The sequence below is a fragment of the Lepisosteus oculatus genome, chromosome 4 (assembly GCF_040954835.1).
Source record: "Lepisosteus oculatus isolate fLepOcu1 chromosome 4, fLepOcu1.hap2, whole genome shotgun sequence".
In the NCBI taxonomy this organism is placed as follows: Eukaryota; Metazoa; Chordata; class Actinopteri; order Semionotiformes; family Lepisosteidae; genus Lepisosteus; species Lepisosteus oculatus.
Genome location: NC_090699.1, coordinates 28,598,483 through 28,724,741, shown reverse-complemented (window position 1 = coordinate 28,724,741; position 126,259 = coordinate 28,598,483). Strand labels below are relative to the sequence as shown.

Sequence of the window (126,259 nt, the reverse complement as noted above, 5' to 3'; positions counted from 1 at the left end):
ACTGGGGTGCGGCATCGCAGCAGCTTACACAGCTCCCCTGGGAGAGCAGCGGGGTACCCACTGTAATCTGAGCCCCGGATTCTGGGGTAACCCTAAATCCTCCCTCACTCTAATTCCCCTTCCCCTTACCTTTAAGAATGTCCCATGTTCAGCGTTAGTCTTAACCCTGATGCAAAACCCATTTGAATCCAGTTTTATTCTAATTTCAAACTATAACCTCGTCCCCAAACCTACATTCCTTCAGAATTCTAGGTACATCCCAAATGTAATTCCTGCTCCCCTTATTGATCCAGATCATTTCATTACCTTAGTAATGAAGTATAAAGAAGCACATTCCTGCAGTGATTTTTAGTGATTTTGTTTTAAGATAATAGCTAATCTTGATAGATCTATATTGTGCAGTACAAAAAGAAGCCCTTTAGCTTTACAGGTGTATAAAAAGTAAAAAAGGATGTTAGCAGTGCTGACAGTGATTCTGGAGATTTGGTTGGTAAATGTGTTGGTTTAGCCACTACAGTACAGTATATATACAGTATAGGCTGCTCATGTATAGTTTACCTGGATTTGCTGATCAACATGATTTTAGGATTCTGATCAATGTGAGCTGGAGTCTGCTAAATGACAAGCCTGGTTTTCTTCTGTTATTGAGAACTGTCAAAGTTATTATACTAGTAAAAAACACTTAGTGGAGGTTTTCAATAAACTGTAGATGTTTCATTATCTAATTATCTAATTAATTCAAATTCTAACACTAAATCCCTAACTATAAAAAAATAAAATAAATGAATGGAATCATTTGCATTTATGTAGCATGTTATATCCTACAGTATCCAGAGGTGCTTTACATATAGATCCACCACAGCAAGGCAGCTCGTACCTGGGTCAGATTCTGTAACCCCCTCAGATCGTCAGACTCACCTGGATCTACACGCTCCACGTATGGCCTCAGAGTCTCCTCTGCCAGTCTCTGTCTCCGCTGGGCCCTGCCCGCCTGGAACACAGCACAGCGTTTCCACACACTCACACTCCTATCTGTCTCCGGCCTTGCTCAGCCTGTCCTTGCTCGGATCCTCTAGCCTGCCTGGTCCCAGTGTACAGTCCTGACCAGCCCCAGCTGCGTGAGTGTGAATTCTTACCTCTTCTGTGTGATCTGATCCCTCATTCCTTCCTGTTTTTATGTTTCCTATCAAGCTCAAGCTCAGGGGCCCTGCTCCTCACATCAGCCCAATAAGAGCAGGAGTCTTCACAATGGAGAGGCTAGCCTCTCTCCGGCTCAGCTTTGTAGTGTGTGCCAGCACATCTGTCCTGGCCCAGGTCCAGTGAAATGGGAAACAGGTGTTCAGCCTGGTCAGTCACATAGCCCGAGCTCAACAGACTCAAGCACAGGCATCCGAAAACCCAATACAAATTCTGAAGAATAGCAATTCGGCAGTTCAGTTCGAAATACCATATAATGAACAAACGAGCATAGAACGAGAATCTAAACACTTAAACATGTTTGAGTACTTGCTGTAAATGTTTCAAAGCAAATTCTCAATTATTTTTTATTGAAGAACAGAAATCTTTTGTCAAGGCATGCACCACTTTCTCCATGTGTGCGCAGTGGCTGCAGAGGGACAGCAAAAGACTCTGTGTCCATCAGTCTTCTCCAGAGCTGCTGCACTGTCCCTGCAGACAGGCTATGCTGAAGAGCCCATCTGTGAGGGAGCTGCAGTGTCAGCTGGTCCGAGGTGTCTCTCTGTACCTGTAACAACTAAGTCGCAGGTGTGCAGCATGTGCAGTACTCAGTGCTGTTTACACCCTGAAGAATAGTAGGTCTGCCAGCTGATCATAACATAGCCTTTCTGTAGTTTAATTTTTCAAACCCTGTCTTCAATAAATAGGAGCACACTCAACAATGCTGAAGCCAAGTGATTGTGTGCTGTGCCTCATCAGTAGATTAGCAGCCTAGGGCTGTTAATACAGCAGGAAGCTGGGGCTGTGTGAATCTGCGGGGTGATTACTCACAGTGCTGGGTTCAGGGTGCAGAGTCAGCAGGAGCAGCAGTGTCAGGGCCAGGAGCATCGTCAAGTCTTCAGGCTGAGCTGCTAGGAGTGTTGGAACACATTAACAACCCCGCACCCACATCAGTGGGCATTAGAACAGAAGCACATCGAGAGGTCCATAGGAATTCTGCTTGTTCTGATGCTAGCCTGATCTACTGGTACTCAGGGGAGAATAATACGACAAAATTGTTATTAGGATTAGGATTGGATTCCCTGGCTGTTCTTGCAACAGAAGTCTTTCCTCTAACAGTCAAGTGGTAAACTGATAAGGTTAACTGCAAAGAGCACAAAAACAGAATTCAGACACACTTCACTCCCAGATCAGAATTATTCTCATTAATGAATTATTGTTATAATTCACCATGATTTCTGTGATACACACACTCAGAGACCCTCTTTCACGACACATTGATGGGCGGGACAATCAATTCATTGCTGAATCCACACCACATGGCACAACAGGTAAAGAGCAAACATAAACATTCTGAAGCACTGCACAAGATGATGATACACCATATAAAAAGTGTTTTCTCCTTTTTTTGTTCTCAGTCTCCCGTTTTTTAGTTATATCCCAGAAAGACACATCAGTAACAATGCGACAAGACCATTGCCATGGTGAGGCAATCACTGCTGTTCTGGACAGGAATATGAGCACTATAGAATCCAATGCAAGATACTGTAATAATCACCACATTTAATTTTTAATTTATTTAAATAATCAGTCACATCTTACCTGAGCCAAAGACCTTCTTTCTGTCTCTTTACTTTTCTGTTCGTTCTTTCCTCTGTCCTCTTTCTGTTTTCCAGAAATCTCTCTCAAATCTCCCCTCTACCCCACCTCTCTCCCCCCACCTGTCTTTATCTTTCTATCCTTCACTTTCATGTGCACGCCTCTTGTAGCTCTGCTTCTCTTACCGTAGTGCTCGCAGCGCCAGTCTCAGGGTTCACCGTCTATCGCATTCCTTCATTTCTTTCTCTCCTCCCCCTGTGTCTTACGAGCTCTCCATTTCTCCTTTCATCTGTCCCGTTTCTGTCCCTGTCTCACGCACAAAATGACAGACACAGACTGGTTAATAGTCTAAATTTAGATGAAAAAACTGCCGGTTCTTTCCCCATCGTTTTCCCCATCCCTTAAACACTTCCCAAGGAAGACAGGTTTGCTGGAGTATCCATGTGTTCAAACTGCCCAGTAAATCATAGTGTTCATGGACCTCTGCCAGCCACAGCAATGAGATCCATCCCCTCGCAACCAGAGCTTCTGTCTGTGAAGGCAGGGCTTACATTACCTGAACTGCAGCATGATCTTCCCTACCTGTGGTCTCTCATCATTTATTAATATTCTTAAAAAAGCTGGATTTTAGCTTCCCTTGCAAACTGCTCAGACTATTCATCAAATGAATCTGGATGAACCTTTTGTCTGTTAAGGTTCTTGGCAACACAAAGACCCAGTAGAATCTGTATAATATTTTGCTCCTGAGAAAAAGCCAGTTATGTTGATTTATCATTAAATCAACTGAAAATGAAAAACAAAAAGTATTTAAAAGACAACTATTTCCTCAGCTTTTTTCAGCCAAAGATCATAAAGTGTGTTTCATGGTTCAGTTGTCTTTTGCAGAGCACAATGTTAAAATAGTATTGCACAAAGACTATGACCTAGACCCTACTAGAGAGCCTGGATATTGCAGGTACTGTTTACCAGCAGAGTAACCACCTTGTAGTCTGCATTATAGCTCACTTCAGTTTATTGTCATATGCACAAGTGCAATGAATTGCTTATTTGCATGTATTCTCCAATACAAAGATATTAAATGAACCACCAAAAACATAAAAACAGAACAGCAGCAGCAACAACAACAATTTAAATAACATACAATTAAAAAACAAATATAGGTGTGGGTAGGGGTAAAGTTCAATAATCTGACAAGAAACTGTCTCTGAACCCGCTCTTAGAAACTAAGCAAGGCTGTATCTGATCATTACTTGGATGGGACAGTTCCAGCAAAAACTAAGTCACTACTGTGAGGGGTGTTGTTAGTCAAGTAGGTGGCACTCTTTCTTCCAGACTAGGATTTTGTTCCTACTGTAGACAATGTTCTACAGTAGTTTAGTGACCAGGAACTCTGTGCTTAAGGAGGTATCATCCATCTGATAAGACATTTAACCAAGATCCTGACTTTTATGACTCAGTAATAAAAGATCCCATGTTGCACTTTTGGCTTGTTCACTCTGGCCTTCTTAACATTCCCCTTAATTCATTCAGTTAAACTATTTCTCACCTGGATAGGTAAGGTGTGTAGTAGGGCTGCTGGTACATTTTAGCTGCTATGTGTCATCTAAGGGTTATATCAGGGGTGGCTGATATAGGTCCCTCATGCTGTGTAGTGGAATGCTATGAACTCTCTTACAGTATGATGAATTAGTCAAAATCTTAAATTGCGCAGGCAAGCAACTGATGATGTCACAGTACCAGAGTTGTGACATCACAGACATTTCCGTGGTGACAGGCTGAGATCACAGGGCATTTCAGAGTTGCTTCCCTTTTATTAGAAAAGTATATTGAAAAGTGACACCAGTGTGGCATGCAGGACTAGCAGGTATAAGGAAATGTAAATCTACCAGGTAGGTGCTGTTTCTGACCTGTTTGTAAATATGTTGATTTTTTTTATTAGGGAGAATGGAGTGTGTAGAGCTGAGACTGGAGGTGTTTCAGCTGCTGACAGCATCTGTGTTCAGCTTGCAGATGGACAGATGTTTTAGTACAGGACAAGGAGGGTACAAATCTGAAGCTGGAGAATGTAGTGGAATTTTCTTGTCAGTTCTGGAGATGTGCTTATAAAATGTAGTCAGTTACAGTTGCAAGTTATTCATGTTATTAGTTTTTAACCAATTAGTTGTGAAGAAGTTGCTACAAATTACTTTTATGAGGTGAAGTGTTATTTTAAAAGCAAGTACACACACAGCCAAATCTGTGGTACACAGCTTTGTTTTGGAAGGCTCTGCAAGGTGTTATTCCATTTTTACTGTTAATGACATAGTTGACCTGATCATTAGCTGAATTGGACCAGGTTAATTATTTTCAAAGGTCTCAATCATTTGATGATTTAAATAGACCTAGAAAACCTGCTTGGTTCTGGTCCTCAAGGATTAGAACCCTGCACCTATGACTTGACTGATTAGGTTTAAAAAATAACTTTAACTAAATCCTTTTTAAAAGAAATGTTCCAAAAACTGCTTGTTGGTTTAGCTTCTGCACAGACTTAGAAACCTATTCCTTTCCTTCACCACTGCTTTGTCACTTGTTCCAGATAGAGGAGAGGGACTATCCACAGGTATTTTCCTACTGGGGCAGCCCTAACCAGTGGTTGCTGTTCCAAAAGCCTCCAACAATTTAGATAATTGGCTGTTCATTACTTTACTTGCAATCCCAACTTAGTCGGACCTGCAGTGTGTATATGCCTGTGTGCTTTACAGTATAAAAAGTGACATGGATCTACAGAAGATTGTTGTCACTAAAGAAAAAGGAAATGCAGAGAGTGTTGGAAAGGATAAAAAGTTGGTAATCCCACGATGATTCAGTGAATGAATTCAATATCTATGTCACAGAAATTACTGTTGTAGTTCTCTATCATGCCTACATAGGGAAATGGCTGATATTAATTTGATATTGTAAGATATTGCCACCTTGTGGCTGCATAGAAAAAACACTAATAACACACTAGATTAAGGCAATATATGCAAAGGAGAATTAGACATTTAATTAGACAGTTCTACTTTCTGATATGGTGAAACAGTCAAATCTAACTTATATCCCATCATTCAGATCTATCTGTTGTGTTGTGGAAACAGCTTTAAAAATGAAATTTAGATAAAGCTACAGAACACGCTGTCCTAAGGAAAAAGCTGAATATACTTAAACGTTTTTCTACAAAAAAGTGTCCATCTACACAATTTCTACACTGTTATGCTGCTTTAAAAACATTTCAAAGCTACTTTCAGATTGTATTTGAGGAAATACAGGCTTTTATAAACAATATAGCAGCTAACAATAGCTTTGAATAGAGTTACATACTAGATTTAGTGCCTGATGTTGAAAGTAACATTTCAACATCTTTTTGTTCTTGGGAGGATAAAATAAATATTTTGCAAGGCTTTTTACAGGCTGTATTGATAGAAAAAATAGCTGTGAGAAGGACTCACTCTGCTTTTACAAATTATCCCTTACTGGATTGAAAATGTCTGTCTATGTCTTTACTCAGTACATTCTTCAGTTTCCCAATTTTGAGAAATAAACTCATCACACCTCCTGTCTTTTTCTGGGTCTCGGGTGGATAACATGGTTATTGACTGAAATACAAGAAATTCTCAAACAAACAAACTACTAAGACTGATAACTATTCACATTCAAAGAGCTTTATTGGTATGACTGATGAATTACAGCGTTGCCAAAGCAATAACAATCAGCAAAACATTTACAAACATTCAGGACAGTGACACAATATCATTATCCGAGTGCCTCATTCTCCATTTCCAGGGCACAGTAACAAAATGCACTTAATTACTGAGTGAAAGAACAGTCCGTTCAGTAGGTTGCACACTTCTGTGTCCCTGCGTGTTCTTGTCTGAAACAGTGCTGCGGCTCGTGAGCGTGTGTCTGCCTATGTCAGTGTGTGGCCTCTGGCTCAGTGTTTGAGCAGCAGAGGTTCAATGCCAGCAGACAGAGAACGCTGTAACAGCTTGCTTCATTTGCTGCAGTAAGACTAGCTTTCCCAGGGCTGGGGTGTTTGGACAGTTTATAAAACATTGGCTCAGAGGGGCTGAACCCTCATTGTCTCCTCTGCTTTCCTCCATGGCAGTCTATTTCCGTCCCACTTCCTTCCTTTATTGCACCAGATGGAAAATTGGCATTGCAGTCAGGTACCAGATATAAAACAACGCATAATACATTTAAGAGACGTCTACAAATAAGAGACATGCATGCAGAAAATGAAGAAAAACATGTTTTAGTGGCTTACGTATCCTTTATAATTAAGAAAAAAACAAATTGGATCTTCAGTGCATGAGATAGATACCTAAGATACATGATGCAAAAAATTAAAATATACAATCTGTTGTCCAGATTAAGCAGGTAATTAGCCATGGGAATAAAGGATAACTTAGTCCTATTGCACAAGTTAAATCTGGTATTCTAAATCAATGCTCTGGTAGAAGGACCTCACATTAATTGTGCAAGGGATGGTCATAACAGTCAGTGATTATATTGGCCTTCCTCACTATTTGTTTGAATATTTGTTCTTATTTTCTGTTTAGATTCCTCCCCCTCACAGCCCGTTTGTCAGCTTCTTCGGCTCTCTCTCCATCTCTAGTACACCTTCTCTGTCCTCGTCCTCTTCTCCCTCCTCTCTCTCTCCATCCTCTCTTTCTTCCTTCATCACTCCTCCCGCAGCGGTCAGGCAGGTGGATGAGGAGAGCGTTGCTTTTCCACCCTGCTCCTCAGCCAGTCTCAGGTTTCTGTCTGGATTAAATTTTCATGGGCCACGCATTCAGAGTTGCTCTCCCGGGCCAGACAGAATTAGCACACCAGAATGGAGGTTGCACTGAAGTGGAAAAACATGGCCAGTGCTTGCGTGCCAGCGAGCCTTTGAATAAGTGTTTTTGTGGAGAGTGGCTCTGTGAGGTTTGTGTGGAAGGGTGTCATGGGATGTATTATTCCACAGAGGACAGGGGAAATGGGGACAGATGCTGCTGGACTAGGTCTCCCTCATTTACTTCACCAAAAATTATCTTATTGTAGAAAGAGACAACTGAGTTTACAACAGAAGATAAAAACATATTTTATGTAATTGTTTGTTGAAAACATTACTAAGCAATAGGCTTACTGTATAGTAAATCTACATCATATTTACTGTTCGTGAGTTACACCAGGCCCGTAGGTGGAAAAAGGGCACGGCAAATTAATTATTTTCAGAGTTCAATCAGCAGTGAAGAATCACAGGGTTTATTAGATAAGTGGCTGATAATTATATAAGTGAAAAATAGAAAGAGGAATGGTGGACAGTTGAGATGCACAGGGGAAGCAGGCACGAAAGGGCAGACGGGTCTGAGGTGGAGTCAGGAAGGGGTGATGGGTGATTAATGGGTGGGAGAGTCTGGAAACTGGAACTAGAGGACTGTAAACTTGGGAAAAAAAAAAACATGATTAGTTCCTGTAAGACCTGGAGTTGATGCAGGAGCATTGGAGCTCATCTAGGCATCACAGCTTGCCCATAGTATGGATTGTGCTGATTTTTTTCCTCCACTAAATCATTGTTTAAGATTTGTTTTGCTAAATTACTCAAATGTTCTTTTCTAAGCCTGCATTTATAAATTTATTCTTGACCAGACTTGTAGACAGGCATCACTACATATTCTTTTTTACCAACAGTGAGTTTACATTTGATATAAAACAGGTTATTCTGTTTGTGTTCTTTATCAGAAACGCAATCGGGATTTAAAATGTTTTTTTTTTAGAATCAAATACTAATTTTCACGCCCATCCAGTGACTATCAAATATCTTCCGACTCTCCCGTGGCTCAAATTGCCGTATTGATCCCACCTCTTACACGTACACGCTCACTAAGGCGTGCGCGCTCACGTCTGAGGGCAGAGGGGCGGGGAATGTTATCGCGAGTGACGTCACTGTCAGCTGTGGCCGCGTGTGTCTCGGAGAAAGACCGGGGAGTCACCGGGAGAGAGAGAGAGAGTCTCACAGCGGTGCGAGAAAGAAGCAGAAAAAAGGCAGAATATTTGGTAGAGAAGAAGACCATAAGAGGCCTGTAAGACCCCTGAGACGTGTGGCCAGCAAAGCGGTGAAAACGGGGAGAGAGCTGTTGTTCTGAAATCGTCCAGGTGATTTTTCGGATGCTCCGCCCTAGTCGGGGGTGAGTGAAGCGAGAGAGAGAGGGGATGTTGGAATTGACAACACACCACACATCATCATCGCCGATTGCCCTCTGAGCGAGAACTGTTAACTCATTGGTTTCTGGGATCACCGGAAACCTTGGTTTCCACCCAGCGTGGCCGAGACAGTGGACCGTTCAGACTCATCCCTTGTGGTCGCTGTATCGTTTTGTGTGTTGAAACCACAGCTGGATCAAGCACTTGACGAGCTTGACCGTGTTTTTGCAAACGATCACCTCGCACACTGGGGCTGTTCCTGCTGGGGACTGCGTGATACAAAAACGGATTCGACCCCTAAGAAACACATTTTTGAAACTGTACCGTTGCTGGGTACGACCCATGGCGAGAAGGATATTGGCTACATCAGCCTACGACAACTGCTGTTATAACTGACGGAAGAGGATTGAATTGATCCAGTTGAAAAAGAAATATTACATCTCCCTTAGGTTCAGAAGGAAGCTGTGCCTGTGTTCTCAGTTTGTTTTATGTTATAGGGTGACTCACATAACCTTAACCTCATTGTGGACTATTTAGGCTTGTACAAGTCTTCTTACCTACCGGTATTTACTAACGACACTGCTGCTCGCTGCCCATGCTGTTTGGATAGCCGAGTCGTTTTCCTCTGGGCACAAAACACGCCGGTTCGTTTCTTCTGACTCATTGCACACCCTCTGCCTTTGGATTCAGCATGGCTGATAACATGACATCTGCCGTGCTTTAAGGTAAGACGCTCTGATTGTGGTTTTAGCAAAAACGACCTTGTCTTTTTAATTTAATGACAAATCCCAAACACACACCCGTATCACATTTTCCGTTTTCTTCTAAAACTCTCAGGAGTTCCTGGCTTGGGGCGCCCCTGGTGTTGCTGAGGGCGGTGACTTAACCCTACGAAGTCAGATTCTTTCTTTTTTTTATCACATTTATCATCAGGCGGCCCTCCGAGGTTTTGCAGAATCAGAAATCATTTTTTTTATACACTGTTCTCTGTGTCGCTTGCGCCTTTTTGTTCCCATCACAGATTCTTCAGAAGAGATAGGAAGGGAGTCAGTTATATGCGAGTTTAAGGTCTGTGAGAGCCCTGCGTGTGTGTGTGATTCCTGAAGCGGTGTGAGTGCAAGAAGGGCAGCGACGGCAGACGGAACAGCGCGCTCGGGCGGTGCGACGGCTAATCACACAGGTTGCGATTTCCGGAATGGCTGTCATTCTTATCGTAGATGAGTCGAATATTTTTATTTCATTCGTTATTGCCGCTGAGCCCTTATTGTAGCACGCAGTCAGGGGAAAGGTTCATGAAGGTGCAGCATCTTTAAGATGTGCTCTCCATCCCTTCCACTTCAGAAGGCCTAAGGGTCTCATGTCTTTAGCCTGTGAGTCCTAACGACGCAAGACGTGGGCCATTCTCCTTGTCACACTGTATCCCGCAGTGGCGCACTATGTGTGTTGTCTGCATTGTTTTCTTATTCTCATTAAACGTTCCTTGACATAACTCCCTTATCTGTGTATTTATTGGGTTTCTACAAAAAAAAAAATATCTGCAGACCAAGACTTGTAAAGGCCCAGGACAGCATTTGAGTACTGGCCTGCAAGACAGTTCACAGCCCGATGGGCAGGTGTGACTAAACTTTACACATCCATAGGCATAGGTGTTCACTCCCTTCCAGTGATGTCCCCTTTTGGTGCATAACAAATTATGTATACGCAGTTTTTAAACTGTGAACACATAAAGTGAAAATGTTTTAATGAAACTTGAAAGTTAGAACCGAAAACCTTTATGGGTATAAGAGGTCAAGTCAAAAACGACAAAATGCTGACTGCATAGTGCTGCACATGAAATGACCGTTTCGTTATTCATTAGTCACTGTGTGAGTAACAATGCAGATCAGGCGGGCTGTCTGTGGGCCAGGTGTTGTAATAATCCTTGTGCCAAAGAGGGTACATGGACCTCGGCACTGTTTTCAGCACTTTTCCCAAGAGCAAGGGAAGTCTGGGCTGTGTCCAGTAATTTTAGTCAATGAACAAATGAATGTATCAGTCAAATATTTTTACTCGGATCTTTGCAGTTTATCTATAAGAGCAAATTAATCAGTAAAGAATGCCAATGACTACAGATCGATGGTCTGAAATAGCACAACAGTGCTGCTTCTTTATGCAGTGAGTATGCAGTCATCTGTCTTATAGGCTGCACAGTGCTCCTGGACTAGGTCTGAATGCTGGGTTCCAGTAAATATTTGTATGCAATGTGATGTTATTAGGCTTTATGTGATTTTCCATCCTGTTCTTTAGCTCCGCAATGTGGTGGAAGCATAGAGGCATGGAATATGAAAACCAGCACACGCTGCATGCGGAGGATCTGTCCCGTTGTGTCGTGCCTTTCTGCTTGGAGCACAGCCTAGGTGTGAGTGTGTGCAGGGCCATCAGTGTCTGGCGCTGGGTGATGTCGGATGCCTGTGTGTTTTGTGTCGGCTCTTGTTTTAGGTCTGGGGTAGGTTACGACTCAGTATGATGCATTCTGTCTCAGGAGGCTGTTCAGTTTTTCTCATTTTTCATGAAATGACAGCACTCTGGTTTTTCGACACCTGGAGTCCAGGAGTTGTTGTGTCACGAGCCTGCTGATTGCTGATCGCTGTCAGGAGCAGAGAAGTGTGGTAGAATCAGAAAGTGGAATTAAAGCTGGGTGCTGTTTTTTAGAACCACAAATCACCGAAATAAATGACATAAAATGACAGGGCAGTAGAGGGAGGCACTGTAAAGCGAAGGTCTGTTTTCAGTGCTTGTCTTTTCAGCTGTTTTTTAATATAACAATATTAGAAAAAACAAAGAAAATAGTCAGAACAGCTGTGACTGCCAGACTGGAGTGGGCTGTTACAATTTCAGCTTTTTGATTCTTGCTTGGACTAGATGTTCTGGGGTGTCAGGTTGTGCAGGTTTAGGAAACAGAAGTAGAGCAGAGAGGTAAAAAAAAGTCTAATCCCTAATAAAAACTGTGTTGTGGCCTCTGTAAATGCATTCTTCCTCCCAGCACCGGTATCGGTTTCTTCATAAGCTGCCTGTTGCTGGGCACCAGCGGCTCTCCAGGACCCTTGCATGTTAGCAGGCCTTGCTTTGACAGGAAGGGGGATAGCCCCCTGTCCATCATCTCAGCAGTTAGATCCATTCCTGCATTTAAGAGCTGCAGACTTGTACACTTTGCACCTACAGATCGGGAAAGCAGCTCTGTTTTCCACAAACTTGCTAATGCAGATTTAGCAAAATAAGGTACTGAGCACAAAGTATTCAGCACCTGGTGTTGGCTCGAGTACAAGCGCTTTGCTATCTGCAAAGAACAGGTTTCAATCTCCCTCCTTCTGACTCTGTAAGCCCTTTTCAAAATCTAGCCCACCGCGCCACGGTCTGCTTTTGAGGCTCTACTCCCTTTGTTAGTGCTGGTAAAAAAACACAGCTCTGCATCCCTCATTCCTTCATAATAGATTTATGAGTCTGAGCTCAAAGAAGCTGAAAGCAAGTGGATCTGGGAGGTCCCAGTGGTGCATCTCTACTGCCTGGCTTTCTCTCTGGTGGAAAATAGGAATGCACAGGAAGAGATAAAAGCCCTTTGATATAATTATGGGGCTGTTATGGAGCCCACTGCTCTGGAGACTGACGGGCCTTGGGCTGCATTACACTCCCATTACACTGAGCCCCGACGTATCACAGTGACACACGGGCAGTTTAGCTGCAACTCAACACTGCTCAATGGAGAGGGCACAAACGCATCTTTCATTGTTGAAGCTATCAAGGATAACTGGGCGGTTTCACTCTTTGACTGGGTTCATGTATGGCAGGATTCTGCATAGAAGGAATGAACCCACTGTTCCACAATAGTAGTGCTATGGACGTTGTTAGAGGTACACTTCTAATAGAGTAGTCTTAAAGCTCTATTACACTACATACTGTAGCTATTCATTGTAGAGTGTGAATTTCCTAAATCCTCCTCCACTTTGCTGCACCCTTGAGGCTGGTGTTTATACAGAGGAAGTGCTGCAGTGTGTGTGTTAACAGACCGACCCAGTTAACGGGACTCTCTCTATCCACAGGGCCAGGCTGTAGCCCCTGCTGATCTCAACTCCCAGCGTTTCTTTTCCAGTCTCTAGTCCCATTCTGTCCGATTGTTTTCAGTTATAAGAAGAAAAAGGCTCCATTTTCTGTGGGGTAAAAAACAGATCTTGTTAATGTGTTAAAACTTTTCATTTTCCAGGCTGAAGTTTAAAACAATCTGATCTTGTCATACTTCACATTTTAATTTTGCTGTCCTTATTTTTGAAGTTGACATATTTAAATGGTATTCATTTCTGTAAGCAACTATAGAAACATAAAAGTTTGATGTATCTTATATAGTTAATAACATAGTCTTGCTGAGGATAGACAACCTTTTGTATGTGATGATTGTTTGAAAGTACCTGTGCTGCATCACTTTGTGTAGTTAAATCATGAGAGAGTAGTATCTTTGCAGTCTTTCTGTTGTGCACTTTATTACACACCTCTCACATTTATGTAACTGCAATTTGCCGAGGTTTTAATTGCATCATGGCAATGCTTGTAGCTGTCAGCGGGTAGAAAACAATTTAAAAGTTGGGAAGCTATCTGTTATGTTGGGTATTTAACAGGTTTAAATGAACAACTTGAGAAAAATGTGGTTAGTGTTCTTATGGTAATTTTTAAATCTAAAAATGTAGATGTCAAAAAGGGTGAGAGTACTAAAGGTATTTCCTTTTGTAATTTAAAATGTCTATTTTTTATCATCTACTCAACAAATTTGGGAATAGGGATTGAGCCTTTACTGTTTAGCTCGGCTACGACTACAGTCCTCGCGTAAGAAGAATGATTTGGTATAAACAAGCTCCTCCAGCCCACCTACCTATGAAGCTATTCATCTTTTGAGACTCCACAAACTGCACAACGGAGAGGCATCACTGATTGGAGGAGAGGCACACCATCTCGATGACATCACTGTAAGCTTGATGGGGTCACTGTATTGTTGGGAGCTGAGAGAACCTTAGCCCTCTAATTCCAGCTTTACTCCTGGCAATGATGACTGTGCCAGTTGTCACTGCTTTAGGAACCCCAGTTGCAGGCAGTCAGTGACATTACCCAGGCCCAATTTGTGATGGCTGTATCCTAGAGCCCAACCTGCACTTGGAGCACTTTCACTAGTTTAGCCTTTAAGGAGACTTATATCAAAAATGAAGTACAGGTTAATTGCACACCCAAAAGAAGAAAGAAGAGAAAACACAAAGTTTCTGCTGTGGATCTGCCTTTGAGCTATGAAGTTTCCCACTCAAACCTAATATGTAGGATGTTTATATTGAAGACTCCTTTCTGAAGATGACATTGTGCACTTGAATATGTCTCTAGCTGTACAGGTTTAGAACATTACAGTGAACTTCTAGTAAAGCGTTACTTCAGATAAGAACAGAACAGATAAAAAATCCAGTTGTTTTTCTACCCAGTAAGGAACCAGGAAATAATTAAACATTTTATTTTCTGCAGTTCATTCAAATATCTCTTAAAGAACAAACACACATAAAACTAGACTGCAAGTTGGCTTTCCCCTGATCTACATTTGCTTGTACAAAGGTGGACTTATTAGAAATGAAAAAAGGCCCACTGATCAAACTCTCTTTGGAGTGTCAGGGCTGACGCCTGAGAGTTTGTAGGCAGGCATGCTGAGTGTGGCTAACTCAAAGCCAGGGCAGGTCTGCTATTGCTTTAATCAGGGGGGGAATGTGATTAACAGTCTCACCACGCTTGTTAACGAGATTAATAATTAGCTGCGGGTAGCGTGCCCTGTTGCTGCCAGTTAGTCTTGCTGATCTCTTTAGAAAGCAGTGCTCAGCGAATCAGGTGTGTGCTCCAGACAGGGCCCAAGTGAGGGAGCTCTCTGTGAGTCCTGTGCAGTTTTCTTCTGTCCTGTGGCCGGAGCCTGCCTCAGCCTGCTCTGTTTGCGCGTCGCCTTGTGTGTTGCTGTGTTTTGATATCTGATAAATATACCACTCCCTTAGAAAACAAGCACATCTTGACCTAGGTCGAAACACGGTGAATTTATTGTTGCTTTATCATACTCTTTACCTTTGCTTGACTGTGGTTTCCTTTATTTGTGAGCCAGATATGAGTTTATATTTTCAAAAATGGAACAAAAAAAGAACAAACATTATATTAAAATTGTGTTACCCCTTTCTTACACTCAGTGGTTCTCACCTTTCTAAGTCTGCAATCAAAAGTGTCCTAAACAAACATCTGCCAGTGGTGTCAGGAGCACTGAACAATACAAATTTGGACTTCTTGGTGGCGACACTTCAAGCCTCCTCTGCCCCCACCCCTGACACCATGGAAGTGAGCAGCTGAAAGCTCTGTTTAAAGATCGTCAAGACAGGACAGGATTAGGTGATGTCAAGGGGAGAACTCGAGATGTTGCCAATGCAAAGGCAACATCTACTGAGCTGTTGTGAGTCTAGCCAACAAAATGTCTACCACTGCAGGAGGCCAAGATTAGAATCCTCCTAAAGCGAGTAGTAGGCGAGAGCAGGGAAGAGGGAAGATCCTTATTTAGTGTGGAGGAAACCTGTTTCTAAAATGAAACCAGCTCTGGACACTCCCAACATGTGTAGAACCATGTCCATAGTACCAGTACTACAATAGAGGACTACCGGAGTGGAAAACCATAGAACACTTACAGACCATGGTGTTCTTATGATTTTGTTATTAAATGTCATCTGCTTTATAAAGTTCTATTCCCTTGCCATAGATTCAGTCTGCACTGCTAGACTTTATTCTGCAGTCATGCCCGTATTCGCAGCACACCTTTTAATGTTGGTCTGCAAAGGTTAAACGAGTGGAGAGCTGCTGCTCTCTTGTGCTGTCACTGTCTGCGTAGCCAGGATTGCGGCTGACTGCTCGGGTCTGAGTTGACAACTTTAAACCGAAATTAGGGCTGCCTTCACCTTCTTCCCTTCTCCTTTCCTCTGACGTGTCATGTTAACCCTCCTCTCTGCATGCTATCAGAGTGTAATTATGGGTGTGTATTTTTCTGCCCCTGAGCTGTGTTATTCTAAAGCCTGGGTGTGGCTAGCTACTGTTTTAAGTGCTTGGGAATATTAAAGTAAGAAGAAGACTTGCAGGTGAATTCTTCAGCCTGGCCCCTCATCTTCTGCTTCACAGCACTTTGTTTTCACATGTTGCTATCTGAGGCAGACTCTGCATTAATCTCTGAGTTGAAAGTTCTGTGAGCTGTGAGGACAATGTGCACAATGAGGGAGGCTTGTCTTAATGCTGCATGTCTGCTATGGATATATTTTTTGATACTTCAGTTTAAATAAGGACTGAATGCAGATTTCTGCCTTGTTTCAGCAAAAACAAGTCTTTCTTTGCTGCCTGCATATTTGGCACTTGGTCAGACTGAAGATTTGCATTGCTTTGAGACTGGTGTAGAAAGAAGCTTCTGTAAACGTTTTGACCTGAGGGAACCTGTTTTTGTCCTTCTTCCTTAGTTCTATTCACTGCCTCACTTCCTCACCTCTGACCTCTGCCTCACTTTCCTCAACTTTCCCTTCTGCTTTAGCCTTTGGGGTCACACAGCCTCCTACTATGTTTGCAGATTGGGGAATCTTCAGTGATGTGAGTGATGTGCTCTGCAGGGCATTTTGAGGGGCAGCACCAGTTTCTCCATTGTGTGCGAGAGCTGTGTCAGAGCGAACTGCTAGAATGTGTTTTTCCAGTGCTCTGTGGGCGATGAGCAGTTTCCCCCAGCAACCCTGACCCCGTCTTCACCCCAGTGCTGGGGCCTCTCTGACCTCTTGATGTGTTAATCACAGTAAGCACCTCTCTGCTCCTGATGTTCTCACACACAGCCTGCAGCTCTGGGCCATTGACAGTCTTGGGATTCCTTGTGGTTCATGGCTTTAATGCAGTTTCAATAGCAAACAGCACTGCAATGCTAGTAAACTGATTTTCCTCTGCTGTGTTAGTTTTGTGCTGTGTGTGATTATTAGCTCATGGCAGTTTACCAATACATATTATAGTTTCCTGAAAACCCTTATCTTAGAGTTCAATTGGACACTTGAGGTAGAATTGTTTAGTGTGTAGCAAAATGGTAAACTTTGAATTTCTTTTCAGAGGATTGAGCATCTGAGGCTGTGTAGATGCAAATGGCGCCATCTCATTTGCAAATGTTCCTGTATACTGCAAATTCGACTGGGACCTCTGCTATTAACGCCACCGGAGAGTCCTGTGGTCATCATCACTACTTGGCTTTTGCTGTCTATCTGATATGGAGATGCTTTGCGTTATCCCATTTCAGGTCTTAAGAACTTCAGAATTTTAGCGAATAGAACTGGTAAAACAGAAAAGCAACATATTGAATGTATGTTTAATGTGCGAGTTAGGGCTAGAGCTAGGTTTGAGGTTAGGGTTAGGGATTGGATTTTGGATTAGGATCATAGTGCTAAGATTTGGGTTAGGTATAGGGATGGTACTAGAGTTAAGATCTGACTTTTACAGTTAAGGTTTTGGTTTAAGTCTAGATCCAAGCGAGGATTAACACTGGATATGAGTGTGGGGATAGATTTTTAGGTTTCAAAATAACTCTAAATCACAATACCCTGCTGTATAAATCTGTGTGAAAATCTTTTTTTTTTAGAAAAAAGTGGCAGCCAAATGAAATTAGTAATCAGTCAAAATGAGTATTACTATATCTCTGTAAAAACGGTGAGTGAGAGGAGCACTGTGGATTTCATGGGTTGTGCAGGATTGTCTTTCAGCTCATCCTGCTGTGTGAGCCAGTGCTCATTAGAGCAGGTGTGTCAGAGAAGCGTATACACTGCACCTCATCCCTGGGTCTCTGACAGACCTGTCTGGCATCGTTAATTTCCAGCCAGAACCAAAGTGAAATGTGTCACTTCTTGTAACAGTGACTTTAAATCATCTTGTGTGTGTTAAATATGTGCCTTGTCATGTTCCAAAACAGTAATTGAAGCCCTGAGCCTTGCCATTGTGAAAAGAGCAAAGTGAACACAGAGATGGTGTGGTTGTAGGAAGCACAGAATCCCCAGTTCAAACATGGGCAGCGACTGGTAGCTTGGCCCTGCATCTTGTGCAAGGATCTGTGTGTGCGGTCATTGGGAGGCAGATATTCACAGCGTGGGCTTGAAAATGTAGAAATGAAAAGCAAAGAAAGCTATGAGAAAACATGTTTGAACGAAGTACATAACCAAGAGTATTAGTGGAAGGGAGCAGTTGGCACCATTTCAAGTTTTGATGAGTTGCAGGTAAGCAGATGCTGGATATTTTTTTTTGTTACCTTTTTGAGTAAATGTGTACAGCGACCTTGCCTCCATTTGTTCCTCTTCTACAGCGCTGTTTACCCGTGAGCCCTGTTTCCATTCCTGTGGTCGGCTGCTCTGGTAGGTTCAGAGTTTCTGTGACAGGAAGAGGGAGCGTGTCTGCCTGTGACAGTGGCACAGGTGGCTGTCAGTCACGTGTCTGCCGCTCCGCCTGTGAGAGTTCAGCCTCTGCCTGGTGGTCGAGCTCAGGGACTGTCGCTGTCGCTCAAATGCTCCTGCTCAGCTGAGCTGGTCTCTGGCTGATGCACCTCTGGTTATGCTCCATAGTTTTTTTTCTGCAAAATATCTCATTTTTATATGATTTCTTTATGTTGACAGTGTATGTCAAACTCTTAGAGCATAGCTTTTAGTGAAACACTTATGTTCAGGTCATTTACTGCTTATGAGATGCACAGATTAAAAACAAATCCTCAGAATGATGTAACGTGCCTTTACAAATTTTATAGAGGACCTCACCTGTTTGTGTTCTTTATATTATCCCGTTTCATTGATGTTTATTGATGTTTGTTCATGAGTCAGAATATCACTTGTACCTGTTCTAAGAACGATTATCTCATTATTTGCGATGACAGGCAGAGGATTGCCAGCCACAGGCAGAAGCTGTTAGTATGTGTGAAGCAAGTAGCAGCCGTCAGATGGGGAGTGGCTCTTGCTGAAAAGCACATTGTGTGGCAGGAACAAAGCTTGCCGGCCTACTGAGAGCACAGAGCCTCCTTTCAAACCTGCAGCCCGCTTCCTGGTCTCTGAAACTCCTTTGTGGCGCTGACATTTGTCCTGGGTAATACGACCTCCTCATTCGCTCTCCTGCTGGGTCACTGCCCATGGAAAAATAAACGCAAAAAAAACAAAATGAGGAAAATGCCATTTAAATGCTCCATATGTTGTCTTTTAAACCTAAGAGTTTTGCATACTTCTGTAAACTTTGATGTCCGTATTTAAAACCTCAGTTGAGATACATAGGAGCAATACCACTTCAGCGTGCACAGCCTGTTGAGCAGAGGCCGGAATTCTTTGAGATCCAGTTTGTGAAATGCTGAGCTTCTTTTAAAGCGTTGTACAACTAGCTGTTTCTGCTGGGTGTCCGTCCAAAAGACTTTTGTAGATAAGTGCGCTCACTTTCACCTAGGACACTGGCTGTGACAGCCCCCATCTACTGTATATAAAGCCTAATAATCCCTGTCTGCTTTTACAACAGCCAGTGCTTCATCTTTTGTAATAACATTAGTGCTTACATTTGTATATGCTTGCCCTTTCAATTCACTAGTGAACCACTGCTGTGATGAGACAAGGAGAAGTACATACCTGGATGCAGTAACCTGTATTGGAAGTCCTGCATGTTTTCTAATAATTTATATAACTAAAAGACATAGTAGTCAAGTAGGTATGAACTTTGTGCTTTCTTTACTGCACTGTACTACCAGCATGGTAGGCTGTGTGTGGAATGCATTGCCTGTCCTGTTGGTCTCAATGACAGGCGATATACATGGAAGATTGATCGATAGATGTCCCTCATGAATCCCTGGTGAAAACTGTTCAATACTGGCTCATTATCCTCGACAGCCATTGAAGAATGTGCCATCACTGAAAGGCCCTTGTTCTTTAGCAGCTGTGGCTACTGTTTATGGTATTCATGTCTGTCCTCGGAGGGTATTGCTTTGGAAGAGCCTGGTCTCACTTACTTGTTGAAGAACAGGATAATATTAGAGAGCTGTAATTTTAACCATAATCTCCTTGTTTTTCTGGTCATGGTTAGCTTCCTGTAGCTTTACATTCACATTGCTTGCCTTGCACTGAGGATGTATCTCAAGTAGCTTCTCTGTCTTGAGTGGCTTTCAAGCAGCTGTGCCTTGTGCCGTTGCGGTATCGATTACAGCTTTATGGCGACACATGGCGTCTTTAGCTCAGGCTGGTGGAAGGAGGCTGCTGGTCCTGTACATTACTACGACTTAAAGAGCCGAGTCCAGCGCCCATCTTGACAACCACGTTCGGCTTGCCTCGTGTCATCAGGGTGCTCTCACCTGTGTGCTCTTCCCGTGTGCTCTGGGGGTCATCCCCAGCCCCCCCCACCCTAAGAAAACAAACATTCCTTCAGATTTCCAGGTTGATTGGTAAGATATGACAAAGGTGTATTAAATGCGCAGATGTGCGGTAGGGCAAATCGATGAACTGAGACGAGTGGTAAAGCTCAGCAAGCTCAATTTAATGCTTCACTTGCAGATTAAAGTGCACATGTGATGATGCGAAAGTTCTGTGTCTCACAGTGTAAAAGGGCCAGTGAAGCCAGTGAGCGGCTAGAAACAGCTGCTGCAAGGTCAGACAAGGAAGGTCTGTGCCACACTCTGCCGCAGGGACTGGGGCAGCAGCGATTGCGGTTCTGGGCTGTTTAACTGATCACCCTCCTCTCTTCAGTGGTTCGTGGTGTGGACAATGGCTCTTTGCTCCCCACAGAGTACAGGGACCTCTGGGTGTTACCAGTGTTGGAGAGGAATCTCTTTGTGCTGGCCACAGGCTATTCATTACACATTAGCCTCAGTTTTTAGTATTATGTAAAAATAGATCCACGTATGTTTCATGCTAAATTAAGCCATATTGGTAGACATTTCACAGCACAGCTTGTTTGCTTTTGCGCTCTTGAACAATTCAATCCTGCAACAAAACGTTTTGGAACAACATTAAGCTCAGATCGTCCCTGTGTTTCTCCCTGGTCGTGGGATGACACTTCCCACAGGAACACCCACACTCTCCTGATAGTTCTTCAAAAACAATGAGAGATTTGCACAGCTAGATTACTTTAGCTCTCCTGTTTAATGGCATTAAGAATATAAGAAAGGTTACAAACAAGAGGAGGCCCATCTAGTCTGTTTGGTAAATGCAGTGAATTGACCAAGGTCCTCATCCAGCTGTTTCTTGAAAGACGTCCGTGTATCAGCATCAGCAGCGTGGCTAGGCTGTTCTTATTTTTAAATGCACTTCCATGTAGGTTCCACTTGTGTCCTCTGGTTTGTGTTCCGGTGTTGTCTGGAGAAGTCTGTGTTTGCGCAGAGATGTGTGCCGGACTGGAAGGGCCTTCTTTCACCAGGTCGTCTTCATATTCCTCTCTCTTTTCTCTCCTTTCCTCCTCTCTATCTTCTCCATATTCCTCTCTTCTCTTGCCACTGTCTCTCCCTGTTGCTTCTGTGCTGTTCACCCCGGCCCCATGAAGGACTGAGTCATGCCACAGCTTTCGGTTATGTAACATTCTCTTTTTCACAAAAGAACATTGATTTGTTCTGGGCATTCAACCACAAATTGCAAGACAAACACAAGGCTTGCCTTCCAAAAACATTTTCTTTCCATCTAATATTTGTGAGTGGCCACTTATGTCTCTGCGGACCAAAGCCTCCGGGTTCTCTGAGGTCTCCGAGTGCTGCTCTCTGTGGCCGTGACGGACTGTAGCAAGTGCTGTATCATGCTCAAGGGGGCCTTAATTTAGAGCACTGCTGTATTAAACTGAGTGCTTCAAACATGGAACCACTGTTCTGCTTTTTCTACACCCTGTGGTAGAAATATAAACTGTTTGTATGAACCTCTGTTTTTAGACAAGCCATGATGTAATTGATGTGTTTGTCCTCTCGGTTTTGGTGCTTAGTGTTGTGTCATATACATATTGTTCTATTACGTCAAGGTAGCTTAGATAGATGCCTCAATAGGGGACAATTCTGTTGCTTCTTTCATGAATTGAAGCACTGAGCACCGAGACGGAGATGTGTGCAGTTCAGTAATATTGTTGATATTTGACTTTCCCCAGGATGTAGGCTAATGCTTATTAAGAGAGTGCTGTGTGGTTCGTTGCGGTTTTGCGGCTCTGTGCCGCATATCCGACTCAATCTGAGAAAGCTGGGCTCCCCGCAGGGAGAACAGATTGCCATGCAGATCCCCCTCCCTCAGGTCAGAGAGCTGTATCTTTGTTCCCCAGAATGCTCTGAAGACCCCAACAACAAGGGCAGGTGACAGATGGTGTTTGGAAGTTTTAACTTCCGGTCGTAATTCAAAAATGTTGACTTGCACATTTGTGCGTGTGCGCAGTTTGCATTATATGAGGGGTGCACTCAGTCCTCTTTCAAACTCAGCGTGTCCACCGCCTTGTCACCACTGTGCTCTGCCTCAGAAGAGAACATGCCTGTAATAGATCTTCTCTACCCAAAGGAGTTGATCAGACCCCCTTTGAACAGCAATTTGATCAGTTTAAGGCTTTATAAGCTTGCAGACTCTTACATAAGTCAACACCAGGAGCATGATATTTCAAGACCTGCCTTGTTATAGATGCATTTGCACACTTAGACTTGAGAAGTTAAAATACAGCTCAGGCTTTTGATTTTCTGCTTGGTCGGTAGGCCTATATTTTGTAGAGTAATGTTTTTTTCCCCGTGTAACACTGCTTACATATGTATTAGATCAAGAATGGCATCGGATTGTCTCCAGTTGTGCTGTATGGCCAGATCTGCGCTGTATGTTAGTGTTGGCCTTATGTGTGCAATCAGAGTTGGAAAGGGGTGGTGTTTGAGGGGTTGTTTTGTGGGGAATGCCTAAAATCAAAGGGCACCAGGCTGGCGAGCGTTCCAAAACCCCAAGGCTCGTCAGTCAGTGCTCTCTTCATTTTAGGAGGCACATCACAAGGCCCATTTTGGTCTGCAGCTCATTGATCAAAACATCTTTTTTTAACTCGGGGAGCACAAAGAATCCACTTACAGGAACATTAGAAAAGCTAGGGGTTATCTGATGGAGATGTGTGGTATGACTTCACACGCGGTAGAGCTGGGTGACAGGAGACCAGGCGTTGCAAAACGGGCACACTGATCTAGATCCTAGATTCATTTAATGTATTCTAGGAAAATAGAACAGTACATCTCATGGGCATGTACCATGATGGGAAAGAAGGGGTTTCATGGCCCAGGTCACACAGGGTCTTTCATTGTGCATCTTTGTCAGTCCCTGTGGTTTGGCTGTTGTTCCGGTGTCCCTGTGTGTGAGTTCTAGCTGTTGTGGTTAAATGAAGGCTCAGCCATGAACTTGAGGGGGCGAGCCAGATGTGTATATGAGACTATATGATATGAGACTAATTGCACAGCAATGTGATCCCTCTATTTTCTAAGTTATAGAGGTTTAGTAGCCATCAAAGCTTGTGAACAATCTCTTGTGAAAGAGATTTGTGGTACCATACAAATAACCAAATAACCTGGATAGGTTCATTTCATGTGTCATGCTTTTGTTTTTTTTAAATATGTTACTATACTTTTCTTTGTTTCACCACCTATTGTGTGCTCTTTTCCTTGGTGGTACTCAGCCAATTATGGTGCCGCAGCTTTGGGAATCCCAGCCACAGTAAGGTAATGGCATGACCCAGTATGACCCAGGCTCGAACCCTTGATGCTAGCTCTCAGACTGTGCTTGGGCTCATGGTTCTCACCACTCCAGCTGAGCCACTCGCTTGGTTTACTAGGTTGAAGTTCTTTTAAGCACAGATAAAGGAGAACTTCTGTGGCAGGTCGAAAAAAAAATGTTCATGTGTTCCTTTTTTCTGTCTTTATTGTCAACTTCCTACATTGTATATGTACTGTAATCGATATAGGTAGTGGTTTGTGATTTATAGTTTCATTTTTTTATTTTTTTTAAAAATAATTGTCCTTATTTTCTTGAAAAACCTTTGTAAGGAAGATGAGGCGCTTATTTACAGTAGACTGGGTTTGTCTGCATCACGGTCGGGTGGCTGGCTTTAATGCAAGTGTGGTGGAAGTACTACGCGAATAATGTGGCTGAGAGTGAGAGGGGCTTATTGTAGGAAGAAATGTCAGTACTGAAGCTTCGATCACGGAGAGGAGTTGACCTCGATAATGACAATGTTTTATCCAGATTAGAGAGAGTACCCTTGAAACCTTCATTCAGCAGAGCCTGGGGTGTGGAGTGACCGTATGCTGGCTGTGTGATATGTGGGTCAGCTGGCTGTGGGTACACAAGGGCACTGAGCTCACAAGCCTGTGCTCAGGGATAGTAACCTGTAGTCCACTTTACTGTGTAGCACTGAATTCCTGCCCCGATCGACTACTGCCATATTACTGATGTTATTCTCTCGGCAAGGAGGCGCAGAAAGGGTGAACCACATCGTCATTCTGCTGCATACTGAGGTCCAGTTTATGAGTCTAGAGTGTGGGGTGAAGTCCGGAAACAAGACCATCTGCTCATGAGCAGGTGAGACAACCAGTCCCACGCTGCCCAGCAGTTTTGCCGATTCTCTTTTGCCACAGTGCCTAGGAGGGCAGTTAAGTGCGTCGCGTGGCTGAAGAGTCGGCGTGTCGTGGAGCCACATGCAGTCGAACCCGGATCTCATTGATCACCTCACGGCACCTCACCAAGAGCCAGATAATGAAGCTTCTGCGCCCAGCACAGTGAGCGCCCTTTGCTCTGGACTCTAGTTTATTTATTACAGCGTGGAAGACCTCAATACAGCCTGAGAGCTTTCACTTAACATTTCTTTCTGTTCCTTTAAGGGGACTGTGCAGCCTGAGAATTGTGTGATCTACTGTATGTGTCAGTTAAAATAAATCAGGAACAGCTTCTAGTCTGCTTAGTTTCTTTTAGGTATTTATTTCATGGTGTAATACCTTCATGCCAACACAAGAAATGAAGTACATGGTGGTAAATCTCATTTGTCAAGGTTTTTATGGTGATAGAATGTCCATTAAAGGTTTCAGGAGCACTTCTGATGACAGTGTTTGTGTTTTCTTGTTTCGGCTCTGCCTCTGTGAATTCTAACTAAAGGTTCAGTTCAGGGGTTTGAGAGACTGTCTTCCCGGGGGCTGGGGTTTCAGGCTCATCTGCAGCTCAACGACAGACATGGATACAGACACTCCTGGATTACAGAGCTTGTCTGAGCCTCTAAAACCGAAGAGAAGCATTGTGACATCGGAGATGCGAAAGGTCACATGAAGAAGGAGACCTGAAAGGTGCTATTGTGTAAGAGAAACTGGCAGGCTTGGAGCGTTTCAAAGGGATGTTTTACTACTGATTTCTGTTACTCTCCCATTGAAAGGCTGGCCTAGTGAGATTTTTAGTTTTTGTTTATATTCACAACATTTTCAATTGCAGTTAATGCTTATTCTGAATTGTTTACTTTACACGGAGCAAGTTATTCAAATTATGAATAGGTTTTGGTTACCAACAATAACAAAAATAAGAATGGTTACAAACAAGAAGAGGCTTGTTTGGTGGTTAGTTTAGTATTTGAACTTTGTTTTACTATCTGTCAGAAACTCTTGTCCTGCTAAATCGGACAGACATCTTGCAGTGTGATGTCTGATGCTTAATGTTCAGTATATATCTGTATGCTGTAAGATAGATGGTAACTTTGCTGGCAGGAAGCTCAGTCTTCCTGGAAGCACAAACCATCAGTCAGCTGTTGTCTTTAAGTGTCTTTAAGGTTCTGCATTTTCTTAAGCATTTTTGGAATTCTTTGCCAAGGATTGAGCTAAAGTATGAAATGAGCAATTCCTGGCTGTTGCTGCAGCTACTTCAACTTGTGGAGCTGAGCAATGACTATGGAGCTTTCTGTAGGAAGAGAAGAGACTGTGTGATGACTGAGCAATACTCTATCCCCCATGTTAGGCTGGTAAAGTTTTTTTTTCCATCTACATGCAGGGCAGTGCAGTGTATTTGGTCTGTACTGAGCTAAAAATGTTTTCAGGCACAAGACTGCTTAATACTGTTCCACTTAAAAAGGGGAGCAAGGGACTTTGTATTTATGAAGTGCTCATTACTTTGTGTCCAGTCTGTTTTCTTGCTCCTTTTTTTAAGTTTGGCACTAATCCAAGAAGGTGAACACAGAGCCTGATGTGAGAGGACTGTCATTGAAGAAAGACAATGCTGAGAGCAGTGAGGAGGGAAATCACAGACGATTTAAATACTAAAAGAGCTTCTACTGCTTGGATACTGTCTGGAGATCAAACTGCTCCCTATCTTGTTTTGCATGGACTCCTTACACAATACCTGTGTCATTAAAACAGTTTTATGTTGATTTAAAAAAAAATAATTTTAATTCTAAATTATGCCAAGTAGATTAGGTTATAAAAACAAGAAAAGCCATTCCTCCCATTGACCAGTATAGTAACTCTTTTATCCAAGAACCTTCTTCAGCTTCTTCTTAAAGGGACTTGCTGAACAGGCTTTGACTTCTTCTCTCCAGATGGATACCAGATTGACTTCCTTTTCTAACCCCAAGCAATGAAAATATAATGGATGAAAGGATTTTAAGATTTGAAAGATATTCTAGATGTTTCATAAGACTCAGTTTTAGGAATGACAAAATAAATCAACATTTACAGTAGGTCCCTTACATACAGTACATGTAGTTCTTTTCTAAGTGATGTGTTAATCTGGAACAAATCTAGGTTTATACATTTGGAATGTGTACCTGCATTTGTAGATAGATACTTAATTGATCCTGTGAGGGAAATTGCAGTACAACAGCAGCTTAACACAGACAACACAGCAACAGTGTAAACGAATGATACAATAATAATACAATACGTATCAGTACAGTGGGAAGTGCACTACGAAGAGTTACTCACAGTCCAAAACACACAAAGAACAGAACAGTACACAAAAAAGTCATATTGCACAATATAAATATAAATGTATTGCACAGGTTCCTGGCATATATTTCACAAAAACGGTTGTAAACGGGGAAAAAGAAAAAAAACAGATGTAACAGTTTACTGTTCAGCCCAGAAACAGGTCACTGTCAATGTTGCCTCTGCCCAGACGCAAGGTGGATGCGTTGTACAGTCTTATGGCATAAGACAAGAATGACCTCCTGTAGCGCTCCCTGTCACACTGTAGATGGATCAGTCTATTGCTGAACGTGCTCTTAATTTCTACAAGCATGGCATAGAGGGGATGGGAGATGTTGTCCATGATGGCCTCTAGTTTGGACACCATTCTCCTCTCAGCTACTACCTCCAGGGGATCCAGGCCAGACCCAGTGACACAGCTTGGTCTTCTGATGTGCTTGTTCAGCCTGTTAGGATCCCCTGCTCTAATCCCAGAGCCCCAGCATACCACTGCATAGAAAATGGCGCTCGCCACCACTGACTGATAGAACATATGCAGCATCTTACTACACACATTGAAGGACCTGAGCCTCCTCAAGAAGTAAAGTCGGCTCTGACCCTCCTTGTAGATGGCCTCGATGTTCTTAGACCATTCCAGTCTATCGTCGATGTGCACTCCCAGGTACTTGTACGAGTCCACCATCTCCAAGCCACTCCCATGGATGTAGACAGGAGTAGGTTTGATCCTTTTCCTCCGTCTCTGTTCCTTCGTTCCTTCGTCTCTGTTACATTCAATTGCAGGTGGTTCTCCCCACACCACTCCACAAGGCTGCTGACCAGCAGCTTCTTGTAACTTCTGTTTTTGTATAACACTGCTGTTGCACAAATTGCAGGCTTTTCTAGTTTTATTTTTCCTTTCACATTTTAGGTTGTTGTGAATGATTTAGAAACACCTCATGGTTTGAGCTCTTCCTAGTTTTTTGTCACCAGATGAAGAACCACTATGATGCATGGTGTGACTCCAGGTTGAATTTGTACTGTTTTTACCTGATATGACTTTGAACAAAAATAGTAAAGTGTTGATCTCATAAGCAGCCCTCCTGTTTAGCCTCTAACATGGAGCCAGAGGCTTGTCTGGCTGTGTTGTGGATTTACTTCAGTGCTTTCACGTCGTTTCTCTTGAAGGTCTTTCTCCCCTACAGAAATACGATGTCTCTTGTCAGCATTTTCTTATTTTGATTTTGCGTTTCTGTCTTGTCTTAAGCCATGCGTGTTAAATCTGCTGCTCGGCTATCAGTACACAAGAGGAGATGATTCTTGTAACCTCACTGATTTATACTGCAGTGTACTATACTTCATGAGCACGTGAAGAACCCGCGGCTTCAGACTGGCACATTGGCATAAAGTACACAGTGGAGATCGTGCAATATTAATCTATAAAATATAATACAATGAATTCATAATCTGATGAAAACAGGCATAGCCGTAAAAAATTGAGTGTGCTAGCTTTTGAAAGGACGGGAACGGCAGGGTGATGACAGCGAATGAGGGTGTGTGCCAGAGCCACATCCATTTATGAAAAAGGTGCAGTGTGAGTCATGGCTGTGCTCAGAGGTACTGGGAGCTGTAGGACTGGAGCCGGGACAAGCCCAGGCACCGACTCTGGCTTTGCCTAACGGCACCTTCAGCACAAGCCCCACCCTTCGTAAACTGCGGTCAAACACAGCCCTGAAAAATCTAGGAAGTAACCAGGTGCGTTCCCATGCTGCCTGCAGTACAGCGGATACAGAAAAAACTTGGTACACTGATCCTTCCAGCTCTTTCTTGTGACTGAAGAAGCCCCATGTGATAGATACCTCGTGGGGTATGCCACTCTTCATGCGTCTCCTGTACAGAGTACTTCCATTTACAGGAGAAGTGGTTTTTCCTTTGTTCAAATAAGTTACATTATGTGCATCTATTAAATCCCTTGCCGACTGAAGAGTGACTCGTGAACTCCCAGAGGAGACCTCAATTTTACATACTGTAAACAGTAGCACTTTACACAAGTGTATGTGTCTGACCCTCCATGCTGAGACAGCATGCTCTGGAGTGTGTGTGATTGTATTGGTAGCTAGTAAGTTCAAAATTGTAAAGCTGTAACCTCTTACATTCATTTGGTAAAATGCATTGTAGTGCTATTTTGTAGACAACCGCAAGCATGAGCTGGCTTTTGAGAAATACATCCCTGCCGTGGAGCTCAGATACAAGACATACTGATTTAACTCAGATGTCTCATTGTCCAGCTTTAATTTTTTGAGTGAACCTAGACAGGTGGCAAAATGTGATCCTAGAGTCATGTATCATGCAGCATGTAATGTACCCTGTCTCTTTCCTCTCTCTGCAGACCAGCCCTCCCTGTGCAGATCAATGAGCCTGCTTGAGGCTGATGGAAGAGAAGGCACTCAGCAAGCCCAGCATGGTCTCCAGGCTTCCCAAATTTGGTGTTCGGCCTCCAGGGTCCAGCCTGCTACCCAATGGCTCTGGCTCTGACCAACGTAATAGTGCTCCTGAGGGCAAGGGGTGTCCTGCAGCCCGGCAGAATGGAGTGGTGCGGATGTCCTCCTTTTCCCTGAAGTGGAAAAAAGGCAGCGGAACTTCAGGCTGCCTGACGAGCCCCGAGGAAAATGCAGATTCTGTGGAGAAAGTAGAGGAGGGAGGCAGCGGTCGGCTTCAGCAGCAGCAGTTGGTTCCAGTGAGAGAGATTAAGAAGCCCAGCGCTCCAAACATCAAGTTACGGAAGACAACTGGAGCCTCAACAGCCCCCAAACCTGTATCCCAGGCATCCAGTGCTGGCTCAAGAGGGGGCTCAATCGCTGGCCGGCCCCTGTCTGGACAAAATTTCTATAGCAGCAAGGCAGGTTTGAATGGCCTTGGTAATGGTAGCACTAGCCGGTTTGGGTCGGGTTTGCAGAGGCCGAGGGCCAACTCGGGCTCGGCGCGAAGCAGCTCCAGGGAAAGCCTTACCCAGTCCAGCGACAGCCTCAAGTCCCTGTGTTTGGACAATATTGTGCGCTCCCAGAGCTTCTCCCACTTCAAACAGCTCCCCTCCCCTCCTAGCCTGTCCATGACCCGCTCCTACTCTTTCAACAAGGCAGTGGAATTGGCCAAACCTCTTGCAAACCCTCAATTGCACAACAAAACCAAGCCTACCACATCTGCTCCTGTCCTGCCCAATGGGAGGGGAGGGGGAGGAGGAGGGCCCGCCAGGGCCCCTTTGACACGTCCAGTGGGTAACTCCAGTACCGCGCCCTCCCATGGCGCCCTGAAGAAACCACTGCTGCCGAACTGCATGCTGGGCAAGCCCTCGGTGCTCAGCTATAGGAAGACGCGCCCCTCCCTGGTCAAACCTTCCCGTCCAGTGCTTGCAGGGAAGGTGGGTGTAGAGACAGTGGCAGTTGAGGGGCAGGGAGAGTCAGGGGTTGGGAAAGGAAACCTGGAAGAACCTTCACCCACCACACCTGAGGCCAAGGACCCCAAAGACACTGAGAGACCAGAGTTCCTTGACCGGCTGGAGGAGGGGACAGCCTATACTCTGAGGGAGCAGGAATCAAACATGCGGTACCTGGGCGAGGGTCTCGAGGACATGTCCCTCTCCTCTACTTCCTCTCTGGAGCGCAATGACACAAGCGAGGAATACCTGGATGATTTTGATAACCTGGGTAATGGAGGTGGGATGTTACTACTCCCTGCCTCTGTTGAAGGCCTTCTTCAATCACAGCCTGAGATGGATGACAATGTGCCTGGGAACAGGGAGGATGGTACTCCCACACAGACGCACCTCAGTGGCTTCCTATCTGATGGCATGGACTGGGTGGAGGTGGGGCTGCCAGGTGAGGTCGGGTGTGAGTACTGGGACAGGGGTGGAAAGATACACTCATTGTGCGACAGTGAAAGGCCGAGTTATAGATCTGCGATGCACAGATTTTAATCTGAATTAGGGCAGCAAGGTGAGCTCTTTATTGCCTGTTTTAATTGTTTACTTGCTAAGATGAACTAGTTTAACTCCTTATTCTAGATCTAGGCTCATGATACATGGGTAACTAGAAAAGCTTTTGGACAACAGTTGTGCTGCCCTGGTCTACAGTAGGTGTTTTGTGTGGAAGGGAAGGATCGCCCGCTGAAGTCAAAGAGCGATTGTCTTGTTATGTATTCCTTTTATGGCCTGTGGCCATAGAGTTGTTTTGCAGGTTTAAGTGGACCTGTAGATTTGAGCCCTTGGCCTTGCATGATTTAGCTAGGTTATCGAAAGCCCAGAATAGTGGACCAACCTGATGGCCTTTTCTTGTCAGTGATTGCCTGCAGAGTCAGCAATATGATCTACAGCTTTTTTTTCCAGGCTGATGGTGTTTGTCTCCCCTCACCCCCTGCAGGCACAGGCAGTGAGGAGGGTTATGGGCTATTGGAAGGGCCCAATGCTCCATTCTCTCTTTCCCCTGAGGGAGACTTTCCTGCCGGTTCGTCCCTTGAGCTCTCCCCTTCTGACAGCTCTGGGGGGACTTACATGTGGGATGAAGAAGGCATGGGGGACCCACTGGGCCCTGCCACCCACCCCTGTGGTAGCTATGATGACTCTGACATCAACAGCATGGTGAGGCCCCTCTTCTTATCTTTTGACTAATAATGTAAGCTGTGGCTGTTCTATACAGTATAGATGTGTGTCATAACAATGACATGTGATCCAGGCAATCTACATGCTTTAAAATATAAAAGTGTCACCAATAATACATTTTAAATAATGAAAAAAACACTGCAAGATAATTTTTTCCAGTGTTAAGCAATGTAGTCAAGTTGGGTGATTGACTCCCAGAGTATTTTAAAGAGATGAATGATTGGAGTTTAACTCTAATCGTCAGTTTCACTTGAAGAGCATAAAACTGTTGGCCTGACTAATCTTTTGACAGGTGTTACGGTGTAAGCATGAAAACTTGTGTGGGCAAAAAAGGATGCTGCTTGTTCTTGAACACAGTGTTTATGTGTTTGTGCTCAGTGCCTGTAGTCGTACAACTCTACAGTGCCTTCGTTTTCTGCACTGTGCTCAGGACGGGGTGAGATTTTCTGGTAGAGTTCAGCAGGCTGTCAAAAAAGTAGAACTGGAAGCATTTCTAGGTTTCTGACCAAGCTGGAAATCGCCAGTTATTTTTTTTTTTTATTCTTAGTTCTCCGGCAGTAACTCGTGTATCTGGTCAGGAGGCAATTAGGTATGTTGACATGCTCCCATCATTTGACACGTTACGAGCTCAATGGTGACCGGTAGGAGAGCTGGCACATCTCTCAGTGATGTCAATACAAGCCTACATGTGCCCAGCAATTCTCATATGTACTGTAAGTCACTTTTGCGGTGTCAGCGGAGACATGCTGGCCTTGTAGTTTAATCTCAACCATGCCCCAAAAGCTTAGCCTGCGCCCCCCAGAAAGTGCCTTTGCTCGCTGAGTCTTGCAGGAGGTGTGTGTAATGTTTACACAGTAATGTACTATAGTAATACATCTGGTCTTTGACTGTTTCAGCCATGTGGACAGGGCTGCAGATAATCCTCATGTGACCCACCTCACTGCACTCAACTTACAATTCTAAAGATTAGAAAGATAATTTAAAAGATCCCATGACACTGCGCAAAAGAGTTGGGGTTTTAATTAATTCTCTTCTCTAACTTATCCCCTTGATTCTACTGATGCAGCTATTTCTCACTCCTGCACCTGACCTGCTTTCTTATCCTGTGTGAGAAAACATTATATAAATTAATTCAATCAGGTCACCTCCTATATATGAAGCACTTAGGGTTCCCCTGGGTTTCAAGGCGCTATACGAATGTAAGAAAAATATAATAATTCTGCCCTTTAGACTTCTTGGACAGCAAGTTAAAGTATATGCTGGTGGTAGTCTAATATAAGAATTTCCAAATCCAGTTAATTGCAGGATTTTGTATCTTAAACCTGTTGACTGATTGATAAATTGATAAATATTTTGTAATTAAGGAGGTAGCTGCACTGGTGTAACATCTGACTTGTCTCTCATTCTCTCTTCTCCCCTCATCTTTTCCTGGCTGTTAAAAGCTCGATGAGGTTGAGGTATGGTCATTCCTGGAGGTGTGCCATTTATCCTGTCAGTCAGTTGAGTGGTATCATCTTCCTGGAAAATAATTGGTTGTGGCCCTAGACGATTTCCGGCAACTGACAGGCTTTGGCCAGTTGTTTCTTGTAACAGTAATAATTTCAGGTTAGACAGAATCACATTTTCTGTCTGGAGACTGAGGGCAGTCGCACAGGATGATATTGCAGTTGCACAGCATCGAGGTTTACTTGTAACACCTCTCCCCTCACTGTCTTATTAACTGCATGTGGTGTGTGCCTGCCTGCCCTTTAAGGTGTCATTAAATGGCTTTATAAAGGCACACTCTCTTAGGATCTCACTGTGTTTTTAGCAGTTCTGAAACAGACTGTATCATGCTGTAGTACGGTCTTTTTCTGTATTCAAATACGCTTCATTCACTGTGCTTAATTGACTTCTATAAAGAGCATAGTTGTTTTCTTTCTTTTACCTGTTTTCTCATGTTTCACTGGAGTAATTGTATTTGTAGTGTACTTGGTGGTAAGAGGGGTTTGAAACCATTCATGATAAGACCTATTTACATAATAATCACATGGCAATGTAGCTGCAGTATGGAGTTAGAGCTCTGGACCCATACAATAAATGTCTGCTGTATTAATGAGTACAAATAGGAATTTCTTTGTATCAGACTATTATTATTAATTATTTTACTGTTATGTGCTCACCTGGGACAATCGACAGTTGCGCACAATCAATACACATGCGCCTAAAATAGATATCATGATGTTGCAAAAACTTGCAAACTTCCTGTATAGCAGCATCAAAAAGATAACATGATTCCAGATCTTCCCAGAAGTTCAAATGCTTCAGCACAAAAAGACCCTGTGTACCGGAGACCACAACCTGTTCAGCTGTCTGGGATGGAAAAATCTGAGCTGTTGTGTCTGTACAGGTGTTTGATGCAGAAAAGAATCCTGAAGTGGTAAACATGCAAAACTTGATTGCTGTGCTTTGATGATTCTCTTAGAAAGAGATTGAAACTGATACCTGGTAGTGAAAGTGTTAAATTGTTTTATACCTTCATCCTTTTCTCAGCCTTTGGATTCTAGAGCAGGCCTGAAATCTCTTTCTTTGTACTCCAGGCCTATGTCAGGTTGTTTGCAACCAGGGCTGATATTAATCAGATTTAGAGAGATTTTCTTACATTCAATCTGGTTATAGGTCAGCTGTGTACAAATCCCCTTGAACTTCTTTACTTACATAACTGGGAGCTTTGTCGTGGATGGTGATGAAAGGTCTCTAAAAACTCCTCTCTGCAGGGGCTCAAAAAACATCAGCAAGCCGAGATGGAGAGACTACACTTTCCGTGCGCTAAGGGCGACACCTCTTGGACAACTGGCGTCAAAGCAGACTTATCTCAAGACCATACATGACTGTGCTTGTTCAGACCTAGAAACAAACATTTCCACGCCAATGCAAATCGACTTTAGTCAAATAACTAGTTGTGAGTAAATACAAGCCCAGGTGTATAAGCTCTTATGGTGCATTAAAGTAAGGAAAGTTAAATCTGATGAACTGGCTCTTTAGCGGAAAATGTTTATGGATGTCCACATTGATTCTCGTCTGAAGAAACGTGCAGTGCAGGGGTCTAGTTCTGACGAGCAACAGTAAAATAAAATGCAAATCAATGAAAACAAACAAAAGCGATCGATTTCCTTTTTTATCTTTAATGCCTCTTAGTGAGAGCTCAGCGTGCTCAGAGTCTTGGACATTAATTGTATTTCAATAAATCACTCTGTACAATGTAATGCATTTTAAGTCTGGACAGGAATGCTGAAGTTTTTCCATGTTTTTGCTGTTTACTTCTAAATATTTGTGTTTCAGTGTCGAGTGGGATGTGCGTGGAGTGTAATACTCTTGGTATATTTTTTCTTTGTTGTTTCATTGCTGTTTTCTGGCCACAGAGAAAAACTGCTGAGATCCCAAGACAGCAGGCAGCCTGTTGGAGCGGATCTCATCTGTCTGGTCAGTGCAGGGTGACTGCTGCCCCTGAACTGCAGACTGCTGTGCTCACTGATGAGATTCAGATCTGAACTCCAGACACAATAGGCTTAAAACTAATAAGCTTTCTTTTCCTGTTTTCCCTTAAATGTGCAGTAGGGCTTCCTCACTTACCAGTGGTAATCATGTTGCGCTGTTTGAGTGCTAACCTAGACTTCAATGCAACGGTAGCAGCTGTGTTTTGTAATCTGGTGTTTGTGAGGTGCTGAAGGTGGCTGTCCGAGCCAGATTGAAAACGGGCCGCTCTCACTAGCTATAGTGGATAAACGGCACATCAGTCCACTAGGGGGAAGCAGAGCCCCATTCTTGTCCTTTAATGGATTTGAAAAAAGGAAACCGCAAACGGCACATTGCATATCCCAGTAGAATTGAAACTCTGGAAACAAAGCATGTCATGTCTTTATCTTGTGTTGTTTTTTTAAAGAAGATAATTTTCAAAATATGTGAAAATTGTAGTGCTGAATTTAGTTACTCTGGCAGTTAGACAACCCCTGGAGAAACAGTTGTGAAGGAATCATGAGCAGCAGATGCTGTTTATAATTATTTGATAAAACTGTAATTAGTTAATGAGTGCATTTAAGTGTTATTATTTTTATTTTTTTAACAACTGTGTTTCAGTAACAGGAAACGCCAGAGGGCATGACGGTGAAATAGTGCTCTTTGTGGTAGAATTATTTGGTTTGAACTTCTTATTGCTGTGCCAACTGTGACGTTTAACTGTAGTGTGTTTCAGTGCTATTTAAAATGTGTGTGACCTGTTTAATATAGCATCTGGCAGTACAAAATGCCAGAACACCTACCTTTTGAGTGCTAGGTCACTCGCAGTGACTTTGTCTCTTCAAACTAGTTGTTAGAAGAGTACCTTTAATGTCCAGTGTCTCCCTTTGGTGTATCTGCTGCAGCCAGATTCCAGTGCTGTGTGCATGCTCTGAGGTGAGTGGGTGAATGAGACTGTTCTTTAACACAAGCTTGTTTTAAAAGCTCTTTGTCTTGTTTACAGCCTGGGCAAGTTTGTGAACCTGTGGTCCAGGTGTGACTAAGGAAAACACATACTGGGAAACACCATAGAAAGTCATCTCTCTTGCTTTGTTGTATAAAAAAAAAATGCATAGCCAGGGAACTCTCCAGCCCTGCACAAAATTGTAATGTAGGATCTTAAGAATTCTTGGACATAAGTGCAAATAATTCATAAATCTGAAGCTTCTGATACTTCTGAGATCTAGTATATTAATTACTGCTAAACCCAGCTTCTTTCAAGAAAAATCTGGTTAAAATCCTTGGATACAGTAGGTAAACTACCAATTGGGCTAGATGGGCCGAATGGCCACCTCTACTCTGTAACCTTTCTTATGTTCTTAGTATAAAAAATCTGCTCTAATGTTTCACTTCTCCTGAAATCGTTGCTAAAGAAGCTCCTGTTGTTTTGGTCAGGAACCCCTCTCACAAGCCTAGTATGGCTGGGTGCTGTCTAACAGTTCCATCAGACTCCGCTGCTGCAATACAGACATGTACATCTTTCCTGGAGGCAGAAGGACGAAAGACACTGTTGCTGGATGATCCATGTTGACCTAAGGAAGCAAAGGCTATGATCTGTTAAGATCAAATATTTCCAAATACTGCTGCATTTTGAAAATAACTGAACTTAACTATGCAATACTTTAGTAAGCTTTGGGGTTTTACATATTTAATGGCGTTTTTCCATTTTAAATGCGTGCGTGTTGTGCTGCAACCCTGTGAAATTTAAGATTTTCATGTGATGTACCATGAAATTCAGACATTTTTTAAAATCACGACCGTGACAATTACAAGGCTGTGAATTTGGTGGGGTACTAGCTGTGAGGGAAGAATAGGACCAAATTGGCTCTTTCATCTCAGTAGAAGCCTGTAAGTCCCTTAATCAATTTAGGGCTCTAAAGTCTCACTTTCCCCTCTCCAGCTATATTGCTCTTATACCATTTTAGGAAATGGTCACCTGTGCAAGAACCTAGAATCAACATGTCATGCTGAAAAAATCATTTCCTAAAAATTAAGACTGGAAGAAAATTTGAAGAAAGTTTCCAACTGTTTTGAGAAAATTTTGAGACAGACAACAAAAATAAGAAAATAGTTGATTGATCATTGGAAATTGGAGTTTTGAACCACAGATTAATAATGTTCTTAAAGGAACCTGGAGTTAGACCATTTGATGCCTTATACACAAGCAAGACTACCTTAAAGTCCATTACAAATTTCACAGAGGGCCAGTGCAAATCACAGGAGTTATGTGCTCATATAGTACACGATCGGCGAAGTTCTGGACAAATTGAGTCCTGTTAAGGAATTAAGCATCCTAGTCAAAGGTAGAAGAAAACTACCCTGTGACAGTCTTCACACACAGATCAAATGAAAACATTTAAAAAAATGAAATTCAGAATCTTCAACAACAACATTGTAGTTGCTAACCTTGCAAAGCTTAGCTTGGGACCATATGAGCATGACCTTAGTCTTGTCACAGTTTAGTTTAATAAAGCTCTGATGCATCTGTCTCAATATTATTATATAAAAGTAGTATGTGATTTGGTCTGCAGGCAAATCTGAGTGCCATCAGCACACCAGTGAAAGCCAATATCAATGAAGATGAATAATCTGACCAAGAGGCAATGGGCAAATACTAAGTAGTGAAGGTCCCATAATCAGTAATATCACATTTAAAATTTTGAAATTGACTCATGCTAGTCAAATGGGAGTCAGACCAATGAAGAGAAGTGCCATGATTAAGAATAACAAAAAGCAGCACTTACATCCAGAAGGAGAAGAATATTTAATGACCCAGACTCTTCAGCAAATCATTAACTACATTTAGAAGTGCCGTTTTAGTACTGTATGTCAGTCTAAAGCCTGACTGAAAAGGTTCAAGGAACTCATTAGAGGCACGATGAGACTGGAATTGAGCTGTCACTGCCCTTTCCAGAATATTTGTAAGAAAAGGCAAATTAGAAATAAGACTGTAGTTTCTAAGCATTGTGGGTCCGGGCCAGAATATTTTTAACACGGATGTAATAACAAACTTCAATCGAACAAGGACAAGACCAATTTCGGGGACTCATTGCAAATCTGAAGCTAACTGTGGGTAGAGGTAAATAAATTGGCTCAAAGACATGGGAAGTAGGTCTTATTTTAGCTATGAATTCATGCACGTAGGCTGTATTAGCAGCAGTAAAATGAGAGGAACTCAAACCTGTGAGAGCAGGAGAGGGCCTAGTTGTAAACACTGTAGGAGCCTGAGATCAGCAGCTGGATATTAATGTTTTTTTGTGGTGAAAGAATCACATTAATGTATTACTTTGTACAACAGAAGGGGTAAAAGCAGATATTAGCTGGTCTGGGCACTTTATTGATGGTGGAGAAAAAAGATTACAGGATTACTCTGATTTCTCTCACTAAGACTGGAATAGAAGAAGGATATGTCTGTCTTAAGAATATCCCTATGGGACTCGTGATGATGTTCATAAGCCTGTGTGCTACTGGGAAGAACAAGCAAATGAAACAAGGATTTGTAACTCAAGTATCCATGACTTGTTTATGGGAGTTATGGTATAGAGCAATGCAATCCTCAAGCAGAACAGACTGAGCTTCACTAAGAGGAGTTTTTAAGTTCTCCTCTGTAATACTAAATTGACCACATTCAGTCTTAACTAGGTCACAGTCCATTTACTGTTAATTGAAGGTGGAGGAACTGTCTGCTCCAGTAAGAGCTTTGCAATCACACTTAGTCCGTCCAGTTTTGTGGCCATTTATTTGTACTGGAAATGTAATGTATGGCTACAGTTATGTTAGAAGGTTTAGAGAATCCACATGTATGTAGGAATCAGTGTGAAGTAAAATACTTTTGTCTTTAAGTTTACTTTAAAAACTGGTTCTGAGAGTGTAGATGGCAATGACTCACTGAGCAGATGGGCAAAGAGTGTTATAGCACAGGCCTGCATGAAAACAGAAAGACGTCTGCACTCCTTTTTATTAAATGGCCGATTGGCGGGAGATTTACTTGGTAAAGTCTGGATAGAGTAGGTTGAAAGCAATAATACTGATTTTGCCTAAACAAGTCATGTAACACATATACTGTAAGGTTTGAGTTTCTGAATTTACATCTCTTGATTGGCCTCTCTTTCTGTCCCCTGCTCCCGCCTCTTGCTCCTCCTCTCTCAAAAAAATAAAAAAAAAAGTCTTGGAAGCCCGTAATTTAGTCTGGAATTGGTACCCATCTGTTTTGGCAAAAATATTCAAAGATATTTGTCTACCCTAAAAAAAAAAAAGGTAAAAAATCCAATGACTGGCTCAAAATATAGATTATATAATTAAAAAAATAAAACCTAATTTTCTGCTTTGTTCCCCCGCTACATTACCTTTGCTTACTGCCTTGTCTTTCTCACACCTGAAGAAGGCTCCACGGCCGAAACGTTGTATTTTCTTTCTTCTTTTTTTCAGCATGGAATAAACCTATTACTTGTTCCTTTGCAGCCTACGCATGCTGACGCAGCTACCCACCGGAACTATACTGTAAGTGTGTGAACATTTGAGAACACAGAGCAGAAAAATAAGCCCAAAAAGTTTGAACTGGAGTGACAGTTAATAGTTTCTCAGATTTCCCCAAACTGTTGTCATTTTAAGATGGATATTTTGCTCTGCATTCACTTGACTGAAAAGGCAACATGAATTTGAAGCTCCTGGGTTGTTCTTAGAATTTTCATCTGCTCCACTGAAAAAAATGAATGACTTGGAGAAATCGATATCTGAAGGAGCAGTATGCATTTATTAATGCCGTAAGCTGATAAGCAAAATGACTGGAGTTAATATAAGCTGTACTACTAGTTTCTTTTTATTCATGATAAGGAATGAGTGAAGGGCTGACAACCTTCTCTGATATTCCTGACTGCAGTGTGAGGTTAGGACATCGACTGCTACCCTGAGCCATTGCATCTGTTGGGCCAGAGCAGGGTCACAGTTGCTCTTTTAAGAGACTTTAGTTAAACCTACTAGCAAAAGCTGTAGGATTTTCATCAACAATTGAAGCACATTTGGAGGTAATGATCTAGGGTATCATTGAAGTTCTGTGTTCTAATGGTGCACTGTTTTGTCATGTTCTCGTGATCTAGCATACATACTGTACATAGGCTGGGAGGGATCTTCAGGCTGGAAGCTCAAGCCTTTCTCCTTCCCTGTGTTATGTGCAAATGTGCCAGATTCTTCAGTTGGGCTCAAATGAAATCTGAACTTTTTGTTAACCCAATTGTGAAATAAATACAAAAATACAAAAAAGAAAAGGCCATCCAGCTCACAGTACTGGTTTGAGTGATCAGGACCTCATCAAGCTGCGATCCTTCAAAAAGCAGTGCATTTGTTTCCACAGTACGATGGAAAAGTGTTTCATCTGCAGTTGAAGTTGACTTGTGCAATGCGACTTTTACTGCCGGCTACTACAAATGAATCTTACTTTGTCCTGTAGTTCCTGAGACACGTGTGTATTTTCATAAATTGTTCAAGAGTGCACCTTAGATCCAATTTTTTTTTTAAATGACAGAGGTCATGAAATCAAGTAAAGGAACCAATAGATAAATAACTTGATTCTTTTATTTAGACCATTAAGCTCCAAACCTAAGATATCTCCCCATTTTTTGAGAGATCAGAGTGATAAACGGAAAGATAGAAGGGGGTTGTCAGAACGGCAGCTCTTTCTCTGTTGATGATCACAAACTGGGGCAGAAATTTCGTCTTGTTTGGAAAAAAAACAACAATGTATTAGAGGAAATGTACTCATTACGAACATATTTGTGCTGGTAATTGAATTTGTACCATCCCTTGCAGTGAGGAACTATCTGTACACCCAGAGAAAGGCATTAGTGTAGTCGTAAAGATTGATGCTTGCGTTAACTTTGTCATGTACACAGCTCATGCTAAGTGAGTGGAATTGCGTTTTTTAAAGTGAATTTATTATATCTAGGATGGTAGTAAAGTAAAAGTAAGTTTAATTACATATGTGACTGTGAAATAATAGGCACTGCTTTTCCGCTAATGGGATCTGTCAATTGCCTTCGTAGTCTATAATGGGTTCTGCAAAAGTTGGTGTCTCTTCCTCCACTTTGTTAACAAGATAGACAGCGTTTCTGTGGCAGAGATGAGATGTTGGGCAGAAATATGAGTGCTGATACTGAGTATGCTTCAAATGCAAACTGAGCCTGGTAGACTCGTCACACAGTAGCCGTAGTGCTTCAAACCTGGTGTGGACATACCTCAGAGGCTTGGTGAAACTGGACCGGCTCAACACTCTCTCAAGGCACCTGAGGTGGGAGTAGATGAAGCGGAGGCTCAGGGCAGAATCAGCTGTAGTGACGTCCCCCATCCAGGGAACAAGCCAAAGAAAGGTTAGATTTGAGCTAGTTTAGGGAGTCATCAGAAAGAGGCATTGATTTCAAATTTGTGATCAAATTTGAAAGAAGAAGAGCACCACCTACTTGTCCATCAACATCACTTATAGCAACAACCTACTTTTCCTTAGAGATCTTTCCTCAGCCCTGGGCAGATCAAGACTGGCTGCGCTTCTGAGATTTCGCGATCCTGTCATATTCTGACCAGACGTCCTTCTCACAGTGTAATGGTGGCCAGAAGCAACCTTGCCAGGCAAACAGTTAAAACATGCTGCATGACAGACAGATTAATTTATGGTTTCATGAGACACTGACTTCTCTATATAAACCAGTATCTGATTTTTAGAAATGTTTGAATTAGGCATTCTGTTTTGTGGTTGGATAGGAAATGCAAATAATTTGGAATGTGTTTCTTTTCTGTCTCTTCAGTTATGTTTGTAGAACAGCCTGCAGTTTCTAAAACATAATGTGACTTGAACTCCTCTGCAGTGGTGGTCCCTGCTGTCTCTCACCTGGGTTTGTTGGCAAATTTAGTGAACACTTGGCTGATTAAGGGTACAGAGTGAGAAAAAGACTGAGAATTGTGAAAGAGCCCCCCTGTGCTTCGGCAATATTCTGTGATTCTGAGGAGTGTGTCTGCTTTTAAAGGCACAGACAGAGGAGATGGAGATAGGAAATGTGATGTTGAAGCGAATGAAACAACAGCAGGTAAAGAGAGGACACTGATCGGGCCCAGGAAGCTTGAGGGGAAAATCTTTTTATGCATTTATTTTGGGTCTGTTTATTCAGGGCAATTTCAAGGCAAGATAAGGGCAGTGTGGAAATGCTTTTTAAGTAGAGGAAAGGTAGATTGGAGTTCTGTGATGTGGAAAACTACTTGATGGAGAAATGCCTGTATATTTGTCAAGACGGAGAGGCTTCCAGTGAATAACTGGAACCCTGGTCCTTATGAAAGCCCAGGGATGCAGACCTGTCAGAGGGAAGTCCCTCATTGTGTAGGACTGGGTGTAGCCATTTTTCACAAGGCCTACTGAGAAATTCAATTACAAAGTGTTTAATTAGTCCAAAGTGGGTCTTAAAAATGTCACAAAACGTTTAGGAGGCTTGACTTTCTTGTTTTATCAGAATAAGTAAGAACGTGGTTAAAATGCTTGTAAATGTCCTCTAAGTCAGTGGTTCTCAAACAAACTGTGTTCCGCGGGACGTCTGCATGGGTTCTGTGAGCTCTCACATAGGCTACAAGAAAAATAAAAAATTGCTATCAATAAAAAACTGTGAGTTACGATGGCTCCAAGAAGTCAGAAAAATTAGGCATATGTTCTGAAACGTCATCTTCAAATTCACTGTCTGAATAAATTTCTGGAGCCAGAATGTACCTCAAAGGTGTCGGATGAAATTTCCTCTTCCATCTGCTCTTTTATCTTGTTTGGAGATAAAAATGCCATTTCACTATCCAGCAAATCTCAAAAACTCCCGCAATGAGAGAAAATAGCGTGTCACTAGGTAGAAAGATCGCTTAGAAATGACTGCAACTATGAGAGAAAAAAAACCCCTTGAAAAACAATAAAATACTTAAAGACTTCGTGTCACAAGAATATGAGAAGTTCATTGACCTGATTTCAGAGTCTTCCTTATAAACAGCTTTTGATGAAGTTCTGTTTGCAAGAGTTTTTGTGCAGCACCAAAAAATATCCAGTATTATCAGAGAAAGCTCTTTCTGTTCTTCTCCTGTTTGTGACCACCTATCTGTGTGAAACCGGATTTTCGTCGTAAGTGTCCACATAAAAGAAGTATCGCAACAGATTGGACGCAGAGTCGAACATAAGACTGCTCCCATCCATAACTCCAAATGTAAAAAAAATTTTAGAAGTAAGAGGCAAACTCACTCATCACACTGAGCTTGTTTTGTTTCTGCTGGTTTGAAGTAAATGTTCATTAAAAATTATCAGTACTCTTTTTAAAAAAAGCCTCACGTATTGTTGTCTCACTGTGTTTTACTGAGTCATTTTGCAGTTATGTGATTAATCCATCCATTTTCACTTCCGCTTTTCCTGGTGAGGTTCCAGTGAAGCCCGAGCCTACCCGGCAAGCAACGAGCGCAACGCAGGGTACAGCCTGGACGGGGCGCCAGTCAATCGCAGGGCCAGTCATACATGGGGACAATTTGGAGGCCACAGTAAGGGCCGAAGGGGGAAATTTGGCCCAGACCCCAGGATAACTCCCTACTCTTCTCGAGATATGCCTGGTGATCTGTAATGACCACTGAGAGTCAGGACCTCAGTAGTGGGCCTACAGTATAGTGTCCCCGCCACTATACTGGGGCATTAGGACCCACTCAGAACGCAGGGTGGGCACCACCTGCTGGTCCCATTAACACCACTTCCAGCAGCAACCACAGGTTTCCCCAGGAGGGCTTCAGTGGCTCACCAGTTGTGAGTTGCAGGGTGATATGGCTGCTAGCCTCATGTGATTAATAAATGACTGAAATAAACTCAATGGGCTCATACAATGCTTACAATTTAAAAAAAAGCAATCGATAGTTTCTTCCTTAATAATTGGCTAAATTGCCTCTGCATAGCAGTCCTAGAATGCTTTTTGCAGCACACCACTGTAGCTAATCCTGAAAAGTAAGAAAAAAGGTAGCCGTGACATTAGCTTCGACAGAAAAGGGTTCCGGTATCGAAAACATTTGAGAACCACTGCTCTAAGTCATTGATTGATTTATTAAGGTGACACTTCCTGAAGATTATAGGTTTCAGAACCACACTTCAAATCATTATATGGAATGGATAAAAAATACCTCATTTGCTGTTGCTGTCTGCTGAGCTGTTTCAGTTAATATTGTTTCAGTCTTTAATTTCATCTGCTTTGGGCAGATCAGTAGGGGAATAATAAAATGTAAAGGATGATTTTTTTCTCTACTTTAAGGCCCAGCAGACTGCCCATTATAGAATACTTCCAGAGCTGTGTGCTTAATACATCCTTACTACAACTCCAGACATGCTTGGAACTGCATGAGTGAAACTGGAAAACCTGACTCAGCATTTCTATTAATGGAAAGTTTGTACAATATGCATTCTTAATGTACAACATGATCCTGTAGTTGTTAATGCCAGTCAGTAAATACGAACTGTTTATTTTGTTTGAACTGGGAGTTCATCAGTTATAAGCAATAAACTGTGGTAATTTACTGGTTGAGTGGAATGACTGGTTTATAGTCAGTTCCTGTCCTGCAGTATCGAAGGTATAACCCCAGTGGGGTGCCCATTGTTAAGAGGACAGCTACCCAGTGAGTCTGCAGACATAATCTGGCCTTTTATTAAGTCACCTCGTAGTTCCAGAGTAACAGGAGACTCATTTATCTTTTTAAGATTGCTGGCCTGCAGAAATGATTAATCCTGTTCATGTTATTTGCTGCAGTCTTGTTAACTGGATTGCGTTGCGTTGTGGCTGCAGTAAACGATTTCCGCCACCTGATGGCAGTGTGTGTCCGCAGCAGCGCTGGTGGCTGTGAGAGCCAGTGCAGGGGCTGAGCTGCGCGAAGGGTCTGAACGCCAGCTTCGTTCATGCGTTGCCAAATCATGCCCGGTGGGTTCGGAGTCTCTGCACACTTGAAATATTCATCTCTCTACATGCTGGCCACGTCACACTGCTGAATGCCCCACGGGGTGTGCATCTCAAGGCCTTTACAAGGGAAAGTTTTAAGGGAAATCAGTCCTGTCAGGATATGAATATGCCCCTCATTCCCCTGTCCCTCTCCTGCAGTGCACACATATCTGCAGCACGTCCTGTGTTTTGTCCGTGACGTGGCTCAGATTATTGTCTAGATCTCCGTTTTGCTTTATTGCCCCTGTATGACTAACCTGCCTGCCTTCTGCTAATGCTCTTGGCTCCCATTCTTGTTATTTCTGTATCAAAACCGGATGCTTCAGTTGGCACCCCTCAGAAGTCATTTTCGCCGATTGGATCCTATAGGAACTTAAAAGTCCTGTGGTGTTGCTGTAACCAAAATTAATCACTTTCCTTCTGTGTTCAGGATTCTGTCTTGAAGATTAGTCATTGTGTGATAAATTACTGATTTCTCTGCATCCCCAATGAGTTCAGAAATAGATCTAAGATTGGTCACTTCCTCTTCTAGGATCAATAACAGTGACATAATGCCAATTCTACAATGAGAAAAAAAAATAACCGCTTATTTTTTCCCCATACTCAGTTCTTGTTGAAATGTTGTTTTTGCTCCACGTTAATCCACCTACTTCGGAGAGACATTGAAAACAGCTGCTTTGAGGAAAGATCTCTACATCACAGAGATCTGAGAAAGCTGCGCACTCTTTCCAGGGCACAGATGGTGGCTGGTGAGACCTCTCCGCATCACTGTCATAGTGAGGCTTGTCTGGCTAGAGTCTTATCACTGTACATTGAGAAATGTTGCCAGAACACAGTGTTTTAGTTTTAGGTCTGACCTTAAAAACATATCCAATTCTCCTGCTGCTGCAGGTAGTCCTAATCCTTTCTAGCCTGTGGCTATGTTATAATAATGCTTTAGAAAAGCGCCTGTGCCTTGTAAGTTAATTGGGAGTTTTAAAGAGCTGGCTGAAACAGTGTTGTCTCTGCAGTACAGGAGGGAGAGGGCAGTGCTGGTCCAGATGTGGGGGTGTCCTCACTGTGTCCTGTGCATGGAAGGGGTTGTTTCTTATGGAATGACACCTACTGATGGGCAACCAGATGTCGGCCAAGGGCAGCAGCATCATCCTGCCCGGAGGGCTGCTCGACGACCTGAAATAAGGCAATTAATAAAGGAGTTCCAAAATGCATTATCTAACCTCATTTGTGCGTGACGGCTGTAATGATTTACTAATGCAGTGCTAGTTCAATGCGAGGCATCCCACAGTTCTCGGGGATCTCGTATAGCCCACGGGCTGCAAGTTGCCCATCGTTATTCTAAGCCCTTGAATACAGAGTGTTGCAGAAAAGGGAACGCACACAGTTAATGCCCCTTGAAGGCTGCTTTGGAAATGCACAATAATAATAAAAAAGGTATCTATGAAGTTGCTCTTCCGCTGCACCATTTCCTTGGAGTATGCCCCATGCAGTTCATGGGGGGTCAGCTCTGTCTTTCCAGAGGGGTCTGGAGCACTGCAGTGCCCGTGCCTTGTCTCAGAGCTGCAGGGAGGCTTGAGAACTCTTGGTATTCAGTCAGGTAAGCTCCAGAGCCTCTTCTTCCTCCCCCCACCGCAGATACCAGCCTTTTAATCTTCTCTTTTATCACCGCGCTGCCTCCTGCCTTGTGCATCAGAGCCCAGCGTCTTTCAACTTCACTTGTCTTACTTGCTTCTAATTTTATTTTCAATGGTGTGCTTTGATATGGCCTCATTAGTTGGCTGCTGTAGGTAACTAGTAAGCTCTATTTGATGTTTGTATAAATAACATCTCTATAGCTATAGCACAATACCACTGAGTGAAGTGACTGTGATTTGTCCTGTGGCAATTGTTCCTTTGGGGATGCAGTGCAAGTTTGGCCTGGCTGATCTTGGTGTGTCTGTGGGAGGAAAGGATTGTTAATACCCTAAGACAGAGGGCTGGACATGCTGCATGGGGGTATTGTTTCCACTAGATTAGTACCCCTTGTCTGTGGTTTAAGAAATCCCATTACAGTTGGAATAATCATCATTATAAAAGGCACATTGGTAGAAGGGCACATTCCATTGACTGCTTGTCTGTACATTTGTCTTGGTGAGAAATGGTGTTCAGTCTGTGGGATGGTATTTGGTTTTTCTCTGCTTTTGCTTTTTATCGATAGAGGGCAAACGGTTCTTTGATAGCTACACATGTTCTTTATGTCATTCATTAAAATGCTGCTTTTCTTGGGACAAGAGCAGGTTGCAAACTCAGACAGAGGTCTGTCATGGGCATTGTTAACATATCAGACTTAAATTGTGGTAATTTTCTGGAAGAAAGTACTACAGCTTACAACATCTGCAGTATGAGAGTGAAGACATCGTAGCTCTGCCAAAACGTGGCTGTTCACCAGAAATGACCCCTTTGAGCATTTGGACTGTCTAATCAATCCCATGTAACTGCCCCAGTGTCTTGGACTATAAAGTGTTTACCATTTGGGCCGAAGGCTGCACCACAAAATATTCATCCTGATCAGTTACGAACGATTACAAACAGGAGGTCATTGTGGTCATGTAGCGTGTATGGTCACTAGTGGCTAATTGATCCTCATTCAGCTTTTTCTTGAAAAACTACAGTTTCAGCTTCAACAAACTGGGTGGACACCCTGTTCCATACAGTACCTTCGCACTCCTGTCCCCTCCTGTTCTCAGTTTTAAATGTACGTAGACTCCACTTGTGTGCTCTGGCTCCCATTTCACTGTTTTTTCTGAAGTTCTACTGATTTGAGGATTTTGAATATTTGTATCGGGTCCCCTTGTAATCGTCTCTGGTCAATACGGAAAAAGGTCAGTTCTTTTGGCCTCTCCATGTGGGATATTCCCTTAAGTCCCACTTAGTATCTTGATTGCTCTTTTCTGGACTAATTCCAAAGCAGCAGTACTTGTTCTATAATGTGGTGACAAATCAGGGTCTGCTAGATTTTCTTTCAGAAACAGGCATTTCCAATGTTCCTTGCCTAGTCTGTATTGCAGATGTTTGACTTGCACTCTGCAGTTCCCCTGCTAAAGTTATACATTATAACAATGTAGAGTGTCTCAATCTTCCCTAATGCATAAGAGGAAAGCCTATCTTTAATGGATTGGCTTGATGTTACCCTCTGATATCTCTGGAGCTATATATAAATGAACCGAACCATCGGGGAGTTCTTGTTTAAGAAAATGAAGATGGATTTCTTTGGCGTGTTTTAATAGAAAGATGCTTCTCTCCTGCTGTTTGTCAGAGCTGTGACACACTCTGGATTAGCTCCCTCTGAGAGTGACTACCTGATACGTTTACAGTAATTTAATCACATCCCTGATGGGCCTGACCTTTTCTTTCTTTTATTGATGCCTGTTGACGGCCTAATTATCCTCCAGCTAGCTCCCCCACAGCTCTGCTCTCCATCCTTTAGAATTGCAGCCCCCTCCATCGCCTGGCAGGCTGAGTGAAGTGGGTGCGTCTGGCATGTGGCCCCGGGGCTCCTATCCTCCTGCCGGGGCCCCTCGCTGTCGGCCTCTCTGAGTGTTGGCTGCCTTGTGCTCCAGCGACGCACTTCTCTGGGGCCTTAAGCTTTCTGTAAAGGAGAAAGTGCAGCCGCCGCCGAGCAGAGACGAGTTAGGACTTGTGTTGTCAGTGCTTCCATGATGAGGGTGTAATCATCCTCACCTTGATTTCTCTTAGTACACCTGGGCAGTGTAGACCGAGAGGAAAAAACACAGAAGGGGGGTGTATGTGCAGTTATGTGCTTCTTGATAAGACTGCGTGAAAAAGTCATTAATTAAGAAACGAAGAGGTTAAAAATATTCATTACTTTTCTGATGCGTTTCTCGTTTTAAGGTGTGAAAATAGTATTGTATGAGTGCAATTTTAAAAGGCTACACAAATAACTGTATAGCTGTGATATGATGGTGACACGAGATCATGTTTACATTTGCATTTATGTTACAATTTAAATTCAGTCATATAGAGGAGACTGTGGGATATTGAAATGGAAGGCCTTCAGCTACTGAAGTCTAATGGAGTTGTAGAAATAAGTATAAAACTTGCCTCTTAATTTAGTAAATTCTGTTTTAAATCTTACCTGCCAAATTGCAAAATATAAGTGATCTTAGAAACCAATCATAGTTGTCAAATATAAGTTAATAAATGATCATCATATTCAATAAATAAGTAAGTGGTGACTTGCAGGTTCCCACACTGAACCCATGGCTGTATAGATATTTGATGCAAAAAGAAAAACAGGGACAGATTATTGTTCCTGGTTTCTTACCATTCCTTTCAGTTTTTGAATGCATGGAGCAGGGGCTGGTTTCCAGGATTTCCAGGAATATTATATTTTTTAAGCAGCAAGCTAAAAGCTTGTGACTGAAGTCATTGCTGCACATACTCCTCTGCTCCCGTTGCCTCTTCTTGCATTCCCAGTCGCTGTGTGCTGTGTGCGCTCACACAAGCGCAGCTCAGAGAGTGGGACAGGGCAGGGCTCGGTCTGGACTGTAAGGTGTTTGATGAACAGATGGAGAGCACTGGGGACACCATGCTCGACTGACTGTTATGTTCTCAGGGATAAAGACCCAAGTCTGGCTGAATCAGCATCTTGAGCACAGCCTTGTAAACTCTTGTCATCCTATGTGCAGGGCCTTCTGCCTCCCATTCCAAAGTTCATTCGCACACGGAGACTGGTCTTCATCAGGGAGTCTGAACTGGCTGTATAGGGCTCCCATAGAGTGTTCTCGCCCCGGCCTGAAGGAGCCCAGATTGTTTTTCAGCCTGTTCCTCTTTTTTGGAGACTTTTCTGTTTGACCTTCCACGGATGTTTTTTTGCAGTGCTGGCTTCCTTTTTTTACCTGGCTGCTTTCCACTCAGCAAATCGATTGTGTGATTGCCTGCACTCTGAATGCTGTATTAAAAACAGAAGGAAAAAAAAAAACTTGTTCATTGAAGCTTTAAAATCAGAAAAAAACATTACCTTGAAAATGTCCACTGAAAAGGATAAGTGGAAATGCATTAGAGCCCTGTTATAAAAAAAAAAACACCTGTTGTATTTTTAAAGGTCAGCAGTATAACGAGGATTTGCAGTAAGGTATTGATGCATCTTAAATGCCATGTCCAACAGCGACTCCTGATGGTGAGATTAGGAAGAGATGGTCATTGTGCAAAATGTATTTTTTTTCTGTGCTTGTGAATCTTTAAAATGTCATACGTTACGTTTAACAAATGTTTAGGAGACTCTGTAATGCTCTTTTTTCATAATTTGTAATGCATGGGTAGTGTAATGAGGACCTAGTTTTTTCAGTCAGTGGACATTACAGCTGGGCCAGGCATCTCAGTCTTTGTTTCTCTTTCTAGGTAATGTTACAAATGGCTCAAAGAAATTTGACTATTTTGCTTTCTTGGCCCCTGGTAGTTTCTTGGTTTTAGTCAGTCAGTCCTGATGATGAAAGGGAGGAAGGCTCAATGAGAGCGCCCTCTTATGGACAAGAACACTTTCGGCCCCTTTCAGTGGGCTAATTTGCCACTTTGTTCTCCGTCATAATTATTGGCTTCAAAAATGTTAATATATTTAGGTTGAAAAAACAGAATGCAAGTCAGGCAACCCACATACATGGAAGAATAATTTGTGTGTTTAAATGATAAAGATACATTTATTTTAGGTAGATGTACTATAGATCTGTTTTGAATACATAGGTTTTACATACACAAACAGAAATAGAAAAAATATCAGGATAAAACCAAGCTAACAGAGTTTTTATAAGCTCTTTAAGCCTTTTCAGCATGAATAAAAAGAACTACTGAAGTAAAAGCCAAATCTAACTAGTGAATAAAAGCAGAGAAATCAATTCCCCATTTTCAAATCTTTGGGGAGCAAAGTATTGATTGTTTGCAGGCAAAGTTGGACTGGATTACTGAAATAATTAATTTCCACTGTGAATGAGGAAACTGTTGTTTTCTACACAGATCTGAGATGTAAGACTAAACCGCTTGTGAATGTGTGTGGTTTTCCTCTGCTCTGATGCAAGGCCTGGCTGGAGAAAAAATATCTTCTATCATTCATGGATCTGGGTTCTAGTTCAAAATTCTTATGTTGATAGATTTGCGGTATGTGTTTTGCATTTTCATTTTCGTTGTGGTATTCCTCAGAATTTGTAAGACAATTTACGTTGCGTTTTTGCAATTCTTTCACTGTTACCAAACAAAAACAAGTTTTTTTAGGGTTGTGTGATGTTTACCTGATAAATGCGTGTGACCACAAATCCTTGCATTATCATAGGTAAGGACAGAAGAAGAGTAATATTGCAGAATTGTGACGTAGCGTTATTCTAGCACGCTTTCACAACAGAGATTAGATTAAAAGTCTAAGGCAGAATGAACAGCCCAGGCCCTCAGTGCAGCCACAGTGCAGTGCCTGCTGGTTTTTGTACTAATTGAGGCCTTGATTCTTGAGTTGAACCCCAGATTTAACTAATCATGCACTAATTAGACATTTTTAATTGGTTTCAGCTATGCAGCTGTAAGAAATTGTACATTTACTTATAAATATTCATATATTATTTAAGCACTGCTGCTTTTCAGACCAAAATACAATTAAATAAGTCTAATCAGTCACGCTGTTAGTTCAATGTGTCCAAGTTAAGGGGTCAATTAGGCAGCCAAAAGTCCAGATTCCTAGCTTTACAATTAACAGAAAAATGTTTAATGGGCTTTGAGCCTCACTCTTGACTTGAGTGTCTTATTGATAGGATACCTTGGCTTACTGTGGCACAGCGAGGGTTCTGTGTCAATCACAGGACACAGAAGAGTAACAAGGAGTATTGAGGGTTCGATCACAATCCAGCGGAACTTGGAATCCAATTGTACTGAGCGATCTGGGCAACACACTAGAGTGGAATGTTTTTTCCATATGCCTGCAGAGCTCACGAGAGCAAGTTTATCATGCGCATCATCGGAAAGTCCTTATCGGATCTAAGTGTGTGTTATAAAGCCTGAAAGCCTAGAAGTGAAACAATAGTGCAGGGATTTATTTGCTGGTCCCACACGTTTGTGAAGTCTTAGCTTCTCTTTTCTGATGGTAAAGCACTGTGTACTGTTCTTTAAAGCCTCCTGCACTGCACATGGAGCTATTCTGTGACCTGCAGGAATTCTGTTCTGAGATCCTTTTCCTTTTTGGTTTTCCTGCTAAGAAATTAAGTATTTTTCTTCCAGTTTTTTGGTGCTTTTTCTCCGTCAGTGTCGCTGTCTGTTGGTATGAAATGTCATTTCCCAGCAGCGCTGTGCTGTAACTAAGCCCTCTCTCTGGGTGGTAGGGTGGGAGAGACACTAGTTTACAGCTGTCTGATTTTCAGGGATGCTGCCGATTAGCTGAAGAAAGTACCATTTGCTGCAGCTGTTAGCTCTTCTGTCCCCCAAAGTGCCTGTGTTGTCTCTAATTAGGCATTTGAAAAATTCAAATGTATGCTCTATTGTTATTTTTTTTTAAGAACAAATGAATCCTCCTTCTCAGTGCTGTAAGGTAACAGGGATGTAACTTGGGTAGAGTTGCAGTGTATGGTCTGACCCTTGGGCTTATTTGGGCATGTGCTACTGTATCTTGTGCCTGACCTTCTGACCTCTAGCACAGCCGGGCCAAATGCCTTCTGAAGTCTCATTGCTTCTCTGCTCTTGGTGTTCTGCAAACCCTGACAGCCTGAGCAATATTCACTCATCATATGCTTTATTATATTTAGACCATGAAATGTTCTCTAATTTAATGCACACTGTGGTGAACTTTAATTTATTACAGGCCAGTATTTGCATTTTTTTAATTTCACTTATTGCCTTGTACTGTACTTCAGGCATAGTTTTTAAATTTAGTCTATGCCATTTTAAGAAATCTTCTTTGATTGTTTTGGGGTCATTTTTTTTCCTTTTTAATTTTTGAAACTGCTCTTATGCCTTGTGGGTAAAGTGCTATAGAACCCTGCATGTGCTTCCATAATAAGCTCTTTTTCCATGTGGAAATGGGGTGTTCCTTAGTGGGTAATTGCTGGTGTCAGTGCACTGTATTGCAGCTTGAAAGCTGTCTTTACATTCCTGAGAAGCAGGTGTCCATGGGTGTCCATTTGATTTTTTAGAAAGAACAATCACCCAACCAGATGAGAAAGATGCTGCCAAAAACAATATTCTCCGAAATGAAACCCCCTTAATCCTCAGGGTATTCCTTACCAGTGTTTAATTGGAATTAGTTTACCACAGTGTGGGATGATGTTCCTTTCCTCCTCCCCATCATCTTTGCGCAGGACATCTTGAACAATCTGGACAACTTGGACTCATGTGACCTTGAGGACGATGACCTCATGCTGGACGTGGAGCTTCCTGATGATGGCTCCCTAAACAGCGGTGAGTCCAGTCCCGCTGAGCAGGAAACCAGGGCTTGTGAACAGAGATCTGCAGTTAGAGGCCTGGTGAACACTGGCTCCGCTGGGCATTGCGGAGCCACTGGCTCCATCTCTGGTTTCACTCTTTGCCATGCTAACGAGCAGCGCCTTCACCTCTTCATAAAGAGAAATTGGCAAGTCATCCAGCTTCACGGTGTTTCATTTCAGGAGAATCCCTCTTCCGGAACCTTTTTTCGATCATGAATGAGAGCTTCGTGCAGAGCAGAAACGGGGAGTTTTGTGTACTAAAAAAAGCGACATAAAGCACAGAACAGACACAAACAAACATGCTTGCACTTGCAGACACTAAGGCACATAGGCTTAAGCCCCCAAGAAACACACTTGCACAAAGCCCTGCAGTGCTGCTGTCCTGTGCTGGGGCATGGCCAAGATGAAAGTCTGCGGACAGATGTGTGTGGGGTATGCCCTGCATGAGTGAGAGAGAGCCTGTGCCACCGCGCAAGAGGAAAGTGAGAAGTGTGAGTGTCCCTCCTCCTGCACGGGCCTCCTGGAAGGGGAATGAATGCCTCTGGTATTTATAGCCGCGTGTTTGGGGCTGTGGCCGGGGAAAGGGGGAGGCCCCTCCAGTAGCACAGTGAGGCAGGGCTGTGATGTGGAGAGCTGGGCCCTTTTCCCAGTGACACACTGCCAGGCAGGCAGGAAGGAAGGCCTTCTATTTTCAATCTGAGTTCCCATGACAGGACGGGCCATAACAACAACATTCACTCATTCCCAACTAATGCTTCCCACACGGGCTGCTGCAGTTCTCCCCAGCTGCCGGTAAGTTCAGAAAAAACAAGTGTAACTGGAGGAAATAAGTAACTGTTTTCTCTGTCTTCAGCAAGCCTTTTAACTTCAGTTTGTGTTTTGCTATGTGTTGAATAGTGTATATGATGCACACTGGGGTCTGGTGGAGTGAAGGGGTTTGGTTTAAAGATTCCAATGTAAGATTCTGTCTGAGTCTGATGAGCTCAGCTGTGTAAAGTGAGGGTGGAGAAGTTTTTTTGTTTTGTTTTGATTTCTGATATTTTAGAGATTTTCTGTTAAGCCTTCTATGACTTGATGCTGGTCTTTGTTCACAGAAAGATGAAAAAAACATTGTCGGCATGTTAACGGTGTCGTGCTACACTGGATACTAATTTTCACATTCGATTTCCACACCTTTTGTTCTTGATTTTAAACTGCGGTACACTTCATTCCTCCCCAGTACACTAGGGTTCTCAGACACAGAGGTAGCTTTCTTCAGCTTAAACTGAGCTGCTATTATGTAGAGAGTGAAACCAGCTTCTGAATTTGGAAGAATCTCTCAATGTGAACCCCCAGGGTTGTGTCTGTATGACAATATCAGTGATGATAGTCTTTCATATTCTCTTTTTTTACTGTTCATGTCTTTTTTCTGTATTATCGTGGTGTTTGGAGGTACTCCAAGCTTAGCTATTTCCATGCAGTAGGAATGTAATTGGGAACAATGTGGCGTTATGGAAGAGATATCAGTGTCAGCTCTGTACTTTGAGATGAATCCTGAGTTGTCTTTGCACCTCAATGAACTAGATCAATGAACTATTAACACCTGTGCTCTTGTCCCTGACCTTGTGCTGGGATGCTCCTCTGCAGGAGACGCTGACGGGATGTCCCAGCTGGATCGCTCCGAGCGAGGAGGGCGGCAGGGGCACTGGAGAAGAAGGCAGCACCGGTGGAGTGGCCCAGATCACTTCCACAGTGACACCAGGTGTGGACTGGCAGTGTGCTGGAGAGTGTCAGAGTGTCGGAAACTAGTGCTTCTCAGCTCCAGTCCGGGAGTAGGCCAGCATCGTCTGCTCTTTGTTCCATCTGAGCTTTTGATCACTAAAGCTAATTGATCCTTGCTTGATTAGGCCATTTAAAGGATCATTATTTGGCCTTTGGTTAAAAAAATCTCTGTTGCAGTTGTGTTATGAATCATTTACACAAATGGGAATGACACTGTATTAAATACTCCTGCAAAAAGTGACACACATTTAATTATACACACTTAAGAAACCAAGAAATTGTTTCAAGTTTGATACTAATTACTGGCTACATCCAACTGCTTAAGAGTCTTAATAATTAACAAAAACGTAATTAGCCTAATTGACAAAGAGTTTGGATGGAGCAAAACCCAGAAAGCACAGGGTTGCTTCAAGAACAGGTTTGATAACCAGCTCATTTCCTGGAGGGCTTGCTGGTTTTTGTTCCAGCCTAAGTAGTCAATTAAAGAATAAACCTCTATTTCATCTTAGCTAGACATATGTAGGATGTTTCTTAAGGTCTTTTGAAGTTGATTGCTCAAAACATTTACTTCATTAAATGTACAGTTGCCTATACAACACCTCTGAGCCATATTAGAAGTGTTCCAATTATGCAGTTAATTAAATAATTAGAATGGCTATGTAACTGTGAGCTCAGATGGAACAGAAACCAGAAGCCACTAGGCCCTCCAGGAATTGAGTCTGTTCTAGACTTTTTTTACAGTGTTCCAGAGTGTGTAGGAGAGTTTCAGTGTCCGATGTGAATTGTAGAGAAGGGAATAATTGTTGCTGATTTATTCAAAGGAAAAGAATGAGCTCCAAATAGAATATTCTATGTCATAATGTAAGTGACAGTCATTATTTCAGCTTCAGTGTGCTTCAGCAGATAAAAATAGATGACAAAGCATGGTTTGATACTTCCTTACCAACACTCTTGTAATGTCCTGATGTCCAAAGAGAGTGGACTTCTTACAATATGTGTACTGCTTTTATACTTTTTGAAAATTTCCTAGATAAATATGTATATATTCTGAAAAATGAAGGAAAAAAAAGAGCTAGGTGGCCTTTGGTATGCTGAGCCGCCCTTAGTGTTTGTGTATAGCAGCTGGGCTTTTTGTTTAGTAATCGCTGGATTTCCACAGCTCTCCATTCACCTGCCTGTCTGTCTGGCCATGTCTCTTCACAGTGCATCTGAAAACCTTTCCATTCAGAACATCCTCTTTCTCATTAACCTCTCTCTGTGTTTCTACTGTTTTTTTTTACATTCATTCTCCAAGTTTTAAAGTGGTTGGAGATGCTCAAAAATATCTGCAGAACGCAAGTCTCTGTTTAGAAGTCTTTATTGTTTTGTATCTGTCCGCATTTAGGAAAGACAGAGGTATGTGGGTGGCGATGACAAGTTGAAGGTTTAGACAGAGTCTCTTTGTCCAGACTGTGTGAGTGTTCCCACAGGAACACATTGAAGCTATAAAAGATGCTGTTGTAGTTTTCTTAGCCTTTTGCTTTCCACTAGCTGTAACCAGATATAACTGGAGTAACCTGCCCTAGAATGTAACCTGTATCAGAACTACTGCCTGGGCAAGTTTCCCAGAATGCACTCTGCCCCCTGATGCAAATTTGAGCCAGTGACTCTATACAGTACATCGCACAAAAGCAGAGTCTTCTGTATTTCAAGAGACACTTCTGAATTTTTACTGTGAGAGGTAAATAAAAATCATGGGGAAATCTGATTGTGTTTGTTAATGCCATAAGCTCCTCTTGACAGCACAGCTAATTTGAAAGATGATACCCCCTACAGAAAATGAAGTAGGTACGATTTGTGCAACGTGACTAGTGTTGGGCATGGGTTTGGATTTCCGTTAGGCCAGTAGTAGAAGTTTCACAGGTGATGAAGTACCTGGAATCAGCTGTCTGTGTTTATACTTCTTATCTGTTTTTTGCCCACGCTTTTCCTCCCTTACTAAATTCTGATATGCAAATGTAACCAGAGATTCTTGCTATTACATTTTTGGACATTTTCCTGCCGACCCTATGACTGACTGTGTGAAGTCATGAGATAATGTGTACTGTCTCTCTTTTGCTTACCTTTCCAGGGGTGCTGGGTTCCTGGGCTCCACGACTGGGCCTTTTGAGGGGTATGGATCCTCCGGGTCGAGCCGGGCTGCCCCACGCCCTTTGCAGCCTCTGGGCTGGCAGGAGAACACAGTGATGCTGGACGAGCTGACGCTAAGACACATGGCCCAGGACTGCACCTCAGTGAAGACACAGCTGCTCAAACTGAGGAGACTGCTGCAGGTCAGATGATTCCTCCACCTCCTGCACATAAACACAGGCTGCGATTCTGTTACAGTCAGCTTCATGCCAGTTCCTTGCCGTTCACAGTATTTCCATTCCATTCCGTTTCCAATCCTTTATTTAGCTAGATGTGTCAGAGGTGAACACATTCTAACTTATGGCAATGACCTGGTCACAAAGCTCACACAGTTGTTGGAGAGTACTCAACACACAGCAGTTAAAACACATTACAACAAAGAACTGTTTAGTAGTCTCATTTATTGTATGCCATCCCTACAACAGATTTTTTAGACATCACGTGGATGATTTTTGCTATAGGAACAGTCTGTCTGCAGTGCCCTTTCTGTGTCCCAGACAGATCCTATTTGTGAAGACAAATGAATAAGTGCCTCTAATACTGCCAAAATAGTGTCTGCAGCCTGTACCCTCTTCACTGTGAATCACGATAACAAAGAAAGAGCTGTAAAGCAGTGAGTCACCTCTTTTCTTGATTGCCCTTGCCTTCCCCAAGGAGAATCCCTCAGTGAGTGTGAAGTTTAATGGGAAATATGCAGAGCGCCGCTTAAAGTGGTGTCATAAACCGATTCACTGATTTTCGAACCGGAAGACATCTGAAAATCACATGCTGCCTAACTTGGACGTTGGATTTAGGGAAGCGTGTATTACATTCCTTACTCTCCTATTTGGACAGTCCCTCAGCTCCTCTGCTCCAACTTGATCAGGAGTAAGCGTCCTGTGAACAGTGCTTGAATTGATGCAGTGCCACGCAATCTTTTTACAAAGCCCAGCTGCTAAAAAAAAAAACATTGTTTGGGTGCTGCATGCCTCTCTGTCGTAACACTGTGACATGTTGCAAGAACAGAGACCCCCTCAGTTAAAGGATGGAGTAGGCAGACAGGTGTGTCAGTAGTAGCTGTTTTGTGACACTGTGTTGCATGGAAACAGGGGTGTTATATTGTAGGTGCAGGGGTGCAAAGAGAAATCTTGTTCCCTGGGGGGGTGTTATCAAATGAGGGTTGGGATCTAGGTAGTGCCAGGACTGAGCTCCTATCCAAGTGTTAATCAAAAAGCAGTCAGGGTGGACTAATAAATTAATAGTTTAATTACCCAGGTAAATGTGCATTTGCCCAGAAATTAAGACCATATCACTGAATGGTTTAATTGCAAATCTGACATGTACACGATGGAAAGAAAAGAGTTTAAGCCATCTGCATGTTTTTTTTTTTAATCTTTGTGTCACTTATGTTATATACGTGCTGTGCACCCTGGGGATATTCAGCTCTTACAATCCATTCTATTACAAGGCTTTATTTCAGTTAAGACCATTATCACTTAATTGATCTTTTTCACATCCAACTAAATAATTAAAACATAGAAAGAAGCACTTCCACCAAAGAAGGGTCCTAAATGCACGAGTTGTACAGGCTTACTAATAAGAAATAGCGCATGTCTTATGCTTTGTGCCTTCCATAATGACAGAGTGGGAATGTACTGATGCTTCAAGGATGCAGACTTATCCCATGTTTCTGTAGCACAGCTAAAACCTGGAGTGTCCAGCCAGAGGAACTATCACACTGCAGAGCAAATCCCCCTCAGTCTTCCTTCTCAAGACTCCACTCTTATTTTTTTTGGATTCTTGGTGTTATCAGCCAAAGCATGCTTTGTGTTAAAGTCTGGATCTAAACCAGCAACCTCCATGATAGTGTCCATCCTACACTCTTCACCCTTCATAATTGGTGGCAGTCTGTCAGTATTGGTACTTAATAACTGGATAATTTAAACTTTGTTGTCCATTCCTGTACAATTGTCAGTTAAGGCGTTTACAGCATATTTGGGAAGACGTGTTCGGAGACAGTGGGAGCTTGTAGCTACAGAGAAAAGATCATTTTGAGCGTTTTAAAGCTCTGGACTGTTGGACTGTAAGCAGCAGGAGGCTGAAAAGTGATAAAAAGGTGGGAGATATGGTCCCCTGCCATCCTCACCTCTGTTGATGTTATATTCTCCTCAGAAAGTAACAAAAGCATGTACAGTGTCCTTTGCTCTTGGAAGAACTGCTCTTGAGCAGGCCTTTCTGTTCCCTTCGTTTTCACACATATCATAGGTGCTTTGTAGCACAGGCTTAGAAGCCAAAAAGCTAAACCCAGATGAGGGAAAAATAAATGCTTTGAAACTGTAAAGAATGAAAAAAATAAACTGGGTGAATGTGATGTGCCTGTGAAGTGAAGTGCCACTACCCTACAATATAGTGTAAGGATCATTTAGCATTTCAAAGAGATGCCTGTACTGAGGGCTATTAGAAATGGCAGGTATCGGGGACTTGGCTGTGGCCTCCCTGCCTTTCTCCTCCATTAGCCTGCAGCTCACTCAGCTTGTCCGTTACACGGCACTCTTCTCTTCTCCCCCGCTCCCCCCCTCCTGACACTCTGCTCCCCTTCTTCTTTTCAGGTGCCTCCCCAGGACACTCGCTTGTGTTCAGACTACATTGCTCAGGGCTGCTTTCTGCCCTGCCTGGCTTGCCTCCAATTAGTGTGCTGAAAGCAAGACAGGGATTTCTCAATCCGCTGCCCGTTAAGCTCCCGGATCAGTCAATTAATCAATCGCATTGCAGCCCAGCTAGCGGAAATCATTAGTTAGATGTTGGAATCTGGGTGCGCAAGAGGGCTGTCTCGTTAGTGGAGTGTGGAGGTGGACGGGGGCTGGGCTGGAGATCTGTGCAGCCTTACATTGTGAAGTGTCAGTGGTCTTAGAGCAGCTTGGAGAGGATGGAAAAGAACATTCCTCTTCTTTGAAACCCTCCAGGAAAGGTGTTACTAGATATTTTTGTTATTCCATATAAAGGCATGTGATGGGGGGGGGGAAAGCATCACAAAAAAGGGCTTCTTTTTTATTTACAAGCTGTATTCCTTAACATCCACTCCTACCTGACCTAAACCAAGCAGATGACAGAATAAAACTTTCTCCCAGTCTGCGATCTCCAACCGTCTGAGGAAAGAAAGAAATTGTTGGGGTTGACCATGCATCCCTTCTCGCTGTCCTTGTCCTTCTGCATTGTTCTGGGCAGCAGGTTGGCTCTCTGCATCTGTAGACTGCGGGCAGTTCCTTTTGCCTCTGTTGTTGGAGTACTAATGGCAGTTTCACATCATGCTCACTCCTGGGGCAATGCCTGTACTGTGTCTTCAGTCTGCTCTCTGCTCAGGCACAAAATGTAGGTGCTTGCCTGTCTGTACCGGTGTGCAGTCAGGTGTGGCTTTTAACATAACATCTGTAGCTGCTTTAGTACACAGTGTGCTGTGTAAATGACATATTGCATTACGTCATTAAGGCTAAAAATAAAATATGGCCATTTTAAGGAGCAGTCTTAATATTCAGAGTGGCACACAGTGTAATTGTTCATAACATTGCATTCGCTTTCAACCTTTCTGAATGTATTTCCTATAACAGACCTTTATGTTCATGGAAAAAGGAGTACATGAGGGAAAAATTTTTTACCATGCTGAGCTGTGCAAAATACTCTTGGGTAGAGCTTTGCACACCAGGAAAGAGGCAAGAAGATGTATTCAGGACAGAAATTTGTATTTTTTAGGAAAAAAAAATCATAATCTGATTTTCTCGAGTCTCGATGTTGGTGGTGGTGACTTTGATGATCTTGTTCATATCAAGCATGTACACCTGAAGCCAGGCTGCAGCCAGACTGTTAGTGGTGTGTCAGAATGTAATTTCTCAACATTTTGAATTTGTAATACTTCGAAAGCTATTCATGTTTTAGATAACTGTAACACTAGTATAGCAGTCGTCAAATATAGACTCTACCCATTGCATCCATTGCTAGATTCTGATATGGCCATTTTAATGGAGTGATAGATATTAAATGTACTTGCCTAGACCAAGAGACTGGAAGGACTGTGCAAGTGTAATGTCGCCATTTATCTGTTTACGTATGAGTGACGCAGGGTTCAGGACGTTGCTGTGGGTTAGTTGAGCATGTGGAGGCAGTGAGCCAGAGACTGTTCTGACTCATCGCACTAAGGAAATACATCCAGGGCCTTCTGACTGCCTCTTGTAATAAAACCTGCCCTTTGAATTGCTTGCTCTGCATTTGAGGAAGCTAATTTCAAGTACTATTGCACAAATTAATTCATTGACTATCGGTGTCAGGGCTTAATTAAAAAATAGTGCCTGTGCTTTTTGTATGTTATAATTAAGCCTCTTAAGGAGAATTACTTATTGCTACATACTCTGCTGTTCTTTATAATGGAAGGGATTTTGCTTGTTTATTTAGCTTTAATGTTCTGTAATGAATGGGGGAAAATGATTTTTTTCCTTTGTTTCAACATTCTTTTGTAGCTTTGCGAAGATACATTCTGAATTGAAGTCAAAATGTAACGATTTGCATAAAAACAGATGAAAATGTATGTGTTTGTGGACAGTCTAGGCAAAGCCAACATTCCGGGCTGCAAGTCTTCACAAGCTCATGTGTACTTGAGACCCGACTTTGCTCTATTTCATTCTGTTTGTCTGTCTGCACAGATGGGAGATGGTGGTACTGTCCAGGATTCCCACCTGTCTGGAGCCTCAAGTCCTGATCCTCTGGAAGACTCCAGGGTTCCCCTGCAGGTGAGATCAACCTAAAGAAAACCTTGACACAATTGGTCACACTAAGAGAAGACTGCTGTGGTCCACTGTCATTACAATCGCTCCTTACCCAAGTACTGTAAATTTCATGAGTTTGACCTGACATTAGCCAAACAATTTAAAAACAATGCCGGTTTAATATTCCATCTAAGCCATCCTTTATATTAAAGAAAAAAAGATAGGCACTTTGATTCAGATATTATGGATGCATTTCATTTTTACGATTGTATTGTATACGGGCTAAAGCGCCAATATTTATTCCCTTCTGAATGTAAAAGCTAGAAACTAGTGGTCAAGGAAGGGTGCCAAGAGTCTTTCCAATCCATGTCATGCTTTATTTCTTATCTTTCATTAGAAAACGTTTAGGGTAGCACAGTGCATGGATTAATTTACTATTCTGGCACCCATCCACACTTAATATACGTACCTGAACAGCAGAAGAACTCAGAAACAGGCATGGGCACATTAATATGTTGAGTATGTTATCCTTCCAGATGTGCTACAGTGTAGCACATTGCAGTACACCACCCATGGTGTCTGATGTAGCCCAGAGGACTAATGAAGCTAGGTATATAATCCTGGAGCACCAGGGAGCCGTCAGTGCATGGCGAAGCTTAATGAGACCGCTTGTATATTACACAGTTCTCAACACAGAGTGGGGAGGGGGTATGTGGAGTGATTTTTTTTTATAAATAAATGGGTCTAAAATAAACAATGTATACTTTAAGTGGTAAATTAGGTCCTGTAACCAGTTTGCTTAGCCAGCACTTTTTTGTAAAAATTAAACGGCAAAACGCGTGACTAGTGAGGGAACATCAAATGTGGGCATGTGGAATCTTTGTTCCTACCAGTGTGCAGTTTCAGAATAAGAGAACAGGAGTCCAGGTTTCAGGGAGGTGAAGGGACATTCAAAGAAGGATTTTATGCCACCACTTCACAGCTCTCTTGTAGTGATCAGAATGCTCTATAATAGTCCACAAATCAATCCTTAATACTTCTGTGAGGTGTAATATTTTATGCTAAATATTGTTTAGCAGTATGGAAAAAAATATATTTTAGAACAATACTTAGAAAGGTGTTTTGCAAAAGCAATTGTATGTATACCAAGAATTAATTTGACTAGTTTTGATGTAAGTCTCTTGAGATATACTGTACCTCTTTTTAAAGCCTTGGTTGACAGGAGACCTGATGCTGATGTCTTGAAAGGAACAACATGTTCAACTGTTGTTTTTGATTTAGTTTGTCCGGTGAAAAGTGGGGATGCAACAGGAACTTGAAATCAAACCCAGATTAAGATAACGAACTGACATAAGGAAGCCTCAGTTTTTGGCTTCCGGTAGTTTTCAGCCTTGCTGCTGATCCCTGTACTCTTTGGCCCTTCAGGACCTAGTCGGGTTGTGTTTGAGTTATTATGGATGTAAGATTCTGTTCTCAGGTGTTAAAAATCATTATCTGTAACACCAGGTGGAATGAGAAGACACAGCTATGTAGTTGTGCTCCGTGGAGAATTCTAAAATATAATCCTAAATGGTGTTGTAAAGTTGAAGAGCCTCTGAAGGAATGAGGCAGAGCTGTCACAGAGGTGAAGCACAGGATAACTCGGAGTGTTCAGCAGCTCTGAACTCTACCTGGAGAAAGTCCAGAAAGCCTGAAAAGTTCCAGCTGGTTTTCCAGCTGGAAAAGTTCCAGTTCCAGTGGCAGGAAGCCTGGTCACCTGTTCTAAACATGCGTTACCTCACGTCTGGCCACAGCTAAGCTTTTATTCAGTCCTCAAAACCATTCATAAACAGAGGTAAATTACAGTTCTGTTTATACATATAATTCCCTGAACACTGTCTCTCCTAGACTGCCACGTTGAGCTTGACAAACTCCCTGATCACAAGACACTGGATTAGACTCCCAATAATTGCTCTAACAAGGGCCCGCCTCCTCTCCTCCCCTCACCGCACAACTAGCTGCTCTCCAGCTGCATATTCCTCAACATTCGCTGGAAGGAAACTGAACAGGAGCAGAGGCCACAATTCATTTTTTATGAAACTCATCACCCCTCTGACTTACAGGCACTGCCTGCCTCTGTAGCTGCAAACATTAAAACTGGAGGATCCTTGTAAAGAACTGTCTGGTATTCGGGTAGGCAGGTCCCTTGCCAGTTCCATTTCATATCAGAATTCAGCACAGCTTTTAGCCCTGCAGGTAAAGAGCAGAGTTCTCACCAGTCTTATTAAAACTTCATGGATGGCTCTCACAAATGTTTTAGAAGTACAGGGGTTTTATTTATTTATTTCAGCATGTTAGTTTGATTTTTATCAAGACCATCCACCTCCTCCAGTGGTTCATGTTTTATACACATCCACTGTGCTACACATCATAAACACCTTTGCCTTGTTTATTGGGGACCAGTTAATGATTGGGATGCCACTAGAATTTTCTGATCCCAAACTCTGGATTCTCCAGGTCATGGTGCAACCTGACTGGGTTTGTCACATATGCTTTTAGCTCAGAGCGTATAAAGGTTTGAGACATGGGAACTAAGTGTACAGACTGGTCAGTGTCCCAGAAAAAAGGCATCTGGGGTTGAGCTTTGAGCAGCTGTGTCCCATGATAAATAGTAGTTTGGTCTAGCCTTTAGGCAATGGGCATTGTCAAACATTTGTCTGCCTGTTTTACCTGACATGTATGTAATCTGTCTACCAGGTGGAGGAGCTAATGAAGGAAGTTCAGCAGCTGAAGGAGGAGCTGAAGAGTAAAGATCAGACCATTGAACAGCTGAGGCAGCAAGCGGTGAGAGAACCGGATTGGGTTTCTTAGTGCGAGGAAGGGTCAGTATGTCTGGACCATGGATGTTAGCCGCTGCTGTTGATGGACTGCTGGTGGGGGGAGAGAGCACCTGAGGGCTTGTGACCTTATTCGTTCTGCTCTTCGCCTGGCTCCAACGCTGCCTCCACTCTAGCAGCACGATGAAAATAGGTTAATTGTACCACTTCCCAGCAGAAAACCATGCTGATATTTATTAAAATCACGATAGGCAGTGCGCCCTCTCACGCTTACCAGGTGCTGTGCTGACTAGAAAGCTGCCTCTTCTCATCTGAACACAGTTTGCTGCTCCGTTTCTCAGTGCTCCTCTGCCAGGTAATGCCGACCTGCTGATAATATCTATCTAATGGGCAACTATTGACACCCTGTTCTCCGAAAGCCCCATGCTGCCTGTAAAGTGGAAAGGAAATTAAAGTGATCATCATCAAGCCAATTGACAGCAGGCTGCCTTTTAGTAACTGTAATGCAACGAGGAAGCCGCTGTGCTCAATGTGAAGCCAGCTCGGTCTGGTCGTGGTGGATTGGACTTGCTCCTGCTTAACCCGAGCCGGCAAATTCCAAGCAGGCTCTTAAGCCGAGAGCAGCCACCCCAATCTGCAGCCCACAGTTGGGCAAGGGTGAGGCTTTCACATTTCTAACAGCCATTAAATAAGCTCTGTCAAGGCCGGGAGCGAGCCAGATTTATTGAGGAATATTACCTATAAAGAGCTCTCCATAATGCTTTTTGGTTTACTGCTGCTCTTGAAAGCATTGCTGTCCAGTTCAGAGCATTTTCTCCTTTCCTTTTTTTTCCCTTTCTTTTATTTCCTTTTATGTTTTTCATCCTCCTGAGGTTATTTATTTATTATTTTGCTCATTCTCAGGTAGCCATAGTAACAAGACATCTGAGCGCGGAGTGCGCAGTATGCTGCAGAGTGTGGTTACGGGGGTCGCTACAGCAGTGTTAATTATAAATGGTCTGTACATTGGTGACTGCAGTCAGTAGGATAAATCCGGATAGTTGGAGAGAACACTTCGTTCGCCTTGCTTGTATTTAACTTTTCTTTAAGAGAACACCTTCTCACTGACTCACGGGCTTCCAGACTCTCCATCTGGTTGTGACAGTGCTCGTAGCCTTTTAGCCAGTCTCTGTAAACTGATTGCTGTTCCAGATTTTCTTATTAAAGGCAAATACTTTCAGCATTACGTAACGCAAACATTAGTTTTTGATAGAGTGGAGTTAATACTGAATGTATTCTCAGGTAAAGTGCCAGCTGTATGATCACTGTGTGTTCCTTATTACTTTCCGAATGTAAGCCCTCAGTGCAGAGCAGGAGGGCGCTGAGTGTATTTGGCAGCTGGAAATGCAGCTGTAATGTCCCGAAAGTGTCAGTAGCTCTACTGCTGTGGCAAAGTGTCATTTTTTATTTATCTCTGTATTTTAGATTTTGTAATGGGTCATATTCTTATGATTTCCTCAGTTCCTAATGCTAGATTTAGCTTTTTTATACTTTGCTCCACAACACAGTGGTATCAGCAACACCTTCTTTTATTAGTTACTTTTTCAGGTGTGACTTAAGTGAAACATCCCATTTTTTAATCCAGTGGTTCCCAGTCCTGGTCCTGGTGACCCGCACATCTGCTGGTTTTCATTCCATCCCACCTTCATTAGGTAATTGAAGCCTTAGTTGATCTAATAAGTTGCTTCAGTTGCATTTTGTTTCTAGTCACAAGTTTGGGATTTTATTTCTTTCCAATTTTGGGAATTTATAAGGTCCAACATATTTAAGATCTAGAAACAGTTTAAATCAATCTTACCATTAAGTGAATGAAAGGTATAATTGAGTAACGGATGGCTCGACAGAACCACAAACCAATACGTGTGTGGGTCAACAGGACTAGGACTTTACATCTTTACCCTCTGGTTAGACTGGTTTATACATCTGAACTAGAGGACCAGAATTCTCTACTGCACTTAGAAAATGGAAGGTTCTCAATCATGACACTCTGTGTTTCACTAATAGCTGTCAAACTAACATATGAGACCTAACTGCTGAAGGAGCAAGTCTGTTCTTCACACTGAAAGAAGGGTGGACATGATAGCTCTTTGCAGTTTTACAACTTTTACAACTTCTAATTTTTGAAGTTTTGAAGTCTTTTTCATCTCCTGTGGAGGTTCACTGGAACTGCTTGATATAGTTTTTTGCCTTTTAGCAGTCCTTGTTGGAAGGGTGGTGCAGTGTGACCGTTGTAATCAGAATTATTTGGTCCCTACCTGGCAGAATGCAAAACAAATTATTTTATTTTTGCTTTCTCACCTCAGTCTGTGCTCGCCCAGCCTGCGAGATGTCACTGTCAGCACAGAGTGCCAGAGGTGAAGACCGAGAGGCGCACACATCAGGACAAGGCCACCCAAACCCCCTGGAGAGGGAACGCCGTGAGTTCTGCTCTTTATTATTTTGTCTGCAGCCTATCTCATCTTCCCATCACTGTGCCTTCCTCTATCCACGTCACCCAGCAAGAGAGGAAATGGCGCTGCCTTGCCTGTACAGGTCTCACTCTGTGCTGCACAACTCTTAAGATTTCCTGTGTCTTCGTTTTTCACCTCTTCATCTCTTCTGTCATCCTCAGCCTGAGCATGGCTTCCACTAATGCTCTGTTAATACTGCGGCGGCAGTCGCCCTCTGTGCAGTCCTCCAGTGTGGAGTGGCGGAGAGATGAATTGGTGAGCCTCTGTCAGTGTGACAGCAGAGTGATGAGCCCCCCACAGGCAGGGGTGCTGGGTTATCGATCAGCTCCTGTGTTGTCGTCTGCTGGGCTGCTGGACACAAGCCCCAGGTCCAGAGCCCAGTACCCTCAGAAATCCTGAAAATCTCCATCAGGGAGATTTGGTTCCATATGCTTGTTCAGTGTGCATGAACAGTATAATTAAAAAAAAGCCTTTGATGTGACAATTTATGATGGATTTTATAAGCAGAAGTTATTTTTTGATAATATAAATACCACCCTACTGGAAGAGTCTAGTTCTTTTGCCAGTATGTTTTTCCAGTAGTGTTACTGGTTCCAGAGAGCTGCGGCGCCCTGTGGATTATTAAACCATGCTTCCCACATAGCTTTGTCAGACCTCGTGTTGTGCTGACTATGATGAACAGGCACGTGTGGACTGGCTGGCCGTTGTGCTCTGATGAAAAGAACTCGTGGCTGAGTCTGGGGAAATAAATCAGGGCAATTTCACTAATGACACACAAGGATAAATCTTTCAGGGTTCAGTAGATGAATGGCCTTTGTTTACAAGGCAATGATACAACATGCATTGCAATGAACAGCACAAATTCCAGTGGCAGCAGTACTGAAATTACCTTGGCACACTGCTTGTGCTTTTGATATGATGGACGGGTATGTTCCGTGAAGAGCCAGCCGTGTGATTAGATTCTAAACGAAGAGTTTACTTGATCTATGTCTCATAATAAGTAACGCATTCATTTTACTCCACAATAAAGGATACGTGCTGTGTGAAGGAATACCGGGGCCATGTTGAGTCAAGATGCAGCGATAGTTATAACTTATGAACCTAGATGTGTTTTATTTAGTTTTTATTTTAGGACTTTATTTACTTTTTTAGTGAAATTTACAGTAAGTCAGGAAAAGGAGGAGAAATTGGAACTGCTCCAGGGCTGTGATTTACAGCCTCATTTATTGGCTTACCTGAATGGGGCAATAAAATTATTTACGAACATAGCATGCTGGGCGGGAGCTGTGTGCGCCTTGTGCTTGTTGGAGAGCTGCAGATAAGCTTCTGTGCAGTTGTAATAATGTGCAACAGCCAGTGGCACAGCGCTGATACTACATTATTCTAATTGAATTTTGCACTGCTCAGCTGCACAGCTCCGGCGGCAGGCTCGGAGATAAGCCAGGTGAATTGAAATTAAAGCATTTTCTTTCATTCGTTTTTTTTTAAAGAACAGATGCCATTTGAAGGGAAAACCTCCCTAAAAACAAACGCAGAGCGTGATAGCCTTGACATTTCACTTTAGCAAGGCTAAACGCAATTGCTTTGAAAGGTCAGAAAATAAATGGTAACACACACTTGCTATAGCTGCTGATAAGAGGAAAAGGAATTAATTTTTTAAAATAAAAGCATCGGACCCAAATAAAATCAAGTATTAGACGATGACAATGGCAGAAAAAAAAGGTCTTTTTGAAGCCAGCTTTTGAATCTGGAGTCAAACAGAGTTTAGGGCTTGAGTACATGCTTTCCATAATTCTGTTTGAGTGGGCCTTTCTGTGTGTTTTCAGAGGAGTTGAAAGCCCAGCGGTACCCTGAGCTTGTGCCTGTGTATTATGATCAGTGCTGCAGCAGGATGGATGGCGTGTTTGTTTTATTGACAGCGATGCAGCAGGGGGAGGCAGTGTGTCTCAGGGTTTTATATTCAAAGCAGGAAGGGCATTTGCATGATCTTTTTCCCCAGTGTAGCTGAGTTGCTTAGTGTGACCAGAGAGCACCTGGAGGGCATTTCTACATGCACCTCAGCTTCCCTCTGACAGCTGGTTTCTGTAGCTAATTACAGTGGAATGGCATTGGAGAGATGATTGGGAAGTCCAGTGTTATAGAGGCTGCAGCTTTGTGTGTGTGTGTATTTTGTGGAGACAGAACTGGCCACCCTTGCAAAGTGACATGCAGTTTCCTCCTTTTATAAGGATGGTGATGTAAACCCCCTATAGCTGTGATATCATATACTGTACTGATCCTCTGTTCAGATTTTAATTTCTGTGAACGTAGTGAGTTTTAATGTCAAAAAGCAAATAAAAAACTGAAATGTCAATTGTCGTGGGGTAAAGCTTAAAATTTCTGTGCTGATATGTGTGTGTTCATTCATCTAGATGTATGTGTGTCTTTCAGCCTGGCCTGATTTATTTTTTGTGAACAGTACAAGAATGCAGACAAGGGTATGTCTGTCTGCTGAACAGTGTACCAATATAAGGCTGGTGTTCCTTCATAATGTGCTGTTGTGGAACACTAGAATCATAGAATGTCTTAGTCTGGTTTCTCCACCAGGGGACACTCTTGAGTTCTGGGAAAGAAAAAATACTAAACGTCAAATGAAAAACAGCCCATGTATTTAAAAACCATCCATGTGTTCATTCAGCCATTCATTCTCTCATCTCCCTTATTAACAGCAAAACTGGGAAGGACTGGAAACTCCCATCAGTGACTTACAGTGCCATGTGATCTTTACCTAACCTTGCATGTGTGTTTCACGTACTTAGCATTTAACTGGCTTTAAAAATGCCTCCTTCGCACACAGGCACATAGAACCATACAACACAAGCAGTGTGTGGCTCTCATTCATAAAAGCTCTTCCCTGCAGGAATAATTGGTCCTGTTACTGGCTATAGATGTTGAAAAAGAAAGGAAAAGAGGAGTAGAGTGTTGTGCTCAAAGTGGAATAAAGGTGGAGGATTAAAGGAAAGTGGAATACATTTGCTTTGCTGTGTAAAAAAATACATTAGAGCAACAGCACCATTATTGAGTTATTATTGATGCTATAATGGATGTATTTGCAATTGCAGCAATAATAAGTACAAAGTTCAACAAAGCTCTTTCTTTTTAAACACCTTGAGAAGCCACCTTTAAAGGCGCTATATAAAATAAAGTGTTTTACAATTATTATTATTATTATTATAACCAAGAAAATTCTAAAGGTTGCTCAGATGGCACAATAACAACACCTGTCAAATTCCAGCCTCCAGAATAAAAGAGGTTTTCCTTTCATTTTGAATTTTCTCCTCTTTAAATGGAGCCTTTGCAGGTGGCTTTGGAGTGGAGTTTGAATATAATTGGGTTTTACACCCAGGCATCAAAAGTGTTCACGCGCTGAATCAACTGCGACGGCCCTGGAAGGGAACAGAAAATAGCCTGCATTCTCCTGGGAGTAAATTCTGTATCCGCCACTGCAAGTTCCTTCAAAGTACAGATTTGCTCAATTTAAGATGCTGCCAAAATACCGTGAAACGAGATTACTTCTTGATTGTCACTCGTTCTCAGCTGTATCTCAGGTTGGGCATCTTACAATTCACTGATGATACTCTAATCTAAATCCTGCATTTGGGCTCATCAGAAAGTTGGCCATTTATTAAGTGGTACACATTCACACTCACAAACAAGCTCATTTTCCAATCAAATGACAGACAGGGGGAAAAGCAAGCTTCTGCTCTGGAGTGCATCTGGAAAGGACGGCTGTGGCTTGCAGTCAGCTGTAGAAAACTGCATACTTGCTGCTGTGATGTTTTGTGAGTACAAAACAATTCCCAAACAATTACATGCCTCATTCATCATGAGAAAATAGAAGCACAAAAAGTGTTTTGAGTTGTGTCTAGCCTGTTGTGAAATCAAGCACTGGGGTTTTGCTCAAGTGTCTTAACAGCCTGTTTATTTTGCATGTGAGTGAATTTAAACTTCAGGGTTAATACAGTGGAAAAGGCCAGAGTCTTCTGACAGACAACTAGAGGCCCCCTTTCTAGCAAAGCTTCCTAAATATCCTCCACCTCCTCTGAACTAATCAAAAAGGGGAGAAAGGGGGTAGTCTTCTGTTCAGGCTGTCAACTTCTGTGCTACGCCAGACAGGATAGTACACAGTACACCAAGACCTTGGAAGCTAACAGCTTTGACAGGATCAATTGAAGTTGCTTCCTTCACCATTCTGTACAGGACTGAAAAGTTATGGAATTTAAAAGTTTCTTTGTGAGCACTTAGGAAGCTTTTATGGTTTTAGAGACCTTGATATAAAAAGGCTATGAATCTAGAGATAAACTATGATTTTCACACTTTATTTCATGATTTATTTGGACACTTTGCTTTGTAAGGGGTTGGCATGAAGTTGGTCTTTGTAATGTATATGTAATAAGTCTTTTTTCTTTAATCAGTTCACGTTTATACTTCATTTAGTCAAACTTCTGTCTCTTTGTGGTGAGGCAATCTCAAAGCACTTTTGGAAGCTTCAAATTGAATCAGATGGGTAGTACAGTAGATGCTCAAGGAATGGCTGCAGGATGTGTAGCAGCAGGAGCAGTGGAGATTGCTGAACAATAAGGCTTTGTTAGAGTAGTGAAGAGCAGAAGACACACTCTTCTGTCTCAGTGTGCGTTGTGTAATGCTCAAGATGGGTAGAGGGTAGGTTAATGCTCCACACACGCAGGAGGGTTACAGCCTAGCTTACTGCAAAACAGTGTGCTAACATAAAAACTTAAAACCATCTGGATTTTCATGACTCCTGTGGCCTGCACATACCTGCTGAGTTTTGTGGTTAGGGTATTGTCTAAAGATTTGCATGGGTGCTTCAATAACTCCTGTTTCGAGTACAAAGTACGAGCTGAGAACATGCCAGTCCAGCGACGCATGCATTTTGGAATGGAGATCTACGTCCGACATCTATCTTTCTTGAAGAGGCCTGTGCGAGGCTGGGCTGCTCTCTTAACGTCATGTCGCGTTGCACGCTAACACTTCCGCGGAGGGCGAGTGCGGCCGTGGGTTCTCTGTGTGTGTCACGCCTCTCCCCTTCTGTTTTCTCTGCGCAGGGTGTGCTGCCTGCTCCCTTCTTCTCTCCCTGGCAGGGCTCGTACCAGGGGACGCCCAGGGCCAGCGCTCCACACCGCAGACAGAGTGAGTCCACTAACACCACCCCCAGTCTGCCCTCAAGTCTCTCTCTACACCACCACTCTGCCCCCCCCCCCAACCCCCCTTCTTCAGCTGCCCTGTCGTGCAGTTTCCACTCCTCCCCCGGACATGGAGCTGAGTTCCACTGGAGCCCTGCCGGCACAACCTGGCGTGCGGTCAGTCTTGGGGCCTTTGTCACGAGAACAAATACACGAATGAGAAGCGCAGTTTCCTCTCCTGAATTCCACCACTGGGGATAGAAACCTCCCATCATACCGTTCAAAGGTTTTCAGTGCTCTACATTTTTATCATGAAGAATAAAAAAACTTACATCACTAGTAAAGACAGTCTAAGGTAAACCAATCATATTATCTTCCAGACTAACAATAATATCAGTATTAAAGCTAAAAGTGATTAGGGCCACGGGGCATGCTATGTGGGTCTGTAGAGTTCAGGTCTCCAGAAATACTGAAAACTTGATTCTTGTTGCGAAAGATTCATTTAACGTGTTCGGAAATCTATACATCGGGAGAAACAGAATTACAGATTTCGCAGCAAGAAGATGTCCTGTCGAATTGTGATTAGGATTGTGGATCGAAACATTGGAATTAGATACAAAAATGTTTTGTCTGTTTGTCTCTGTTGTGGTTTGTCTTTATTTCAGTTTCTAAATGGAACCAATATTTGTAGTAGAATTAAAAACTCATTAATCTGGCTTACGAAATCAGAAATGTCTGTTTCACGTATTTGTTCTTCTATTTCTATAGACCTGGACTATTTAGATCTGCGTGTAATTTGCTTCCCTGCTGCCAGTGTTTGGCATTATGAAAATGCATACAGCCCGCAGTGCTGTAAAACATTAGCTCAGTTCTTACAATGCTGATAATGAGTTCAGACCACATTGTCAGTTTCCCTTTTGTCTTTCTGAAGTAACTCATGTTATTTCCTCCTTTGCCTCTCCCTGTCCAGATGTTTTCTCCAGGCTCGGCCATCAGGCACAATCCACCTTTTTCCTCATACTGAAAAACAGTCAATAGTGATCTCCTGAGTCATGAGTATTTGAGTCTAAGTGTTAAAAGCTGGATATGGAGCATTTCCATAGCAGACTAACATACTTTAATTATTGGACCATGTCCGTTGAATCACATATTTGAATTAGAATTAGCCAGGCACACCTCAGTCCCAGCACACTGCTTACTAGCTCTCTGTAATTAATTTGGCCGGAGGAACAACCAAGCTAAATTCACATGTGCCCTTTGATTACCTGAACTGCTTTGTGTGTATTGAGTCTCCCATCTCCAGGCGATGAAAACCAATATCTTTTTAAATTAACATTTCAAGTTCTTAACATGGATTTGATTCATCTGCTTCTCCTTGAGAGGATTCAGACTCCGAGAAATACAAGACGGAGGGGGAAAAGCATTTTGACAGGGGAGGGGGAACATAGGTATTAAAAGCTATGTTAGTACACAATAGTGAATTAACTATCCTAGATACTGGGAAACCAATCCAGGAAGAGGAGGATGGAGTGGGAGAAAGGGGGTGAGGTTAGGGGTGGAGAGATTATTTTGTTACACAGCTCTTTTGATCTTGTCTTCCATGTGCTCCATGGGATACACATGCAACACACCAGGCAGCCTGGGACAGGGGCTCCCAGCATTCATTCTAAGGGGCAACATCGAAGGCCCTTGTTTTTTAAGCAACATTTCTTTCCTCCACTAAAACAGCTGTTTTACTTCCATAATAAACTGGTCTGATTCACTAAAATTGCACACTAAGCCCTGGTCTCTCTTTGTCCATCTTTAATTTTATTATGAAATTAACAGCCTGCATAGGATTCAGTGTCGCATGGAAATAAAGACAGATGATGCTGTAGAATTCATAGCTTTAAAGGTATCTATGTGGGGCAGTGACCTCTCTAGGCAGAAAAGTCAATTTGCTAGAAGACAGGAAAGCTTGGTTAAAATACATGAGCAATCCATTACTGGGGCTTTGAACTGGGTTTTATCTGGACTAATTTTGAACTGTGCATCAAAGTCTGTGTGCCTGAATGAGTGCATGTATTTATGCTGTCGGGGTGTGCACAGCGAGTGTGTATGTGTGCAAGTGTGTGTGCATTATGCAGGTTTGGGGTGGCGGGATTTTGACTAACATACTGTAGCTGCCCCTCTCTCTAGCTCTGTTGCTGCCTCTGGCGCTCAATCCTGCTACTGTATGTTTGCCTCTCGTGTGATGCCATTGTCCTTGTTGTTTCTCTCCCTTTGCTTCTCCCCATAATGCCCTTGGCAAGGAGTGGAGGAACTAGTGCATTACTTCCGTGATAAAGCGTGGTACAGTACCGTTTCAGATTTCTCTCTAACCCTGCCCCAGCCCTGCCCCTGCACGATGAAGCATGCGCTCTTCCCTGCTCTCTGCATGGACTGAGTCAGCTTGCAGCGCCCACAGGAGCCTGGCCAGTCCTTCCCTGCTTATCTGTGTTTGGTGGATCTGCACAGACCTGTCTGTGTGCTGTGTGCCAGTGTGTCAGCCTCTTCCCACACATTTTTCACCCTCTTTGTTTTCTGTTGATCACCGTACCTTCTTCCGTTCTTAATAACGATCATAGGTTCGCCTCCCTTCCCCTCTTTCATTCCGTCTCTCTTCCTCCTTTCCTGCTCCAGCTCCCTGTTCGTGGGCTGGGGAAAAAAACAGTTTGCCGGATGTATCGGTTCTCTCGGGCTGCGGATCAATCACCGCCTCCTTCCAGCATTTCCAGCTTCATGTGTAGACTGTTGCTTAGGTTCTCCTCAAACACCGCTCTGTTATTTTTAAGCTGTGTGGAGCCTGTTAAACATCAATGAAGATTTTGATTTTCATTGCGATCATCTGTGAGTTAATTTTTATCCTGAAGGCAGTCAAGAATTTTAATTGTGGTCCTATTCAATATTCAATGGTTCAATGGTTGAACTTTGGAACATTCTATTGACTGCATTTTCTGCATATTTATTTGCTTAAAGGAGTGCTTATGCATCGTGTAACAGTGTATATGTCTTAGTGGCAGTTATTTAGAAGGTAAGAAACCACAATAATATCAATTTTTTATTTTTGCTGTCTAGCAGTTTGCTTGGAAGTGGAAACTCCAGTTTTGTATAGCTGATTTCAATGTTGAAAAACTTTGACTAGGATCCCAGTTCCTTCTGTGTCCTAGAAAATGTCACGCTCATGTGGGTTATGAGGTGTACCCTTTCTCATTCTGCAGAGTAGTGAAGGCACATTTTTAGAGCCTTGTTGCTCTAAGTTCAAACGACACTGGAGAGGCAAACATTCTGCACTTCAGCTATGGTAGTGTTCACAGCACCAACCATTTTTTTTGTTGGTTTCTGATGAAGTGTTTCTTTTTTTCCCCCTCTATCTGTTACTCACATTAGGGTTCAGCCCCTCTGGAATCCAGATACTGTACATGTCCTGTGTAAACCTTTAAAACAAGTTTATTTTTTATTCTCTCCCTGTCTCATTTCATCATGTGCTTAACTCTTTTGTTAAGGTGCTGTGTACTTGTACCATTGCTTTTAGGTAAATGGCATCCATTTCTCTGATGCCTGTTTGGATCTTTAGAGTGAAAATATATACTTTGAGCAAATGTTTGTTCTTTAAGTAATTGCATCAAAACAGAACTGGTCGATCGTGGTGTCAGCAGTAAAGTAGATGGTACTAATTACCTGTAAATCTGAGCAGTAAATGTCCTGTCTTGGAGCTGGGAATGCAAGGTGACTTCCTCCTTGAAACACCTGCTGGGTTTTATAAGTTTGCTCTCTAGTTGTCTCCGGAATGCTGTGTCACCTTTATCAACTCACATTTCCTAATCCTTGTGAGAAGTTATAAATTATTTATGAAACTCTGCTAAAGGCCACCATCCCTTTCTTTAAGCCTCCTGTCAAGACAGACTTTGAAAAGTTTCCTGAGAGGCCCAGAGCAGAAGCACTGAGGGCCTGGGGAGGGGAGTCCTCATTACAGCCCAGCAGGAGTGAGGGGAGAAAGGCAGAGAGTGGGCAGTAGCTGCTTTTAGCGTCCTGCCAAGGCAGCTTTCCCAGGGTGTCGGCACCTGTTTGCCTGTTCTGCTCAAAGCTGCGGGACTGGAAAAGAGGGAATGGAGGGAAAGCCTTAGACTGCAGTGAGAAATTACGACCAGTCAATAGAGCAAAGGGAGACCAGTGATGAAGGTTCAGGTGTTTCATTGCATAGTGTGTTACTTTAAACTTGAAAGCCTTACCTCATCCTGTGTGCAATGATGAGAACATCTATGCTGTTGTAGGAGGTCACTTGGTATTGATCCTGTGAGCACCATGAGCACTTCTCACGTGTGATTGACATTTCAGCAGATTTTTTAAGGTAATGATTATTTCCCCACCATGGATGAGGGGTAAAAGCAAACTTATGTCAGCAGATCATTAGTTTTGGGGAGGGCAGGGGTTAATACCTTACTACTGTTTCTCATTTGCTGTGGCTGCTGGTTGTAGGATCTTATCTACTGATCCTCTGTGTTGTCGGTGCTGTTTTATGCTGACATATCTGCCCATAGTGTAGCACTCCAGAGAAAGAATAAATGTGTTCATGTTGGGCCCCAGCTGCGTTGGCACGGGTAATTCGTACAAATGAAATAACCGCACTGTTGATCTTTATAACCCCCTCCTCTAGCCTTTAGATGTTCTAGCATCTGGGTGGCTTAAGGCGCTGTGTACTGGTTCTGAGGAACCAAATCATTTGCTGAGGTCCAGTAGCAAACAACTCCTTTTTTTCTATTGTGCAAGGAGAGAACTGTGCAAATGATAAACTATTCTTTTTGTTCACGCTGTTGTACTGTTCAGCTGGTCCAAGAAGCTGGAGCACAAGGCTGGTGTGTACCCAGCCAGCAAAGTTATCTCAATTTTAGGTTGGCAACTTTGTATGCAGTGCCTCAAGCAACTGTGGTTTATAAATATTGATTGGAGTTGTACTCTGTATACTGCACGCGCCTCATTTAGAAGGCACAGAACATCAGTTTTGTTTGTCCGGATTTATGTAATATATGTGTATTTATTTTTCTTTTTTGCATCTTATGTTTTTTTGGTTTGCTGTCTGCTTTAACATCAAATGTACTTTATTAAGGGTATATCCATCTCATTTCAGCTTCAGAAGAGACTGAAATAATCACAACAGAAGGAATCCCTCATTGAGAAAAAGTGTGAAATGGAGCAGTGCATGCAAGCAGACCCAAAGTTATTGCCTTCCAGTCAGTGTGCAAAGGAATTATAGACTCTGCACATTATGACCACAGCTCTGGTGTAGAGGACCTGTGTTTTTTTTTTGCATAAGAATAGAAGAATCTGAAAGAATTATTCCCTTTGAGTTTCACAGCCTTTGTGAATTTAACAGACAGTCATAAGTGTTAGAGGTCAAAAAATGGCCATATCTTTTTACTTAACAAGCAAACTCTAAATGTTAATAAGGGCCTGGGTTAACTTAAGGGCCTCACTGTTGGGATTAACCTTTTGGTAATTGGCGATGCTGTTTTCTAAAGTGGGGCAACAGTGGTGTGCTGCTGGTGTGTGCTCCCCCAGCTGCATCTGTTGTAAAGAGATGCAGCAGTAAAATAATATATATCTGGTGTGACCAAAACTGGTCCTGGGAAGGCACAATCAAGCAGGTTTTTCACATGTAATTAGCACACCTGTAGTTTAATTTAATTAAGTTAGTGAGAGGTCTGTTCAGTTACAACAGGAGTGCTCAACTTTGGCTGTGGAAGGCTGTGGGATGTTCAGGGTCCAGATGGTCTTGTGAGGACAGGGCATTTTTTACCACATCAGAAAGATTGGCTTTCTGAAGTTGATGAGTTTAGAGGGGCTGACTATATGTGTCCAAGCAGGCAGCAGTTACACCTGATACTGACTCCCTTGCATTCATTTTACCACAACCAGGCTTTGGCATTGAAGGAGTAAAATGTTAAACAACTCAACCCTGAAATGTTTTTTTTTTTCCTTTTCCCAGCCTCAAATACTACAGCCTTCCAGCCGCTACCGCACCGAGCTCCTCGCCCAGGGAAGACTAGCAAAAACAGCCCCCACAGAGGACCACAGTGACCGTGCTGAGCCTGCCGGGGCTGAGGAGCAGCCTTCTTCTCACTCCGGCCCAGATGCTTCTGCTGATACCATCAATCCCGCTGCTGCCACTGCTGTAGACCTACCAGCCCCAGCACCTGACCCAGACGAGCACAGCCCGGTCCTGAGTACACGGCTCAAAGTCAGCAGTGCTATGTCTTCTGCTGCTAAGCCTGGGCCCACAGGGACAGCCCTGCTCCCGGGCCCCCCTAGAGGGCCTTTGACAACTACTGCTTCTGCTCCACAGAGAATCCATGGCAACGGACCCCCACGAATCCTGCAGCCGCCTCGCTTTTACACCAGAGTGTCCGTCCCTGCCCTTCCGCAAGAGGGTATGTGTGGGACTGCAGGCAGTCTGCAGGAAGGAAGCAAGGCCACCTCCAGACTGCTGGCACCATACTCTTCAGCGAACCTGAAAGTGAAACAGCACCCACCTCCTTCCCAGGGCACCCAGGCTTTAAGCGCAGCACAGGCCATTGGCCACTCCAGGCCCCTGGGGCGCAGAGACATCGCAGCACAGCAGGACCAGGAGAAAGGCGTTCTCAAAGCAAGGGACCTGCTTCCCACCAATCACTCCCGTCTCCCCAAGCCAAAGATTCACTGACTTCCTTGACGATGCACAAAAAGAGGAGGGCCACTGACTCCCAGGCCTGCAGGCCATTCCGGGGTGAGGTCTGGCTGCCTGTGTTCGCACTCCTGGGGCTGAAACCTCAGTCTTAGAAGTTTTCATTTATTGTCATTTTCCTTTTAAACTGCAGTAGATTAAACATAACTATGAGGAAGAAACTAAATAAGTAACATCTCCTTGCAGAAACAAGAACTTCCCTCCATGTTCAGTGCCTGGTAGTTTCTCTGTCAGTTTCTCCCCTACAGAGTACAGCTTATCTGCCATAAAACAGAAATACAGTTCAATATGTTCCTCTCTGTGGCTTCCTCATCCCTGCTGAATGTCCTGCTGAATGTACTGAAGTCTGCTTGCTTCCTATGGGGGTTAGTGTGTGACGTATGAGATTCACATTTTTATGGACTTGGAGCTTTATCTTGTATATTGTTTCAAAAAAAGTTCCAAGATGTAGCAGTCTGGCATATTGGCGTTTGCTTGCATAAGCTCTGAAACTAAAGGGTAGTCCTGTTCCTTGATAGAATGAAGGGTGCTTTTTGATTGTTCTGGGGTGAAAATCTTAACGTAACAAACCGTTTGCTTAATGACTAGGTCTTGACAGCCGCAGACAGATTCAGTGTGTGTCACAATCGATATGGCATCTCAAAGGTTAAGCAAGATTTAGTCAAGTGGTTTTAGACCTAGTATATTCAAGAGTGAATTCTTCTCTTATTTCCTCTGAAATGTTTAACTTTCCACAGTCCTTGTAGGAACCATTGAACTGTAAATAAATTGTGTTAACCGCAGCTGTGTTCGGAAGAAAAACTTGCACGGTATTCTGACTGACTTTTTGACTTCAGAAAGGAGCAGGCATCACAAATGTGTTGGGGAAAAATACATTTTGGTAACATTATTTAGAACTTCTTGTACTATTCCAAGAAACAGTTTTTCAATGGAAGTAAGCAGTTGCTCATTTAATGTTGTGAAACTTGTAAGAAGTTGTGGATGATGTAGCCCCCAAATACAGCTAGTGTTTTATTAAGACATGTTATTATAAACTGAGATCTTTGTAGCAGCTGTGGTGTTATTAGATGTTCAGCACACTGGGGCTGCACAGCTCGGAAAATGCTTACCTGTTAACCGCTATCCTGGCCTGGTGCATTTAATCCTGAAATTTTCCTCTAATATCTGGCAAAATGTCCTTTTTTCTGTGAACAGATCTGCAGAGTACCATACTGTTCCCTCCAGGTAACAGTGCTGTTCTTGTTGACTTTTTATTTATGAGAACCGCTGAGGTTAGGCTCTGTGTAAGCACAGCAGTTTGAGTGACATCTCTTCATGGAAGTTGTCAGGCTCACACTCTTTTTAGGCTTCCCATCTTCCCCAAATTAAGGCATTTCCTTTCCCTTTTTATGCACTACTGGATGAGAGCCCTCAGAGGAATGTTACCAATATTGCTATTTTTACTACAGTGGTCAGCAGAGAATAAATGTGCTGAGCAAGTGTCATAGTGTACATTGTAAATAACAACGCTTATAATGCATTTCTCTGCAGGCTAACATGGACCGTATAGACCTAATGATGGCTGACCTTGTGATTCACTACTTTACATGCGCTATTTTGTGCTGTCTTCAGATAAGCGTGTTAGCGTAATCACGGATGAGGGCTGGTGCCAGAAATCGGGTGATGTACATGTCAGGGATTATGAGCACAGTGTGTGTTTTTCCAGAGCCTGGGTCAGCAGCATTTGTCAGTCATGTGCAGAGCAGCTTGTTTTAATCCAGCCATGCTCTCTTCAACAAAAGAGAACAAAAAATAACATGCCCTGCAAGCCTGAGTCATTTACATAGATTGCGTAGAAGGCAGAGAAGAGTGACCAAATCTTAGAACCGTACTATGCATTAATAAGCCCTGCCTCCTTTGAATGAGTACCTCCAGCAACAGTTTACACATGATGCCTATTGTCACTGGTATAAACATCAGCGTCTTGCATCAGGCTCAGTCCACAAGGCACAAGTCCAAGCTCTGCTCTATAAGTCTGTGCTTGTACCTGTTTTATTTGGTGCTTGATGTCTTCTTACAGCTATTATCTCTCATATTGCTCATTTTAATGGGACAGGGCTCTGTAGGTTTTGTAGGGCTGCCGCTGTGGTTGTTTATGCATGTCCAGGATTGAAATATACAGCACACAGCAAGACGTTTATATGTCCAGTCTAAAAAACAGCTCAAGTGATTTAATACTTTAATTTATTACTAACCTTTAGTTTAATATAATATTGAAATAATGCTATAAGTTCTCAGTTGATAAAGTTAACAAAAAACATACATAACACAGCTGCCTTGCATTTGGGAGATATTTGGGGAAGCATTTTGTGTGTGTCTGTGTGTGTGTGGAGGGGGGGTGAGACATCCTACCATATTGCATGGATCCATAATACTGGCATGCAGAACTTTTGTGTGCACTGGAAAAGTCATTTTCTCTAGGGCAAGCATCTTTTAGCATTGTATTAAAAAGAGTCAGTGCTGCACACACTGCAACGCTTCATGTGTTAAGAATTGGGAGGAATGGGCTCCAGTACTTTTAACAGAATGCAGTATTTTTGAGTTTGTTTAATTTTAAAAACCCAGCAAACTGTGTAGAATTTTGTACTTCCCCTGTGTCAGTAAAGTGTATTTTTGAGAGATGGCAGGCAGTCAGACAGATCAGATGAGCCTGTCCAATTAAATTGGGCAAATCTCCTCATAAAGAGGCAGGACAGTTCATATTTGCTTTTTACAACCATCAGACGTCCACTTCAAACTGTTTGCATGATTAACTTGAATCCACTTATCAGGAGGAACATTTTTAAAGGCTGTTTAAAAGTATTAAATGCATATGGCATTTTACAGCATCTATAAATCCCACCTGTTTCACGCTGCACAGTCTGACAGACATATACTTTAATCCTTGACTGTATAAGGAGCTCTTGTTTAACGGTGTTTATAAATTTGCCGGGAGTTTACATCAACAACCTGTTATTTATATAAAATCCCACTTGAAATAGTTAATGTAGTTTAGCTGTACCTGAAACTAGAACAGGAACTGACTCACAGATGAAAGACTTTTTTCTCATTTCCACTGGAGAAGAGGGATGTTACTGCCCTGGTTGCCTCCTCTCAAGCTCCTTTCTGTGTGAAGGAGAGGCCTTGTGCTGCAGCTTCATTTCTCTTGGTCTTTAGGACCGTCTTATTAATCTCCTAGAGGACAGGAGTGTCTTTGTGCTGTCTTTCCACCCATTACCTCACATTGGCCTAATTGACAAATCCAGCGTCCCTCTGGATCTGAATGATTTAAAAGTGACTCATCCTTTAATACGGCACACATTTGAAATCAGCAGCTGTAAAAGACCTTGAGATGTTATTTTAAAATGTCTAGCTGAGCAAAAAAAAAAACAGAACTCTGAAACTTAGTTTAATTTGGAGCTCAAACCTGTAGGCCCTTTAGCCCTCCAGGTGTGCAGACACCCCAAACCTATCTCCATATCTCAGCTCCTGGTCGTCTTTCTCAAACTCATATCTGCAGAGTGCTACTGACAGCCCCTACTGCCTGCAGGCACAGTACAGAAAACCCATTCTGAATTTGGTTAGAAAATACTTTTGAAGTATATTGCCGATAAGATGCAGCAATGTATTTAAAAACTTTAAGAAGTCTGAATATTTTCAGTCCTTGTCCATTTCTGGTCTGTGATGCCCTTGTTTGGGTTACAAAGTCAAATGTCTATGTAGAGTTTTATAAGGTCATAAATGCTAGGGTTACCAGTATTCCCGCTACTGTTAAAGGCTGTGTAAAGCAAGTTGTTAATGATGGTAAGGTACAGAAGGACTGTTCACTGTGTTGGCAACACTGAGAGGAACTGAGGGTGCACAGAATTGTGTTTCTTTTAGCCTACCAGATATTTCCTGGGGTTTCTGTTGTTTTCGAACTGAATACCATTTTCGTTTCATGATTTGATTTATTTTTTCTTTCGATTGTACAGTATCTTACGCCTGCATTAGAGATGTTATTTTTTAATGAACTGATTTATTAGTTGAATAAAAGTGTTTTCCATTTGAAAAAAGTCTTTTAAAATATAGAAGTTCTCTTAAAATCCCCAAACTAGTTTTTCTTTTGCTGTAAGGAGAAGCTTAGTGTATTGTGCTGTGTTTAACGGGGCTTGTAGGTGTGTTTAAGATTAAGCATACCCTTTTAGTGTGGGGAATGTGGCTGTGTAACACAGTGTTCTTAAGGAAGAACAGAGAGAGAGTTTTTGTCCACCGCTTGTCATTCCAATGTAGAAGGCATTAGAACAGTATGATCCAAGATGCATGTTTTTTTACTTAGGGAAGATTCTTTATATAAAGTCTTTTTCCATCAGTATCAGGAGAGGAGAGGATAACATAGGAGATTTCAATGTAATTTGTTCGTTTTCAGAGAGACGAAGCTCTCTATCTTGTTTTGAATATGAGGTTCAGCTGAAGGAGTATCAATTTGTAATCTACTCTGAAGATTCAGCTTCTATTGTTGGGTATTTTTATTAGCTGATATATAAATCTATCGCATTGCAGTTGCATGTTGAAACACAGCTGGTAGTGAAATTCAATTGTTGTCAGGGCTATAGAAATGGGATAGTGACTGGGGATTTTTTTTTTCACAAGGCTTTTGCAGATATTGACTCCTTGTCTGCAATATTCGAAGGAGCTTCTGTGCGCAGTTCTACAGCTGGAAAGAAAGATCCTTCTTATGCCCAGGTCTGTCAGTGTGCTTGCTTGTAGAGGAGTACAGGAGCATGGTCTGTGAGATGGAAGTTGACAGCTACACAGAAAAAACAGGTTTCGTTTCCTTTTGAAGCGGCAGCCTAGTTGCTGTATTCTGTTCTTCTGCCTGTGGCGGTCTTTGTCCCTGTGCAGTGCCGCTTCCTAGGCCTTGAAGGAAATACATATCACAGCATTTCCAGAAACATGGAGAGAGAATGAAAATGTGGTCTTCGGCTGCTCCCTGCACAACCACTGAAGTAAACTTTTTGGACTCGCTTTTTGGTGCCATCTTTTTCACAACTCGAACACCTTCATTAATACTGATTGAGCGCAAAACGAGAGGGGGTCTATTGTCTCCAGGCCTCTGTTCAATATGCCAGGATGAGCGTCAATAAGAGAACATTGATTTTAAGGCGGCTAAGGGAGTAGACAGGCACCCCCGCTATTCCTGTAGCTGTGAGTGACAGCAGGAGCCCCCCTCATTGCTGCCTTTCAAGAAGAGACTGAATCAATCTGTCCAGTCTGTCTCTTAACCCCCAAGGCTGCTTGAGTGAGTGAGCGAGTGTGTGCTTGCTAGAGGAGAGGCCCTCTAGGGCAGGAGTGTTCAGCTGTCTTCACCCGTAGCAAGTCCCTCTCACCATGCCTAACGTGGTCAGAGAACCACCTGCCTCTTTTTGGCATCATCTCATTCTTCCAGCATTTTCCATACCATTAAAGCAGATCTTTGTATCTAAATGATGGAGCACTTATGACAATCTGTTCTGTTTTGTCTTTCCAAACAGCTTTGAATTTAAATAAAATTTAAGTTTTAAATTTAAACTTACTAAAACATACTTATTGAGCTTTCACTTTTACAGAAGTGTTTTCCCCTGACCCAGTGTATTCACATTCGCTCATTTGAAGTTCACAGTACTGGTTTACTCTCACTTTCCGACCCAGAGTGTGGCTGCAGTCAAGTTCCCCCTCAGTCTGTTACCCACACTGTTATTGCTGGGTCTCACCAGGTAACCATGTTATATAAGTCCAGAGAAACAGAAGTAAAAGCACTTTGCCTCTATGGTCAGATGGGAGTGAGGGATTTTTAAAGAATGCAGCTTGAAGTGGCAGAATATATTCCTAGGATCCAATTATATTTATATTGTTGTGATTCGCAATACTGAGGTCTGATTTGACTGCTGCATACTTAACAGGTTTGACATTAAGCTTTTTCAAAAAGCTCAGTATCTCAGCCTATACTGTATATGCAATAGGACTGAATGGTCTTTATTGTGTGCGTGCATTACTCCACTCTTCCCACAATCATTTCCTCCATACACTGTGTGCGATAAAACACTTTGTTTACAGCCAGGAATGTCAAAGATGACTGACGATCCTTTAATAGGTTATAAATCATCATTCTCCTGACTGGATGCTGTATTGCAGAATGAAATGATTCGTTTTTTTTGTGAAAGCTTTTTGTTTTTCCTTATTAAGTATTTCAGACTGACAAACCTGTACTGCTGCATTCTCATGTATCTTCCTGTTGTATAATTTGTGCAATACTGTAAGAAAAACTGAGAATATACTGTTACATATAATTATAAATATATACTAATTATAATAATTGCTACTAAGTTGTAAAATGTATTATAGAGTGATTTCGTTATAAACTAGGAGGTTGTAAGAAGAAAAGAAGTCAATCAGAAATGCACTTTAAAACATTGCAGCTGGCGGGACAGTGACAAATGCATCAGACTGCAGCGTGGTCTCTTGTGTTCTGCTGAAATGATCTTTGTTCCCTGTCAGGCCCACTCTCCTTGAGGCGAGATGTAGAACGTAATAAAGACTGCACAAACTCTTCTGTGTTTGGGGGTCCTTTGTTGGCTCAGCTGAAGCCTGTGTTCACTGATGAGAAGCAGCGGATAGAGTATGCTCTGGTCTGATACATGGGTGGCAGTGCAAGGGAGTGGCATTGCTGCCATGCGAAGGAGCAGGCTGTTTGCTTGCAGCAGCTTCAGACTTGCACGAAGGAGAATGAGTTATTTCTCCTGCAGTCATTACAGAGGGCCTGAACATCAGACTCGGAAGAAGGAGAATGGGTTGTTGCTCCCGCAGGCAGTGTAGAGGGACTGAAGTGTTCACTGTGGTGAGTACTGTAAAGTGAGGGAGTCAACCTGGCCTTCAGTTGCACCTCAACAATAGATTAAGCTTTCTCCAGACTGGGCTCCAATTAACACTGCTGGTTAATCGTATCCCTGCTCTACCCTGTGGCACAGCCAGGTACTTCAGGACATACAGTCGAATTCCATATACACTGGGCACAAAAACATACCACTTCCCCAACACACATTGCTTCAGCTGGACTGTGTACAGACCTGCAGAAGACATACTACTGTATATCTTTTATGGTAATGAGACAAGCTACTAGCACCCTGAGGGCAGAGGTACACTAACTGAAAATCTAGACCTCCTTCTCTGGATGCAGTGATCAAATGTCTTTTAGGGTCACAGTGGTTTCTTGATGCTAGTGTTCACTCCAACCCAAGAAATACACAGTCAAGTTTCAAGTTCCCTCAACTAAGACACATTTTTGTTCACTGCTGAAACTTTGTATTTTTTTGCAGAATCACAAATATATAAGTTTAACATAAAATCACTTGCATATGTATTTATAACTGTGGTGGGCCCATTAACTTTAAAGCATGTTTTCATAACATTACAATCTTACAAGCACTTATTGGTTAATGAGGGACCATAACCCCTTAAGGACCACAGGTCTTCAACCGTTCCTAAAGAACTGTTACATTTTTCTTCTGAAAAGAACTGGAAAGAAAAGGGTAGACTGTTTGTGGAATGGAATCAACTTCAGAATAAACAGTTGAAGAGTTTCAGCGCTGTTCATGCACCTCCAGCTCTGCAGGTCTTGTGGTGTGTGGATTGGGAATTGTTGCTATTCTGTTAAGTCTATAATAACATCAGACCTATCTGTGCTGGTGCATAAAACTCGTCTATCAGGCTGCACTCCTGCACAGTATGTATTTTCACTCACAGCATGCCTCCTGGTTCTGGAGGAAATGCACTGCCTGGGGATCATGGGGTCACTCCAGTCATGGGGGCTTTCTTAATCCTCCAGTCAACAGGAGGTACCAGGGTTCCTGAGACTCACTACACCGTGTGTGTGGCTGGTGTGGACTGTGCAAGAGTGGTGTGCTGTGGAGAGGCCTTGACCTGCTGGTGTGTTGTTTCAGCATAGCCTTGAGCTCATGGTTCTGTGTGTTGCTTAGGGACTGCCTGCATCTAACTCAATCAAGCTTACTCCTCTGTGTCTCTGCATGTTGTGTTTATTTTATATTTTTTGAGCATACGTGTGTTGTTTTTTTATCAATACTGCTAATGAAAATCGAGGTGTTTTATTTGTGCTTAGATGGCTTCATTTACTTTAAATATTCCTCATTACCCAAAAGGCTACAGATTTCAAACCTGTTTCCTCATAAATGCATCGGAAAATGTCTGGATTTCCTCCCGTCAATTTATTCACTCACTGGGTGAGATTTTTCTCTTTTCGAATTATCAGACATCTAACATCTCTTTATATGTGCTTGACGGCAGAAGATGTGCTATGGAGTGCATTTGCTCAGCCAAGGAGAAAAACCAAATGCTATTTCTGATTCCAGATTATCAGATTCAGATGGCTTAATGGAAACATGCTATATTAGTATGAGAGCTCCTGGATTAAACCTGAGGTTGTTGTATTAACTGATAGGTGGCCCGTGTTCAAAGTCTTTTCTTTGAGTAATGTACATACTGTATTTCAGGGCCATGAATCCTGGTTGATAACATAGTCAACACTGTTTTAATGGAAAGATAAAGCAAAGTCCTGTCTACACAATGCATTTAAAAAGTTCATGGTGTAAAAACGCTGAATACCTTTATCTTTTATTTTGCAAAAAATGTAATTTAAAAATGTCTCATCATCTTGGCTGGGCCAGATTAAAATACACTCTTGTAGTCTTCATGTGTGGATAATTCATTCATGAAAAGTCTAATACCATTCTCAAGAACACCACTCAATACTTCCTTTGAGAATGATTATTGCAGTAGGCAGCCTGGAGTTTGGTTCTAAATTAGATTACATGTAGCAATGATGTTTGTAATATTAAACACTTATTTTTTATCCAGGTTCAGCAATCACATACGCAACAGAATGAAGATTCCTTCTTCCATCAAAACCGTAGACATATTGTAATCCAATTTGTTAATTATTCAAGTTTATTAGCATTAATCAATGCAAAACATTGTTTGGTGCTATTCTACATTGCACATACTGTAGAATGGCAATACATGCTAAAGTGTGCAACAACAAGTTTCTTTGAGCTTATCCAATCACTTAATTACAACTCTGGTTGGTTATGTTCTGTATGTTCTGAGATTCTACTCAGTTTATTTTACAAAAATGTTGAAGAGGGGACTTTTGATTGAACAAAATCTGTATTGTTTCAACATTCATTGGGACTGAGGGTTCGTCCTTCAGCGTCTAACAGCTAGAGCACATTCAGACATGCAGTCTAATTTTCAGATGTTTCACTCTGATGTTAGGCAGAATCAAATAGACCCCTGTTCTGGTTTCTGTCAAGAGAATGGGAGTCATCCCCAGTGAGGAGAGAAAACCTGTTGATAAGTTTCATCACCTATGAACACTGAAGCTATTGGATTTTCACATCCTCTGTGCTGCCCCTCAGCTGCTTGGCATCAGGAAGGTTAAAATTGCATTACAGCAGGAAGTGTGTTTATTATACCCTCATAATGGAGGGTTGTGATAGGAGCACAGTATGGCAAAAGGGGGAGATGCTGCTTTGAAGCTGATTCAAAGTTTTTTGGTGCATTGCTTGTCAGGCCATGATTGACTGCCTCTCACCCAGCATTCAGTTCACAAATCTTCCTGACTCTATCGATTTCAGGAGGAAAAACAGCTCAGGGTTGAGTGGCTGTTTTGTTTCCTAAACTACTATTTTTTACTGCAGGCCCTGCAGGACTAGACTTTGGTTTTCCTGAGGTCCACAGAGCTGAACAGACTGCGATGTTGCGTTGGAGAACACTCTGTATTCGGAAGGTGCTGTAAGACATGGAATACACAGAGGGAATAACAATAACTCTGTGGGAAGAAAAAATAAATCATTTGTAACATTCACCAATCTTGTAATACTTCACAATGTTACGTGGGTGAAATTGGGATTAAAGGCCCTGATTGAAACAACTCTAATTTACTCTCTAGAGTCTAATTTGAGAATAATACATTTTGTCTTTCACTGCTAAAAAATAGCCAAATTTTTGTGTTCACAAAAATCACAACACACATAACTATGCAAGGTCATCCCATAACTATTAACAGAAATAAAAAAGTCAAAGTAAATACATCTCCTCTTTGGGATTCCTTGACATACTGTATCTACTCAGTCATTCTGAGAAGTAATCCAAATGTTTCCTAAACCAAACATCGTTCGATTCAAAATGTTCTAAAATGTCAAAATAAAAACAAAATTCTTCAGATCCTCCTAAATTAAAAAAAGGAAATAACTAATTGTCTAAGTATTCACTCCCTTTGGGTCAACATTTGGTAGAGGCACCTCTGACAGCAATTACAGCCATGAGACTTCTGGTTTACTCTAAGTCTCTACCAGCTTTACACATCTGGACATCAAAATCTTTGCCCATTTGTCCTTGCACAAGTTGCTCAAGCTCCCTCAAGCTGAATGAGGACCATTAATGATTTTCATTTCCTGGAGCAATTTTCAATTCCTGCCATAGATTCTCAATTGGACTGACGCCCAGGCTTTGACTGGGCCACTCGAGAACATTGACTTTTTTGTCTTTAAGTGTGTTTTTGGCTGTATGTTTTGGGTCAATGTCCTGCTAGAAGATAAATCCCTGGTATCTGCAGACTGCAGCAGGTTTTCCTCCAGGATTTCCCTGTACTTTGCTGCATCCATTTTGCCTTCTATCTTCATAGGTCTTCCAGGCCCTGAAGAAGCAAAGCTTCCCTATAGCATGATAGCATGCTTCACAGTAGGGATGGTGTTCTCAGGATGATGTTCGGTGTACATGAGACAAGCAAATGGCTTAGCATTGAAGCAAAAAACAACAATTTAGGTCTCATCTGACCATAAAATCTTCATCTACTTAGTCTCAGAGTCACCTTACATGTCTTCAGGAAAACTGTAATCACGATTTAATGTGACTTTGTTTCAACAGTGTCTTTCGATTTGCCATTCTCCTATTCAGCCCAGAGTTGTGAAGCACCTGGGCAATTGCTGTCATGTGCCAAATGGAAGACAGTAATACCTTCAGAGTTGTCATGGGTCATCTCTTTCTCGACAGTGCCATTCTCGTCCAATTACTCAGTTCTTGAGGACACCCTGTTCTACACAGATTCAGTTGTGCCATATTTTCTTAATTTCTTTATAATGGACTAGATTGTATTGTTATATTCAACACCTTAGATATTTTCTTATACCCTTTCCCTGATTGGTGCTTTTCAGTTATCCTTTTAGTGATTTGCTTTGCATGTTCCTTTCATCGTTTTGATGTATTTTTTGTTGGAACCTGCACTAATCAACTGTGGGGCCACCCAGAGACAGGTGAATTTAACCTGAACTCGTTTGAAACACCTTTTTTTCACACAGGTGGACTAATTCAACTAATTATGTGACTTCTAAAAACAATTGGTTGCACCAAAGCCTATTTATGTACAGTATGTCGTAGTAAAGGGGGTGAATCAGTTATTTTCTGCCTTATATTTATCATTCATTTAGGGGGATCTGTAGAATTTCGTTTTCAGTTTTACATTATAGAGTATCGCTGTCAAAAAATGTCAATTAAATACATTTTGACTCCACATTGTAACATGATAATACTGTACATGAAAATCTCCAAGGTGGGTGAATACGTTTGATTGCCACTATATATAACTTTATGTTAAAAAAAGAAAGGTGAAGTGAGGAAGGTAGTCACCGTTTTGCATTTCTTAGGCAACAGAAGTTTTAAATCATCTTCACTTCTGGCCTTTTGTTAATGTCAGGAGGGTACTTGTAGGTGGTGGGTTTGTGAAATGAGACAGTAAATCAGAACTCTGAAACTTTTATCACATATAACGTGACAGGCACAGAAATGGAAGGGTATACGCCGAAAGTTTCAAACCTGTGCAAAAATGCTTGACTGCAGACAGAAACAGAGATTTATGAGCCTTCCAAGCAGTTTGCAGCAAAGCACTAAATCAGGACTACTGAAGGAAGGAGGTATAAATAACGTTGTTCTAAAAGGTACAATTTATACCTCTGACCACTGATGTGCTAGTTACAAACAGTCCAATAACAGATGCTACTTGTTATCGATTAAAAGGATAGATGAAGATGTAGAAAGATCTCGTTAGCATATGAACCTCTTTGTGCTCTGTCCTTTGGACAAAATGTGAAACCAAAATTTTAATTTAATTGATTTAAGCATAGTTCTCCCTCTGTGAACAAAGATAAAGGTATCAGCAAATACATCAATAATAACAAACGAGTGTCCAGGACAACTAACAATTTACATTACTCGGATAACCGCAAAGTAGAGCTGTGAAGTGGTGGCACATTAGGTCACTTCCACCGAACTGAAACCCTCTCTTGAGTGGGAGGTGCGTCTAGGATTAGACTTGTGGAAAAGACTCTCTAATATAGTAATGAAATTACGTGCTAAGAGGTGAACTGCCAGTCCAGGAGATCAGCTCAGCATATCCGAGGTTCGGGCATCATTTACAGTATTTCTCTTCCTCCTGATGATGAAAGCAGCATCAATGTGAGTGGGTGGAATTTTTGGCAGGATAGACTTCCAGCTCTTTGGGCCTGCTCCTTGAGAAGGAGAAAACATGTCGGGTAATCAAGACCTGAAGGGCCTCATTTTAAATTTAGATAAGAAGTTTGCGTTCTTTTATTTTTGGAAACCTTTTTTATGTATCCACCAAGAAAAGACATATCTCTTGATTATATTTATGGAGATTTTTCTTATAGAGCAAGATTCTCTAACATAAATTCAGAAAACTGTGATGTCCTGGACAAATGTCCTGGATAAGTACAGCTTTACATTCCTCATCCGGAATTTGAATTTATATCTTTTTTGGATACTATTGGTGTCTGTTTGTTTCTGTTTTATAAATATTTCAATTTGTTTTTGCATATGGGTCTCTGTGTCTTTAAGTTCTGTTACACTGAAATTGCACTCCGGCAGAAGAAAAAGCCACGCTTGACATTCCATGGCTAGTGAAGTGTTTTAACATTTAACTTTTATCATTTAATAATAAATTTTGCTTGCTACACAAGCTGGTGTCAGAACATAATTTTAACTTTAATTTTGCCGTACTGTGTTTAATTTATTTACACCTCTTTATCATAATTGGTATCTGAACCCAACTATAAGCAACTCAAGCTGCCCCCCAATTTGTAACATTATAATTACATTTAACAGTTGGAAAGCTTTTTTAAAAGCATTCATACTTTTTTCAGTACAAATTAGAGAAAGAGGGAGCTACACAGTTTAAATTTACAGTCTACTGAAACCAGATTATAATCTTTCTATAAATTAGCCTCTCTTTATGTCCAGCAATCCATTCATCCATTATTGAAATCCTGTTTATTCCTGGTAATAGTTATGGCAACCTGTGGCCTATTCCAGGTAACCTTGCTAGCATAGGATGGGGGGAGGTTTGGTGAAAACCCAGGGGAACAGATAGAACCTGCAGGAGGAGCCTGGGGTGTCATGATGCGTAGTACTGGACCCTATGCAGATGGTATAATCCGTAAGTGAGTGAAATAGGACAACGGGGAGGAGACGACGAGGATCAGGAGGGGTTGATAGACGGGGGGGGGGGTGTAGGTAGGGTGTACAAGTCCAAGGAGTCCAGGGGGGAAATCCAGGGTGAAGTCCAAAAGTCCAAAACCAGGTAATCCAAATGAGACAGGACAGAACAGAGTTAAAAGCCGGAACGGGAGCTGGTACAGGGACTGGAAATAAAAATGGGGATGACAAAGCCAGGTGCTCTACGCCCTGGACTCAGCAGGGTCAGGACGCCGATAGGAGGCCTATGCCGTCAAGCTGTGGATGTAGGGCGATTTGATGGTAGGCGGGCCTCCGGGCGTCCGTCTTCCAGTGCAGAGCCAGGAGTACCGAGAGCACCCATCTTAAATAAGGAGGGGCAGGACTGGCTGTTGGTGCACAAAATCAACTAAAATGTGAAAGAGCTAGAGCCCCCTTAAGAGGAGCGATTACGATCGTGACATTGGGTCAGAATCAAACCCAGGATCCGCAATTTGTGAAGCAGCTGCCCTGCTGCACCACTGAGGTGTCACCTTCTTATTTAAGTATTAGTGTTTCTTTACACAAGATATTAATACAAGATAATTCTGGGAAGTAATTCTCATCTGTTTTCTAATTCCATGAACATCCCCTATAATGTGATGTCATTCATTGTAACAGCCATTCTGTTAGACTTTGTATTGCTTCCCCATAATGGATATGTTCATGAGATAGCAAAAATACCTGCTTCTTTTTCATACGTAGATTTTTCCAGTTCCGTCTGTCGAATAATTACTTTTTACATTTGTCATATTGCTTGCTGGGATAGGCTCCGGTTCCCCCCACAACCCTAAATTGGAAGAAGTGGTTAGAAAATACTGTAGACAATACAGATTTGTCACAACTTCATAACCTTTGAGCCAGTTTTTAAATGTATACACTACTCAATATTCATTATATTTATTGTATAGCTTTGCATATCTTATTTTGATTTGTGAAAGGTAAATGTATAATGTTTAAAATTCATAGTTCATAGCAAGTATTTTGTCTTAGGTATTTTGATAAAACTACTCTGAGTACTTTACGTTACTGAGTATTTTGTCCAAGACTGACCATAATCATACCTTTATGTGAAGTTTGACCTCAGCTGTCATGCCTCTTGAATGAGCACAAGTGCAGTTCTCATTCTTACCTCATCTGTATGCTATCTATGGAAAATGAAGCACATAGTGCCAATTCTGTTGCTTGGATTGGATAAAATCCACACAGGTCCTTTCACTCCCCTTGACTGAGAGGGCCACTGCAGTGACATGACACCACCAGATTTGAGGAGATAAAATCACTGTGCATGAAAATAGTCACATTTCAGCGTTTTGTGGTTTTCAAGGATATTACCACAATGCACAATCCCCCTTTTCTTCTTTCAAGGACAGTTAAGTTTAAATTGTTAGACATCAGAAAGGGGCTGTTTGATTGCAGCCTTTTTTTTCACATTGGCATTCTGCTTTTCCCACAGGAAAACCCAATACAGATCTAATATGAGTTTGAATACCTCAACTAATGACTAAATTGCAATCTGCTGTTGTTCACATATGTCAGAAGACGTTGTTTTTGGTTTGTCATTGCTTCCTGTGGGAATTAAAATTAGACAGAAAACCTGTCAGATGCTGCTGAAACAGAAAGGTTTTCAGCAGCACCTGGACAAATGTCCCATTTATGTAAATCCATCAACTTGTCAAGGTATTGAAAGGAATGCAATGAGAGGGTGGACCTTGGTTGTGCCAAGTGCATGTAGAGCAGGACCAAGTAGGAGACTGAAAGCAAAAGGCTCAGTATGTCCGAAGGACACTGTTCCTGTTCTCTCCTGTGGGCTTTTTGGAATCTGTGGAGAGCCCTTTAGAAACTGAAATGATTCTACCACACCACAAAACAACAAAAGCAACAACAATGAGATGCTATTAGTGAACAAAGCTTTCATTGATGGTAAAGGATGCTTGAGTGTCTGTGTGAATATACGTGAAAATTAGTTTAATAATTCTGCTCTATGAAAATTGGACAGCAAGGTGGGATACAAAAGACCATTAACAAAAGCTAACAGAGGGTTTTAAGTGGATTTGTGGGGGTTCTCTGTTTTCATTCCTAGTATGTGGCTGCTGTGTATAAGAAGCATTGTACTGTATTTTCCCAGGTTCATCAGAATACAGCAGGAACATTTAAAAATAACTTTTTTAAGTTATTATTATGACAATTTCAGGCATGACATTTTTTATGAACAATTAAGATAAGTAATATACCATCACACTGTTGAATATGCCTAACATAATGAGATAATCCACGGTTTTCACCTTATTGACACTTTGATGCATTGGAACAATGGGTTTTATCAATCTACTCTTTCTTATTATTAGTGTTGTTGTTTGCTGACGTGATGGGTGAGGGAAGAGATTATCTGCATCTCTTTGTGCGTGTTTTGTTTTTGTTATATTTGACCAACGGTTTGGAGGAGGTGGTTCTTTGTTTCATTCTTGGAACATCAGGGAGCAGCTGGTTCTAAAGGTGTCTTTAAATCATCACCTGTGAAGACTCTCTAGAGGGTTACTTTAAGCATAGGATTCCATTATTTCTATAGCTGCATGGGTTTAATGATAGTTATGTTAGGGTTAGCCGGGAAACCCTATGTTTCATGTTGCATTATCAGTAACAGGTAATATAATTAGGAGTCTAACTGCATAGACAGACTTCATTCATATATAAGTACCTCTGTAAAGCTTTAAGCAGCACTAGCCATACGCATTAGACAATTTACTTTAAAGTTTTTCTAATTATTTTCCTTAAAGGCAAAAATGGGTTAGAATTAAAAACTATATAAAACATCTCCTGATTCCGGTTAGATTATTTTCATTTATACTGTAGGTAGAACAATACTTGGTGTTGATTTAGAGAATCAAAAGAATAAAGTAGTTATAGCTGGGGTGTCCAATCCTGGTCTTGGATGGACCTGGTCTTGGATGGACCTGGTCTTGGCTGGTGTGTTTGGAAGTTCTCAATGTCTCTAAGACATCAGAACCTGTAGAGCTGGGAGCCCCTGATTAATTGATCCAGTTAAGCCAGTCACCCCCTGGTTAGCTTGTTAAGAGCTGCATTGGACTGAAAACCTGCTGAAAGATCCAGAATTGGACAGCCCTTATATAATTACATTTATCTGTGTAGACAGGAAGTCTGCATCATTTCATTACCTTGATATCTGTACATTTTGTTACATTTCGTACTGTCTGCTCTTCAGGACAATGATGCTCCCTGCAAAGTCTATTGCTGGCAGCAGCAGGGTAATTCACTAGCACAGAGTTAAACAGTAGAAGACTGGATCATACAAATTTTCTGATATCTGTTTACAGATCGTAAACTCAACACTTACCATCATACAGCTGTTCCTTCTGAGGCCTAGAACAGCACAGGCTTGTTACAGTGCCTCATTTCACCGATCATTTAAAATACAGGGTTTATCATTGCCTTTCTGGTTTTATTAGGTTATGAGCCCAGCGTGTTGTTAAATCGCAAGGACTTCCTCGGGCTTTACAAAATAAGATCAAGGGGAAACTGAAACAGCCAGATGGTGTGCATGGTTCTCTGAGCCCTTGTGTCAGACATGTTCTTTAATGAGAACATCCATCTAATCTGTTTGGATTTATCACGTAGTTGTCATGCAAATAGAATAGACTATTTGTGTTGATAATGCCATAAAACTTTGCCACAACACGACTGTTCAAACGATTCAATGACCTATGTTACACATTGCACAAAACTTTTCCTCTGTGACCTGTTTTCTGTGTTTATATACACAGTAAATTGCAGCACTGGTACACCATTTCTGAGTCTGGATTAGATTGTCACAGAACACTTATTTCTGCATAGACTTTGTACTGTCATGCACAAAATGTTTAGTGACTGTATGTGCCTTTGACTTCAGTAGGGGTTCATGCTTGAGGACTGTATTCTCTGATATAAATGAGGTTTTGCAGAGGATTTGACAGACTTGAAGCCAGAGCTCAGCACACATCATTCAACTTTTAATTTTGAAAACTGATCCAATACGACCTTTGAACTTTAAAACAAAGCACTCTTTCAGTTTAAGAGTTTTACACAAAACATCTTATCACAAAATCATTGGCATAGTTCACAGATTGAATTCATAATTAGTACACAGAACACAGAAGTACATGGAAACAACTTGGCAATTCCTTCAAAACAATGTTTCTTTTCTTTGTTGTTTAGCCAAAGTACTAAACAAAAAGGCCTAGTTTACCTAAAGTAGTTGTAAAACAAAAATAACACCATCCTTTGGGTAGAAAACATTAAATATAGTACCTTCACACAAAAATAGCTTTTATTCTCCAGTGATATGGGTGCCACAAAGACCTCCTTTCCAAGTCAACCAGCAGATAAAAAATCCCAACCCCAGCAACACCACAGTACTTTTTAAGTCATTCTTAATTGATCTTGATTATCTGCAGATGTGAATCCTGAAGGGGAGGGTGGCTGTAGGTTTTAAGTCTTTCTTAGGTTCACTTCCAAGTTGCAGGCAGTTAAACTCCTGGAGATCATGGCTGGTTTATGCCAAGCTGGGACTTTGATAAATGATTGTGCCGGCTCGCAATAAATACAGTAGCACTCAGAACGTTTTGTGAAACCATGGTCAGGAGAATTTCAGCTATACAAACAATCATATCCTAACCTTAACTACAGTATGTACCTACTGTAATGCTTTTCCAAACCATAAGGCTAAACTTTATTTGCAAGCTAATCTTAACCTTAATCTTAAAATATAGAAATACACTCTAGAGAGGCAGCTGACATTCAGTTACTTCTGGAGATCTTGGGTCAGTCCACTATACAGTATTCCCAGTCCTATCAGTCAGAGCCAAGCTGTTCTCTCGTTGCAGCCTGTACTGAATATTGACTCAGATGTATGCAGACACTATGGAAAGAGATGATACATCACCATGCCTCCTGTAATTAGATCTAAATTAACACATAGAGATGGTGATGACATTGCTGGTAGCTAGAGCTAATTAAAAATTAACTACAGAATAGTGAAGAATGTATTTACATTTATATAAGAATGGAGCAGAAAACAGAAAACTGCAGAGTTGCCCTGTACTGTAGTTTTCTGTCCTGATACTGTATCATGCGGAGGCCATTCCTCAGTTCTGCAGAAACAGGTTTTTAAGTGTGCTACCACTCTCTACCTTGACAATTCCAAGTGACAACTGTGCAGAACTTCACATTCACATTGAAAAACTTTCTTCCTTGCCTGGCTTCAGAGTCTTTGTTTGCTGTCTGCTTCAGTTCATTTATTTGGACTGATTTTATTAATCCCTCTCAAGGTTTTAAATACTTCAGTTAAGACTCTTCTAACTTGGTTTAGGAGCTCTTATGTTTTGTTTCTAACCGCTGGCAAGTACAATACAGCTTTAAGAAGCTCCAGCACCGCTATCTTCCTCCTGGCAATACTTTCAAAAATTTACTATGCTGCAGGCAAGGAGGTTTGTTTGGAGGTAAAAGCAATGTAACAGCAGAAGAACATGTCTATAATCAGCTCCCCAGACAACACACATTTCTTTTTCTGTTTTCTTCCACCCGCTGTCTTTTTCTGTCCTCTTTTTCTGCAAGTTTTGCAAATTTACCATCCATCCTGCGGAGGAGAGGCTCATGGGAGCTGTGCACTGACGCTTGTGAGCTGGAGATAAGACTGGCTGCCGGGCAAGTTCATTCACAACGCCTCAGATAATCATATTCAAAAGACAATGAAACATATTAGGGGGATGATTCCAGTAATAAATGCATCCACAAAAGCTCTGCAGAGGCTTTTTACCACGGTGTCTGTAAATAAACAGGGTGGAGGGTTATTGGCTGAATAGGCCTCAAATGGAGATAGAAATCATAAAACTGCCTGCATAGCTCTTTAATCTGCTGTCACGCATGACCAGGCAAAGGACCGCATTAGTCTATGGGACAAAATAAACAGCAGGACAGTAAAGAACAGGAAAGAAATAAAAATAAACTCCAAACAAATTGTCTTAGAACGGGCAGAGGACTGCAGATGATGTGCACTCTTGTTCTTCAGGCTTTTCATTAACAGCAAACATTCAGTAACAGCATAACATCCATGTTAGAGAACTACATCGGTGTCATTATTCAAGGAAGATTACCTTTGATAAAAATGAAATGATATACATAAACAGATTCTGTGGAAAACTAGCTCATCTAAGTGCTACACATGCAGCTCTGCTCTGCCCTTGCCAGGATTAGATCACAGATGCTCACAGGCTTAGAGCAGGTTCAGTGTCACTTTGCAGGCAGTGGCCAACTCTGCTGCACCACAAGAGTAGGTCTTCTGCACTCCAAGCAGAGATGTCAAGGAAGTGACATCACCTTCAGTGCACTGAATCCTATAACATAAGGTGATTTACTGATACCCAATGAAAATGCAATTTAAGTTAAAATTTCAATGTGAGACTACATGGCAATATACAAAGATACCATGTTTTAGTATTCGTAACACTTTTGCCTCTTCTGTGCTAATAATTTAATATAAAACTCTTTTTCTAACTAAGGAACATTGTCCATCCTTAACAAACGCCTGAGTGTAACATTTACACATTAATACATTAAAATATCTCCCCTTCATCATCTAAATGTTTCACATTATTATCTGAGAGATACTTTACCTTTAACTGGTCTTGTGCTTTTGTAATTTACTACATTTCCTGTAATTTTGATTGATATTTGAAATATTTGATTAAATCCATTAGATCTAAGTGCATCAAGTTGCAATCAAGTTGTGTGTACGTATGTATAGCTTACAAATAATAATAGTAAATAAGGGGTGCATTAGAGTGGAGGCTTGTCACAGGTTTTAGAATTTGAGTAATGGTTTTTAACTACCCCACTAGCAGAAATGCATTCCTGTCCCACTAGCAGAGATGAGCTAATCGATGTGTCCTGGGTTGACCACTCTTTACAAGACTCCAGGAACAGCATAGAGCCCAGCAGAAAACTCAAGAAAACTCAAAAACTGCAGCCTGATCATTCACAGCTGCACACAGACAGGCTGATTAATTTGCAAACTATATCATTTTCTGAACTGATATGCAGTATGTTAATTAAAAATGTTTTTAAATGGTGCTTTGTATTTTAATCTTATAAGCTTGATTGGATATAATTGGCTGCGCTTCAGAAAGAAAAGCTTTAAGGCTTAAGTAATAATTTTAGGGGACAAAAAAGTGAAATATCACAGCCATAAAAATGGCATCCACATTCTGCAGTTTAATTGCAGTTCAGATTTTGATCATTAATAACTTATACTGGCAATATGTCCCATGCCTTTTAAACTCTTTGAAATCTCAACTCATCTCATTCAAAAAGCACATTTTGGTTTCACTCCTCTGGCACTTTCTCTGCTACACAATAGCTTGCATGTGTAACTGTTGATATACATTATCCTTCTATATTACGTTTTCAAATGTACGTTTGTATTTCTTAAAGCATTGTGTGCTATGTTTTGTTTCAAGAAGTGTCATTTGTTCAAACAGACTGTGAGAGATTGTAGTGCTAGGTCTTTTTCTAGCTCAGCAGTCTAGGACCTGTCTGAATACCAACTGAGCTTTAATGTCTCTGTTGGGAGAGATACCCACTGAACACCCATACATGGATAATGTATTTCTGCTGCAACCACTCCACACTGCTCAGAGCTAGGGTTATTCAAAGGCAATAATAAACACCCCATTACAGCATATCATATTTTATTTATTAAACTATGTTTCCCAGAAGAAAACAAAAAGAGATTAAACTAATCTGTTTTCCAGCAGTTTCTCGGGGGAACTGCATGTCTTCTGACATTAGATTAACTGTAACACCTTTGACAACATATCATGCACAAAGCTCGATCAAAGTAAGGAATGGAAATACTGTACCTGCAATGCACATGAATGCATCTCCACAGCAGGAGTTACAGGGTATAGTAGAGGCAAGTAAGCCAAATTCACTTTCTTTGCTTCACCTGGAGAGAAGTAGATGCAAGAAAGGCAGAAAATGCAAGTAGCAAGATACACAGGGTGATTATAAGTCAAGGAACCACCTTTATGGAGAGTGTCTCTGAAAATCTTCCTCTATCCATCAGAAATCTGGTTATTCCTGGAGCCTATTCTGGTAGCACAGAGCTCAAAGTGGAGTACACTCTTAATGGGACATTGGTCCATCACACACACACCTGCACAGACACCAATCAACCAAGTCAGCATGTGTTTGGAAGGTGGGAAGAAGCTGAAGCACTCAGTGAAAGACTACATGAATATGAGGAAAACTGTTGTGAAGCTGCAACATTAAACACAAGACCACTGTATTTTTCTCCATTATATCCTATCTTCATTCAATTCACAAGAAGAGAATCATCCAGATGAACAGATGAGTTCAAGTGAATGACACGGAATTAAATAAGCTGCTTATACTACCAGAGATACAGAGATTCTCTTCCTTGAGTTTATTATACAACTTTATAATAACCCTGCCCATGTAAATAAAATGACAATGTTATGGTCCCCATGAAGCTGCATTTAATCATGCACATAATCATGCATACTCACACAAAAACACTGTTTGTTGTTAATTTAAGAAAAAAATCTTAAAATACTGTTGTTGTTTGAAGTGAAATGGAAGCTGCATTTTGAACAAAAGGCAGTAAGCATCCATAATCCAGCTTTATAGATAACTTTTAAGAATTCCTATAAAGGGCACTGTTTTATAGTGAGATGTACAGTATGTGCCATACAGGTGTTGTGAATTACTTCCATTTGTTACTGTTAGTGTTACAGCACTGTGGATTTATGGAAAGAGCCATGTCTTGCTGACAGCCTGAGGAATCCAAATGCTTGATCCCAGTAAAGGCATGAGGAGTGATGGGAGCTGATGGAGATGGCTGAACAGGATCAGAGTTACAAAGGCAGGAGAAGATAGCTGCTGAAAAGGAGAGGTGATAGCAGACAGGATGATCTAGGCTGAAGGCAAGCACAACTTTCAGGGCTGAGCAGGGCAGGGTGACTTTTCTGCTACGCTGGGTTTTTAGGTAGGAGGTATAGCTCTATGCCACTGATCTGGTGCCTGGGTGGACAGACAGGGTGACAACAGACAGTACAGGCTTGACACAGACAGTACATGGGGTGAACTCAGGCTGGTTGACATTCTTGGAAGCAGGTTTGTTGTGCTGTGAGCACTACCCTAGCCAGAAGGTATCTCAATGACAGAGTACTGGATCAATGGCAGATCAGGGTTTAAATATCCTGGATAAGTGGGGCAGGTTGTTGGGACAATTGGCCTGAGTGTGTCCTCACGGTCCTGGGGGGAGTTCAACTTCTTATGCGAATGTGGCCATTTTCCATGGAGACTGAGCTCTGACTCACCTGAGCTGAACAGTTAGTGCATTCTTGTTGTGCAATGGGGTTCGAAGTTCTTCAAACAAAAATTGTATTCTCTCATTTTGCTTTTTTAAACACACCTTGTCAAGAAACATCATTAGTACCAGTCCTTTATCTCAGCATAATAATTGGTAGGTAATTTGAAACAGATTCTAAAGATTACTTGTGTTGCCAGAATGTATTTTTCTCTCTCTTAACAGATGGCTGAATCTGACATCAAACATCTCAGGGCACAGCAGGAAGAAGCAAGAGAAAATAAGAAACTCTAGGGGATTATAAACATACAGAAATTAAATTAAGGTACAGATAAAATATAAATTAAATTAATAAATTTAAAAGGCAGCATTCCCAAAAAGTTTGATTCATTCAGTCAGTCATGGCTAAATGTTAATTTAGTTGTTATTTTTGTACAGCATATGACATGTATTCAGACAATTTGTACTGTATATATGTAGATTGATCTGGCAATAATATATATATATATTATTTTATTCACGAACCTGCAACAGAATGAGAAAGTGTAAACAGACTCCTCCAACCTGCCCAGCTTTAAGCCATTTGATTTTTAACACGTCACAGTTAACACATAATGGAGGAGAGGCACATTCCTTACCAACACTAACAACACCAAATGCCTGCAAACAGCCAAGAGACCACAGGGCTCATTGTGTCATTGATCTCACCCTCCCCTCAGCAGTATTCAGTCACTTGGGACAGCCTAGTCACAGTTGGCTAGTGATACAACCAAATCAGTGATCAAAGAGTTCAGCATACTGTATGCTTGTGTGAGTGCTTTTACCTATTTAACCACCCAGGAAGCCCTAGAACAAATTAAAAGCACCAAGTGCATACAGCTTTCGATTTCTGCGATTAAAACAACAATTATTGGTAGTTTTTGCTCATACAGTATATTATTGGTTTTAACACTAGGGCAGTATTGATGAAAGATACCTTCACAATTGAATTTTCTTAGTTACAGTAATGTAATGAGTGTGTACAGTAATTGTTATGCAAATCAGACATTACTTCTTAAAATCGATCTTCTCCAACTTTTCATTAATTTTAATCACACAAGTAATTTGTAACCGCAATGGATCGGTTTTTAAAAGTAACTTTTCTCAACACTACCCAGGTATTATGAGATCAAAAGAAAGGTAATTATTCTGAAGTACACAGGTATTACAAATCTAATACAGTGTCCACTCTGTGATTTCAATTTTCATATATATACAGCATATAAATTCTGTATATTTTATGTTGCATGTCCCAGAACTCTTAATTATTAATCTTAAAAACACAATTCCTTAGGAATTTCCATCTTATTGAAGTGTGATGAAAGTCCTGTCTTATTGTGAAAATGGTACAGCGAACCATTGCTGGTTGGTGTGCAGTATATGATCTTTCTCATCCCGAGTCCTGCCCACAGGCCTCAACTGTGAAGGACACTACAGAAAACAACATGTTAGAATATTGCACATTAGTTGGTCAGGGAGTGTTTTGAGCTGAATACCCCATTTCTGAACCACTTAAGAGCAATGGCAATTTACTTTTTTAATATAAATCCTTTGTTTTATAAACAGAGCAATGCACTGGAGGGCATGGATTGTGCTTGATTGGTGGCAATGACTCAGTTTAGCTTTGTGTTGAACAGCACACCATGAAACGCATAATTTTCAGAGCCCTCTTACCTTATTATTCATAATTGCTTGGGAGATTTAAGAGGAGCAATCTGAAGAATTGTAGGTGTCCATCTACTTTCCTCAGAGAAAATACAGTTATTTAACAGTTATACCACATACTGTAGACTTGCGTATGCGTGGTATTGCGTTTGGTATTTAAATTAATCGCCTCGTCTCATACTAGGACACATTTGCAGCTAAAACGTGATTATTTTTCCCTGTGTGTGGTCTTATCCATTGTTGCCTGTCATCCCTGTGTAACGTTATACAGGAAAACAACAACAAACAAAAAAATGGAAGACAGTGAAATGCAGCGTATTATGAAAAAACAGAAAAGCTTTGCCAGCTGTTGGAACACAAGTGTGTTCTTATTTTTTCTGTAACTCAACAGAAATAGTTGTTGACAATCTATGCTGTGGAAGAAACAAACATGAAAAACTTTCCCTCATTAAATCACGCACAGTTGCCCCAGGAGGTGATAGAGGAGGGCTTGCACAATTTGCCTCTTAGTGTAAGAATCAGAGCAAAGCTTCCCTGCCACCCTGTCAGACAAACTTCCTCTGATGTCTGCATGTGGGGGACAGCTGCTCACATCTAGGAGGAAGAAACTCTCTGTCACTCGGGTACCTTATCACTAAGATTCCTTCAACAGAGAAAACTGCCTGCTCCACAAAGACACAAAGCGGCAGCTACTCCCAGCCTTCAAGAGGCAAACAGCTAGTCCAGCCACAGAGACCCCTAAAATACTCCTCAGGGCCCCATCAAACAACAAACAAGAAACTCCCAGTTCTGAATTTTCTTTGTGTGTGTGATACAGAGTGTATCATATTCTTTCATATTCAGGCATGGTACATGCACTAATCGAGCTTCTAATGTATTCAGGCTCCACCTGCACTCTCTTTATATGCATTGATTGATGCCTGATGAGCGCTCGTCCTTACTTAACAGGCCTCCACTCTCACAGCACTGGGCCTCCATGGATGTCCACTTGGCAAGATCTGAAATTCTCGCTGCACTTCTTTAGTTATACACTTACAATTGAATCCAGAGAGGATTACTGATGTGCACTAATTGGTGTGTTTGCTGTAGGTTTTAGTACTTTGCAGCTAAAAGAGAGACGGGTCAAGGGGTAACCACTGAACCAAAACCCTCAGCACTTTTCCTGTCCTACTGTGGGGTAGAAGGGGAGTTCACCACCCAGCGCTTGAGACCTAACAACCATCATCCTTACCTTTGTGTTCTTGAGAGACCACTGCAACCAACACTCAAGATTCCACCTTCAGTCATCACACTTTGATCACATGTCCAGTCTGTTATAAAACAGTGTTTGCTAAGGCCTATTAGTAATGAATAGAGTATGTGACAGTGACAAATTAGTACTTCATATGCCTTGCTGTTCTCCCCAATTATGTTCAGACTAGAGCTTTTGTATCACCTTGTACCTTCCTGTCAAAAGTCCATTAATATAAGATTTTTTGTATTTAAGAAATGCACAATTCTATTATAAACTCCAGTCATTGGAAAAAAGCTAACCAATTACAGTTCTGGTGGCTTCTGCAAAGAATAACAACAGTGGCTTAATGAGATGATATGTCAGCTACAATATACTGTGTGATTTGTGACTGTGTAGAAATAGTTTCTCTTTCCCTAAAGACCTTAATTCTGCTAAGTATTTTCATACCCATTTGCCAAGACATCAGAATTAATTCAGCATCAGACAAAACTAATCTTGTAATTTCAGGGTTTTATGGTTCTTCGCCTGTGAAGTTTGCTAAAGTAATTCATATTTCCAGTAACAACAAACACTTTAATCAGCAGATCAGAAGGTCTTGCAAATGTGAAAGAATCTATCACGAACACAGTGTGTGACCCCGGACAAGTTCAGAAAGAAATATAATAAAAGAAAAGCATACCTTTTCCTTCAGACTAAAGCTTTCCTATTTTGACACAACTCAAACACCAGTATACTGTACATGCAGCGCTATTTCAGTTAACTTCCTTCACCACGTTCCTCTCCTCTAGATACAGACACACGTTGGTCTTTCAAGTGTGAATGGTATTTCTTTTATACTGTAAAGCTGCCATTAGGGGCACAAGTTCTAGGCAGGGCAATCAAAGATGCACCCCACACACAAGTCTTAAATTCAGACTGTTCTTCATTGACTGGAACTTTGTGTAATACCACCTCGTGTCTGTCACCACAACACTGGTGTCACGCCCTCTACACCTAGAGGGCACTGCTCTTCTGTCCTGTTCCTAGTTCCCTGTGATTATTCATGTCTTTCCAGTGTGTCATGTTGTGTTGCCTTTTTACTTCCTGTGTCTGCTCTGCTCCTGGCTCAGCACTGTGGGTATGGATGTCCTGAGACCTGCCTATTACCAAGTCGCCCCATGTCTGTGGCCTGAGGGCCTAGGTTTCTATACCGACATTGTCTGACCCCCTGAGCCTGGGATAACCTCCATGTTGCCCCATTTGCCACTACGCATAGGGTCTCTACTGCTCTCCTTATCATTCCACGGCTTGCCCTTCTGACATCCGTGACAAGTGATGTGGCTGCTGCTGTCCCTCACAAAAAAAGGCCTGTGGGACGCGAGGAACAATCTCATCCGGCATAACAACAAGTGGGGAGCGAGGGAGCTGGAAGAGAGGATCCTGGCGGACCTCAGGAGGAGGATGAAGCGCGACGTTGCTAAATGGGGTTTCCCCACGGCAAAGGAGCGCTGGAAAGGCCTATGGACCCTGTACAGGGATTAATGGTTTACAGCAAACGGTAGGGTTTGGAGGGACTCTCATAATAGCGCAAATCCGCCCACCCTTGCAAAGATTGATAACGGACAATCACCGCCGTTCCGCCGTTGTTTTAATTATGTGGAGTGATGATGTGTGAGATGTTTTCTTTTTGAGATGTGTTTTTTTCGGAATAAAGTATATTTTATAAGAAAAAAAAACCGTGACAAGTCGTAGTAAATGTCCTGTAGGTAACTGTTGGACTGCAGGTTTTTTCCTTGTGGCTGTGTTAGTGAGCCAGCAGCCTGCACTGTAAGTTAGCAGCTGAAACAGTAACAGCACAGCTGGTCTTCAGCCCAGAGGCTGGTGGAGCAGCCAAGGAGCTGGAGTCTTCAGCTCAATATAGTGGCTGTATTGTGGTCTCAAGGATAGGCTGATGCTGTAGCAGTATAATTGAGCTTTAGGAATCAGAACGTGTATACTGGTAAGTATAAGTGATGTCAAAGCCTTCATCCATCCCTGTATTACCTCTGCAATAAAAAAAAACAAAAACAAAACTTGAACAGAGGATCTGACAGTTATTGGTTTGTTAGTTGCAAATTAAGAGAGAGCCTGGACAGCTAGTGATCAAAGAGGCATGGGGATTGTTTGAAGTGTGACTGATATAGCAGATGAGTTTATTAATATAGTAAAATAGCCCTGGAGCCAGGAATAAGATTGCTATACTGTCTCATAAGAGATTCAAGTGAGGATGTGAAAGCACACAGAGAGACACAGTGGATCTTTAATGAAGATGTTGATATTCAATCATCCTGCTGATGTTGTTAATTTACCCTATGCTATTTCATCAATGCTTTTCTTTCTTATTTTTGAATACACTGTTCAGGTTTTGCACCAGAGCACCATACTGTTATTAATCAAGACAGAACCAATTGGTGCAGAATGAACAAACACAGAAAATAACAATAAGAAACTCAGAACTTGGAAAGTGAAGTAAATACCCTTTTTAGCCTAGGAAACTGATGTTTTTGGGGAATATTTGAATGATGCTGTGGGTCTAGAAGACATATAGTAAGCAGGAAATAAATATTTCAATATTTACTAAAATTCTTATTCTCTGTGAATCTGTAGAGTAAAAATATCCAAGGTTTGCAGTGTAGTTAATTAAAAAAATGAAAACACATTTTAAAAATGCATAATTGAATCAGGCATTAAATATTTTTTAATTTATATCAAAAGCATATATAGGCAAACTAAAGCCAATAGCTAAATAAATTTAACACACTATTATTTGCAATTCTATATACGAGAGATGTGTAAACACTTTTTGATATACCAAGATACAACCAAGATAATAAAGCTCAGCTTTCTTTCTCAATGTAATCAAATTTTATCTCAATGATCTTAGACCACTGGTCCTTCAAACCAGACGTGCAGACTTCAGATGTCAGAACGTTATTTGGAGCTAAATCTGGGTTGTAGGTTGGATTATTTGAATATCTGATCCCACTCATTGGGAAATAGCAACCTGTGCATCCCTTGCTTTGTGATCTGGGGAACTGTCATGCAGCAGCAGTATACCATGAGTACACCCACTGTATTCAAAGACACCGTTATACAGTTATGCCAGCAAACCAACCTAATATCAACCAGGGATTGTAGTTCTGTTTGGCACAGACATTGATGGTTAGAGGTACTGTACAGACAAGTTCCTAAAAATGATGACCACAGTCTTGCCTGTTGCCTGTTGGGGAAGGACTTCCTCAAGCATGGAAATTCCAAGTGCTTCTACTGCTGTGATTTATTCTTCATCTCATGGTCCCAGACCTGGCCCTTATATTATCACCAGTAACCAGACCAGACATAGAGTCTGCTGCATCAGTTTTGAAAAGCTGCAGCTCTTTACTGTTACCCACTGTGAGACAGCCACTGGGCAGAAATGTTAGACATGGTGTTTGCGAATGATGGTTTCAGTGCTTCTAACCAAAATACTAAAAAAGTCTGCAGCCTTGAAACAGCAATCAGGCTTTATCATTTTAGTGTTTCATGGTCTGGATTAGTTGTATCTGAAGATGACCCACACCTGAGATTTCACTACCCTGTTTGAACCCCAATGTCCAGCCAAATAATGAGGGTCAATTTTGCCTAAAAAGGCAAATGTCTATCTATGGATTTGCTCTATCTGCATCCATCTTGACACACAAAAAACACTTGCTAGAGTTTTGAAAAGTCCACAGCATAATATCCCCGGAGGGAAGGATTTGTTATCCACATCTGCTGATATGAACATGGAATAAGTCGTAAATTAAAAGTATGTGAACAACTTTCATTAATGCCTGTGAATTGCACAGCCGTCATACTGAGCCGCCAAAACATTTGAATGCCCTGTCTATGTTTCAAGATAAATAATTTAGAAATTTAAACTATTTAAAGCTTTCTACTCTTCCACAGTCTCTGTGGACTGGCTCCCTTAACTTCCAAAGTTCATCTTGACTTAGTACCACTCTCTGAGAAACAGGGAGCACCTTCTAAAAAAAGGGAAATCTCCCAGCCTTGTTGGGGCCATATTTTTCTGATAAATTAGCCTGTCCAGGTGAAACAATATTTTTCCGACAGGACAACTGACACGAGAACAAAATTCAAAGAGTATTTTTAATGAACTGTGTGAAGAGTTATTGAACCTCTCAGTGGATCACTTCAGCCTGAGCTGTCTCTCCACTATTGGCCAGGATTTATTATATGTCTCAGTGCTGGACCTAGATGCAATGAAAAAACATTGTGTGCATGTCACATGAGAAGAGGGAGAGAATGTGCGCCAGGTCACTAACAGCTATAGAGCTCACTGTCCTTCAGCAAGAGATATTTTGTGTCTGCCTGTAAGCGAGATGTAAATCTGTGTGTTTTCTTTCAAGATTTGCATAGTCTGTCAATCTTCTTTAAGAGGTATATTTTCTGAGCCACACACAGAGACTTCTGTCTGTGTTACCTTGTCTGAGAGCTGTAATTTTCTTATCAATCAAACCTGCCATGAAATATAGATTGTGGGTTTTCCATTGGAAGCCATGAGTTAAAATCTACCCCCTCTATCAGTCTCTGTGCAATATTTTAAATATTTTTCTTAGCCAATGTGCAATACTCAGTGGGGTTCTGTTTGACAAACCTTGTCCTATACACAGAGGTGTTTGACATCATGTTTCATGATTCTAAAAAGCTCAGAGCATTCACACTTTTGACATTCAGCTGGATTGCCAAGTATCTGAGGTGTGAATAAAGCACTTTCCAGCCATCAAGAAAGCCCCATAGTCCAGCGATTAATCTCATGTTTTCAACTGTATTGTGACTCCTGTCAAGGGAGGAGTTGAGTGCATACTGTATGTGTATATGCACAACAGGCCAAATGAATTGTACACGCCATTAGCCAGACATTACACGTTTATCACCCTGGAAATACTAGGATCTCAACAGAGTAAGGCTGGCAGATACAGGACTGTCCTTGCAAACTGTGATGTTAGAGATGCAACGATAGAGAAAAAGGTAAAAAAGAAAGGGAATGGTAGAGAGAAAATTAAATGGACAAAAGGGTAGAGAAACAGAATGGAAATCAGTGGAGAGAATAAATGAAAAGGAGCAGAGAAAGAAAGAGTTATAACACTTGGACATGAGGTCACTGAAATCTTCCTGGTGATGTCAGAGGACTATAACTTCTTCTGGTTGGCAGGTGAATTCAGTGAACGCATGAATCTCTTTAAGAGATTCAGGCTTTAGGTACACTATCATCACGCTTAAAACAGCAAACAGAAGTAGTACTGAAAAGTTTCTCTCTTTCCACAAAATATAAAAAACCTAAGAATTATCTTCCAAATTCAATCACTTAGCAGCAGATGCTCCAGTTATTAAGAGGAATAGTTGCTTTCATTTTCCAGACATTCCCTCTGCCTCTGTAGTAAGACGAGTCAGGTGTTTACTTTGCTAGCTGCCAAAGGAGCAGTTCTGTCTAAGTGTTGAGACTGGCAGCTGTTCTCTTACCTTGGGGTATCCAGGTTCAAGAAAAGTTCAGCAAGTGCTGGGTAGTTACTAAATACAGTAGACTTGAATCAATACCATTCTCTCAATTAATGAGGATTATAATGCAGCCCAACAGCAACCCTTTTTTATTTGGCTGTTTTACTAATGAGCATCCCAATGTGCTTTAATAAGAAAGTAAGAGAAGGTTCATGATCTGTCTGAACATATTAAGTAAGGCTTTTATTTCCTAGATTTGTCTGGGATAGTAGAATTTAAGTAAACATTCAGTGCTCACTTTATGATTACTGAAATAAACCAAATGAGCTTTCATGTAGTCCTTTTTCCTTATTTTAAATTCTATTGCCATATTGGTTCCTTAAAATGAAGATTTTTCAGTAAGATTTCTAAATTTGTTCTTGCACTTTTTATGAAGATTGATTTTTATGGAAGCCCATTTCTCTTTTACTCCCTGGTGGAAACAGGCTTCCATAGTACGGGATTTTTAATATACAGTACTGTACTGTACATGACAGTTTTCAAATAGACCTTTTGAAAGTTTTTACACAAAAGTGCAACATGTTGAACTGATGTTTAATTTATATCTTTATTGGTTTATATCTTTCCAATGAGATTTCTCACCTATCCGTAAACATCCTTCTAATTTCAATGCAAATATCAAATCTGTTGAATTCCAAGCCATCTGTAGCTTAAGACTTCTGAGTGTGTGTGAGTATTACAGTTATACCAGAAAAGCAAAACCAAAAAGCAGTTACAAGGTTTTGCTGAGATGGAGTATCACCTGTGACTCCTGGGTGCTCTAACCTCATTAAGGGCACAGCAACAGACAAGCCAATGTCATCCACCTGTTTTATATTGCAGCCATTACCAGCTCATCTCTTTTCAAATTTTTTCTCATTTATCCCCCCTCCTCCTCTCTCGACTTTGCAACTACCACCCTCTGAATGGGGGTTGAGCCTTCTCTTCCTATAGCCAGGAGGCTACCTCTTAACCAAGTGGGTTAAGTCAAAACATAGTACACTAAAATACTCGATAAACACTTGCCAAACATCTGATTCTTGGATGGGGGTATTGCTTGTGAAATATACTCATGAGTAGTGAATTTACTCAAAGCCTTCTGTAGTGATTTCTACTATTTTAACATTTGGTTGTTATTAATATACTGTATCTTATTTTAGGGGACAAGAAAATAAGCTTATTTACCAGATTTTAACCAAAATTGATCAGAATCTTAGTATTAATCAGAACACCAGGTAAACTATTCACGAGCAGCCAGTATGAAGTGCTGTAGACAATCCATTATATTTACCCATCAGATCTAATTTACTTTTTGTCAGGTGTTCCTCCAGATTAACATCATGTGTTCCTCTCTATACAAATATATAGCTAAAAGGCTACATATAGTATAAATAAGTAATAACCTTCAATGAAAACACCAGAATACATAAAAAATGACTGACCTTTGCCTAGCAGTGTGTATAGGTCACCTCCCATTTACTCCTTGCAATACTACAGTATGTTTGCAATATAGCTGTCAAGGATAAACAAGAATAGTTGTCATGATTAAATGCTCAGTGAGTGTCTTGATCTTGTCTAAGATCTACTTTAACTTTTCTTATCTTCGACACAGACACAGGCAATTTTGGTTTGTGCATTAGAAAACTGCAAATCCCTTCCTTATAGAGTCAGTGCAAGCAAGTTCTTTTAAGGACATTTTCTTGGAAATACTCTGCTAAGAAGATTGAAACTCAGAATGCAGAGAGTTGTGCAGCTTTATTTATTCGCTTATTTTCACCATATAAATAGTTTGATAATACTGTGTGCTAAAATGCAGAAGAAGACTTTTCTTGTTTATATAGCATGCAATGGTAAATAATTATCCAGCAGCAGTTTAATTTAATCAAATCTTAACTAGATTGAGATCCCAAAGTTGGGCATTTTAACACAATAAAATAGTTTAGTTATCAGCTTGTTTTGACAGGCCTTGTCATGAAACTTTGATCTTTAAGATAGTATTAGCCAACAGCACAACAAGAAGAAAAGCATATCCTGATGTTAAATGCAGAGTCTCTGATTTTTTGTGGAACAATGTTACTTTGATTTTGTTCTCAATCATAATTGTTGCTTTTGAGTATTTTTCATTCTGAGTCAGTCTCCACTGCCAAGGTCTAGTCTGAATTTGTCCCACTCCTGCTTGTCGCCTGACCCCATCCTTCACCTTGGGTGGTGAGCCTTCATGACAGCTGCATTGAGCCATTTTGGACTGAGCTCTGCTGGGTTACTCAGCCTGCTTCCTCTGTGTGAAGTCAAACCTGACTTGTCTCCTCTGTGGATTGTGATTTTCATGGACAGTTTAAGGCACAGTTGAGGTCTGGATTGTATCATGTTTGGGGCCTAAGGGTTGCATCTTTGGTTTTTGTGGTTTCAGCACCTTTTTAAGTACCTCTGGGTCTTGTTCATGAGTAGAGTAAAGGGGACTGTGAGGTTGACCAACTGTGAGATTGGCACAGCAAGTGCAGTAAATTTGGCACTGTACTGGAGAGTGGTGGTGAATTGGGAGTTTTGTTTTCTGGTGAAGGTCTTAGGTGTCTGGGTGATCTACCTCCCCATCCACACCTATGGTCACGATCTTTGGGTAGTGACCGAAATAATGAGATCACGGGTGCAAGTAGAGAAAATGAGGTTTCTCAAATAGGTCTGCTGATCTCACTCTCCATGACAGATGCAGGACATGCTGGAGGGATTATATTTCTCAGATTATCTGGGAGTGTCTGGGAATATTCAAAGAGAAGCTGGGGACTGTTGCAGTGGATAGCGAAATCCGGTTTGTCCTGCTCAGTCTGTTACCACAGTGATCCTCACCAGGAGTAAGCAGTTAGAAAATCCATAGATGGTTTTCATTCATTATTAGGACATGTATAGTGTTGGTTTTTGTACCGATTCCAGAGCAACAATAACTTTTTCATAACATGGTGACCACAATTGTACACAATATTCCAAATAGGTTCTCACTTTTTGTAGTTTTTGTACAATTATTGTATATTTTAACATAACATCCATTACATTGATTGTAATTCAACGTTGTCATATTACATGTTCTAACATTTTGTTAGGATTTATTATTGATTCTGCACATTATGTAGAAATAAAAATGATACTTTACTGATTCATAAACTAAGTCTTTTTTTCAGAAGTAGCTTATTCAAGCTCAGTTTATTCCCATTTTCGGATCTATGTATTTTTGTTGCCACATACTGTACATGTAATAGTCTGCACCTCATTAAATTCCATCTGAAAAACTTTTGTTAAGTCTTAATTTAATTAGAATTTAATTTTCAAATCTTATTGAATTTCATTTGTTACTTCTATACCAATTTTGCTACATCTACAGTGTTTGCTAAACCCCAATTTTAGTATTATCTACAAAAAGTACTAGTTTGCTGGCTATACCAGAATACAGATCAATGATACAGTATACAGTACCTCAGGAAGAGCAATGGACCTAATATAGACACCTGTGGTACTCCACTAATTACACCACTCCAATTGGAGCATCAGCCCCTTATCTGTATTCTGCATTATATCCATAAACCAGTTCAGTCCAAACACATGCCAATGGAATTTCATCTCTCTAAAAATCTTAACATAATGTATCTTACTATCGTTGTTGCTATTTCAACAATTTTTAATGGGGTAGCTCAGCACAACTTAACTTTTTAATCTGCACTCTCTCCCATAAAATAATAAAGAAGTTAAAAAATAATTCCACTTTTACTAAAGGAACCAAATAAATTTGTGGAGGCTTGGCGTGTGTTTGTAAGTGCACTGTTTTAATTGATGCAGCGATCAGATCTTTTTGGATTCTCAAGCTTAATATATTTTTAACTTATAGATAAGATAGCCTTTTGATCTATATTTTGTATGAGGTACTGGGTCAGTCTGTAGTTAGTACCTGGAGCTGACATCTGTACACTGTTCAGGTGAACAGTGGGTGACTCTACCTCCGGGGAGGCAGAGCCCTGTTCTGTTCTGTAGGTGTGGGGTTAGCTTGCTGACAAGAAGGGAATGTAGTTCCGTCTGAATTCACTGCAGTTCACTGATTCCATGGAATTTATAGAGCCTGCGCTTTCTGTCAGCCCTTCATTGAACCATTCTCAACAGATCTTTACATTTATAAGCCTTTTCTGTTAATCTTTTTCCTCTTTCTGTTTTTAACCAGTCTGGTTCCCCTGCTGCAGACCAAGCCCTGTGCAAGGAAAGAAATGGGCTGAACTGGAAATAGTTACCATAGCAGCCCCCTACACAGTAAAGGGTGTGTTGAAAGCACACACACACACAAATCATCTGACTTTGTGCCTTCTCATTCCTGAGTCATTGCCTTGCAGGGAATCACTGACTATTTTCCTCTATGTATCTTTCTTCATCATCTGCTCTTCTTTTCTCCATTTGTGTGCATTTTGCTGCTCTTGCACAACAGGTGAGTTGTGTCTGACAGCAATAACATGGATAACCAGGATTTTTGGAGATGTCTGAATTCCAATGTGCTGCTGGATTCTCTAATAAAGTGTACGTCCCATAAGAGTAGCTGTGCATGCTAGAAAGTGATGCACTTTAAATAAAAAAAGGATCACACCAGTACATTTCAAGAAGTTAATGCCAAAAAGTTATTTTTTTATAGGTAGTCTTTATCATCTTTATCTGTTATTTAATAGAGTGCATAGAATGTACTATCCAAGGACCGTGTTAATCAGAAAGCAAAAATGAAACAGTTGACTATCAGACACACACATGCATTACCTTTATACAAGAATTCAAAAACTGATTCCAAAGTCTGCAGATGTAGTGGAAGCCCAGTATGCTCTAAAAGAGCCTTGTCAAAGTGCGGGACGTCACACTCAGAAGCAAGCTCCTCCAACACTGCACTGTGCTGTTGCTAGGCAACGGCACTCAGACATCAAGGTGAGGAAGAGCTAAGTGGACTGCTTGGACAGCAAAGGTATCTGACTTAAAAAGCAGCTGTTGAGAATAATGATTTATCTGTATCCTAAGAAGAAGGCACTTTCATGTACTTTGACTTAGGGTCTTATATCCAAGCTACTTCAACAAAAGAAAATTAAGTTCTTTTTAAAATGGAACTTCTTTTCATTTGTTTTAAGTTTAGGTTTATTTTTTAAAAATGATTTTACTGGGGAAACAAGTATTAGACAAACAGCATTTTTTTTATCAAGCGCACCTGTGAACAAGAAGAAAATGTGGACCAGAGCAGTCGGGAGCAAAACAACAGCTGAGAAAAGTAAAGATCATATATGATAGTCTGAAGAGGAAATGACTGAGAGGGGCAAGACACACAAACGAGACAGAACAGAACACATTAAAAATGCCACGGCCACACTGTTGACTTCCAGGCCACTGACTTGGAAGTTTTCTGTAGGCTCCCAAAGAAATCTAAAGTAAGATGAAGTGCTGCACTGGTTGTCATTTTGTTCAGAAAATCATTTATTAGGCGTAATTATACCAGGATCATCTGTTGGCAATGACGCAGACTCATTGAATTGGTGGTAAGCACAGCCTCTCCTCTTCTCCAGCTTGTTCCTCACCTTGTTGGCAGGCTGAGAGCCAGAGTACCGTCATATTGCTTTCATTGCTATGTGAGTCTTAGAGGTTGCTCCATTGTGGACTAGTGATCCCTATACCATACAGCGCTTTCATATGGACACCGTCAACTACAAATATTTATGCAACAAATACTACAAGTGTTGCAGAGCTGAAAGTGATGAATGTGTCTAACCCTTGATTACTGATGACAAACATTTTCAACCACTTGCACTAAGTGAATTTAAATATGGATTTCCATCCTCAATTTTCTTGTGGACAAGATGTTCATTTCTGCATTATAAAATAAAGCTATTATTTAGAATGATAAAATTACTGTAAGATACAATATGCTGTAGTTTAGCATTCACAGATAACCCAAACATCCAGCTTGAGTGATTACGAGACATGATTTCACATCCAAAAAATAAAGCACAGTCTTTCAAGAGAGAAAAAATGGGCACATCTGCGCTTTGTATCACCTAGAGGAGTTCTGACAGTGAGAAGATATTAACTACTGTTTCTTCTCCTGCTGTGATGCCAAAGGGGGCTCATTCATAACTTCTAACACTCTGTCACCCAACCTATGGAGTCCTGAAAGAACCCAGGCAGGTAACAGACTTTTATTCATTAGTTATAAAACTGGGAAAACAAATGTCAAGCAAGCCTGAATTATTCATTTAAGCATTCCACAAGTATTAATGTAAGATGGTGTTATAAATATTAAAATAAAACAACTTAAAACTCCTACACATTTCTTTAAAAAAAAAACAGAAACAGACCCTTAGACATTTTGTATGCTAGGAAAAAAAGCATTTGTTACCTTTATTTCATAAAACATAAGATCAAAAGTGGATATGGGTTAAGAGAACCCCCAAACTCATAAATTAATTGGCCTAATGACTTCTCTTTGATTAGTGAGGAACTTTTCACTACTTTTATTTCATTCAATTTCTTAAAAAATTATTTTAGGATCAATTAAAGGCTTAAATATTATGGGTTTTTTTTATACAATTAAGGTTTAAAACATTTTCATTAAACCATATTTCTGAACTTTCTATATTTCTGTAAATTCTAGTTCTTGTATTTATCTTTTGTTATAGCCTTTAGTCTATAGTCTTCCTGGTTTCAAAATTTCTCAGGATATTTACCCGGATATTTTAGGAATATTTCATGAACACACTGTACTTGTTCCTTGATGGAAACTACATGGTGCAAAGCTGGCCTTCTCCAAAATGTTTCAGGAAAAGAAAACTTTCCAACAAGATTTCCCCCAGAGATTAATCACTTCTCAAGTTAATTCTGCCTTGAACTTGAAATCGATTTGTTAACAAAAGCTTTCTCAAGGAAGCTTTTAATTTCGAGAGAGGTTATTCCCAGCTAACTGATGGCCATGTGTGCCATTGCTTCGAGAACTTGACTAAAATGCTGGACTCTGCACTCAGCTAATAACATCTAGACACTGCAATCGCTCATCTGATTGAAACTGCTTCCAGTTTAGTTGCACATTTGATTGGCCTGAAGTCCTGGAGCCAAGCTATCAAACAGAAAAAGGCCATGAAGGTAATTGTTAAAAATTGCAGGTAAAAACCCATTATGTGCAATGGGATTTTGCCGTTTTCATGTGGATTAAAAATAGTCCAAAGCAGCCAAATTAATTCTCAGGAAGATCATTTCAGTATGGTAACGTTCTACAATTACTTTAACTTACTGAAGTGTTAATGCATTCTGTACCTAATTAATTTTTATGCCAGATGCATTTCACATGTTCAGTATCATCTGTCGTTCCCTTAAGAAAAAAGGGCACTGGACTACGTTTACTTCTTGAGTTAGCCAATGACTGAAGGAGTGAATAATGTAATCAATCAAAACAAGAAATTATTACAAATTCATTCCTCATCCTCATATGGACAGAATTAATGCAAAAACCATGTGATTTTACCATGTAAATGTTCACTGTTTCTTTTCAGTTGTCAGACCTAGCCTCTGGTGCAACCTCTCCCAAACCTAGAAAAATAAAAACAGAATCAAGAAATAACCTACAGCAAAAATACCAATGCCACACTTTCACCAGAGTGATCTGTATCTCAGATGCATTGGTAGCTCTGCCCCGCCCCTTTCCAGATGTTGCCCATCTGTACGTGTTGTAGAAGCAGACTGAGGTTTGTGAGCTGCATGTGCATGTTGCAGCACAGAGAGAATTCAAGGGTGCTAGCAGGAGAAGTTAGAGACTTTGAATCTAAGGAAGATAAGTACTCCTCCCCCTCTCTTCCTTTTTGAGAAGGGGTGGTGGTTCCAGGACTATGAAAGTTGACAGTGCTAAGTTAAGTGGTCACCAGGTGATCACAACCCACTCAGACTGACAGGAACACTGAGACTGAACACTGCTGAAATCGCAATCAGCCAGTGTGTTTAAGATCAGAACTCAATGAAATTCTCATAGATTATGTGGGATTACAATCTGCTCTTGCTCTCTCTCCACCTTGCACTGTCTCTTTTCTCTCTCTCTTGGATTTCTCATTTGTCTGCTCAACACATCACATTTTTTACACCTTACTTTCAAGGAGTCAGTATAATTTATCTTTCTTCTGCAGCTCATTTAATGTAAATCGAGTTGTTCCTCAGTAAGGCTGATAATTGATGCAGACCTACAGTATTCGAAGTTGATGCAGTGTGCTTTGATGGTTACCTCCAAATCTTTGGTGAGTTCGGATGCTCAATCATGCTCCCCATCCCTGCACACACATTATTCCCCTCCTTCCTTCTTTCACTTGGAAGAAACCTGTGATGTTATTTCTAAAGATTGGTGTTACCGTGGTAACCACTGCAGGACAAGCACACAAGGCTTAGTTTCCTTGAGCCTCTGAGCTAATTACAAAGTCAATGACATTTGCTCATGCTGTGAGTAGGAGTACTGGATCTGGAAGAGAGACCATGCCTATTGCTTTTAATAGTCAAGAAAAACTACACAACATTCCTCGGAGCTGTCTTTCGTGCCACAAGGGGGAGATAACGAGCTATGTTTACCCTGAGACACGCGTGAGCTTAATCTATAAAATAAGCTTGGAGGTGGGAGTGTGAGCCTCTAATTTACCTGTCTACACCTTCATCTATGAAAACAAATATTCCTCCTAATTGTCTGGGTGACAATGCTGTGATTCTAAGAAATATTTTCTTAAGGGAAAATTTAGTTTTTTAAAACAAGGAGCGAATGACCTTAGAACGTAATTACTGCAAATATTAAAATCATAATGTGTAAAAAAAATCAACAAATAGACAAAAACATCAGCATAAAAGTAAGCACACACAGTCCAAGAAATAGCACATACAAGGAATGATTGCTTATTAATTTTTTCCCTCATTGGGTGGGTAGAGAAAGATGTACACACAGCTGTTAAAAGTGCACTGTGTGGCTACAAGGACTGGATTATTGAGGTCGGCAGAGAACTGAGGAACCAAAAATGTTTAGAGATTTGCAAAGAGATACAGCACCAAGCCACCTCTCTCAAACCCCCCTTTTTTCTTTCCAGTCTTTCACAAAGAAAGAAAAGGAGGATGGAAAGGTTGGTGATTTAAAACTATTGAAACAACTCCTCACTTTTGTCCAAAGGCAGAAAGTGTTTCTCCAGTCTTACCTTCATAACGAAAAGGTAAACATAACGATAGGCCACACTAAACTGAGCACGGACTGCCGGAATGCAGTTTGGAAGTCTTTTTAAACTGTCCTGCTTTAAAATATCTATACCTTTGTATCCTGAACCACAGTGGCAATCACAAGTTACAAATGTAAAAGTGATTAAGTTCGGGGGGTGGGCTACCATGGGGGATTTACAGACATGCACATGAGAGACTGTGGATGGCAATTTACCATAATCCTTACAAATAAAATACTCCAAACCAAGAACTTGCAATCATGTAAGCAGAGCATGTGTGTTATTACTTAAAACCTTATAATTCCATCTTTTTTCTTCCCTCCTTGGTAATCCCTGAATGTAAAAAAAAGCTGTGTGTCTTGGCACAACAAGAACCAGTTTTAAACTGGGGCACAGAGCAGCTGGGCTAGAAAGAACAACAGAAGTAGCTTTAGGCACCGTAAACAGAAGAACATTGACCTCTTTTATGCATCTACCTAGAGCTTTGTATAATTAAATACTGTTAAGATCTCCAGTCTGCAACTGTTTTTATATTATTATTATTATTGAGCAAATCTGAAGAAACTCAAAGCGCTGTACAATAGCACAGTCATAGTACCCTGCAATTGTATTTGGGACATTCATATTGTGTCACTTTCTGTGAAAATACAAAATGATGGGTACACATTTTTTAAAGGGGAACTCCGGTCCTCATTTCTCAGTTATTACATTTACTGCAAATTTGACAAATTCCGAGTTAAGCACAAAGTCGTGAACTTTGTTACTGTAGTACTGTGTAGTCACCAAGTTGTCGAAAACTCCTGGTCTCTCCACGTGTGAGAGCGAGAGTTCACATGAATTGCAACGTGGAGTGCTCCTTCATGCTCGCTAGTCACTGACTCATGTACTGTACTGCGATGTACGAGCGATTAAGTACAGGTTGTGCAGCCGATATTTCACCGCATAAATGTTTCAACGTGCCTTGCATGGACAGTTAACACGTAAGTAGTATTTGCCGGGAAAACCATCTCAACATCGAGAGCAACATTTCTATTGGATTAACAGAGACGTATTCACAAACCTATTTCTTTACAATGTAATAGTGCTGCAACACATCACCGGGAGTTTGTCTACCTCGTTCTGAATCGCAGATTATGGCTCTGCGCATGCCTGGAAATTTCAGCTAGTTTGTAATGTAAGTAGGAGGTTTTACGCGTTACTGTCTACATTTTACTTTCATTGTAGTTTGAAATGCACTCATCAATGCAGATTCTTTCTAACCCTGAAATATAAAAATAGCCTTGGTTCCCCTTTGCTTTAATATTCTGTTCAATACAAATTTAAATTCAATTCTCAAATGAAAGGTTAAGATTAATTATACTTAGCCAGAAAAAGCGAAATAGAAAAATTGAAACATTGATTCATAAAGTATTCAGACCAGTTGACTTAAGATTTGGTGGAATTCTTTTTCTGTAAGTCTCTATGTACTTTGAAAACTAGCTTTGGTGCAATGTTTGCCCAAGCTCTCTCAGATTGCCTGGGAAGTGCTTTTGGATTTATTCCATACATTTTCAATATAATACAAATCTGGAAGATGGCCACTCTAAAACACTTTCTTAGTCCTAAACCAGTATAGCTTTGGCCTTGTGCTTTGGATCATTGTTCTGCTGAAAGGTGAATGTTCCATTTTTAAATGTCTTGTCAGACTGCAAAACCTATTTCTCATATTCACAGTGTATCTTAGGTGCTTTGTTGCAAACCTCATGTGGGATTTGAAGTGTGTTTTGCGCCCCTGCCATAAGAGCTACTTTTGTGAAGTGTTCTGGATATTTCCTCCCATTGCAGCCATTGACCTCTAGATCTTTCAAAGTTGTTTTTGGCCTCGCAGTGGCATGCATTACCAGGTTCCTTCTTGCCTTACTCCTCAGTTTAATACGGTTATAGGAAATGTCTGGGTGGTAAAATGCACCTTCCATTTCTTGATGATTTAGTAGACTGTTCACAGGGATATTTAGAGACCTTTATATTCATATAATTGCTTTGAAAGCTCCTTAGTCTTCATGGTTGAGTCTTTGCTTGAAATTCATTATCTGACCAAGGGACCTTACAATGTTAAGTGTTTTTATTCAGAAATCACAATAATTTCACTTATTGCACACAGGCAGAACTCACTCAACTAATTTTGTTTTTTTGTTAAGGTAGTTTGTCAACTTTAATTTACCTGTGTCTCAGAAATGGGTTTGAACAATTATGCAATCATAACTTTTCCATTCTGTCATATCATTTATCTATTTCTTTTGACTTTCTGCCGTGAACATGTGAAGTAAGCTGTGCATATAACAAAGAATAAATGCTTCTTCATAAGGTAGTGTCATAACTGTAAGCTTTAAAGCAGAAAAATATTGAACATTCTTGATCTTCAAACCATGGCCATGGTGTGGCCTTGAGCCACGATGGCTGTGGAATGTTTACTAATTAGAATAAGCTGTGTGAGTTGGACAGATCTTGGCTTTGAGTGTGGAGAACTCAGACGGGTGTGTGGAATGCCATACAAGGGAAAGGAACTTTTGGAAAGGGCTCCTGTGCAATTAGACACACTGCTAGGATAATTGAGAAGCTTATAAAGGCCTAGAGCCTTGTATGAGAGAATCGCTCTCTCCAAGTCACAAGTGAGGGAAAGGCTTTGCTGGTGCTGCTTGAAAAGGGGATAATCTCTACTATGAGACTCCAAAGCCAGTTAGCAAGATAGTGAAGCAAACACCACCACATGCAAGAGGGAAGGAGCAGTGTACAAAACTGGCAGCTGCCTTGTTAGGGGTGTCAGAATTTAGAAGGACAGTAAAGAATTAGGGATCCATAGATACAAGTCCTTCCTAGACACAGATTAGGCTAGCTGCTGTTCCATGACTGTGAGAGCTCGAGAGCTATGTGGTAGCTTGAGGAGATATAGTGAAGGGTGTGGCACTGAGGTGCATCATGTGTACTGGACAGATGAGTTCCATTATTCCTTAGTTTTCAGACCCAATAATGAAGATGTGTGCTGTCCAGGAAGGAACAGGAGCAGTGTGCTGGACCAGAGCTCAATGGAGGCATTGAAGTATTGAAGTATTAAAGAATGAAGTATAAGGAGAATGAAAGTCTCTCAATATTAATCAATATTCTGTTATAACTTGGTTAACTAAAGAGTGGAAAAACAGAAGAGGGGAAGATGTAGAGCAGTTTTCCCCAAAAGCGGACTAATAAAAGTTCTATGATTCTGGGAGAGAAGGGAGATAGCCAGACTGTAGTTACAACATAATAGTGGGTTACTAAGTGCCAAAAAGCACAGAAGACAATATTAGTGTGGGTCCCATGACCTAGTGTCACAGTAGGCTGATAGCTAGGGATTTCACAGCGGGTTTATCATTCATATCCTAAAACCAGAGAAGATGGCAAAACGTACAGTGCTTAGTTCTAAAAAGGACATTATTGCTACTGCTGTTGATGTGTCTTCTACAGAGAAATAAATAAAATATCACCAAGCATACAGTGTAGCAGTTGCAAACAAAAGTTTCAGCCAGCCTGGCCTAATGTGTGCTGCAGGTGTGGCATCTGCAGGGATAACTACACAATTGTGCTGAGTCTGAGAGCTTGATTCAGTGCTAATTACATTACTGTACATTTAGGCCATCAACTTGTTTTTCTCAAGGCTCAGATCTCTTGTGAGTGAAACCCTGGCTTATTTCTACCTAGTATGCTATAAGTCATTGAAAATAACTATTACTTCAAGTCAGAAGTAATAATTTGGAATACATAATTACTGTGTAGCAAACAATTACATTCCTGCAAAACCCGTGATTCAACATGTAAGTCCGAGATGGTGTCGAAAAGTATATAATTTCTCAAGTTTGTGCATTGGGATGATTAATTCCCTAACTGCTACATAATTAAAGTACACATTTTTGGACGAAAAATGGAGCTGGAAGCCTGCATTTAATTTGAAAGCAATTACAATGTAAATTTGAGGTTTGACCTAATGCAGTGCTTTGCAGGCACTGGTTGGTAATTAATTCTGACTGTATTAGACAACTTGGTTTATTGCTGTGCCTCCTCGTGGGAGGCACAGTGGCATCTAGGTCTTCCTAAGAGGCACTTGGGCACTTTTTTTCAAAGGTAACATTATGTATTAGGAAATGTGCTTCTTCTACGCTTTGTGTTCACTGTTAGAGGTTTTATGTGAAGATAACAACTGATGTTAATGGATATCAGCAACAGATTTATGTTAAGATGAGTGTGCATTTCCTAAAGCAAAACTCATTAATTGTCATATTTGTTATTATTACTTTTTACATAATTGAAATTGTGTCAATATAGTGAATATAACAACAAATGAATTAAATGGTGAAATAGTGTAATATATACAGTATATATCAGTAATTGAACTATAGAAATATTAACTCATTATGAACTCATGCAGCTGTAAACTACAGAAAATCATTTAAAGTTAAATCAAACATTTGATTTCACTGTGTATGGGAAATTTCTAAAACAGGACAATTTTCCTTGTCATCATACTAGTGCAATGTTTGCGAAATTCTGGTCCAGTGAGAAGAGTGTTACCTACTGATCTGTCAGCACAGTCTATACAGCAGAAAGCCAATGTTCCTTGGAGGTCTTCCATCCAGTTACTGACTAAACCCAATTTTGCTTAGCTTTTGAGATCTGATGAGATCATACTGCAAGTTACTGGTTCTGCTTTGAAAGAGATCTGAGAAATTTTATTTTATTGGAACAGTTAATCTAAATCCCTATTCTGTTGTACAAGAAGGTGTCTTGCAGTTTTGTGGATATGTATGAAATACAGTGCCTTGCGAAAGTATTCGGCCCCCTTGAACTTTTCAACCTTTTGCCACATTTCAGGCTTCAAACATAAAGATATAAATTTTTTATTTTATGTGAAGAATCACCAACAAGTGGGACACAATTGTGAAGTGGAACGAAATCTATTGGATTTTTGAAACTTTTTTAACTAATAAAAAAATGAAAAGTGGGGCGTGCAAAATTATTCGGCCCCTTTACTTTCAGTGCAGCAAACTCACTCCAGAAGTTCAGCGAGGATCTCTGAATGATCCAATGTTGTCCTAAATGACTGATGGTGATAAATAGAATCCACCTGTGTGTAATCAAGTCTCTGTATAAATGCACCTGCTCTGTGATAGTCTCAAGGTTCTGTTGAAAGCGCAGAGAGCATCATGAAGACCAAGGAACACACCAGGCAGGTCCGTAATAGTGTTGTGGAGAAGTTTAAAGCCGGATTTGGATACAAAAAGATTTCCCAAGCTTCAAACATCCCAAGGAGCACTGTGCAAGCGATCATCTTGAAATGGAAGGAGTATCAGACCACTGCAAATCTACCAAGACCTGGCCGTCCCTCTAAACTTTCAGCTCAGACAAGGAGAAGACTGATCAGAGATGCAGCCAAGAGGCCCATGATCACTCTGGATGAACTGCAGAGAACTACAGCTGAGGTGGGAGAGTCTGTCCATAGGACAACAATCAGTCTTACACTGCACAAATCTGGCCTTTATGGAAGAGTGGCAAGAAGAAAGCCATTTCTCAAAGATATCCATAAAAAGTCTCGTCTAAAGTTTGCCACAAGCCACCTGGGAGACACCCCAAACATGTGGAAGAAGGTGCTCTGGTCAGATGAAACCAAAATCGAACTTTTTGGCCACAATGCAAAACGATATGTTTGGCGTAAAAGCAACACAGCTCATCACCCTCAACACACCATCCCCACTGTCAAACATGGTGGTGGCAGCATCATGGTTTGGGCCTGCTTTTCTTCAGCAGGGACAGGGAAGATGGTTAAAATTGAGGGGAAGATGGATGCAGCCAAATACAGGACCATTCTGGATGAAAACCTGTTGGAGTCTGCAAAAGACCTGAAACTGGGACGGAGATTTATCTTCCAACAAGACAATGATCCCAAACATACAGCAAAATCTACAAAGGAATGGTTCACAAATAAACGTATCCAGGTGTTTGAATGGCCAAGTCAAAGTCCAGACTTGAATCCAATCGAGAATCTGTGGAAAGAGCTGAAAACTGCTGTTCACAAACGCTCTCCATCCAACCTCACTGAGCTCGAGCTGTTTTGCAAGGAAG

At 41.5% G+C, this 126,259-nt stretch overlaps 2 protein-coding genes and 1 long non-coding RNA gene across 10 annotated transcripts in view; 1 reads left to right on the top strand and 2 right to left on the bottom strand.

Annotated features, from left to right (window-relative positions):
- Positions 1–3,131, bottom strand: part of sparcl2 (SPARC-like 2) — a 6,317-nt gene extending 3,186 nt beyond the window's left edge. The window contains exons 1-4 of one of the 2 annotated variants that reach the window (XM_015346581.2): positions 2,961–3,131; positions 2,008–2,084; positions 919–991; positions 1–37 (exon numbers count right to left, since the gene is read on the bottom strand). The exon at positions 1–37 is cut by the window's left edge and continues 75 nt beyond it. In XM_015346581.2, coding sequence (XP_015202067.2) covers positions 1–37; positions 919–991; positions 2,008–2,064 — 167 coding nt within the window. In that variant the 5' untranslated portion in view covers positions 2,065–2,084; positions 2,961–3,131. Of the gene's footprint in view, positions 38–918; positions 992–2,007; positions 2,085–2,778; positions 2,829–2,960 lie in introns of those variants that run through there. The other variant, XM_015346584.2, reaches the window with a different exon arrangement.
- A 1,453-nt stretch (positions 3,132–4,584) lies between these two features.
- LOC102697420 (serine-rich coiled-coil domain-containing protein 2) lies at positions 4,585–102,758 on the top strand. Of its 7 annotated transcripts, none has more exons than XR_001478384.2 (12): positions 4,585–4,664; positions 29,325–30,810; positions 31,351–31,568; positions 53,419–53,518; positions 55,171–55,285; positions 57,416–57,617; positions 62,145–62,231; positions 64,944–65,030; positions 67,366–67,479; positions 78,700–79,476; positions 101,851–102,047; positions 102,659–102,758. XR_001478384.2 is itself a non-coding variant. In XM_015346724.2 (12 exons), the coding sequence occupies exons 2-12, from the start codon at positions 29,367–29,369 to the stop codon at positions 78,758–78,760; spliced, it is 2,553 nt and encodes an 850-aa protein (XP_015202210.2). In that variant the 5' UTR covers positions 4,585–4,664; positions 29,325–29,366; the 3' UTR covers positions 78,761–78,849. The 7 variants fall into 7 exon arrangements, 5 of the variants coding, with proteins under 5 accessions (XP_015202210.2, XP_015202211.2, XP_015202205.2 ...); XM_015346724.2 differs by lacking the exons at positions 101,851–102,047; positions 102,659–102,758 and adding exons at positions 72,618–72,702; positions 74,987–75,026 and having other exon boundaries at positions 78,700–78,849; XR_001478383.2 differs by lacking the exons at positions 101,851–102,047; positions 102,659–102,758 and adding an exon at positions 89,184–89,397.
- LOC107077338 (uncharacterized) lies at positions 65,024–75,527 on the bottom strand. The gene is made up of 3 exons (XR_001478385.2): positions 75,274–75,527; positions 65,298–65,453; positions 65,024–65,195 (listed from the first exon to the last, which is right to left on the bottom strand). It is a non-coding gene; the product is annotated as an uncharacterized lncRNA (long non-coding RNA).
- Positions 102,759–126,259: the final 23,501 nt, after the last annotated feature.

Coding starts and splice junctions, on each gene's coding strand:
- LOC102697420 (XM_015346719.2), top strand. CDS start 29,367: ATGGAAGAGAAGGCACTCAGCAAGCCCAGCATGGTCTCCAGGCTTCCC. Junction 53,519..55,170: donor TGATGGCTCCCTAAACAGCG/GTGAGTCCAGTC, acceptor GCTCCTCTGCAG/GAGACGCTGACGGGATGTCC. Junction 55,286..57,415: donor CACTTCCACAGTGACACCAG/GTGTGGACTGGC, acceptor TTACCTTTCCAG/GGGTGCTGGGTTCCTGGGCT.